Below are 133,638 nucleotides of genomic sequence, written 5' to 3'. Positions count from 1 at the left end.
GTGAGCTTCACTGGGCTGGTCCTCAAAGGACAGACAGAGGGATGGATACACACACACACACACACACACACACACACACACACACACACACACACACACACACACACTCTCTCTGTCTCTCTCTCTGTCTCTCCATCACTAAGCATGTACTTGAAGCATCTTAGCTGCCAGTGCTCACTCTTAATAGCATAGCCTTTGAGCACACAGGGTTGTCACTCCCAAGTCATGATGAGGAATGGAATTGGAGGGAAGTCTAATTATATCATACAATTAAAACTTATACAATCGTACAGCCAAACATTGACAGAGTTTGCTTTTTATGTTGACTTAATTATTGCTGCAGTTTATTTTACATTGATTTCATTTCTGTTTTATTGAAGTCTTAGATTTGGTCATGTCGCAGATACTCGTTTTAATCAAGGAGAATCTCCTCCTTGGATTCTCCCCTTCGATTTCTTTTTTTGGCCTGAATCCTGCTTCTGATGCCCTGTTTGTGCCGTTCCTATGGCATAGTTAAATCTGGCTACACCTACAGGACAGGCTGGTAAATGTTTACCCTGATAATTTTACTTAGAAATCTTGAAAATTGGCACTGCTTATTGATACCACAACTTTAGGAAATAGGGGGTGCATGAGTTGAAAAACTGACTTAATTTAATGCTACTCCTACCAAGCTATAAGCACGTCTGCCTTGGTTTCTGATATACGGCCTCATAGTTCCAGGTGCTTTGCAAAAACACAGGCGGACATGTTTCTTTGTTACTACACTGCCACAAGGCTAGTTTTAGGCTGCAGTTATCATTGGAAAGGGGCATTAAAGAAAATTATTGGTTAGAATAGAAAATCAAAGAAGAGTTCCAAGAGACTTTGAGACCATCTGATTCCACCTTACCCCCAATATAGGAATCCTCATTACAACCTCCCTGATAGCTGGTCATTCTGTCATAGCTGCAATCCAGACCAGTTGTCTATTGGATGGGTGCTGTGCTGGATTATGAAGATTTAAAGATAAAAACAAAAAAGTTTTGCCTTCAGGGAAGTTTACATTCTCCTGATCTGATCATTTGTATTCGTGAGGAGCTCACTACCCAACAAAGCATCAAATTCTGTTTTTCAACTGCTATAGTTGTGAATGTATTTCCATGTACAAAGTGAAAATATACTCCTGTAACTTCCACCTTTGGCCCTAGTCAGCTCTCTCTCAGGAGCTCTACAAAATTAGCAGACACTATTTGCACATGAGAACCCTTCAGGTATTTGAAGACAATTATCTCCCCTAATTTCCTCTTTTGTAGGTTACTCATACCTAGTTCCTTCAAATTTCTCATGTAACTTGGTTTCTACACCTTTCACCATCGTGGTTGCACATTCCCTGCACATACTGTCAGTGTCCATCTTAAAATTTAGTTCTCTGAACAGAACACAGTTCCAGATTTATTCTGGACACATCGTATTTATTAGTGAAGCTTCTTTGATCTGAATCATTTTTCTTAGTGTAATTTAAGATTGCATTGAATTTTTAAATAGTTGAAATGGCTGGCTCATCTTGAATCTTGCCATCAAGTGAAATCTCCATGTCTTTTGCGTAAATTACTATTAAGCCAGACCTACCTAATGCCTTATGTGGCAGGTGATGTTCTTAGCTTAAGTACATGACTACATTCATGAGTGTTGGATTTTATCTTGTTAACTTTGGCCTACTTTTGAATCTGTTGAATCCTTATGAATCTTGATACTGTTGCCCAATAACGTAGCTATCTCCTCTCTTCTTTTATGTCATCAAATTTTATAACAATAATACTTTTATGTCCTTCAGTAATAGTAACTAGCATTGTAAAGTGCTTCAAGATTTGCAAAGCACTTTGCATATGCTATTCCATTTAGTCCTCAGGGTAACCCCCTGAGGCAGGTGCTCTTATTATCCCCATTTTACAGATAAAGAAACTGAAACTGGATAGGTTAAGGACTTTGCCCAAAGTCACACAGCTAGTAAGTGAGGCAGGATTTGAACACAGGTCCTCCTCCTGACTCCCAAGTGCAATATTCTATTGACTATGCCACCTAGTTGTCTTAATAGCATGTCAGCATCAGTGATGACATTAAAGCCAAATATAGAGTCAAGTGGCATGCCATTAGTGAGCTCCCTCAAGCTGATATGGTCCATTAGTCAGTGCTTTGTGGATTTCAGCATTCTATGAATCCATTTAACTACTGTTATCCAGCCCACATGATGTTATTCTCCCTTTAGGCTTATCATGATAGAGTTTGGCAAATGCCTATTTGAAATCTAAATACACTTTGACAGGTCCCTAATCTTTCTACTCAAATCCCATCATTTTACAGTGAAAGAAACTTAAAGAGCAATTCCACTTGCGTTTGTGGCAAAAGATTTGAACTCAGGTTCTCTGACTTCAAACTCCACATTCTTTACAAGCATTACTATTGTGTGGTTAGTTAATTGATGCCCTTCAGTAGAGTCATACTGCCCCTGCACCAGTAACTTCCCACCTCCATTTGACCAGGCATTGGCCAAAAGGCCATCACTGTTTCTTCCTACTTTTATCAGTACCCAGATATTTCATGCTTTCTTTCCCAAGTTAGTCATCTGCTAGCATCTATGTAGCTTTATAGAAGTTCCAGCTTGCAGCTGACAAGGCTAAATGACTGACAAGAGTTAATCGGGTGAAAACTGAATACACAGCTACAAGAGTCTAAAATTATAGGTTCCTGCCTGGGAAATACTTTCTAACTCCAAACATAAAGGCATTCAGTAACTCTTTTTCTCTGTCTCATTCTGAGGAAAATCATAATAGCCCCCCAAGCCTGGTGTCAAAGCAAAATGGGCAGAAAACGGTACTTTTTCTAGTTCTTATTATTGATAAAATTATGTTAGGAATTATCCTTAAGGTAAAATGCCAGAGTACCTACTGACCCATTCCATAAGTTCACACGTGCAATAAATCGCTGTAACAAATAGCCAGAAGACCAGTGGATTGCCAGCCTGGCTTCCATCCATAAGAAAGACTTGAGAGCTACAGACTACCCAGGCTCACTTTAAATCAAGCAAGCTTGTAGAATCTGTGACAGGAGGCTGAACACATAAGTAAAAAAAAAAATGAAGGAAAAGGCAATATGATTTCTGTAAGGGGAAATTGGGCTTCGTTAAAATTCTGCAAGGAAGCACTGACACACCATGTCAAGCAAGGAACCAGTGTATTACCTGAACAAGACAGGCTGTTGACAATATTGGAGGGACTGTCATGTTGAAGAGGATTAGATTTGTTCCACTTGGCCCTACAAGGTCAGATCGAGCAGAAGTAATACTGGTGGAAGTTGCAAGGAGGGAAATTTAAGCTTAATATAAAAGGAAAAATTTCCTAACCATTAGAGCCATTCCAAAGGGGATAGCCTCGGGAGTTGGTGATTTCCCATTCATTAATAGGACCACAGGTTTAGAGCTGGAAAAGATCATAAAAGTTATCTTGTCCAGTCCCTTCATTTTACAGATGGGGAAACTGAGGCTCAAATAGTTCTGGGATAATGTTATACAAACAGTAGGTGACAGAGCAGGCTCCAGTGCAAACAGCCACTTGTCAGAGAGGATTCTTAGATGGGTGCAAATAGGATTAATGACCTCAGATGTCTTCTGACAGAATTCTTTAATATATAATTAAGGATGAATCTGGATTAAATTTACTTAGACTTTCGAAAGTTCCTTGACAAGTTTCCACACCCAGGCCATTTTTAGAAATGTAGCCACAAAATGACTTTGGGACAGCTGGGTGTATGCAAAAGAGAAACTCAGAGATAGGCAACAAATGAGAGAAATAGGCTCTTTGGATTAAGAGTGGATTAAGAATGGATGTTTTGGGGATTAATATTTGGTCCAGAATTATTTAACATTTATTGTAAATAAATGTATTGGCAAGGAGACTAAATGAGTATTCATGACAATATACCACCTCCAAATAGTGACCAATGCTCCCAACTAAAGGACAATGACCAAAAATTAACAGAAAAAGAAAGGAATCCTCACTGGAAAATTGACAGTGAATAAGATCACTAAGTTTTGGGGTTTTGTTTGTGTTTCCATAAACCTCCGATAATGAATAAATACTCTGACCTAAAGGACAGCAAAAAATTCTCCAGTACAAAGAAGCAAGCTGGTGATAATAATTATATACCTCCACAAACAGTCACAAGCATTGATTTTCTAATCTCCATCAGACTGTGCTCAGCTCTGGCAGTACCACTGTGAAAGGGAGACAGGCCCTGCCTTCAAGCAGTTGACATCCTCCCAGGGAAATACAACATGTTCATAGAAAAATCACTGCAGAATGACAGGCAGTGATTTATGTCAGGAACACTTAACCAGGAAAGGTTTCTAGAAAGAATGGCCTTGAAAGGAATAAGGGATTCCAAGAGAAGGAGGCGAGGAGAGGGAGACTTCTAAGTAAGGGAAGCAACTAGGGCAAAAGGACAGAGAAGATTGTTTATCCTGTGTAACAGAGAGAAAGCCCGTTTGTGTGGATTACAGAGTGCCCAGTGAGGCAAGAAAGATAGATCCAGAACTCATCAGTACTGCTGACATCCAAAATGATTAATTAGCTGAAACATTTCACTTATTTATGAAATTAATGAGTAAAGCATGACTCAGTGTTTACTTTCTCTGTCAGGAATCAATAAGCTGGCTGTACTTTTAAAGTCGCATCTAACATACCCAAGAATTTGAAGGAAGAAAACTCTTGCAATGGGCATAGACAAAGATCTGGACAACTGAAAGGAAGGAAAGCAGTAAAATATTTTTTTTTGAAAGTGGGGGTTGAGAGAAGACTGATTCTAAAATGGAATACTGAGCTTGAACTTTGCAAGTAGAAGAGTGCATAAGATTGGGCTGTAGCAAAGTTGGGTGGGTTTTATCTTTTTTTGGTTTGGGGGTGTCAGTTTGTATAAGAGTATAAGATTGGGATATAAAAAAACAATTAAAATTAAAAGATGATGGAGTAAGGAGGTAATCTAGGGCAACTCTCCCCAAACTTCCTCAAATGATCTAAGTACAGAACCACAAAGTAGAAAACTCAGTAATATCAGGAAGAGGAAATGTAAAAATACCGGCCACATGATAACTCTTACAAATAATATAACGGAAAACCTGATGGTCCCACGGTGCTCCTGTACCTGATCTCCCCTCTTTCCATCACCCAGGAAAGTTGTGGCTGATGCAATTTTTCACACTAAAGTTAAGAGGCAATCCCTTTGCAGTGTCCCAAGGGGGCCCTTCTCCCAGAGTAGATTGAAACCCATGAATCAAACCAGCCCTGAGCCTCAAAAAAAGTGGATGGGGAATTGTTTTGAGGGAATGTGAACTCAGGAAACAAGTTCATTGAAGAGGTAGGAGGACAGAATAGCACTGCTTAGTCATTTAATATAATAAAAACATGGATCAAACCCAAATGCAAAGGTTTCTGAGAACAGCCCCCTCAACAGTGTCCAAATAGAAAATCCTCATACGTAAGGATCTCAGGCAGCATATTGACTTAGATAACATTACATTTTAAAACTGTGTTTTATTGTATTTTTATTTATTGTTAAATATTTCCCAATGACCTTTTCATCTGGTTTGGACCTCCATGCAGACTGCATGTTTGACACCTATCCTAGGGGACCCACTCTGAATTCTTTAATAGAAACATTTATTTCACAGATTATGTATATGGCATTGTTTGCAATGGAAAAACATTTGTTGCTTTCCCAGTACCAATGAGTAAAAGCAAGAATATTCCCTGCTCCCACTATTATTTGACATAGTTCTTAGAAGACTAGCTATAGCATTAAGACAGGAAGGAGAGGCAAATTAGTTATATTTGCAGGTGATAAAATAGTAATATGTTGAAGACCTCAGATAATCAGCAAAGAAGCTATATTGAGATTTATCAATAACTTCAGTAAGGTTGCAAAATAAATCCACACAGATCAATAGCATTTTAATACAATACTAACAAAAGCTAGGAAGAAAGCATAATTACAAAGATACCATTCAAAATAACTAAAAATAAACGAAATATCAGTTCAGCCACCATAGGAAAGGAAAGATTTCTAGAAAGACAATTACAACATACAAAAGTAAAGGGAGACAAATAGATATTTAGTAATGATGGTTAGTCCATATTAGCATAACAAATTATAATACCCATTTCATTTGAAGATTTAGCACTATTTAAAATTACTGAGTGGATACTTGCTAGAACTAGATAAAATGATTTTTAAAAATTGCTTGGAAGAACAAAGGGTCTAGTATGTCAAGAAAAATAATAATAAAAAGTCCACTGAATAGGACTTAGCATCACCTACTTCAGACTATGTTATAAAGTAATAGCCATATAAAACTATATGTTACTGGTTAATGATATAGAAAAGTAGACCACTGGAACAAACAAGGAAATAAAGAACTAAAAGCAATAGAAAAAAAGTTGTCCAATATTTGATAAAATCGTGAATTTAAACCACTAAAGGAAAGACTCCTTTTGCAAAGAACTGACTGCCAGGAAAACCAGAAAGAGAGTTGTGAGAAATTAAGTTTGGACTGACATTTTATATCCTATACCACAATAAACTCAAAATGTGAAGAGAATGAGATCAGGTATCTTTCTTAATGAAGACCACAGGGAGAATTCTTAACAACGACTGAGGAAAATAATAAAAGCTAAGAGTAGATTTTTACTCTAGAAAATAATTTTCTAATTTACAGTAACAAAATTAATAAAGATAAAAGATAAATATCAGACTGGGAAAATATTTACATCAAACTTCCAAAAAGATATTTTATAGACCTAGAAAAATAATAATGAAATTCATCTGGAGAAACAAAACGTCAAGAATCTCAAGGCCAATAATAATTGGCCTTTCTACTTCTTTCTGTCATCACCAGATCTTAAACTTAAAATGCAGAAAGAGACATGTTTCTTACCTATTTTTTGGAGCTTTCACTAGTTTTTAAATTAGTCTTGAATTTTTTTTATTTACATTATGTTTATTGTTCTTCTGGTTAATCTTTTGTTGCTCATAAGTTCATACAAATCTCATGTTTCAGTTCCACATACTTGTAATTTCTTTTTGTGGAATAATATTTCATTACATTCACATGCCATAGTTTTTCAGCCATATAAATGTATTAATATATGTGGGAACATTTTTTGACAATATACGTCAACTATTCCTGTTAAAAATGCTAGAAAATATAGGGGAAATGGATCTTATTATAATAAGTAATATCTGTCTAAAATCAAGAGCCAGCATTATATATAATGGAAATAATCTAACCACCATTCCAGTAAGATCACAGATAAAGCTAGGTTGTCCATTATCATTTTTACTGTTTGATATAGTGCTAGAAAAACTACCTATCAATAAAACAAAGAAATTGAAGATAGCAGAGGCAAAGAGGAAACAAAATTTTCCCTTCTTGTAGAGGATATGACAGTATATTTACAGAACCTTAGAGGGCCGACTAAAAATTAATTGAAACAATTATTCTGTGCCATACCAAAGGATTAGTTTATAAAGCTGAGGGAAAAAATTATGAAATTAAACTGGAGTACCATAAGGTTAAGAAATGCAAGGGAAATAACAAAAAATAATAAAACAATAAAAGGATCTAGAAGTACTAGATCTCAAACTATACTGCAAAGCAGTAATTATCAAGACTGGTATTGGTTAAGGAGAGAGGTTAATCAGTGGAACAAATTAGATACACATCATATAGAAGCAAATAAATGTAGTTGTCTATATTTGAATAAACTCAAAGATCCTCTGCCCTTCCCCCAACTACTTAGGTAAGAATCCCCTCTTCAGTAAAAATTGTTGGAAAAAGTGGAAAGCGGTCTGAAAGAAACTATGTATATACCAGTTTATCACACCATCTACCAAGATAAGCTCCAAATGGATACATGATTTAAACATAAATCATAATATTTTTTAAAATAGAGGAACAAAAAAGAAATGATCATTCAGTGTATAGATGGGGAAGAGTTCATGACTAAAGAAGGGAGAAGATCATAGGTAAAATGGATAATTTTGAATACATTTAGAAGTTGTACAAAGTACAGTTAAAATGAGAAGAGAAACATCTTGGGCAGGGGAACTTAAAGCAAGTTAATCTGATAAAGATCTGATTTCCAAGACATATAAGAAACATTCAAATTTATAAAAAATAAGGGTCAGTCCACAATTGATAAATGATCAAAGGATATGAATAGAAAATTTTCAAAGGATTCCAAGTTATTAATATCCATATGAAAAATCATTACTCGTTAGAGAAATTCAAATTAAAGGAATGCTGGGTTATTCAAATTACAACAAATGATAAAAGGGCTGTGGGAAAACAGGTACATTAATACACTTTTGGAGTTGTGAACTGGACCAACCATTCTTTACATCAGCTGAAGCACAACATATTCTACATCAACTGAAGCACAATATATTCTGCTCCAACCTTTTACCATTACCCTGTGTGTATCCCCCATTTCAAATGTGTTTCTTGTAAACAACATATTGTTGGATTATGGTTTTTAATCCATTCTTCTATCCACCTCTGTTTTATGGGAGAGTTCATCCCATTCACATTCACTTATGATTGCTATCTGTGTCTTTCCCTCCATCCTCTTTCCCCCGTTTATGCTTTTAGTTGTCCTTTCTCCTTTCCCCTCTACAATAGAGCTTTAATTTTTTACCACTGCCTCCCTCAGTCTTCCCTCCCTTCTTTCAGTCCCCTTCCCTTTTACTCCCCTTTCCCCTTACTACTTCTTCCCTCCCTTTTAGCCTCCCCTCCCCTTTTCTTTCCCCTTTCCTCCCTATAGGCTATAACTATAACTCCTATAACTTAGCCTATAGAGCTAGTAAGATTTATGTACTTAACTGAGTTTGTTGTTCCCTCCCTGAATGCAATAGATGAGAGTAAATCTCAAACAATGCTCATCTCCCTCCCCACTTTCCCTGTACTGTAATATATTTTCGTGCCTCCTCCTGTGATGTAATTTACCCTTTTCTGCCTCCACCTTTTCACATCTCCCATTATAATCTCTTTGCACCCTCAAATCACATTTTTATCATCACATCATTTACTTTATGCCCACTCCCCATATCTAGGCATATCCCTTTTATATATCGTAATAAATATACAATTCTCAAGATTAACAAGTATCATCTTCCCTTATGGGCATGCAAACAATCTGCCCATACTGAATAACAAGTTTTTTCCCCATTTACCTTTTTATGCTTCTTCTTGGAAGACAATGCATATTTGTTACAAAGATTTTGTTTTTGTTTTTTACTTCTTCGGTATGAGAAATTTTAAAAAATGATAACTGATTTTTTAAAAAGTAAAACAATTCTACCACTAGGAGAAGGACCAATCTAAATGGGAAAATAATTTTTGTCTATGTGCTCAGAGCCTAAATCAAGCAGTAGGTCTAATGATAATATGGCAGCAAGTACTTTAAAAGAATCCACTAAATTATCTTTTGTTTTTTTTAAAAAAAGGAAAAATATGTCCCGTTCCCTTTTACTCCCCTTTTCCCTTACTACTTCTTCCCTCCCTTTTAGCTTCCCCTCCCCTCCCTAGCTAATAATACACTAATTAAACCAACCTTAATATTTCTCTTTTTCTTACTATATGAGCAAAACAAAAAAGTTACAACTTGAACAAGAAACTGGAAAAACTGTATTTGAACAATACTTGGAGACAAGACTATCCTTAGGCTTCCATCAGACTTAAAATTAACTTAAAAAATTAACTAAATTAACTAAAAATTGACTTTTAAAAAATGATAATATGCACAAAGAACTCACATAAGAAAGAATGACAATCAAGGTTGTAAATAATAAGGTAAATATTAATAAAAAGATTCAGATTTAACAGAGCCCCCACCTCTCCCACAACATTAAAAAAAAAAGTTAATGAGAGGGTCAGCAGTCAAATCATAGAAATTATTTTTTTAAATTATATTAAGGAGAATTTTCATAATGTATCACACCAAAATTGTGGGATACAAAAACATTTTTAGAATAAAATTATATCTCTGTGCCCTTATTAACAAAATTTTTAAAATATTTTCACAATATTTTAAAAATGAAAACTAATAAATTGAGCATGCAGTTAAAAAAACTAGAAAAAAGAGGACTGAGTAATCTTCAAACTAGGATCTTTTGCAATTTAAAGTGAAATATTTAGATTTTAAAATTAGTAATAAACTTCTCAGTCACATGACCCAGAATGCAGGACTAGACATGTTCTCTGATCCTCATGACCACTCAAAATTTCTCCAAAAAACAGAAATTATATTCCAGGGATAAAGCGATGTCAGCTGTATATATGGTCAAGAACAAGAAGAACCTCTAAATGGTAAAAAAACAAACAAGCCAAAAAAAACCCTCCATGAACTAATACAATCACTCAACAGTCAAACATCCAACACTCCATTTCCCACTGATCATCACACACAAGGGTACACAAGCCAATGTGACCCAAGGCCTACAACACAACAAAGCTCCATGTCCCTCCCTCCTCACCCCTTTTCAATGCTGGGCTCATTTAAATTCAAAACTACAGAAATTTGCTGAAGCCTCAGTAGCCAGGCAATGCAGCAGTCTTCTTTGATGCACAAGAGAACAGAACTCTAAGGGCTGTGGGGTGAGGAAAGAATGTGTGACATTCCACTTAGCCTGAGAGAAAGCCCAGCATACAGTTAGGCCTGGTTCTGTCCCCACAAAAGTTACTTGCAGCAGAGACATAACTGGTGAACTGTGAATTGTCCAATATGTGAGAAAGTTGAGGTGCTTTAAGATCCAAGCCCCAAGAAAAGCACCATAAGAGGGGAGGAAGTCAAAAAGTAAGTAATAAGGGAAAAAAGGAGAGACTGAAAGATTTCAGGAGTAAGAAAACTCAAAAGACCTTGAACATAAACATATAAACCAACAGAGAAGACATTAACTGAAGATGAAAATAAGGCCTCCAGATCTAGGAAATGAGTCCAGGCCTCTGTGGAAAAAATACTAAAAAATAAGGAAAATGACTCAACATCTGATGAAGCAGAGGACCCTATGGATTTTTTGGAAAACATGAAGCTATAACACACTGTTCTTGGGAGGTTAAAAGAGAAATAAGAGTTGTGAGAGAAAAATATATGATCTGTATGGCAGAAACATTTGGCAGAATGGAAAAGTTTGAAGCCAACATTATAAGGAGGCAAAAGAAAGAACTGATTAAAAAAGTAAATACATAGAAATAAAAGTCAAATCTGGAAGAAAAGAAGCAAAAAGAGTTAACATTAAAAGAAAAGATATTCGCCATACAAGCAAACCTATTTATCTGAAAGATAGCTTAAGGATTATAGGTCTCCCAGAAGAACATGACACATCAAAAAACATGAAGACTATAATACAAGGAATAATATGAGAAAGTTGCCCCTAACTTCTGAACACAGAAAACAAAGTTCCAATTTAAAGAATCCATGGATCACCTTCAGGAACAGAAGAAAAAAACCAGCTAAGGTTGCAAACTCCAAGACATACATGATCAGGAAAAAGACCTTCAAATACAAAGTAAAGAAAACTGGAATAACACAAAACTATTCTTTATACCCACCAGAAAAGGAATAATATGTTCTGAAGAGTGGAGCTCAAGGTGCACCAGAAGACCTACTTTGCAAATATGAGCTTCACTATAAGTGAAAAAAAGATAGACATTCAATAATAATGAGGCGTTTGAAACATTATTAGAGAGAAATCCAGATTTGAAAAAATAATTTGCTTTTCAAATATCCAAGCAACAGAAATGCTAAAGAAAGGTATCAGTCAGTGACAGACAGCAGAGAGAACTTTAAGAGATTTCTTTCTAAACATAAACAAGGATAAAGGCTGAAGTGACGTGGGAGTGATAGTGGAGAGGTGGGCCTGTTTTGGGAGTGTATTTGGAAACAGGGAGGAAAGGAGGAGGATAGATGGAAGTGTAGGCTATTGCCCTGATAGAGTTGAGGGCTAGCAATGAGGGGAGGGTGACTCCTGTGTTTTCTCAAGAAGAGGAGAACTTACAATGGAGTGGAGGAGGTGAGGGATTCAAAAAGAGTGGGGAAAGGGGAAGGCTTTGATTTGGTGGTTGTAGGGGTGCCATTTCAATGGATGAAGAGAGATGTTCTGTCAAGGGCCTTGTGGTGGGTGTTGTCAGTGAGGACTGGATATTTGGAGAAATCACTGCCCTGCAATGGAAGGTTCCAGGGGGAGTGAAAAAGCAAGGTTCCAGGGGGAGTGAAAAAGCATAGACTTGAGGAGATTTTGAAGCAAATGGAGAAACGTGAACAGGAGGAGTCCCTAAATCAAGGGTGGGCTGTAAAATCAGGTATGGAGGTGGGGGGAGGGCCCTGCCAGGGGGGCAGTGTAGTGTTCTTTCTATCACCTGCAGGATTTGGTATTTTCTAGGAGTGAGGCACAACTTAAATGGAGGGACAGGGAACCAGATCTTTAAGGCAAGGCAGTGGCAGAAGCTGAACTCAGAATGGATACCTAGGGAGTTTTGGTTCCATAAAGAATGCCAAGAACCGAGAGAGACTAGATAAATCCAGGGAATGTGAAATAGAGAATAAGACTAGACTTGACAGAAAAGAAAGGATAGATAAGGAAGAAAATGAGAGAGAAATCCTCTCAGTAAAGATGTGCAGAAAATGAGCATTTTTAAACTTATGAATAGGCCTAGTTAAAGGAAAAGAAGGAAGGGGAAAATCTATGTGACTGCAAGGGATAAAAGAAGAAAATAAGGAACCAGAAATAAAAAGGAACTAATAAAATTCCAAAGGGAAAAGATTAATAAAAGGAAAGGGGGAATCAAAAGGTGAGGGAAGCAAGTCAGGAACTTAGGTGCTATTCAGTTGTTTGAGTTATGTCCTACTCTTCAGGACTTTATTTATTATTTATTTATATATCTATTTTTGGCAAAGGTGCTGGAGTGGTTTACCATCTCTTTGTCCGGTTTATTTTGCAGATGAAGAATTGTGACAAACAGAGTAAAGTGATTTGCTCAGAGTCACACAGCCAGTAAGTGCCTAAGGCTAGATTTGAACTCAGAAAGAGTAGTCTTCCTGATTCTAGGCCCAGCACTACCTAGCAGCCCCGTTGGGAACAGGGCCACCTTAAAAAATGATTTAACAAAAGTAACTGAAGAGACATACTATTCTGTTTACAGTAGAGAGGGGAGGAGGAATCACAACTTGAAGACAACACTATTAGAGATAAATGAAGGTAAATATAAATTTAAGTCTCAGGACTTTGTGAGAAACACACTTGTGGGGATCACAGGACTTCCCAGGTAAGGTCAGGGAGTAAGCCTGGGCGTGCTGCCACAGCCCACTGCTTCCCTGGTTTCGAGCTCTCAGGATTATCCATGTGATGGACACATTCTCACGGAAAGAACTCAAAAACAGAGTGTGCAGAGGAAGACATTTATTTGACTTCTTGCAAGAAAGTTTGTGTGTTGCTCCCAAAGAACACACACACAATACAGAAGCAAGAGCAAACTTAAAAAAAAATCCAAAACTCAACCTTCCTGGTCCTGATGGAATCACAAGATAATTCTATCAAACTTTGTAAGAGAACTTATACTCATAGTTCATAAATTATTCTTTAAAAGTTTGAAAGAAGGCATCTTAACAGAATCCTTTTATGAGACAAATATAATCCTAATGCCTTACCCAAGAAGGATAAAACAGAAAGAAAGTTATAGACTAATATCATTAAGGAATATAAATTCAAAATTTCCCCACAAAATCCTGTCAAATAAGTTACTTATCCAAGAAACCAGTCATTACAACCAAATTGGATTTATTCTAAGGATGCAAGGCTAATTCAGCATTAGGAAAACAATCAATATAGTCATATTAAAACTATCTGGACTTGGTTAAAAAATAGAATTGTAAATCAATGGAACAGACTACAATAGAACTCAAAAAACACAGTGTTCTATAAAGTGGAAAATGGAAATTACCTAGGAATGAACTCCTTATGTGACAAAAACTACTGGGAATACCAGAAAGTAGTCCAGCAGAGACCAACACCTTTTACCACATTCTACAATTATTCTGAAGGAATATAGAACCTTAGTATTATAGATCATACTATATAAAAGTTAGAAGAGAAGTAGATCATATGCCTCTTACAACTAGGGTTTGGAGATCTGTTCTTAACCAAAGAGTTAGAATAGATTGCAAAGATAAAGTTGAAAATTTTGACTACATGAGGCTGAAAAGCTTTTGTACAGACAAAATGAATGCATACAGGGATGGGGAACCTACAGCCTTGAGAACACATGTGACCCTCTAGGTCTTCATTTGACTGAATCTAAACTTCACAGAACAAATCCCCTTAATAAAAAGATTTATTTGGTATAGCTTAGACTCAGTCAAAAGGCTGCACTGCACCCAAGGACTTAGAAGGCCACATGTGGCGTTGGCTGCAGGCTCTTACCACCTGAGACAGGAAGCAATCAAATGTGAAAAAAATCTTTATCAAATTTTTCTAGTCAGCATATTAGTAACCAAGATATATAAAAATTAATGTATCATATTATATTTAAGTCATATATATACACATATTTATGACATACCATATATGTATGCGGATAAGTTACATATATATATATATATGACTATAGCCGTTCACTAATAGGTAAGTGGTCAAAAGACAAGAACAAACAAAATTCTTTCACAAGAAGAATTACAAAATATTAACAACATGAAAGATTGATCCAAATCACTAATAATAAGAGAAATGTACATCAAAACACACCCTGCAAATTGGCAAAGATGAAACGAAAATATTTAATATTGGAGGATTTGTAGGAAGATAAGCATACTAATACGTTGTTGGTAAAGCTGTCAATTGGTACAGCCATTTTTGAAAACAATTTGGAATTATGCAAATAGAGTTATTGAAGTGTCCATATCAGAAAGCCATTGATAAGAAGAAAGTCCTCATATACACCAAAACATTTATAGCAGCACCTTTTGGGATATCAGAGAATTGAAAACAAAGTGATGCTCATTGAAATGGGGAATAAGTAAACAAATTGTGGTATTTGAATGTAATGGATTATTGCTCTGGTGTAAGAAATTATGAGAAGCATGGTAAGATCTACATGAACTGATCTAATAATAAAGTAAGTAGAGCTAAGAAAACAACACACATCACTATAACTATGTAAATGAAAGAACCACATACAAAAACCAATCAAAAGGGAATGTTGCAAAACCATTACAATCAACCATTACTGGAAAGAAGAGATATGAGAAGACATTTCCATCCCAACCCTTCTTGGAGGTGGGATGGCCACAGGTGTTGCACATTGCAAATGTTTTCATCCTTTTTCAATGTATCCATCAGTTATGCTGTCTTCTCCCTCTTCTTTTTCTTTTCTTTTTTTTGTCTTTAAAAATATTATTTGGTACATGGGATGGCACTCTTAGAGGGCAAGAGGAAGGAATGCTACGGAAAACTATGATAATGTAAAAAAAAGATAGCAGTAAAAATTTATTTTAAAAAGAAAAAATAATTAGAATAAACAATTGAACCATCACAAAGTTATTTTGATGATAGTTTTAAAATGTTACACACATTACAACTCAAAAAAATCTTATAAACTTCTTGGGTAATTTAATATGCTATTTATAATATTTTTTTAGATTTATCATTAGGTGTTTTCAACAGTTACAATGACAACTCTCACATACAAAAACTACAAATTAATTTTTCTACTATATAATTATAAAATTTTGTCCTACCTGTAATTATCAAAACTACAAGTATAAAATTATAAAACTAGGGATTAAGTAATTATGACTACTAATGTGGAACATTCTATAACAATTAAAAGAAATAATCTGATATGGTCTTGTGCTTAATCTGCAAGACTTCATATTAAATGTATTTATTTTATGAATGTTATTAAATATAATCATCATTTTAATTAAATAAGTTGTCCCTTGAAAGATGCTTAATATAATGTTATATATGAACTTTATTTTCATGTTGGACTTTTTATTTGAACAAAAGCTTTCAATGTTTAGCTCAGTATTAGACTGAATCTATTTCAAGTTTATTTCTGTATTTTGATTTAAAACAAGAATAATGAGAAAATGCTCACTCAACCAAATACATAGAAAATGGTAGAAAAATTTTACAAGTTGTGTTTCTGAGAGAAGGAAATTCATCCTAATCAATGAAAATGAATAACTAGTTAATGATACAAATTACTTACATTTCTAATGGCAAATGACAAGCTATGTATTAAATGATAAATGTATTTAGAGTTCAATTGCATATATTGGTTCTTTTTGGACAATGTTTATCTATATATTAATCCTTGTAAGGAAATAATCTCTTTGAATGTGACTTTTTTGTCTTCTGCTGACATACTAGCTACGCTTTTGCAGAAACACAATTGAACAACTGACCAGTGTGGCCAACCAGCTCATTTGAAAATCTACCAGATCAAAGAATAGTAACATGTTTGAAAGATATGTTTAAATCAGAAAAATGTTAGCACTACAGTGACGGGCGATATAAGGTTGTACCTATAGAACATTTGTGATGATATATGATAATTGAAACGTAGTTTGTAATGTGCATGCCCAAAGATCATAGTTTTCACAGCTTGACATTTATACTACAAGAACTCAAATGTTTATAACATCATGATCACATGCTTACACAGATGATGAGGTATGCTTACACAGTAACAGAGGGGAATGAGGGAGCTACTCTCGGGCAGTGTTCAGGATGCAAATGATGGTTTGCACCTGTGTCTGGCTATCTGCTCAGATGTTATAACCTAATCATGATTTGGTAACAATTTGATGACAAGTTGGAAAACTTGAAGATCAGATTGAATCAGAAGTGAATCTGAGTTTGATGTAATAATTGTATGTAATCAAAATCACTGTGCAACTGATTGTTTTCATATAGTTGAAGAAACAAACCTGTACTGCTTCTCGTCAAAGAGAAAATAGATATTTGTAAGATATTTGAGCAATTACTTATTACTTAAGGCACAATTAAGGAATTTTTAGCACAAATCCCTTGGAACATCATTGTGAACCCCCAAGGAGTTTGTGAACCACTAAATGAGAATCCCTGCCCTAGGTATTTTTATATGAACTGCTGTTTATCCATTCCCCTTTTCCAACTTGGCTTGTGAAGCTAATTTTTTTGTACCCAAATGTAAGAATTTTGCATTTATCCCAACTCAGCATCATCGTGTTAGATTCATCCCAGTATCCTAAGATATTCAAGATCTTTTTGGATACTGACTCTCATCCAGAGTGGAAATATTATACTTAGCCTTGTGCACCTACAAATTTGATGAGCATACCATTTTTGCCTTTATTCAAGTGAATGATATAAAAATTTTAAACAGCATAGAGCCAAGTACAGATCCCTGGGGCACTCCACATAATATCTCCAACCATGATGACATTGAACTATGCATGACTACTCTTTTAAGTATGGCCAATAAACTAGTTCTGAATCTATGGGATTGTTTTATTGCCCATAGCATATCTCTCCATTTTCTTTACAAAAATAGTATGAGATATTTTATCAAAAGTTCTGCTAAAATCTACGTATATTTGGCATTCCTCCATCTACCAATTTAGGAACTCTGTCAAAAGGCAGCAGGAACAGTCAGTTGACAAGAAGAATTTGTTTGCTAGTTCATGACCAGCTAAGTAAAAGATGGAGTTCTATCTATCATTTTTCAGGCTCTAGAACTTGAGAGGTAAAGCCTGTCAGAAGTGATTGCTATTCTTTCCTGCCTCCCCTCCTACCCACTACTTGTTTTAGAAGTAAGGGTAAGGATAGATTTGGCCATTGTTGTGTAGGAAGAAGGGGCAGCTAGGTGGCACAGTAGATAGAGCACCAGGCCTGGAATGGAAAAGACCCAAGTTCCAATCTGGCCTCACTTACCAGCTGGATGACCCTAGTCAAGTCATTTAACCCTGTTTGCCTCAGTTTCCTCATCTATAAAACGAGTCAAAGAAGGAAATGGCAAAACCCCTCTAGTATCTTTGCTAAGAAACCCCCAAATGGAGCCACAACTGAAATTGACTGAACAACAAATATAGGAAAAGATGCAGAGATTAAACTGGATGATGTAGAGCACTGGTGAATAAAGAGCTGACTAGTTAATTTGCTTTGCCCAAAAATCAACCTGAAGTGTCTCGCTATAAGCTTTGTTCTGATCGTATGACATAACATCCTGTCAAGGCTGGGGTTTGTAGTTGACTAGCTTAAGGCCAGAGCTGGCTAAATTGAATGTAATACCTTTCCAATACCTTTTTAAAAGGTATACACACATATGTATGTATACATACACACATATAGTTTATGATCGGATGATTGGAAATAGTATGAGATAAGACTGGAAAGATTGATGGGGGGTGGGGTTTGAATGCCAAGAAAAAGAGTTTGTCCTTTATTCAATGGAAAACTATTGAAAGTTTTTAGATAGAAAAATGTTTTGATTAAAGTATGATCTGGGCAAGTCAATGGGACCTCAGTTTTTTCATGTATAAATGACAGGGTTGCTCTGAATATCCTCTAAGATCCTTTACATCTCTAGATCTATGATCTTATGCTATATTATGAGAAGTAACTTGGGCAGTGGTGTGATTTGAAATGGACTAGAGACACTGGATAAGAGCTTATTAGTAAGTCAGGCCTGAACTAGGACAGTTGCAATGAAAGTGGAAAATAGTAAATGAATCCAAGAAGTATCATAAAGGTGAGGAAGGACAGAACTTGAGTAACTAATTGGATGTGGAAAGTGAGGGAGAGGAAAAAGTAAGATGACTCTGAGGTTCTTATACTGAATAATTCAAGTACTGTCATGTCAGCAACAAAAAAAGACCAATTAGGTGAACGTGTTCTGATGGAAAGAGCTGAATATATTAGTTTTGGAATGCCACCAGTAGACAGAAAGATGGAACTGGACCTCTAAGGAACTGGAATCATTTGCATAGAGGTAATAACTGAAACTTTTGAATGGACGAATTCGCTAAAAATATAGATGGAGATGAAAAGAGGACCAATGAGAGACTTAGATACCTATGTGTACAGATTATAGAATAATCTCTTTTAAGTAGACAAGGACCATGAGAATACACTGTCACAGAAGCCAATGGGAGAGAGAATATCCAGGAAGTGGTCACTAGTAGGGAAATGTTGCCAAGCTGTCAAGAGTCTAACTAGTTGCCAAGTGCTATAGATTACATCTCAAAATATCTCTTGCCGTTGAAATAGCTCTAAGGTGCCATCTCATACCTATCAGAATGGCTAATATGACAAAAAAGGATAATGATAAGTGTTGAAGGGCATGTGGGAAAACTGGGACACTAATGCACTGTTGGTGGAGTTGTGAACTGGTCCAGTCATTCTGTAGAGCAATTTGTATTTCTATTCATAAAGTTATCAAACTGTACATATCCTTGAACCCCAATAGATATCAGTACTAGGCCTACATCCCCAAGACATAAAAAAGGGCCCATTTGTACAAAAACATTTATAGCTGTTCTTTTTGTGGTGGCTAAGAATTGGAAATCAAGAAGATGCCCATCATTTGGGGACTGGCTAAGCAAGCTGTTTATTATATTGGGTATATTGGATTATAATGATCAATAATTATATTGATTATAATTGCATATTATGTGCTATAAAAATGCTAAGCAAGGGATGATTTCAGAAAAACCTGGAAAGATTTACACAAACTAATGCAAAATGAAGTGAGCAGAACCAGAAGAATGCTGTACAAACAATATTATATGATGAAGAGCTGTGAATGATTTAAATCCTTTCAGCAATAAATCATCTAAGACAATTCCAAAGGACTCATGATGAGGTAAGCTATCTACCTCCAGAGAAAGAACTGATACTGTCTGAATACAGACTAAAGTGTGCTATTTTTCACTTTCTTTCATTCTTTTTTAATTTTAATCTTCTTGTACAAAATGACTAATATGGAAATGTTTTACATGGTTGCACATGTATACCCACACATATAGATACACAGTACATATATACACAGGTATACATAAATACACACATAGGTATATATGTATGTGTGTATATATATATGTATGCATGTATGTATGTATTTCTTGCCTCCATTCCTTTCTTTGCCATATGGTATCACCTTACCACAAGCATGATTCCTACCTGTAACACTAGACTTTTATTAAGTACTTACTATGTACAAGAAACTTTGGTAGCTGCTGATAATATGGAGGTCAAAATTAGGTAATCCTTACCCTCAAAGACCTTTCCTTACAACTCTTAACAGGGTTGATGGGGCTAAATATGAGGCCTAGACTCTTCTGGTCGGCCAAGTACTCTGATTCCTTGCTAAGGGACATTCATGACCAGGAACTGCTGATCGGTCCCTATGTGTCTGTGTGACAGGGGACTGTAACAAAAATGACGGACTCAGATGGGAATAGTTGATCATTCTACAAGGTATAAAGATAGATGAGAGGTGATGGTCCTCTTTTGAGGTGGCCTTTTTGTTCAAGACATAAAGTCAATACCAACTCTTCCTTGGACTTTAAGCAAGGTAGTGATATATATAGCAGCAAGACCACGTGGCCTGATATTGCTCCTCAGAACTCTGGCTGCCCATTCTTTTTTCCACATCTTTTCCTTAGTCCAGGCACCAAAAAAGGATACTGAGAAATGACACTGTTGGTGTCCTGAGAGTGGGAGATAAGGATCTAGTTGCTCAAATAGAGGCTATTTTCCACAACAATTTCCCAGATGAGAAGGACCCTACCACTAGAAGAATTCTTTAGTTGAAAGGACCAAAAGAACAAGTCTGACTGACCAGAAGATCTGGATTTGTGTGCTGCTCAGCCAGTATGGATCCAACATAAAAATGAAATATCTGTTGAACAGCCAGACAAAATTGTCTTTACCTGCTGGGAGAGCATAATACAAGTGATGAGTTACTGCTTCATCATTTGAGTAGTTGTCAACGCATGATTATTAGTCTTTTGTGTTTTAAGCTTTGTGTGTGTGTGTGTGTGTGTGTGTGTGTGTGTGTGTGTGTGTGGTGGAGAAAATAGTTGTTCTATACATCGAATCCACACATTGACAACCTTTCTAGGGCCCTTTCATTCATTTTAGGGAAGATTTGAATCATACAGAATTTAAGATATTTTCTCTGTAGCTGCAGAATAGAGATGGGGTGATGAGTCAGAGAGTTCAAGAAAAAGAAACCCACTCTTAAGGGTTAGGCTTCTGCAGGACTGAACTTGGTTGTTCTGAGGATCAAATGAGATACCATTTGTAAAAGTCTGACACACAGTAGACTTTATATAAATCTGGGTTATTAGTGTTAAGGGTATCATCATCAATCATTATCTTCCCAAGTTGCCCATTCCTTCCTCCATACTCTCTAATTTCTAACCACACTGGCTTCCTTGTTATTCACCACACAAGACTTTCCATCTCCACACCTTTGCACAAGCTTTTCTGCATTTATGGATCCTCACTTTTTGGAATCCTTAATTTCTTCCAAAGATCAGCTCAAATACAACCTTCTAAACAGGCTTTTTCTGGAGTTTATCACTTTTTTGTGCCTCTTTTCCATGACCCTGAGTGGGATAGACTTAGTGAAGACTCCTCAGATTGTAATTTTTCTCCCAGGGGTGAGGTAAGGCCTAAAGGCTCAAGGTTACATTATTTTTAGAATAGAATAATTCCATATAAGGATATAAAACTGTGTACTGTATTAGGGTCTCAATGATTGGACAAAACTTACGTAATTCCTCGATGTCTTCATTTCAAAAGGGATTGGTTAGATTTCATGTCTAGAATGTAAGACCATATTCTCAGCTAATGAGGATAATGGTCAGTGGGGGAGGAGGGACTTGCGTTAGGGTCTATATAAATCACTGTCCTGTTCTTTGTCTTCGGCTTTCCTACTCCTACAGGTGAGCCCCGCTTCTCGAGAATCGAATAAATCTCTTTTCTGTCATCACTTTGAGAGGCCTCTGAGTAACTGATTTACGTAGGGACCTGAGCCATCCCACACAACCCTGATTATTTTATATTTATTTTGTATTTCTTAATTTTATACATTTTATTTCCTCGGAGTAAGCTTCATGAGGGCAGGGCCATTTTCATTTTTGTTTTTGCTTCCTTAGTGCCTAAAACAGTGACTCATGTCTGTTGAGTGCTTAATAAATCCTTGTTGGATCCATTTACGAGCATCCTAACCCAATCTCCAGTCTTACTTTCTTCCAATCCATCTTATATACCACTGCTAGATTAAACTTCCTAAATCATCTTCCACACTTCTTATCACATGGCTTTACTGCTCTAAAAGCTTCAGTGCCTCCCCGTTACCTCCTGACTAAAGTTCACATTCTTTAGATTGGCCCTTAAAGCTTTTCATAATATGTCTCTGAACTACTTTACATTTCTCCTCATTGTCTGCTGGATGACCCAGACAAAATGGATTGGTTTTCATAAACTCAGACATACTCCAGTTTTCTACCTCTGAACTGTAATCATTTTCTGTACTTGGAATTTCTCTCCCCCACCTACCTTAGCTTGTTGAAATTTAGCCCATCCTTCAAGGCCCAAGTTAATCCTGAAGCATTATTTGATGTCTTAGCTAATTAGAAATTCACTTAGAAAAAAATATAATTAAAAGTCAAATATAATAGAAGTGAGTAAAGCAAGTAGTAAAGCTCTCTAATCCCCCATTTTTAATTATGTTTGGATGAATTGGTGATACCCATGGAAACCCCTCACATTCAGCAAATTCTTCAGAAAGGCATCTCTTAAGATTTGCTGTTTTGCCGAGGAAGGTTTTTTCTTAGTCTTATGAAAGTGCTGCAGACATGCAATTCCCTAACTTTGTCTTGGATGGATAGCTTCAACTATCCTTTAAAGATGATACAGTTTTTCTAAGCAATGAAAATGAAAGACCTTTAGGCTTTTTATTGTTCATATGGCTAGCCTACATGGAACAATTTCCTCCATCTTCTGAGGTTTGTTTGATTAATTAAATATAAAAGCTGCAGGCCCTACAAAGACTAGAGCTTCATTGTTTGGCAACAAAGGGGAACAATGAACAGTTGTGAGTTGGATCTTGGCTGTCAAAGACTCTTCCTTCCCTAGTAACAAGTTCCTTTTCAGTCTCCTTTTCTGTAATCCTAAGAGGGGGCTAAGGAAGGAAGGTTATTTGGCTCACATGACAGCACTCGGGACCTGGAGGTCTTCAGGCATCTTGTCAGAGCATCTCACAGTGGAATTGGCTCCAATAATCAACTGTTCCCAATTACAATGAAAGCTCAGAGCTGTGGTCTGGTCGTTCCACCCGTTAAGGAAGGGTTTCAGATATATTATTAGTAGTGCACATTTTCTTCCTTAGACAGCGAGCGAACCCTTGTAGAATTCTGGCTCTCTAAACGCCAATAGCTAAAGTCTCTTTTGGAGCCCGCGCTGAGTTGTGATACTCTCTGCCATCTGGCCATTTGCACTGCTGCAGTCCTCATGCTAATTGTGCAGAGTGCTGCAATTAAGAAGAGCAGAGGTAAAGAGGCAAAGTCAAATAAAGTTCTTAGTGACATAAAAGGCTTTCTAGCACTTGATTGGCCATTCTTATTAATCATTTCCCCCGTTCAGGATGAAATGTGCCAACATAAATTCTAATCTGCAATTTCTGAGGGGGGGTACATTTCAACCAAAACAAACTAAAGTTGTATGTTTGCTTTTTCTGATCACCCATATCTAAAATTTTTTTATGTTCAAAGAATAATTACAAAACAGTGTGTGTATGACTTCTATGGAAGTGTTTGCATGGCTGTACCTATATAACCTATATAAAATTGCTTGCTGTCTCAGGGAGGGAGGAGGGAAAGGAGGGAAGCAGAGAGTTTGGAGTTCAAAATTTTAAAAAACAAATGTTAAAAAAATTTACATGAAATTGGAAAAAATAAAATATTAAAAATAAAAACCCCCAAAACTCTGTGTGCATGTGTGTGTGTGTGTGTGTGTGCATGCATGTGTGTGTGTAAAAGAGAAGGGGTGGGAAATAGAAGAAAGAGGAAGAGGCAGAAGTAGGAGAAGAAAAGGAAGAGACAGGCAGTGGTGCAAATAGTTCAACAATTATTTCCATTTTCGTAGAAATTCATCATATTATTTTCTTTTCAGGGGTCCTAGATTCCTAATGTTTGCCTTAAACTACCATAAGTATTTGGTATTAGGATAATGGGGGCAGAGAAGGGCACATGTGCCCCTAGATTACACTACATAGTGCAGATGAAGGCAGAAAGCTAGATTACAAATTGGTGACAAGACTTCATGCAGAAAGTTGCACATCCACATGCAAATAATGGGGTGGGGGCTTTCACCCAGACTATTGTTCTTGGCTCTTCTCTTACTAACTCTCTCCTCACTCTAATCCATCCACCATCAAAGGGATCTATTTGACACACAGGTCTGTCTATGTCACCATCTAACTCAATGAACTCCAGTGACTACCCATCACCTCTAGAATCTACTCTGGCATTTAAAGTCCTTCTATCCCCAATTCATCTTTCCAGACTAATGACACATCTCTGTCCCTCACACTGCACTCCCATTAAACTGGATTTCTTTCAGTTCCTTCTTGGCTACATTGATTTTGCCTGATTTTGCCCCCTATGCCTGGAATAGATTCTATCCTCTGGGAATTCATTTTCCTTGTAATCCATAATTTCCTTCAAGACTGAAGGTGAGTAATTCTAATTATGTGAGAACCTTTCAGCCCCCTCCAACTCCTAGATTGTCCTCTCCCCGGGTTATCTTATGTCTACACTGCATACATTTTATATATGTCTATATATACACACATGTTGTTTCCCTGAAAACTTAGTGAGGTCAAAGATGGCTTTCTTTTTGTTTCTGTGTTCCCAGTGCCTAGTGCATTGTCTGCTACGTAGTAAGTATTTAACAAATATTTGTCAATTAATTATACACGATTGGACCTGTTTTTGTGCAGTGTGATAGCTCTTTGTAAGGTGTTTGCTTTTTGATCACTAAAAACACTTGAAAAAATCATTTATATACAGTTGAATTCCAGATGCTAGAGGGATTTTCTTTACCAGGAGTTCTCTGAACCAATGAAGTAACAGATGTGGTAAAAAAAAAAAAATCTAATTAATTTTGGGGTTTTATAAGTTACATGATTTTGAATTGTTCCAACCTGTATCTACAAAGAAGGATGTCATGTCATGTCAACAGAATGTGAATTTGCGAGATGAGTGTGAAATTTGAACATGTGTTGATGAAGGAAAAAAGGAAGTCTATTCTGAGAAAGGTTTTTGTTTTAAAAAAAAACCTGATTTTAAATTATTTTAAAGCTCTAGAGGGAAGGAGCCCATATCTCTCTAATGTTATAAATCTATGTCTTCTAGGTCTACTATCTCCCTCCTCCACATAAACACACACATATGCATGCACTTCAAGAAAGTAGAGGTTGATTGATTCACCAATCAATCAATCCACAAGTATTTGTTGAATGAACGCTATACATTAAGCACAACTGGTCCTAATGACCCCAGTGTTTCAAAAACTGGGATACTTAGCCCATCAGAAGATCTGTTCTGAAATGGGACCCAGAAATGGGTTTCATAAGTACCTTGCACACTGTCCAACTCTACTTATTGCTTAGGCCAAATCCAGCCCAATTTTCACATGCAAAGAGCTACCCTGATTTCAAATCTTAGTATTTATTGAAGTTTTATGAACATGAATAAATGAGCTCAAAACTTCTCCTCTACTTGGTCTCAGAAGGCAGAACTAGGAGAAATGGGTGATAATGACAGATGGGCATATTTAGTTCTTGAAGTGAGGAAAAAATATTTAACCATCAGAACTGTCTAAAAATGAGCTACTCAAGGAAGTGGTAGAGGAATTCATTCTCCTTAATGATCCTTGAGCAGATTTTTGAAGACTATCAGCTAGGAAGTATTATAGAAGGACAGATTTATCAGGGACAGATTGGACTATATTGTCATGAAGGTCCTTTTGAACCAAGATTCTGTGATTTGTCAAGTACTTAATATACAAAGCACTCTGCTAGGCACTGAGAAAAAAATTATTCATTACCTCTGAATTTAGGGAGTATACCGCTTAACAAGGAGATAATAGCAATAACATAGAGGAGGTACTTATAACAGTAGATAGGATGTTATACAGTAGATAGGATGCTGACTTGGAGACAAAAAAAGCTGTATTCAAATTCCCTTATCTGTAATGTGAAGTTTGTACTAGATGACCATCTAACATTCCTTCCAGTTCTAATTCTATGAGCAGGGGCCGTATAAGTCTATGAATCTGTATTCCTGCAACTTTTAAAGTATACAAAATGCTTTCCTCATAGTGACCTACAGATGCTTTAACTGCCAAATCTGTTAACCCTTTCTCATTCTGACTTCCCCGTAGCATTTGACACTGTTTACCACCCTCTCCCCCTCTTCCCTTCCAGCCTCCCTTTGCATTGGGTATTCTTGATACTGACATCTCTTTGTTCTCCTCCTACCTTTCAGACTGCTTCATCAGAGTCCTCTTTGCTGGATCATTGCCATCTGTATCCTGCCACCTAACTATGGGATATCCTCCAAGGCTCTATCCTAAGCTGTATTCTCTTCTCACTCTATAACTTCTCTTGGTAACCTCATTAGTTACTATCAGTTTTATCATCATCTTTGTGCAGATATCACCAAGGGAAATTAATGTTATAATACAATATTATAGTAACATTATAATATCATGACAATATTATTTTATTAATATTTTGACCTAGATGTCCCATAGGTATCTCATATTTGATATGTTCAAAATAGAACTTCTCTTTCCCTCTCAAACATACCCCCACTTCTAAATTTTCTTATTTCTGTAGAGAGAAGGAATGATCATCCTTCCAGTCACCCAACTTTTCCACCTAGAAGTCATCCTTGACTCTTCTTTTTCCCTCTTTCTACATGAGCTAATTGATGGACATGTCTCATCTATTCCACCTCCTCAACATCTCTTACATATATTCCCCTCTATTCACAAGGATATCACCCTAGTTCAGGCCCTCATCACTTCTCTCCTGGACTAGTTCAATAATTTTCTAGCTGCTCTATCTGCCTCAAATCTCTCCCCTCTACAATTAATCTTCCATTCAACTACCAAAGTTATTTTCCTGATGAATAAGTCTGACAATGTCACTTCCATACTTTATAAACTCCAGTGGATCCTTACCAAGAACCAAATGCAAACTCCTCAGCTTGGCATTTAAAGTCATTTACAACCTGCCTCTCCAGCTTTTATTATATAACACTGTTAGTACCGTACCTTCTAGCAAAAATGGCATAATTAATGACTCTTTCACACAACTTTCCACCTTTTCCCTCTATGTCTTTATACAGGCTATTTCCTCATCTTGGAATACATTCCTCACCTTTGCCTCTTTGAATCTCTAGTTTCCTTTAAAGCTCAGCTCTAGTCTTCCTACATGAGACCTTTCCTTATCTCCCCAAGCAAGTACTAATGCTGCCCCTGAAATTACTTAGAATATATCTGGTATATGCTTATATGAGTACACGTTGTCTCCCTCTACAGTATGTCTTTGCTTTTCCAGTGCCTGGCATATAATAGGTACTTATTGAATGATTCTTGATTAATTGCTTAATTCACCTTATGAGTCCAGTGGGCAAATATATAAATGACTTTAATATTTCAAGGATCCAGTGATATCATAGGCTTAGGCACGTCTTGTAAAAGAGCAGTTTACAACCTCTGGATGACTTAGAACAAGGGTGGGGAGCCTGCAGTCTTGAGGCCACATGTAACCATCTAGGTCTTCAAGAAGGACCCTTTGACTAAATCCAAACTCCACAGAACAAATCTCATTAATAAAAGGATTTTTCTGTGAAGTTTGGATTACATCAAAGGACCACACTTGAGGACCTAGAGAGTCACATGTGGCCTCAAAATCACAGGGTCCCCGCCCCTGACTTAGAAGGTAGTCTTTAAGAATTCTTATGGCCAATCTAGTGATGAGAGGCTCAGAACTGACCTAAGCTGGTTCTCTTATAATGAACATAAGTAAATCCATGCTCAAAGCCCATTCAGTTGGGTCAGAGAATATTGGAATTCTCTAGGAATTATACTAGACAACTTCTGGGGTCCTTTCTAGCTTAGAGGTATAACTCTAAGCTCTTCCAGAGTCTGAGGTCAAGAACTCAAAGTCTACATGATAATGAGGGTTTGAAGTAGGACAATATGAAGTAATGCATGACCAATTAATCAACGAGCATTTATGAAATGCTTACTATGTGCCAGGCACTGTACTAAGCACTAGGTAATCTAAAGAAAAATTTGTTAAAATTCCCTGCCCTCATGGCACTTATATTCTAATGAGGGAGACAACACATGTCAGAACATGCAAGATGAAGTCATAAGAGAAGGAAAGTAATGCCTTCTGTTTAGAGGTAATTATAGGAAGCAGCTGGAGGGACCAGGAAAGGCATCCTGAAGAAAATGAAAATTGTACTGGGTTTTGAAGGTAGCCAAAAGAAACTAAGAGATAGGAGTGAGAGGGAAGACCTTCCAGGAATAGAAAATAACTGGTGCAAAGGCATGAGGATGGGAAATGGACTGTCACATGTAAGGAACAGCAAACATGATTGTATGATTGGCCCACGGAGCATACGGAGGAGAATAGAATGTGATAAAGCTATAAAGGTGGGAAGGGGCCAGGTTGCAAAGAACTTTAAAAGTCAAACAAAGAACTTTGTATTTGATCTTCCTGATAATAAAGAACTTCTGGAATTGATTTAGTTTATTAGAGTAGGGGAGGAGAAATACCTAATCATTCCTACACTTTAGGGAAATCACTTTGGCAGTCATGTAGAGGATGGAATGGAGTGAGAGAGAGATTTCAGGTCAAGATACCAAATACAAGATTACTGCAACAGTCCAGACAAGAGGTTATAAATAAGGGCTTGAACTAGAATGGTGGCTTTTTGAGTAAAGAGGGGACATATATAACTATGTTGCAAGGAAATAAATTACAAGACTTAATAATTGACTGAATATGAGAAGCTATAGATGACACCAATGTTGTAGATCTCGCTAACTGAAAAGATGGTGGTGCCCTCAACAATAATAGGGAAGATGAGAAGAAAGGAAGGTTGTAGGGGATATAGGCTAATGAGTTTTGGGGGCATGTTGAATTGGAGATGCTTATGAGTTATCAAATTTGAAATGGCCAATAAGCATGTGGAACTGGGCTTAGAAGAAAAACTAGGTTTGGGTAAAAAGATCTGGAAATCAATTTGCATAAAATATAATAACTTAATCCATAGGAGTGTATGAAATTGTCAAGAGAGTATAAATCTAAAAGAGAAGAGAGCCTAGGATAGAACTTTGGGGGACACCTGGAATTAATGAGTGAGGAATAGATGAAGATCCAGCAAATAAAACAAAACAAAAAACAAGAAAGAGCAATCAGACAGGTAAGAGAACTCAGAGAAAGTGGAGTCATGAAAATCAATGGAAGAGAGAGTATCCAGCAAGAGAAGGTGGACAAGAGTGCCAAATGCTTCCTGATGTTCCAGAATGAGGTTCAAGAAGAGGCCATTAAATTCTTCAATTAGGAGATCATTGGCAATCTTGGAGAAGATAGTTTCAGTTGAATGACAAGGTTAGAAGCCATGACGAAGAAGGTTTAGAAGAAAATAACAGGAAAGGAAATGGAGGCACAACATTTTTCAAGGAATTTGCTACAAAAGGAAGGAGAAATATAGAATAATAGCTTTCAAGCATGATAGGATCTAGTGAAAGTTTTTTTAGGAATAGAGGATAAAAGGATGTTTTTGTACATGACAGAGCTAGTAGATAGGGAGAGTTTTAAGATTCTAAAGAAAGTGGAGATGATGGGAGATGGGGATCTGCTAGAGGCAGTAGCAGGGGATGGGAACATGTATACATGTAAAAGTATTGGCTGTGGTAAGCAGAAGAGCTATCTTGTCATTGGAGACTAGACAAGTGCTGTGTGAAACCTAAGAGAAGGGTACTACCCGCTGGAAAAGACCAAGGAAGGATACATGGAAGACATCACATTTGAATGGAGCTGTAAAGGATGATTTGGATTTCTATAGATAGAGATGGTGGAGAATTACAGGCGATAGCAATCAACATGATTGGAGTGCTAGGGGCAAGAAAGTGCAGTCCATGTACTGTGGAGAGCAAGCAGCCCAGTTGACTTACCTTGGAAAGGAAGACTAGGCAAATTTAAAGGACTTTGATTGTCAAATTAATTTCAGTTTAAACTTTATTCCTTGAGCAGGAGGAATAAACAAGGGTGTTTGAGCAGAGGAGTGATGTGGTCAGAACAATATTTAAGGAGGATCATTCTGGCAATACTGTGAAGGATAGGTTAGAACTTGGAGAGCATGGGGTAGGCAAACATGTTAGGAAACTATTGCAATATTCTAGACAGGTGATAATGAAGGTCAGTGGATTTTGTTGATTTTTAGAGATTTAGAATAAGGAAAATAGACAACTAATGATTATGTGAATGAATGAATGAATGAAAAGTGTTTATTAAGTGTTTACTTTATACCAGGCACTGTAAGCTCCTCATTAGATTGTTATCTCCTTGAGGGCAGAGACTTCTTTGTATACCCAGCTCGTAGCTCAATGTCTGACAATAGCAGTTGGTTAATACATTTTTGTCTATTAATTTATTTTGATTAGGGATGTAGATATAAAAGAAATACCATACTTGACTTAAAGGAGCTTATATTCTAGTGTGTGTGTGTGTGTGTGTGTGTGTATTATATATGTATATGTACATAAATACACACATACATGTATGTGTGTAAATGTATGTGTATGTGTGTGTATACATATATATATGTATACACACACATATAGATATGATATATGGGCTGTAGGGTAGTCAATTTATATGCTTTTTCCAGAACCTTTGTAGAAGTTTGATTACTATGCCAGAGATGGAAAGAGGACGAAGAGGGAGGAAGATGTGTATATATATATATATAGTGGTATGGATTATGCAAGAAGTATAATCAAGGTTTTGGGAATCAGCTAGCTATAGTGGGCTATGTGAACTCTCACTAATTAGGACAACCTAGTGGCAGAGTGGGAAATGACTCAACTCCTATAGGGCAAGATCCTCTGGAAGTTCTATTTGGAGGACATAGTAGCAGAGATATCAGAGCAACATGGCAGGAAGATGATCCAGATTTAAGAAATAGTTTGTGATGTGGGGCTAGTTAGATATAGTATTCTCTCATCAAACACACAGACACTATGCCAGGGCAGTTAAGTAGCTTAGCTCCTTAAGGAGATGCTTCTAAACCTAGATTATGCATTAGTGCTAGATAACTCAATGACTAGAATAGGATGGCTCCATTGGACAAGCCAGTCTTTATACTTTAGTTTCACTACCTATAAAATGAAACTCAGTTCGAACCTGGTGATCATTGAAGTCACTTCCCAGTTTACAAATTTATGACTGATAAATTACTGGAATTATAATCTCTGATGATTTAGGAAGCACTTTAGGATCTTACAATGGCTCAGGCTATCAAAAGTTAGACTATAAGTTTTTTCTTTTTAATGCTGATTATTTGAACTTTGCATTCTTTGCATTCTGGATAAAAAGGATTTTATTATAGTCATTTTTAGAGTCCTCAGTATTGAAAGAAATGAGACAATAACAAATGGTTAAGGAAAACATGATATGATAACACATTGCATTATTTGATAGTTATAAAGGAGAATAAGTAATTTTATTGTTGTTCAGTCATGTCTGACTATGACCCCATCTGGGTTTTCTTGGCAAAGAAACTACAATGGTTTGCCATTTCCTTTTCCAGTTTATTTGACAGATAAGGCAAATGAGGCAAACAGAGTTAAGTGACTTACCTAAGATCACACAGTTAGTAAACGCCTGAGGCTAGATCCTGGCCCAGCACTCTATCCATTGTGCCATCTAGCTACCCAAATAAGTAATTAGCTGTGTCCAAACATAGAAGGAGGTATATAAAGTCATTTTAACTAAGAAAGGAAGAAAGAAAGGAAAGAAGGAAGGAAGGAAGGAAGAAAAGCAGGACCCATATGTATAGACAACATATTACAACTGTGTATGTGCATTCACAAAATTTTTGTATGTACATTCATAGAGATTAGAAGAGATGGTAGGGTTATATAATTGGGGAGTTTCATATTTTTAGGTTCCTTTAAAAAAATAAACTGAGACTTAATTTTTAAATGTCAAAAAAAATAAGGATGAATTGATAATTAAGTACAGGAAATAAATATACTAGGGATCTCCTGTTCAAGGAGGAAGGCAGATTAGTATAATTGCTTTGCTAAAGACTGGGATGACATAATAGCGAGAATATTCACAGAGAGCCCACTGTTGTCCTAGCCTTCAAAGTAATCACTAGAAAATCCCTCCAAATAGTGGGCTCTCTTTTCTTTAATTAACAGTATATCAATATCTCAGACTTTTATGGGATTTTGTTTTATAAGATGAGTCAAATATTAATCATAGAACAGAAATTGGCAAAATGCTTTTGTGATTGAATCATTAATATTTAAAATGCTTCATAAAGAGGAATGTAAAAATAAGTTATAATGATTCATTTTTCATTAAAGAGTCTTTAAAGTGAATAAAAAACTCAGAGATATTGCTATTTGGTCACCCTTTCTAACACTGCATGAATATGCTTATGTTTTCTATGGCTGTATGTGTATATACACACATATGTATGTGTGTATATACACATACGTGTACACACACGCACACAGAACTATGAAATTCTCTAAGTTTTCAGACAAACAAAAAGAATTCAATAGATTGGATTTTCTACCATGATCTACGTATGGCCTTCAGTGGTTTTGAAAAGAAGAGCTAAAATAAGAGTAGGAAACAAAAAAGCATAGGATCATAAATTTTGAACTGGAATCATCCTTGAAGGTCATCTAATCTGACCCCTCTCATTTTATTTGTAATGTCCTGTTAAAATAATTAGCTCACTTTAGGGCTAGGAGAAAATATAATGGCTCCTAAGGTCCATGTGGTTCCCTCATCTTCAGCTTTAGGGAGTTTATTTTGCATAAACCATTATGAGTTCAAATATAATTGCTGCAACTTCCAAGTTAGAAAAATTCTTAACATTTAGACAGGGGTTGGGCTCTCTGCCTAACTTTACATTTATATCTCTCTCTGGTTAATCACTGACCTCTTTGCAGCTGAGACAAAATTTAGTTTACTGGAAATGTTTAAGTAATGAAATAGCAAATTGCATTATAATGTCTGTGGATAGACAGACACTGGAAAGGGAAGTTGGGAAAGAACTGATCTTTGCATCAGATGTTTCCCAACTTCTATCTTAGAAGCTCCACGAAGCTTGAAGAGCCAATAACATTCCTGGATATCTCCCTTCTCTTCCATAGCTCAATCCTACCTTTGTTCCTCAAAAGGATTTTGGAAAGCCACCATGGTCCGATTTCTATGCTTATGTACAGGACCAGAAGCATAATGAAATGCCCCAGCTAACTGGAATAGACCTGTCCACCATCATTTCACTTCATCCAATGAATTTTAAAATCTTTATACTTACTGTAAGATCTTTAGATTTATTCATTAATAATTGATTGAGATGTTCTCACTTGGGTAAGGTGTCAGAGCTAAAATTAGGAGGGAATGGTTTTAATCAATCCTTACACATAAATTCAAAAACTGAGGCCAGGCCAGAGAAGTTAAGTGACCTGCCTATAGTCATACCCTATAGAGGGAATAAGTGACAGAGCCAGGATTCAAATTTGGGTTCTCTGACTTGAGATCCATTGTTCTTTCCACTGTATATCACTGCTTTCTCTAATGAGAGATTTTTTTTTTCAAAAAAAAAAAAGTAGAAGGAGGAGGAGGAGAAAAAGGAGGAGGAAAATTGATAAACTATGTTGGGACTGGATCCAAGATTTCAATGGTATAGGGAGCTCCCTGGTAAGAAAATTCCCTCCACCAATGAATTTTGGCACTTTCTTCAAGTTAATTATAGTTTTCAGAGAGTTATCAAGATCACTGAGAGGGTAAGAGACTTAACCAGGGTCTTATTGTGAGCTTATGGGACAGGTGGTCAGGTCTTCCTGATTTCAAGGCCAAGTTTATCCCCTAGGTCACATTTCTTCTTACCTATTAAACTGTGTTAGGCATGAGTTCTTCTGACTGCAGCACTGACCCAAAGAATAGTTTTGGTGGAACAGGAATCCATGCTGATTGCTAGTATTTTGAGATTTATTTTCATTTAAGGTCATATGAGTTGATGTCCTAGATAGGTGACAACATTTGTTTTTCACAGAAAAGATTGTAAACCTACAAAGTGGCACATTTAAGTGATAAACACATGGAATTAGTAAAGAAAATGGGAAACATATATTATATCTTCCAACTCTTTCCTTGTTCTATTCTTTCCTATATGACTATTACTTTTTAGTGTCCTTTGCTGGATCTTCATCTAAATCATACCCAATAAAAATGGATGACCATCAAGACATTCTCTTGGTCTCTCTTCATATAATTTCACTTAGTGATCTTATTGGCTCTCATGGATTCACCTGTGATTTGTTTGCAGATGATTTTGAGATCTATTTTTTCTAGCCCTAAACTCTTTCCTGACCATTGGTGTCAAATATGTTGTCAAACTGGATGTCCCATAGACACCTTAAACTTAACATGTCCAAAACTGAATTTATTATTTCTCCCCACCCCCAATTCTCCCTTCCTTTTAACTTTCCTATTACTATTAAAGGTATAATCCTCCTGCTAGTTACCCATTACTTTTTACTCTTCAATCTCATTCCCCATCTTCTCCATATCCAATCAGTTGCCAAGTCCAGTCATTTCTACCTTTTTAGCATCTTTCATGTAAATTTCTTTATTTTCTCTAATACTGCCACCCATCTGATACATGTCCTCATTGTCTCACATCTGGACTATTACAATAGCCTACTGCTTGGTCTTCATACCTCAAGTCTCTCCCCAGTATAGTTCATCCTCCACTCAAATGTCAAATTGATATTTCCAAAATGTTAGTCTGACCATGTCACCCACTCTTCCATCAACTCCAGTGGCTCCCTATTGCCTCCAAGATCAAAGATAAAAAAACTTCTGTTTACCTTTTACAATCCTTCATAATCAGTTCCTTTCCTACATTTCCAGTCTTACTCTCCATCTATGTACTCTGAGATCTAGTGACATCAGCCTCTTTGCTTTTCTACCTCCTGCCTTAGGATATTTTCATTGGTTGTGCCCCATGCCTAAAACTCTCTTCTTTCTCATCTCCACCTACTGGTTTCCTTTCCTGGATTCTTTCAGATCTCAGCTGCAGTCCCACCTTTAATAGTTTTCTTTAATCTTACTCTTCTTCCCTCTGAGATTATCTCCAATTTTGTTTATACATAGTTAATTACATGTTTTCTCTCCCAATAGATTATGAGTTCCTGCAGAATAGGGTCTATTTGTACATTTTAAGTAACTTTTTCTGTTTTTCTATTCCAAGTTAATTTAGAATTTGGAAGTTTTTCAGTTTTTCTTGAAATATGATCAATAATTTCCTGAGTTTCCTAAAAGTAGGAACCTATTTTAGATATCAAGTGCCTTCACCTGCCATTAATTTGTAAAAATTATAGTAAACAGTTTTGTAATAATAGTGACTGACTCCTTAAGAACACCACTATGAAATATGGCCAGTCCTCTCTTCTGGTTTTTCAATTCATGCTGAGACAAATTATATGTCCAATGAGAATCTGCAAAGCACCCCTAGTCACTACAAAGATCTCAGCAAGAAAGGAAGACTTTAGAAACATAGTGGGTACTTTTATCCCTGTTGCTAAGGAGATGCTTCAGAAGAGAAAGGGAGGTATGGAAAGTGAGCAAGTTGTTAAGAAGATGATAACAGAAAAGTAAATTTTAATTTCTGGCTCAGGGCTCAAATTACAGTTTCTTGACCAGAAATGGAGGAGATCTAATGAGGGCCAGAAAAAAAGGCATTTGTCTGGAGACTTCCAACCTGACCAAGAGGACTTTAAATTGAAAATGGAGAAGGAGGGGGAAAACTTCTTACATATCTGATAAGGGAAATGGACACCACAGAGAGCAACAGATATGATACATAAAGAAGACTGGTAGTGCAGAAGTCCAATAATTAATTAGAGGCAATTTCTACAAAGAGGGAAAGTAATAAATGTATATACTTTTAAATATCTATATATTATTATATATCTATATACAGATAGTCATAAGAAAATAACTCATATTTATATGGTGCCTCGAAATTTATAAAACATTCTATATGTACTATCTCATTTGATCATAAGACATGATAAGAGGGAATTTAAAGATTATTGATCTAGTTCATTTCCTTCATTTTACAGATGGAGACACTGAGGCTCAGAGAAGATAGGAGGTATGAGAAGAAGTGTATTATAACGGAAAGAACAGTGGATCTGGAGTCAGACAAGTCCTGTGTTCAAATTCAGACTTTAATATGTGGGCAGGTCACCTTATATTTCTAAGCCTTAGCTTGCAGAAAATAAAATTAACTAAAGCAGGAAGACAGATTCCACCACATCAGTATTATGGAGACAAGCCAATAACAATACATAAAACAAAAATGAGCTTAACAAAAGAGTTACAAAGTTAGATACATTTGTATAGCACTTTGAGACATCAGTCCTTACAACTACTTTATGAGGTAGGTATTAAGTATTATTGTCCATACTTTTAATTGAGAAAATTGAGGCCAGCTCTTAAATACAGTCATAGAATCATAGAATTTAAGTGTCGCAAAGGGACCTCAATATCCTTTCTAGTTCAATGTATAAATGAAAGGATTTCTTGCTATAACATACCTAAGAGGTCATCAAGTCTCTGGGAGAAGAATTCCAGTGAGGGGGTAAATTCACCACCTCCCAAGGAAGCCTATTCCACTTTTGTTCAGCTCTAGTTGTTAGGGAGTTTCTCCTGGTATCAGGTCTAAATGTGTCTCATTGCAGCTTCCCCCCCATTATTCCCAGTTCTGTCCTCTAATAACACAGGATAGTTCTTTGTTCTAATTCTAAAAGTTCTCTAATTCCTCCTCCACATGTGTGGTATGATGTAAATAACACAGACTCCAGAGGACTTAGGGTCCAAGCCATGTTTCTAATGATGAATACCTGAGTGACCTTCGGCAAGTCACCTGGCCCTTGCCTGGGTCTCCGCTTCTTCATCTGTAACTTGAAGAGCTTGGCCTGGATGATCTCTGCAAGCCCTCCAACTCTAGATCTGTAATTTTGTGAAGTGCTGAAACGCAGCTATCAAGTCTCCATGAGTCTTCTCTCCTTCAGGCTAAGCATCCTTAATTCCAACAACTGATCTTAATAAGCCATGAACTCAAAGTCCTTCACCATCCTGGGTGTCCTGCTCTGGACACTCTTCAGCTTATCAACATCTTTCTTAAACTATGGTGGCTAGAATTGAACCTAGTGCTCCAGATCAGTGCTGGGAAAGGAGACTACCTCAGGACTTTCACCTCCCTGAAATCCTCTTGAAATCCTGGTGGGGTTTTTTTTTCCTCTTAAAAATCTATATGTCTATAATATACTTATGATCTTATATTAAGAAACAAACTAGTGTCAGAAAGGCATCCTAGTGTCAGGAAATCTAGGAGGGAAAGTGGGTAGAAAGCATTTGGGTGAAGACCATTTGAGGGAAACAATAGGAACAGAGACTGACCTTGTGATTTCATTGCTATAGACAACTCTCAGATTAAAGAACACCTCATTCTCCCTCTCTTCTCTGCTAAGGGAAAAACAGAAGTGACATTGAATTTGGAAGAATACTACTTACCTCTTGGACATACATCAAGTCATTAATTAATCGCAGGTATATATTAAGTTCCTAGTATATAAATAGCTCTGTGCTAGGTCCTAGAGCTATAAAGACAAAACCAAAATAGTCTATGCAAAATCGGGCAAAACAATATGTAAATATAAAATATATACAGAGTAAATGCAAAGTCATGAGAGGAGGGTGGAAGGAGAAAGGGTTCTGTTAGGAAAGAGGACTTGAGCTGAATTTTAAAGGAAGCAAGGAATTCTTAGAGGAGGAAGTAAGGAAGTTCATTCCAAGCATAAACTTAATCCCTATGTAAAAGCATAGGGATAGGAGTTATAATGTTATGCACAGAAAACAGTCAGGAGACCAATTTGGTTGCAATGTGGAGTTCAAGAAGGAGAATATAGTGTAATAAGCTTGAGAAGGCAGGCAGGACCTCAATTCTAAATGGCTTCAAATGCTAAAACAAGAAATTTGTATTTTATCCTGGATGTAATAGGGAGTCATTGGTGATATGAGCAGGGGTGTGACATGGGCATATTTGTGCTTTAGAAATATCAACTGGTCAGTTATATAGAAGACAGATTAGAGACAGGAGAAACTGGAAGCAGGGAGATCACTCAAGAGACTATTAAATAGGCCAGATAAGAGGTTGTGAGTGCTTAAACTACAGGGGTAATCACAGTGAGAAGAGAAGAGATAAATTCCAGAGATATTTGGAAGGTAGGATTGATTAGACTTGATATATGGGATCAGGGAGAGGGAAGAATCAAGAATGACTCAGATTACAAACATGAGTCACCACAAGGATTATGGTACCCTTGACAGAGAAACATAAGATAGGAAAATGAGGCATATTTTAGGGAAAGATGATAAGTTCTGTTTTGGACATGTTGAGATATTTAGTTAGAAATGACCAAAAGACAGGGTAATGTGGAATTGGAGTTCAAGAGGGAAACTAGGGCTGGATGTATAGGCCTTGTAGTCATCTGTATAGCAATGATTATTGGATCAATGAGAACTCTTGAGAACACCAAGAAAGAGGGTAAATATAGAGAAGACAAGCGGTCCCAGGACAGATGTTAGACACCAGTTAGATGGCCCTGACAGAAATACAACTAAGGAAAGAATTGATTAGAGTTTTCTAAAAAGAAGAAAAAAACTACAGTTTTGGGGGGAAAGGAGTCAAGGGGCTCAGAAAGAAGTACCTTAGAAAAGGAGATGGGATATGGGAGGACTTAGTATTCCTTAAAATAGGGATACCAAAGGCAAAGGTCATTAAAAAGATAAAGAACTAGTATGGGGGCAAAGGAGGTATGAATAAAAGAATCATAGTTAGAACAAAAAAAGTGATCTTGGAAGAATGAGGAGGTTAAATGTATATATCTGAAAGTAATGCTCAAGAAGAAACTGCTTTACATAAAATACACTGTATTATCTTGGATTGATTTTTAAAAAGATAATATCTAGTGATCTGCCTATGGGCTTGGAGCATAGTGTAGGTTTGGGAGTAAAGGAGGAGAACAAGATAGAACTGTTTCAAGTGACACAATCTGCAGGCATCTGTTCCTATTCATTTTTTAATAAACAAAAAAGAATAGCATGCCAAAATTTCATAGAAGGCAAAACAAGCATAACAATAATAACTTTGAATGTTAATGGATTGAAGTTGCCTACACAATGGAAGAGAATGTCAAAACAGGTAGACAGGAAAACCCAATAATTTTCTGTGTAGATGAATCATAATTAAAATATAAAACTTGCAGCGGGTTAAAATGAGAGGCTGTTGTAAATTGTATCATGTTTTGTCTGAATTTAAAAAAAACCACAGGAGTGATGATTATTATTTTGGACTATGAATGGCAACAGTAAAAATAGATATTATCCAGAAAAAACAGGGAAATAATGGTATGCTTAATGTCAGTGGAAGACATGTAGCAACATCAATATTAAATGCATATGAATGGAATGTTTTCTGAGTACTTAAAAGAAAATCTAATTGAATTTTTTAAAGGGCAGGTGACATCAGCATGCTAATTTTTTAACTTGGATAATCCAACATAAAGACAATTGTAAAGAAAATTATAAATCTGAACAGAATGTTTAGAAAAACCTGATATATGAGCAGGTAATGCAGTACAGCAGAAGAAATCTGGATCTGGAGTCAGAAGCTCTGGATTTAAATTCTCATCACTGCCCCTTACTACTTGTGTGCAAGAAAGTCATATAGTTCTCTAATCCTCATTATTTTCACCTTTGAAATAAAGAGGTTTAACTAGAAAATTGCCACATTTCCTTCCAACTCTTAAACAAGAATTTTTGCTTTTGCATTTAAAAAAAATAGGCATTTTAGAAAATATGCATATTGTTCATCTGGATATAGCTCCTTTACAAAAATTAACCATGTTCATTAACTATAAGCATAAAACTCATTACATATATATATATATATATATATATATATGTTTGCGTATCTATGTATATCTAGATAAATATCCAGAAATATTAAACATATCCTCCATGGATCAATTAATTAATTAAATAAATATTAATTATTTTTATAAAATTAATTTATAATATATTATATATAATTATAAAATTAAATTTATAAAATTAATTAATTAAATTAATAAAAATTATGTGCAAGGGAAATATGATAAAAAGAAAAAATACTAAAAAGGAAATTAATTTGTTATTCTAAATAATTCTAAATATTCTAAATTATGTTGTTTTAAATAAAGAAATGAATAAGCTAAAAGAGAAATAATAGAAATGACAAATTAATATATTAAAATCATAGTAAAATATAAAAAGTAATAAGATGAAGGTAACATGGACCTCAGAGGAAAATTTAAATCTTTGAACATTTATATCATCAAAAGAAAAATATAACATGCAATTAAAGAGGAAACTAGAACATGAACAAGTTATTAATCCCCCAAATACTCATAAGACTAAGTATTTTAAAAATCAAATGAAAGACAAAGGAAATGGGGGGTGGGGTGGAGAGTATTAAGCTGAAAAAGCAAAGACCTGGCATGTTTTTAATCAAAATATTAAATAAAAAAACTTTTGCATAAAATCAATGAAACTAGAATTAGAAAAAAATTATTCTTTGCCTTTTGAATCAAATGAAAAAATATGGTTTGGGGAAAAGTCTTTGTGTTGAAATCTTCCCGATCAAAGTCTGACATTCAAATTCTATGTGGAAGAGCCATTTTGTGATAGAGTAGGATTAAGAGGATATGAACAATACTCAAGGAAGAATAAACAACCAACAGTCTGAAAAATTATTCAAAATCATTATTAAATTAATGCAAATTTAAAATGCCATCAAATTACCAAGAAAGGAAAAAACAGGGGAGAACACTGTTGGAGGGCTATGGGAAGACTGGAATACTAATTCGCTGGTGGCATTGCTATTAATGGGTTCACACATCCTCAAAAATAATTTGAAATTATGCAAAGTTACTAAGTTGTTCATACTCTTTGATCCAGAGATAAACCTCAAAGGAGTCGTTGACAGAAAGACAAGAACTATATGTACAAAAATATTTATAGCATCATTATTTATGGAAAAAAGGTTGGAAACGAAATATGTGCCCAGTGATTAGGGAATGACTGAATGAATGGTGGCATATGAACAGGATGAAATATTATTGAACTGTACGGAATGTTGACTACAAAGAATTCAGCATGGGAAGACATATGAGATGAGATGATACAGGGTAAAGAAAGTAGAGCCAAGAACAGGGCACTATTACTACAACAATACAAATAATTATAACACTGAGAAGTCATAAAACATATTTAATACAACAGATAGTAGATACATATTCTTTCTGCTAAGAATTGGAAAACTATATAAGTGTAAAGTTATACTTTTATTATTTTTATATAATATTTATAATTTATATATAAATATGTAATATATAATATATAATTTATAACAATAATTTAATTATTAGCAATAATCATACTATTGGAAGGCTTTTAAAAACTTTTTTCAGGGAATGTTCTTTATGTTGCCATTTATTTGAGTATCTGTTGAGAAGTACCTCAGGGCGAAACAAATGTATCCGTAAAAAAAAAAATCAATGCTAAAAAAATTTTGTACAAGCTAGCATGATGGACTAAATCAAATAATATGAACTTTATTAGGGACAAATATAGATTTCTACATGGCTTAAAAATCTACTTCACAAGTCCAATATGGGGGAAGTATGATTATACAATAGTTTATGTGAAGATGGAATGTAGGCTCTAGTGGACTACAACCTCCAAGTGAGTTTTTATACAAAAGCCGAAGGACTCATATTATCCCACACCACCTTAAGAAAGGCGTGCTATCCTACTCTGAAACCTTATTTTGATGTGGGAAAAGCAAATGGACAATGAGTAGGGTGTAGTATGGGAAAAAAGGTGGAAAGTCCACCAGATTCTTCTATTAAGGCTTTCCCTACACTGAAACTGAGGCTTATCCAAAGGTCAATGGAGAGAAGCAATGTGGGTATGAACTCACTGCAACACATTCCAAGCAAGGAATCACAAAGGAAAAGTGGCATAAGTGGTATAAAGAATATTATTAAATAAATGTAGGGGTCATTTGATTTGTGGGATCAGGGAATGCTTCTTTGAGGAAGTGCTATGTAATGTGGACTTTAGAAGATGGGCAGGCAGCTTGATGTGGAGTGAATTCTACGGACAGGGATTATTGTTGTTTGCTCTCTGTTCTCGAAGAGGACCATGACATCAGGAAGATGATGCCATGCCTTGCAAATGAATTGGATTGAAGTGAGAGAGGGCTGTGCAAGCTCACTAACCTCACTTTCTCCTCTTGAGTCTTCTGGATCCAGTGTCAAGATATAGATCAGGATGACTGAAGATGGCCCCCAGGCATAGGGAACAACCACAAACAATCCCTCCATCCTCTGGGATCCCACGATATTCAGAGTACTTTCAAAATTTACCACATCTTGTTATTTGTATGCATTCCTTACTGTGTCCAACTTTCAGAACTATTAATACGCACTGCCATGTCCCTACATTGTAATGGAGTTTCTGCTTATTCTTTCAGGTCCTTTACTTAACAATGAGGGTCATAATAACATAGTAATTAATTTATTCTGGCAATGAAGGGTAACACTCTGTGCTGATGGTCAACACATCCCAACCAATGAAATCACAGATCTTGAAATATTAAAATAAGCATATATCATTAATCAGTTGTGTTTTCCTTTTGAAGGGACATCATAAACTCTATATGCCTATTTGCTATAGACACAATGAACATCAAAGAGCAGTCCCAGGTATATTTATGGTGATACAGTGTGAAGTCATTTGGCTTAAACACAGATTTATTATCTGCTTTCTGAGATATGCTACGTATTTGAAGGCATCCAAGGTTCAACTTCAAAAGTAATATTCCTAGCAGCAGTATCCCAACTTATTTTCCTTTGAGAGTTAGGCTGGTTTTTCTTTAAGAGGTATCAAAATCATCCTCAACATTTGATTGACCCAACAGACTAAAGGCTATTAACACCACTTCCTGATCTCTTCAGTGCAGATACAATTCAGTTCTCTATATAAGTTACTTTATCACAAAGTGCTCTTATCATGTTTTCTCTGAATCTCTCTAATTCACTTATTATATTCTAGCTATTTTTTCATCTTCCCCATGAGCTTCTTGAGGGATAGATTTCCTTTTGCTTCTTTTTGTATTCCCAGCACACAGTGACTGACACCTACTAGGAGCTTAACGTTTATTGACTGACTAAAGAAAAGGGATTGTGTGTTATTTAATCTTTGTATATCACCTTATGAGAGTCAGTGGCTTGAAATATGTATATGTGTGTGTATATATATATATATATATACATATATATATACATACATACTGTGTAGTGTTTTGCAAATCTTATAATACTACATAAATTCTTGCTATTATTAGCATTATTATTTGTGGGAAAAAGGACCATCCTTGGAGTCTGAAAGACTTGGCTTCAATCTTGCATCTGACCAAGTCACTTAATACCTCAGTGACCCAATGTAATTTTTTAAGACTATCTAATGCAAGTTAGGTTGCTTGGGTTGAGAGATTTCTAAACTAGGGGTTCTCCATACCATTGAAATCACAGGTATAAATAATAATAATACAAAAAGATTTCCTAGTAGACACTTAAAAGAAGTTTGTTTTTATTTATTGAATTTCTCCCCCAGATCATAGAGGAGTAAGAAAGTGCTTGGATGGAGTAAAGAGGCACAATTTCAGGTTTTAGCTCTGCTGCTTATTAACAGTATAACTTTGGGCAAGTGAATTCCCCTTTCTTTATCTTAGTTTCCTCATCTGTAAAATGAGAGGAGCTGGACTACACAGTTGTAAAGTCCCTTCTGCCTCTAAGTCTATAAACCAACTCTTCCTCTTCCTCTTGAGTTAATGGTGCCACCCTTCTTCTGGTCAGACTCAGAATTACATCGATAAAGTCTTTCACACACTGTGTTCCTATCTTTCCATTCCCACTGTTATCTTCCTGGAAATAAGCCTCTCAGTGCTTAGTTGGGATGATTAACACAGAGCCCATAATTAAAATTGGACCTGTAGCCTTCATAGCTTGATGAGACCTGACAAAGCAGGTGTCTCGCTGGCATACCCATCAAGAAGTTAGGCTTACCTTTACACTATGCAGGTTGAGATATCAGAATAGGACTTCAATGGATTATGCATATCTATGTATATGATTTGATGCATTATGCATATTCACACATATAATTCAATATTCACTTATGCATATCCATACAATAATTTTGTGTGTATATTACATATATCCAGGCATATAATTTACATACAACCATGCATATTTTATGTATAACATTCATAGGATTCAATCTATGCATATATGCTTGTGTTTAACAATCCAAGGAGTAGTGAATACATTAATATGGGCATTCTTCCCATCAATGCAAATTCTAACTTGTCTGTGCTTTTATAGATGGTCTTCATGAGTTCCTGCGGCCAAAGAGTCATCAGTTAGTGACCATTTATTACTGATGAGGCTCTCTGAGCTTGGTTAGTCTGGCCCATAGCTGAAAGCTACATAAAGTCTGAATTTAAAGTCTTTCTGGCTTGGCAGCATCTGCCAGAACATGAATTCCCTGGCATAGGTTTTATGAATCTGGGGTTGAGGCAATGCAGTGCAGTGGAAAGAATGTTGAATTGGGGGTGATAGGACCTGAGCCTGATTTCTAGCTTGGGCACTTATTATAATATACTGGAGAGGCAGTTCAGGATAATGAGGAATATTCTTGGAGTAAACGAGACAAATTCTATTTCTGACACATTCTGCTTAACCTTAACTTTGGGTAAGCCACCAAGCAACCAAAGTCTCAACATCAAATCAGTTCATTCAAGTCTTCCCAGGTTTTCCTGAAGCCATCTCCTTCACAATTTCTTATAGCACAGTACTGTTCCATTACATTCATACACCATCATTTTTGGACCATTCCCCAACTGATGGGCACCCACATATTCTCCAGTTCTTTGATATCACAAAAAGAACTGTTACAAAGAGTTTTGTACAGAAAAGTTCTCTTATTTCTTTGATCTTTCTTTAGGCCTAGTAATAGCATAGTAAAATCAAAGAGTATACACAATTTGGTAAATTTTAGGGTACTGTTCCAAATTACTTTTCAGAATGGCTGCACTAATTCACAGCTCTACCAACAGACTATTAATGACTCTGTCTTCTTGTAGCTTGCCATAATTTGTCATTTTCCTTTTTGATCAACTTTACCTACCAATCTGATGGAATCTCATTTTTTTCTTTTTTTTTAAAATTAATTTATTATTTAACTTTTAACATTCATTTTCACAAAATTTTGGGTTCCAAATTTTCTTCCCATTTGTCCCCTCCCCCCACCCCAAAACACTGAGCATTCTAATTGCCCCTATCACCAATCTGCCCTCTCTTCTATCATCCCTCCCTTCCCTTGTCCTCATCCTCTCTTTTGTCCTGTAGGGCCAGATAACTTTCTATACCCCATTACCTGTATTTCTTATTTCCTAGTTATATTCAAGAACAGTACTCAACAGTTGTTCCTAAAACTTTGAGTTTCAACTTCTCTTCATCCCTCCCTCCCCACCCATTCCCTTTGAAAGGCAGGCAGTTCAATATAGGCCATATCTGTGTAGTTTTGCAAATGACTTCCATAATAGTTGTGTTGTATAAGACTAACTATATTTCCCTCTATCCTATCCTGCCCCCCATTGCTTCTTTTCTCTCTTTTGATCCTGTCCCTCCCCAAGAGTGTTGACTTCAAATTGCTCCCTCCTCCCATTGCTCTCCCTTCCATCATCCCCCCCCCCACCCTGCTTATCCCCTTATCCCCCACTTTCCTGTGTTGTAAGATAGGTTTTCATACCAAAATGAGTGTGCATTTTATTCCTTCCTTTAGTGGAATGTGATGAGAGTAAACTTCATGTTTTTCTCTCACCTCCCCTCTTTTCCCCTCCACTAAAAAGTCTTTTGCTTGCCTCTTTTATGAGAGATAATTTGCCCCATTCCATTTCTCCCTTTCTCCTCCCAATATATTTCTCTCTCACCCCTAAATTTCATTTTTTTAAGATATGACCCCATCCTATTCAATTCACTCTGTGCTGTGTGTGTGTGTGTGTGTGTGTGTGTGTGTGTGTAATCCCACCCACTACCCAGATACTGAAAAGTTTCAAGAGTTACAAATATTGTCTTGCCATGTAGGAATGTAAACAGTTCAACTTTAGTAAGTCCCTTAAGACTTCTCTTTGTTATTTACCTTTTCATGCTTCTCTTCATTCTTGTGTTTGAAAGTCAAATTTTCTTTTCAGCTCTGGTCTTTTCATCAAGAATGCTTGAAAGTCCTCTATTTCATTGAAAGACCATTTTTCCCCCTGAATTATTATACTCAGTTTTGCTGGGTAGGTGATTCTTGGTTTTAGTCCCAGTTCCTTTGACTCCTGGAATATCATATTCCATGCCCTTTGGTCCCTTAATAGAGAAATTGCTAGATCTTGTGTTATCCTGATCGTATTCCCACAATACTTGAATTGTTTCTTTCTAGCTGTTTGCAATATTTTCTCCTTGACCAGGGAACTCTGGAATTTAGCCACAATGTTCCTAGGAGTTTCTCTTTTTGGATCTCTTTCAGGAGGTGATTGGTGGATTCCTTGAATACTTATTTTGCGCTCTGGTCCTAGAATATCAAGGCAGTTTTTCTTGATAATTTCATGGAAGATGATGTCTAGGCTCTTTTTTTGATCATGGCTTTCAGGTAGGCCCATAATTTTTCAATTGTCTCTCCTGGATCTATTTTCCAGGTCAGTTGTTTTTCCAGTGAGATATTTCACATTATCTTCCATTTTGTCATTGTTTTGGTTTTGTTTTGTGATTTCTTGGTTTCTCATAAACTCATTAGCCTCCATCTGCTCCATTCTAATTTTGAAAGAACTATTTTCTTCAGTGAGCTCTTGAATTTCCTTTTCCATTTGGCTAATTCTGCTTTTGAAAGCATTCTTCTCCTCATTGGCTTTTTGAACCTCTTTTGCCAATTGAGTTAGCCTATTTTTCAAGGTGTTATTTTCTTCAGCATTTTTTTGGGTCTCCTTAAGCAAAGTGTTGACCTGCTTTTCATGCTTTTCTTTCATCTCTCTTATTTCTCTTCCCAGTTTTTCCTCCACCTCTCTAACTTGATTTTCAAAATCCTTTTTGAGCTCTTCCATGGCCTGAGCCCATTGAATATTTATTTTGCCTGTTTGAGATACAGAAGCCTTGATTTCTATGTCTTTCCCTGATGGTAAACATTGTTCTTCCTCATCAGAAAGGAAGGGAGGAGATATCTGTTCACCAAGAAAGTAACCTTCTATGGTCTTATTTTTTTTCCCTTTTCTGGGCATTTTCCCAGCCAGTGACTTGACTTCTGAGCTTCCTCTTCACACCCACCTTGTCTGCAGATCGGCCCAGCTAGCTCTGGGGGTCTGAAATTCAAATGCTGCTCCCCAGCCTCAGGTCTTTCAGTGGGGGCAGGGCTGCTATTCAGTGTGAGATTAAGTTCAGCTGCTGGGGTGGGGGCAGGGCCACCACTGGGGCTCAGTTCCCTCAGGGGGTTTATGCAGAGACCTTCAACAATGGATCTGAGCTCCTGCCTGCTTTGGGAGCCCCTGTCTGCTGCTGCCTCTGTGGCTGCCTCCCGAGGGGGCCTGAATTATGGGGACACCCCACTCCCCTCTCAGCCACCCAAAGAGACCCTCTCACTGACCTTTGTCACCTGTGGGTGGAGGGACCTGTGCAGCTGCTGGAGATTCCAACCCTAAAGCCTGCTCAGATCTGCTCCTCTGGGTGCCGGGCAGCCAAGGCAGGGCTGGGCTCTGCTCTGGGTCTGGTGCCTGATGGACCTTTCATGTCAGTTTTTCAGTTCTCTCTGGAACAGTAATCTCCTCCACTCCATTGTTCTGCGGCTTCTGCTGCTCCAGAATTTGTTAGGAATTCTTCTTTACAGGTAATTTATGGGCTGTGGGTTTGGAGCTAGCCTATGTGTGTCTTTCTACTCCACCATCTTGGCTCCTCCTTCCCAATTTGATGGAATCTCAAAGTTACCTTAATCAGAATTTCTCTAATTATTAGTGGTTAGAGACTTTAAAAATACAATGATTAATAGCTTGGATCTCTTCCCTTGTGAGCTGCCTATTTATATCCTTTGACAATTTTTCAACTGGGGAATGAGCCAATGTCTTCTTAGGCTTCATTAACAGAAGCAGAGAGAAGAAAAGTGTTCATACTAAAGGAGGTATGTGCTATATTTTAAGTGGTATATTGATAAGCTGGATCACATCCACAGGATAATGACAGTAGAATAGTGATTAACTATGATTCATTTTTAAAAGCAGAAAATCCATTACGGTCCTTATGGAGTCAGTGCCTACCCATTGAGAAGAAAATGAGAGATAACTATCCCAGAAAATGCAAGATTTGCTGGAGGTTGGAGTAGTTACAATAGATGTTATGGAAGTTGTTTTGTCTTTCCCAAAGAGTCTACATATCCTAAACATAAACTATTTAACCTACATGCTTCATATACTTTTAACCATGTAGGAATCTATATCTTAGTCTTTCCAGAGAGCAAGGCTATACAGAATAGAAAAAAGAGCTTCCTTATTACTAGTTGTAGAAGACTGAGGTCATACTTATTTCACTACTTGCTCATTAGTTCTGGGTTTTTTCAGAGCAATGAATAACATATTCCCATATTCTTCTCAACTCAAAGATCATTTTTTTAATCAAATGGAAGGAATTTTAGCAATTTATTAAATTAGTAATTTTAATTAGTAATTTAATTTAGTAATTTAATTAGTAAATTAGTAATTTTAATCCTATATCACCTTTTTGCTCTGTGTCCTAGACAATTATTTCTTCCTTGTCTAAACAGAGAAGGTAGTGTAGTAGAAAGATAGATGAACTTAAAGTCAGAAGGTTGATGTTCTAAAACCTGGTCCCGGTGGCTTTGGTCAATTTCCTTAAGATTTTTGAGTCTCGCATTTTCTATATGTCATATGGGGATAATAGGCAACTATGTGACAGAGAGCATTGGTTCTAAAGTCAGGAATATTTGAGTTAAAATCCAGCCTCAGACAATAGCTGTGTGATTCTGGGCAAGTCATTTAACCTCTGTTTAACTTGGTTTTCTCATCTCTAAAATGAGGATAATAATAGCAATGACCTCCCAGAGTTGTGAGAAAAAAATGAGACAATATTTATTAAGTGCTTTGCAAAACCTAAAGTGTTATGTAGATAGTAAATATTATTTATTAATATAGCACATAAGACTTAGAAATCCACATTTGAGCTTATACAGATCAGATTTAAAGATTTCTGGGTAAGAATTCTATGACTCATGTTGCCCTACCCATGGAAACCATGGTACCATGGGAACCATCAGGACAGAGAGGTGGAGAAGTAGTGTCTTCAGTTCCCCTGAGAGTATCAAAGTAACAATAAACATTTGAACATAAAATAGATGTACTTGCATCTTGCAGACAACAGAAAGGGGGACAACACATGTGAGCTTGGATAGCAAAGAAGGAAAGATTCTTAACCCTGCAAAATTTATAGCATCGATTAGTTAAGTCTTTCTTTCATGTACCATCATAGCTCCTGAGGCAGAGAGTGGCAGGGTCTATGCTCTCTACTTCCAGAATCAACTGCCTTTACACCATGATTCTCGGCCACTCCTGACACCTCTCAGCATCATCCCACAACCACCCTAGTTCCTCACTTGCTGATGAATCCATCAACCAACCAACTAACCAGTAAGCATTTATGATTGATACATCTACATGACGTATGGTATAGAATAGCAGACTTTGAGTCAGGAACACTAGAGCTAGAACTCTAACTCAGACACTGACTATCTGTGTGACCTTTGGCAAGTTACCTAACCTCTCTCAGTCTCAGTTTCCTCATCTGTGAAATGGGGATAATAATAGCACTTACTTCACAGAGTTGTCATGGGAATCAACTTTAATAACATATGTAAAAGGCTTTGCAAACTTTAAAGCATTATATACACAGGTATTACTTAGTGTTGACTATGTACCAGGCACTGTCTGATGATCAAAGAATTCTGGACTTTAATAAGCTTATATTCTAAAGGGGCAGACAAGACACATACATGCAGAGACACACATTCTCTCTCTCTCTCTCTCTCTCTCTCTCTCTCTCTTTCTCTCTCTGTCTCTCTCTCTCTTCCTCTCTATCTCTTGTATATACATGATACAAAGTGGTTTGGGGAGGAAGAATACTAACAACTGGGAGAATCTGAGGGATCATTAATACTTGCCTGGCAACCACTGATTCTAGTACGGCCTAACAACATGGAAAACCCTTCGTCTTCTATTTCTCATGAGCCTTGGACCTGTGACTTGATGGGAAAAGGCTGTTTGGTTTCCCTTAGAACTATTTGTTTCCCTTTGACCTTGGGTCTTCAGAATCCAGGGAAAAAGCAATTCAGCTATTTTCAGGCTGTTATCTACAAATATTTGGACTTTCTGCCACTTAGAGTTTCTATGAGGATTCAATAATTTGATGTATCTGAAGTGTTTTACAGCATTAAATTATTATATGAATGTTGGCTAGTATTTTAGGGTTCTAAAAGTCATTCCAGACTTATTTTACACAGGTCACTCCCTCTTTGCCTACCTCACTTCTGCTATCTACAAAATACAAATGATACTCTCCTCCTTCATTTCACATGGATTTTTTTGAGGATTAATGCAATTTAAGCCAATGAAGAACTATGCATTCACTCATTAGGAGTAGTTCTAAGGCTAGGCAAGGTAGGAAACTACTTTGGCTGCTATACAAAGTGAGGCAGGGGAAGGAAAGATCACAGAAAGAATAAGGAATACTTTTTTATATGACATTTTATGTGCCCATATTTTAAATGCCAGAAATGTCTACTTTCTGAGGCATGAATGTATTCATGTTAAGTAGAATTGTACAAGTTACGGTGAAAGACCAAAGCTCCCAGAGATCAGTAATGCACTTCTTAGGCATACAAGAATGAAAAACATTAGGCTTTATTGAGAATTCTTTATCAAATAACACCCAGTTGAAATGAGGCGACAAATATTTCTGTAAATGATGGTTTCTGGTAATGTCCTTTCATGTGTGGAAAGAAAAGAAAGTAAAGAATTTAATGGAGTGTTATGAGTACAAACCTTGCTAATCACTGAATAGGACACAGGAAGCATGTTCATTTCAAGGATGTAACAAATGACTTTGTTGGATGGTGATCATTATCAAATTTATCTTTGTATGAATTAATGATTTTAGTCTCCCATTGCTGCTACGCTGTGTCACTGGAGGGCTTCAACTGGAAGATTTCAATTAGGGTAGCCTCACTTGTCATGAATGCCATAGAATGTGTTCCTACTTCAAGTGGGGATGAAATTAAATGACCTCTGAGTTCTCTCCTACCTCCAGGGTTCTAATATGCCAATCTACAGCTGTCCCCAAGTTCACTGGCTACCACAAGAAGAAAACAGATCAGGCAGTGTTTGAAAACAGCCTGCCTACTTGATTCAAGGTGTGTCTTGACTTAACTTTTTATTTTTTTAATTTTTCAAGTTTTGTCATTGTTTTATAATTCTTACTTAAAATTTTCAACTTCTTAGATAGCAAGCAGGTATGTTTCACCACATCTGAATTGGAAAAAACAAAAACAAAAAACTTTTAATATAATGGAGCATTTGGAGCATGCCCAGATTGTCTATCATGGGATGGAGTGAAGGGGTTGCCTTGCTATGCCCAAATCTTTTAAGATGGAATTACTCTTCATTTACCAACTACATGAGTTATGGCCTTGTTTGATTGGTCACTCAACTGGAATTGGCTGAAGGTTTAAAAGTGATGGCACTCTAAAAAATATTAAAAAAAGAAAAAAAACTGATGAAATTGAAATGTCTCTTTCTGCAACTCTTTCTGGATTAAAAGTGCTCTTTCTTGCTATGTCCAGAGGGTGAAGATCACAGTTCATCCATAGCAGGGGCACCACCATGAAGTGAACCAGTGAGAAGGGAAAGACTTCCCCTCTCTCTCCTTCTCTTTTATTCCAGTTCTGAAAAATGGCCCTGGAAGTAGGTTTTGGTTTTTGTTTTGTTTTTTTCTGTTGTGTTATTTGCCCTTCTCAGTTTCGAATGCCCAACCTCTCTGGGCCTCAATTTCCTCCAGGACATTGATGAAGTTGGACAATATGATTTCTAAGGTCTCATCAAGCTCAAAAATCTATGAACCTGTCCAAGAACTCTACTGTTTGTGATACTATTTCTAGAATGCCATGCCTGCCCTTGACACATCTTTTTATGTGGGTCAGTAGCCTAGCCTCTTTCTAAGATTGGGAACCAAGCCTTAGGCTGGTTCTCTCCCCAAAGCTCAAATCAGAGTTCCCCTCTCCTCTGAGATGAACATTATTACTCCTGGACCTCGCCTCTAACTTCTACTGGAGCTTCCTGAGGACCTTATATCTGTCCTATTAGAAGTTCAAAGACTGAAACCATATAGAAACTAATTAACTTGCTCAATGAACCTCTGAGTTGGAAGGAACTCTAGAAGTCATCTGATCTAACCTGTACCTAAATTGAAATCCCCCATAAAGCATCACAGAATTAATCTAAGATTTGCAGAGTATTTCAGAAGTCTTAACTTATGTCATCCCCAAATTATGTCCTACAACAACCTCAAAAAATAATCATCCAACCTCCACTTGAGTATCTCTGAGTGATGAGGAATCCACTCCTTCCTTAAGGTGGTTCATTCTACCCTTGGGTATTTCCAGTTTTGGGGAAGTTTTTCCTTATGCCATGTCTAAATTTGCTGATCCGTCTTTTTGAGGTCTAGCTTCTAAACCTAATTGCTGGCTCCATCCCTTTCACACAAGTCTCAAAAGAATTGTCATCCCACTGATCCCTGTGAGGGTGGCCCATAGGGCATTTCCAGGTTGGCTCCCTCTTTCCCAGAATTCTATATGTCTGTAATACTCTAGTACTTTAAACCTACAATAATAACAAACTCTTTCCAAACACAATAAAAAAGGTCTGATTCATCACAAGGTCCTTCAGATCCATTGTGAAACTTACTACTCCTATCTCCTTGAAAGATTTTTTGTAGTTTGAGGGGCCAAAGCAAAGATTTTGATCCCGAAAGCTATCCCTGGGAAATCAACTTATTTCTCTTTCCCAATCCATATCCTCCTATCACCTTCACCTCCTCACTAGCCACACAGAATCTATAATAGGACTGCATAACAAGAGGGGGAAAGCCAGTTTCCCAGACATAACAATGTGACAAGAAGCCACAACAGCCACAAGGGCATTTTTTGCAGATCTAGCAGGGTCAGGATTCTTGTGGGTCACGCCAAATTTGGCCTCATAGATGAGTTTTTGAAATTATAGGGTTTTTTCCCCTCCTATTTTTTCAAAATGTTGACCTTTATAAAACAACAAAAAGGTGCACTTCCATGTACACAGTAGAAGTCAAAGAGAAAGTTGAATATGAAATTGTAAATCTCTAATGAAGAGTTTTAAGGATATAATCCCTTTAAAGTATAAATAAATTTGATAAGTTCCTTTCAAAACTGTTCAGCTTGTCTGTAATTCCTTCTGATCCTTTTTTCCCTATCTTTTTTAGTCTTTGGCAGCTAGGTGAAAGAGGGGATAGAGCATCAGCCTGGAGTCAGAAAGAGTCATCTTCATGAGTTCAGATCTAGTCTCAGACACTTATTAGTTGTGTGACACTGGGAAAGTCACTTAACCCTATTTGCTTCAGTTTCCTCACTTATAAAATGAGCTGGAGAAGGAAATGGCAAACCACTCCAGTATCTTTGCCAAGAAAACCCCAAATGGGGTCACAAAGAATTGGACACAACTGAAAATGACTGAACAGTAAGAACAGTAGTTATCAATGTCTACACAGATCAGAAAGGAACGATTTTTTTCTCAACTCCTTTCCCTTTTCCTCCATCCCTCCAAAACAAGAGAAGCTTTGTCCAAACTAAAGTTGCTAAGACTTTTTAATAGACTTGTCATCAGTAAAGTTATCTCTCTGGCTCCATCCTTGCTTGATCATCAGGCGTTTGGGCTGGGGGGGGGGGGGGACGGGGGGAGGTTGTTATCCTGTATATCAGTTAAGTAGTTTGGACTATTCTTGCTTTTCTATAGAGCACTAAAAACTTTAGATTCCTTCTTGGTTTTCTGCCAAGATATGCTATATTTAAGAAGAGTTTGAAATTCCCCATGGCATTATCTTTGTAATGCTTTAAATATTTGCTTATTCTTCCCACAGGAAACTTTATGCTGAGATTTTTATTGCCAAATCAATCTTTTTTTTCCAGTTCCTCTATCTTCAGTGAATTATTCTACAGCTCATGATAGGAAGTCATTGTTGCAGTTTGCCATGTCATTACTGTGTATGACAATCATTTGCACCTTGTGTTTTGATACAGTTCAGAGACTTCTCTTACCAGATCAATAAATTTCAGTTATTGCCTCCTTCAGGGCTAGAGAAGAGCAAATGTCCCTATTTTCAAAAAAGAAAAGAGAATGGAGTGTGGGCTTAGAACAGTGGGCTTAACTGAGATTCCTGGCAAAATTTCAAAATGCATCATTAAAGGGATGGTTACTGAACATCTTTAAAAGGAAGCTTTGATCACAAAGAGCTAAAATGGTTCCATCAAGAAAAGGTCATGACATATTAATGTCATTTCCCAGGGGATTTTTTTAGTTGTTTGTTTTGGGACTGCTAGACTAGTAGATCAAGGGGCTGATGTAGGTGTAGCTGATTTAGAGTTTAGGAAATCATTTCATAAAATATTTCATCTCATTCATGTGGGAGAGACAGAGATGGAGAAAAAAGAGAGAAGCTAAATCAGAGTACAATTAGATACCTTAAAAAGTGGTTATAAACAATAGTCATGAATGCTTGTTTGTCACTTTGGAAGGAGGTCTGTAGTGGAATGACCAAGAGATTTATTGAATCAACAAGCATTTATTAGTGCTTATTATAGTGCTTACTGTATACCAGACTGGCATCTAGGTGGCCCAGTGGATAGAGCATGAGCCTGGAGTCAGGAATATTCGTCTTCATGAGTTTAAATTACACTTCAGTTAAAATAAATACCCCTTTCCACCCAATTCCCTCCACCCCCCAATACACAGTTGTGTATATGCACTTAGCAGAGTATCTGGTATATGTTATTGTTGTTAAGTTGTTTTTCAGTGACATCCGAGTTCTCTGTAACCCTGTTTGGAGTTTTCTTGACAAAGATATTGGAGTGGTTTGTCATTTCCTTCTCCAGCTTATTTTATAGATGAGGAAACTGAGGCAACCAGGGTTAAGTAACTTTCCCAGAATCACATTGTTCGTAAGTATCTGAGATCAGATTGAAACTCACGTTGTCCTGACTCCAAGTCCAGGGCTCTGTCCATTGTACCACCAAGCTGCCTCACCTCGAACAATACACATAGTAAGCTCTTAATATATACTTATTGAACTGAATTTCAAAATGCAGAATGAATGCAGAATAACTGCTACATAGTAGTTGATCTGAAAAATGGTATGTTTGTATGTAGATATGTAGGGAAAGACAGGATTATGCTGTTGTTCAGTTGTTTTGGTTGTATCTGACTCTTCTGACCCTGTTTGAGGATTTCTTAGCAAAGACGATGGTTTGCCATTTCCTTTTCCAGCTCATTTTACAGATAAGGAAACTGAGGCAGACAGGATTAAATAACTTGCCCAGGATCACACATCCAGTAAGTGTCTGAAGAGGCCATGCTTGGTTTTGCTCATGTCTTCTTCTACTCCCCAACTATATTTGCATGGTAGAATAAGAAGGGGTTTTGGAATCAAGAAACTGGAGAACTTCAGATCCCAAAAGCTATTAGGTAATCTATTGGCAATCTATTAGGAAAGTATCCTCAAAAGAGATTCTGATTAAGGGGAGTTTAGCCATTAGAAAATTAAACAGGGAGTTATGTGAACTTTATGATTTTAAGTAAGACAAAGACTGCTGAGAGAATCCCTACCCTTATTGATTATGCTGGTCAAAAGAAAAATTTAAAACTGAGGTCACTATTCAGCTAGGATGGCTCTATGTCCCAAAAACTTTGGCTTTGACTTTGATGGCCAAGGAAGAAAACAGAAATTCCTGGGTTGATGTCATACTTCCCACCCATCCCAAGGCATCATCCCAAGATGACAGGGGTGGTAGTTTTGGGGAAGGAGAAATGTGCCACACCAAGGAGATACTTGGTGGAGTACCTCCTCCCACCCTCCAAATTTCATGAAAGGCTAATTCTTGGCATCTGAGTGAGATGACTTAGAATCTCTTTTTTAGTAGACTGTCAACCATCCCCATTGGCTAAAGACTGAAGCCTGAGATGGAGTTCCTTTTGGAGAGCCCTTAACTGACTAAAAACTATAAAGCCATTTTCCCTAAATCCTAAAAGTCATCACACGGACAAGTTCTATCAATAACTTAGAAGATAATGTATCAGTCCCAGGGGTCTTAGACTTGTCTAGGATTCATTGGACTATTCTCTTACTATTTCATCACTTATCTTGGGTTTCAATGGGACCATTTTACTTCTATCCTAAACAGAGCTCAGTGGGACTTAAGCTAGTTATTTAACTTTTCCATGTCTTAGACAACTCTCTAACTTATAAACTGTAAAAAAAAAAAAAAAAAAAAAAGTGCCTATTTGCAAGGGTGGAGTTTCCTCCATAGAAACTCCAAATGTGAATGAAAACCACAGGTCTGGAATTGAAAATGTGTGCATATATATAATATATATTTTCCAGCTGCTGTTGGATACTGAATGACAAGGAAATTTATATATGTTATTTATACATATTTTTGACCAGCCTTATAGTTATTCTAGTAACAAATTAGCAAAAGGTAGTAAGTGAATTACACAAGGTGTATTGTACTTGAATAGAATTTAAAATAAGTGAACCTAAATAGCTCATTGTAGGGGAAATGAAGGCAGGAATTCAACACTGTATGTTAGGATGTGAGGGGAGAGCAGGAAGTCAGTTTAGCCAACAGCTTGTTAATGCTCCCTCCACAGGCTATATCCTTACACAGGAGGCATTCAAGGTAGATTTTAAAGAACAAACACAATCCCTCAAGGAGTTTCCTGTCTATCTGAGGGTCTTCTCTAGTGTTCAGCCTACGGCATATTTCCTGGGAAAGTAGTTAGGTCAGTGAAAGCCTTTGTATAAACTCAAAAAGAGACAAGCATTGTGCCTCCTTTCTGTTGACAACCTCCTACAGACATTCCTTTGGACTTCTTTCCAGTCATGCCAGCACATAAAACACCTCAAATGATTTTTTTTTACCTCAGTCTATCTACTTTCTTTGCTTTCAGGAAAGGCAGAATATAAGAACTCAACTAGAATAAGGCCATCCACCGAACTCAACTGTACAGGGTGTCAAATTCACCTATTAGAGAACTTTATGATTAGCTATTATGAGAATTCATTATGTTATTGAAAGAATTACCCAAGAGATGGGGTGCTATGTGACCTAAGATTGATGGAAAGGAAATTTTTGCTATTTTTAATGTTTTATTTATGCTCTTTTCCTTTTTTTTAAATTAATATCACCTCCCACCAACTCCCTCTTATAATAAATATGTACAATCAAGAAAAAACCAAATCAACTCATTAGAAATGTCTGAAAATATATGTCTCATTCCAAATCTACTATCTACTGCCTCTCTAAAAAAGGTAGAATGCCTACATCACTTATTTTTTCATAACAAATTGTGAATGCTCTGAAACATTCAACTTTGCAAAGTAGTTATTTCAAAATATACACCAGACAAGGACACAGATTAGACATATGACATGATGCAGAATAGAGTATTCAATCAGGAGACCTGAATTCAAGTCCTGATTCTAATACTGTCTTAGCTATATGAGCTTTGAAAGCTGTTTTACATCTCAAGTTTTGGTTCTGTCATCTGTAAAATGAGGGAATTCGTTGTATTTGGTGACAGGTTATGCAGCATAGTGGATAGAGTGTTAGTCATGGGCTCAGAAAGTTCTAGATTCAAGTACAACCTAGAATCTGTACTGGTTGTGTGACCCTTGGTAAGTCACTTAACCTCTCAGTGTCCACGGGCAACTCTTAAGACTTCAAGAATAACAAAAATCAAAACAAAAATAGTTGTCAGCATTGATATAGGACTTGAAGACTTTCAAAGCCCTTAACCACTCTTATTACCTAAGCTGTAGAAAATATGCCAATTTGGGTTGGTGAAGGAAGTTCCTTACCTGGAGTGTCCTAAAGGGAGAAAATCATGAGTCTTATTAAAAAGGTTATTTAAGCCACTGTAGAAACTATTACAATTTTAAATACAAAAAAATGTTTTCTAAATCAGCTTTTAAGTTCATGTTTATTCCTGTGGCATAACTCAGTGTTATGATTGCTATTTTATAACTAGAAGGAAGGAGAGGAGAAGAAAGAATAAATGACTGATTGGTTCAAAGCTTCCAGGTAGAGATAGAATGAGAAGTTAAAAAATCACGCTTGATTAGATATATGCCACTCAGTTAGGGCAAGATGACTTCTAGAGACCTGACTAGTACAATTCGCATGAGGAAAGAAAATTAGGCAGGTTTACAGAGCTGGTGGCCCAGTGAGGTCCATTCCCCAGCCTCAAAGTCATGGAACACATGGTTTACTAGACAATTATCAAGGAAATTGACCTCTGGATTAAAGTCATTCTTCATCTCACTAGATCTGTTCTATGTCCATTGCACTATAGTGGAAAAGAGCATTGAATTTAAGTCCAGGAGATCTGGGTTCAAATCCCAACTCTGACATTTATTGGTGTGTGATCATGACAGGCAAATTGATTAATTTTTCTGATCCTCAGGTTCTTCCTCTGTAACACAAGGATGATAATTTCACTGATTTCCTCAGTGGGTGGTTCTGAGAAAAGTGTTTTGTAAACATCAAAAAGCTATAGAAATGAAAATAATTATTATCATTGAGGGGCCACATAGAAGAATGGATAAAGAACTGGCACATGAATCAAGAGGTCCTGGGTTCAGGTCTCTCCTCGTATGTTTATTGGTTGTGCCTAATGTCAGAAAATCACTCCCTTCTTTTTCTCTGCCTCTTAGACTCCTTTCTTTCTTTCTAAATGCAACTCAAGCACCATTTTCTCTCTATATACAAGAAGGCCTACCAAGTCTTATTTTAAAATTTTTGTATTTATGTCTTCATTTTCAAATAAATATTTCCTTCTTCCCCTATTTAGAGAGGAAATTATTCCTGATTCCTCAAGCTCCTACTACTCTCAATACAGAAATTAGGTTGTGCTTAGTTTGTAAATATTTCATATAAATTAATTAAGGTGTATGTTGTCCTCTCTGTTGGAATATAAGCCTCTTGAGGGCAGGGACAGGGAAGTTTTGTTTTTTTATCTCCAGCACAGCAAATTGAAGGCAATTAACATTCTTGTTTATTACAATGATATCGTCTTAGAGAAGTCACTTAACCTTTTCATACGCCATCATGCATTTTTGGTCAAGGTATTTTCCTAACTGAGAATTCCCTTTGCCAATGAAATAATAGATTTTGCAAAAGAAAAAAAATTAAAAATTATATATATATATACATACACATACATGCATACACACATATACACATATACATACTTATATACATTCAAATACATATGTGTGTGTATGTGTGTATATATATATACATACATATATATATATATGTGCAAAATTTTTCCAGTGCTGATTTCTTGCTAGCTAAGGCTGCAACTGACTTGAAGAGAATGTCTGCATTTAACTTATGAGTGAGAATACATTATTAGGAAATCCAAGTATTTAGGAGCTCCTGCTGAATTTGGGGTTTATTTTCTAAATTTTCAAGTCATTTTGTCTTGTTTTTTCAAAGCAAGTATCTTGTAAAACCTCATTGTTTCACTTCTAAAAATGTGGATTTGAATGTTACTGTGGTTTGGGCTATGCTCTGTTTACTGAAGATGTTCCACTTTCCATGGTTGCCATAGAGAGTGAGTGGATATTGTGCCCGACTGGGAGTTAAAAGGTGGCCCTTTAAGAACCCTCTAAATGAGGTATTGTGAGCCATCCAAGCTACTTCCCTTCCCTTCCCTCTGAAACATGCAAGCTTAGAATATGTGAAAATGCTGGTGTTTATTCTGAAGTATTTTTCCTGCCCTGATTCTCCTGCATGCCTAACTGTGCATAATTTGGTTATTAAAGCAGGGACGATAGACAAATAAAAATATGATTTACAATCTGATGAAATGAAAACTTGCTTCTATTTAATTTTTATCAATAGCTATTAGATATCTTGAGCAAGGCAATCTGCCACTTCCTCTCTCCCTAAAAAAATATGGACAAGTGAGTCACCCAGTGCTTTAAGGTTTATAAAACACATTAAATATATGACCTCATTTTATTTTAAAAATAAACCTATGAGTTTATTGTCATTATAACCTAGAAGTTATTATTATCTCAAGGTTGCAGATGAGGAAACTAAGGTTGAAAAAGGTTAAGTGACTGGAAATTCCTAGGTAGAAAATGTCATATTTAATGATACGCAGTATTTACATTTCCATTCATTAACTACAACTTCATTAATATATGCAAGGAACCTAACAAATCTGCTTTTATTTTGAAATTTTATTTTTTCAATTTTTCTTTCATCTTCGCTTCCAGACAAATATCTCATTCCTGCCCTACTCAGAGGGTCAACATTTGCAAGAAATATACATAAACAAATAGAAAAATGGACACATAAAATTGAAAGAGGGAAAAAAGCATTTCAGCAAAACCAACCAACACATCTAAGTTTGACAGTATATGGACTGTTTAATACCCTTGGTCTGCAAGGAGGGGAGCAAAGAGAAGCCTTCTTGGAAATGTCATTTATAAAGCATTTGCTTATGTGAACTGATGAGAAGGGAAGTAAAGCAAAAGGGAAAACACTATACATAAAGGCTACCACAACAAGAATGAAATAATTAGAACTTAGTGCTTTGAAATAATAATAATAAACAAGCCAGACTCTAGAAGATCCTCTGCAGAGGTAGTAGGGGACCATGGATTTAAAACACTGAATACATCTAGGTTAGTGTGAATAATGAATTGGTCACATGATTCAAATTCGCACTACATTTTTTCACTGAGCTAGATGGATTATCATATTTTACATATAATTTTGCCTCAAATAGTGTGAATTGGACTAATGTGACCTCTTCACATTAATTGGGACTGATATAATGTGAGATTCTTTGGACAAGTTGGTTAGCATTGCTAAACTTTTTCACCCTCCTCTTTTTAAAGTTTTTATTATAAGACATGGTGGCACAGTGAATAGAGTGCCTGGGTCTGAAGTCAGGAAGATTCATCTTCCTAAGTTCAAATCTGGCCTCAGACACCTAACTGTGTGATTCTGGGCAAGTCACTTAATCTTGTTTGCCACAGTTTCCTCATCTGTAAAATGAGCTGGAGAAGAAAATGGCAAACCATTCTAGTGTCTCTGCCAAGAAAATCCCAAATGAGGTCATGGAGAGCTGAACTCAACTGAAACAATTGAACAAAAACAGTTACAGGAGTTAGGAGAGAAAAATGGGAAATGCAGTTAACATAAAAACAAAATATATTAATACAATTTATTTTAAAAAGAAAGATTTTTTTCTTTATGATTCTAAAGTCAAATGCTTTGCACTTTATGATATCAGTCTAGGTTTCAGATCTGTGTTAAATATCTATGTAATAGTAAGCACCCCAACATACACAGCAGGGCATGCTATCACAAGTTGTTAGATCTATGTTCATAAAAGGGAAGCAACTTTCAAGGTGTTAACAATCACTTTAATCAACCACATGTATCATTCCTTTAACCAATCACATATATCATTCACCTAGTTCAGCGAAGTCAGCACCTTGAACTTAAAAGAAATTACAGAAAAATCAAAGATCAACAGACATGGCTTCCTCTGTCTGACCATCAACAGACAGGTCTAACTGTCTGAACGTAGTTACCAGAGAGGGAAGCACAGATATCTGGGTTTTCAAAACCAGAGGGCTCCATTAGTGGCTTCCCAGAGTCCTCATCTGGCCAAGCAAACATTTCCAGTCATTAAGTCCCAGAATAAAACCTCAACTTAGAGCCAGAGGGCATCACAACCCTTGAGAACCAGTGCCTCATTAACAAAAGACTTGGGCCTTTCCACAAATCTTCCCTAATCAAATTCCCCTTAATGGGCAGGCCCATTAATGGGTGGGGAAGATCTTTAATCACGTTAAAATAATTAACAATACAAATACATATACTGTTTCTAGTTAAAGAAATCTTTTCTGTACTTTATTCCTTGTAAAGCCTCTTGATTGATAAAGGCAAGATTCAGGCAGAGGCACTTGATTATACTGAAACAAAAACAGCAAAAGATCCTATTTTACTTGCCATCATAAAAGCATAAATTTCTTAGTAGGAAACTTCAGAATTCAAAGGCAACTATGTCAAGACTAGGCCAATTTGGATTCAAGATTTCCTTTACCTTCTAGTATTCAAAAGGGGAAAGGAACATAGGAAAGAGACCTCATTGATCATCTAGCCCAATACTTTCATACTGAAAGAAATTCAAAGTTAAACAGATAGAATTACTTGTCTAGTCATGAAGATAAGTAGCAGAGAAAGAAAGCAAGGGAATATGGGACTGCCCCTCTATAGTTCAAGGAGAATTTTAATCTACTCTTTGATTGCTTACAAAATGATATTAAAACTTAAAAAAATATAGGAATAATTACAGACTACATGCATTTGATGACATGGCCCTGTTCAGATGTTGGAAGTATAAGGGTGAATGGTGAGAATACATTGAAATTTAGATCCATATTAGATATTATAGTAACAATGTACAGTTTGTGGAGGTCTGCTCTTAGAGTGTCTAAATGGAGTCGATGGTTTGTGGTCCTGGGATTAGCAGCTAATGGGTCCCCAACTGAGAGCAAGAGAAAATTGTTTGCTTCCAGTCAGTCCTTAGTTATGTCTATCAGCTTAGCTTGACTAATAGGACCAGGTGATCTGGGAACACAGGTAGAAGAAATGGCCTGGAGGAAGCAGATGTGAAAAATCAGAACTGGGGGCTCCAACCCTGGCCAGGCCATAGAGGCCTACATTTAATAAGTGATGAAGGTAACAAGTAGATCACAGGCTGAACTAGGCAAAGGATTATAGAATGTATTTTAGGGAACAGGTTAGCACAGAGTCAAAGGTTACCACAGTGTCAAAATTTGCAGTCCTACAGAGAAAGATAAGATGGCAAAAGTCCCAAACTTGAGAGGGGATATCTTTGAGGGCCAAATATGAAAGAACAGTTTTTGTTTGGGCTTACTATTTTAGGGGGGAATGAGCTGGGAATGGAGGGGGTAAGATAGGTTTTTTCCAAGATTTTACCAATGGACTGCCAAGATGACTCAACTGAGAAGAAAAAAGCAGAAGAGAGCAACTTTAGGTGTAGCTTAATATATGCCATACTAAGGGGTAAGAAAGGAGATTCTGAAAAACTGAAAAGGGAAACTCCTGAGAGCTAATTTAATAGTCATGAAACTAGAACCAGTTCAGTTATTATCTATAGTTAATGTCACGACCCAGTCTGATAAGAAGTTTTAGAGTAGAGGGTGCTTACAGGATTGTTTTTGTCCTTTGTTGCCAAAGAAGACCATGTCATCAGAGAAATAATGACAAAACTTGCACTTGACTTTGTTTTGAGTGAGGGAGGGCTGTGCAGGTCACCAGTCTCACTTCTTCTCCAGAGCCATCTGAATCCAGTGACCAGATATTCATCAGGATGACTGGAGATGACCCAGGATGCACTGCGAGACCTTGGGCCCTTTAGGCCATGGTCTTTGCAGGCACTCACTTAGGATGAGGCAACACTCATTCATTGAATAGGCCTGTTTAAGAAGCAGGGCATGGCCCCTTTAATGAAGTCAAGAAAAATAAAGACATCAGGCTGGGTGGGAACCAGCAACAGTTAATATTGATAATCACTCTGAAGCTAGGAGGGTCCAGAGGAGCCCTCAGGCAGGGCATTCTGGGTCATCTCCAGTCATCCTGATGAATATCTGGTCACTGGATTCAGATGGCTCTGGAGGAGAAGTGAGGCTGGTGACCTGCACAGCCCTCCCTCACTCAAAACAAAGTCAAGTGCAAGTCATGTCATCATTTTTCTGATGGCGTGGTCTTTGGCAACGAAGAATGAACACATTCCTATGAGTAGATGCAGCTGGCTGAATGCTAGCTGGGTAACTCACCTCCTTCTCTCCTGTCTGCCTCTCCCTCCCTTCCTTCTCCTCTCCAAAGGAAGATAAACTTGCATGGTCAAAAGACGCCCAGTGGACTTGAGAGGCTGCTAAAGATAGCAAGCAAATATCCCATATTTTATAGATACTATACCAATAAGATCCAATATTTAAATAGCCATTTAGTTGCAAAAATCTGACCTCAGACACTTAGTAGTTGTATGACCCTAAGCAAGTCACTTAACTGTCTTAGTTCCTCATCTGTAAAATGAGCTGGAGAAGGAAATGACAAACTACCCCAGTATCTTTGCCAACAAAACTCCACGGAGGGTCATGAAGAGTCAGACAGGACTGAAAAAAAACTGAATTAGCTGCAAAGTACTTCTCATAGAGTATCTCATTTGATCTTCACAACACAGTTGTGAATCACTACTGTTATGCACCACTTACAGATAAGGAAACTGAGTCTAGGAAAGGTTAAGTAATTGGATCCTAAGATTCAAAGATGAAAGGGACCTTAAAAATCATCTAATTCACCCTATAATTTTACAGATGAAGAAACTGAGGGTCAGAAAGGTCAGGTGACTTGCAAATGGTAACCTAGGTAGCATCACCACCAGAAATGGAATTCAAAACCAGATCTTCTGACTCCAAATTCTGTGCTTTTTCTACATTCATGAATGGTTAGCATTTTCATCAGGTATTCTCCTTTCCCCTACTTCTGTCCCGCACTAGAGGTTCTTCTGTACTGTTTTATAATAAATCATCTTTAGTTGCCTAAGAAGTTGATGGAGTGTTATCAGACAATAAGTGACAAAGTGAGATGATAGAAACTCTCTAGCCTCCTTCATACAAGAGGCTGAGGACTCTGGAGAGCAAAAATAAAGGGAACCTTGATTCTTGAAGGGGAAGACTTTGTGGTGGAAAAACAACCCCCCCCCAAAAAAAAACAACAAAATTTAGGGCAGTAATAGGACACGGTATACTTCACGGCATCAGACAAATATAGGAAATGGTTATGAACGATTAGCAGAAAAATTTTATTTTATTATAGAAAAAAATTACTATTTTTTTTCTAGAAAAGCTGTCCCCCTTCTAATTTTTTTGTACTCATTAATGGAACAACTAATTTACCTAGGCACTTATATTTCCATTCAATTTGTTATCTACTAACAGCCTCCTAAATGCAAGGCACTGTTCTAGGAGTACTCTGATATTGATGTATGCATGTGGATGGTCCATCCAAAAAGGCAGGTCTAAGCCACTTCCTGCCTGCCCATCTCATATCACCCTTATCTATATCCTTCTATTACATGTGAGGGAGCTGCTTCATTTCTCTTGACATTGTGAGGATACTGAAAGAGTAGGCAGGTGGTCCTTTGGTCAGTCATTGGTCTTCCTATGGACTGGTCCATTCCTTATTTTAGTCATTCATTTATTTGATGATATCCTTTACATAGGAGATATCAAATACACAGCCAGGGCTACATATGGCCCACAATGATCCCATGAGGGCAGAACCAGATTAAAATGTAATTGGTAAATATTTAACAAAAAAATAAAAATACAATAAAATGATATAAAATAAAATATAATGTTATATTTTACAATTAAGTCAGTATGATACCCATGAGAATTTTTATGTACAGATTAGTGGTCCTTTTTTTCTGTTTGAGTTTGACACGTCACTGCTTTGTACCACTTCTCATTCACAATTCCTTTTTTTAATGTGTTGCAACCTGTTCACATTTACCATGCATTTCTCTAATGCCCTTTAAATGGCACTAAACTTAGTTTTCTGGAGATGCAATATTCCCTGACTCAGAGTCATTTACCACAAGAAGAAGGATGTTGTATTCAAAGACAAAATGAAAGCAAGTCTTCAAAAAACATATTCCACCAGAAACCTTAGTATTATCTTTAACTTTTCTAGTTTTAGTACCATCCTTCTCTTTATATCTGATCATTTACGATCTAATTGTTTCTACTTCCTAGATCACAGTCACCTCTATTACCTCTTCTTTATTCGCATTGGCACCCTAGTACAGACTCTAATAATAACTATCCAGAAATGTTTCTGTAGCATCCTAGCCAGTCTTCTCACCTTCATTATACCAACCTACAGTTTCAAACCACCCACTGTTATATTAGTCTGTTATACCATTCCTCTGCTCTAAATTCTTCAGAGACTTGCTATTGCCTACCAAATAAATTTGATTCAATTTAATAAGCATTATTTTAACATGTAATTGGGGAAAAAGAAAATATATTTTGAAATTTAATAAACATTTATTCAGTGCCTACCATCCAACAAGTATGATATTTAACACTTAGAAAATGTCAATCCATCAAAGATCTGTAATTTCAATGGCTTGGGAACTCCCTCCAATAAAGTCAATCACAATCTATGATTTTTCTTTAAAGGTATCTTTAGAACTAGCATAAACTCATCTTGCTTTTTAAAGGTGCACTTCCAAGGGTTTTTCATGTCATTAAAAACTTGGATGACTTCCTCAGTCACCCTTACTCCTGAAGTTAGGCTAGTAAATAAGGAGTTGCCTGAGGCTCAGAGAGGACAAAGAGGTAGGTCCAGCATGTTTGGAATCCAGGTTTTTCCTAACTCAAAATCCAGCATTCTATTCAATAGAGTTAATGCTGCTTCTGTAGGCACTGGTAGAACAAGGACACAAATGAACAACAATGAACCCTAAATACAAACTCTTTTCTGTAACTGAAGGCCCTTCACATTCTGGTCCCATCTCATTTTACCAGCATTATGTTATTTATATACACCTACCATTCCAGCTGGACAAGACTGTGTATTTCTGTGCCCCTCTGGACCACTACACCTGGAAGATTCTCTGCTCCCACCATTTCTTTCTATCAAAATCCTACCCATCCTTTAAGGCCCAACTGGAAAGCAGCCTCTTCTATGACACTTTCTCTGATGCACTTGGTCAGTAACAGTCTTTGCCCATTCAGTCATCACATGGAACTTGGATTCTACCTCTTTCTTCATGTTGCTTATCTTAGAAAACTTCATATGTTTGTGTGTGTGTGTGTAGCAGACCTATAATTTCCACGAGAGAGAACTCCTGCCATAAAACCCCTCAATGATACAGATAGGTGACCTGCCTATAACTTCCACTCTTGGTGTTGTATCTAAGGCATTTGTAAGGAGGGCGAGTGACTTACTGATGTCCATACCATTTCCATCTGAGTGAGGATTTGAATCCAAGTCTTCCTAATTCCAAGCCCAAACCTCTATCCATTACACGGTACTGCCTCTCTCATAAGATATCTTATATATGACAACTCTTTGCACAGTGCTCAATGTGCAGTGAGTACATAACAAATTCTTTTTCATTCATTCATTCATTCATTCTCAAGCTGGAGACACGAAGTGATGTAATTCAGTGGTATTAAACTCAGATAGAAAAGAGAGCCACTAAACCCTACATAAAAATCCTTGCAGGCTCCATATTGACTTAGAAAACCACGCATGTTTATATATTTCTTTTTTTTATTAATATATCAATACACTAAAGCAAAAAAGGAACTACATTTTAATCCTGTTTGGGTCAGAACTTGACAGTGTTCTGGGTCACAGGAAGCCTTTGGGCCTCGTGTTTGACATCTGTGATGTAATAGTTTGAGAGCTGGCCACATAGCCCAGAAGACCAGAGCTCCTGTACCACCCCGGCTCCCACCCTTTCCCAACATATACTAACTGTATGGTCATAAGTAAGTCCCTTTAACTCTGAATACAGTAGGTACTTTCTAAGACCAAATTGCAGAGAAGGTACCAATCTGCATTGGTAAAGGGAGTTTCCTCACTGGGAATTATCCATAGCAATGTAATCATAGGTCTAGCTGCTATTACTATCCTTTATCTTTCCTAATACAGTACTGTGCACATAATAGACAACGTATTTCCACTGACATTGAGTAGGTTGTTGGCAATAAGACTCTTGTGGTCCCCAAACACAGGCTCTTTTTAGATTCAATAAATCCAACACTTAGTCTACTCTCTTAGGGAGAAGGGGTAAGTAGTGATTACAGCCTGCATTGAAAAAGAAACAGATAAATAATTTTCTTTTCTTCTGAATTTCCCTCTACAACAGTTCTCTAGCCTATTGACATTGAAGAACTACAAGATGCTTTCGCTAGCTGGAAGACAGTCACTTTATACATAGCAACTGTTATTCCAAAGGGGTTTTTTCTTTCAAAAAGCCCATCTCCATAAGGAGGTTGATGGTAAGTACTTACAGATGGTGAAAGAGGAACAAAAGAGGTCAGCAGATTTTCCCAAAGTTACTTGACAAGTAAATGACAGAGCCAGGACTAGATTGCATAGGATGAATCTTCAATGACTTCCAGGCACTGAAACCATTTACATTTTAAGTGAATCTGCCATACCCCTATTGTGGATTCCAACTGGTGGAAAAAAATGAAAGAAAAACTTGGCAGGAAATTTTATCCTATTTCTCAATGCTCAGGAGAAACAAATAAATGCAGAATTTCATAATATCATTTCATCCTATTGTTCCTCTCTCTCACTTCTCTTCCCATTATGGAAGAACCATTTCATTCACAATTCCAGGGCTGGTTTCAACATTAAACTTCTCTGCACAAGTATGGTCCCTAGTTTGGAGATGGTAAGGAAATGTCATCAGGTTCTATACTTGGCTGGATTCAAAGTCCTGATGTTTCTAGATGTCACACAGGACTATAGATCAGAAATTATCTAGTCAAACCTTCTCATTTAACAAAAGAGGAAATTGATGCCCAGAGAGGTCAGGTAGTAAGGTCCAAGGTCACTCAGGTAGCAAGTGGCAAAGCTAGAGTTTCTACATAGGTCGTCTGATGCCAAATCTTTCCATTGTATCACATGGCCTCTAAGAAGACATTTCTGAGTGTTCACAAACCATTTTCTATCCATTCCATGTACTGTTATGAACTTTTTGTATCCTAAGTTGTGCGGCAAGCCAGGACCTAGTGCTCTCCATTTATTAACTGTTCTGATTGCGTCAGTAATTCACTTCTTATTCAGATAGCCTAGGAGTTGACATTCCCATGATGCCATCTGTCCAGGTTTTCTCTTGGCAAAACTAACGATAGTATTTCAGTGCTACAATGTTCAGGACTCTTCCAAATATTAACTTCAAATGCTCAAACCTCTCTAATCTTTAATTATTTTATTTTGCTTTTTGCTATGAGAAGCCCTGGCAGTTTTTCTTTTATTTATTTATATATCTTACTTCCCTGCCCCCCTCCTCACCATGCCCTCATTATACTTAATTTCTTTACTTAGAAAGGTCACAGAGACACAAAATGTTAATATATTTGTGCCTGATAGAAAAATCTACCAAATGTTATTCATTTAATTCATTCAGAGCTGTCTATAAGGATTACCCAGTGAACTACTTTGACTGGCAACGGAACTGTACCTTCAGAAGAAGCAACATCCTTTATAATGAAATTATAATTATTTTGTTTTAGGAAAGCCATTCAAGACATTGGGCAGACTCCCTCTGATGAACTTATGGGGCAGCCAGGTGGCACAGTGGATAGAGTACCTGGCTTGGAGTCAGGAAGACCTGAATTCAAATCCAGCCTCAGAGACCTACTCTGTGACCCAGGGCAAGTCACTTAACCACTGTTTGGCTCAGTTTCCTCATCTATAAAATAGAGGTAATAATACCACACACACACACACATACACACACACACACACACACACACACACACACACACACACACATACTCTAGGCTCTTATGAGGCTCAAATGAAATAATAATTGTAAAGTGTTTAGCATAGTACCTGGTTAAGTAAGTGCTAGATAAATGTTAACAGCTGTTATTATTATTTCTGCTCTCATTAGAAGACATTAGGATAGGCAGACTAGAAAGGATTCCCACCGGTGTCAGTGGAAGGAGCACCCACATTAAGGAGGCCTCATATTCATTGGAACTTCACAGGCACCAGGACGTTCACTGAAACCTGTTCCCGAGTGACCTAAGTAAGAGTAAAGCATATATAGATCCCTTATGAATACTTAGCCCTTAGTCTTTTTACGTGCTTTGTTGATTTAGAAGGCATGAGACAGTCTAGACTAGTTCTGACCAAGGTGAGTTGGTTGGTGAAGGAAAATCTCCAAGGGGAGAAATGAACAAGGTATCTTCTCATCTGAGCATCAAGCAGGGGTTTAGTCCTTGAGCCTAGTCAGACACGAGCCCTAGAAAGCCAATTTCAACACATTCAAAGGAATGGCAGCATTATTCCATGGCCTGAGACTCTAAAAGGGAAGATGGCTCCAAGGGAATGACAAGCTTTCATAAACAAATTCTAAAAATAAAATCATGAATGGGAAAAAAAGACAGCAACAACCTAAGAGAACAGTTTGATGCCCCACAAAGCCCCTGCTGAGCTCAGATCTTAAAAGGACAAGTACAGCAAACTGGAAGGAGGGACATATCACCAAGGCCAAATACAAAAGGGAGGCACAGACCTCTAAGAATAATATCAGCAAGGTTAAAGCTCAGAAAAAGCTGAGGCTTGTGAAAAAATGCCAAGGACAACACATTTCACTCCCACAACTTCCCTACACAAACTCTCTAGACTGAATGGTCCCTGTGCCTTGCATATACTGTACGCATTCCTGCCTCCCCCCTTGACATTCTCCTTGCATAGAATGCCGGCCCTCCTCCTCTGCACCTTGTAGAATCCAACTCATCCTTTGGAGTCCAGTTGAAGTCCTGGATGCCTCCACAGGAAAGAGTACCATGGCTGCCCATCTACTGGACTCCTGGAGCAGTCATTTAGGAATTGGAGGAGACCTCAGGGGTCATTTAATCCAGTCTGTTCCAAGAAGAGAGTCTAACTTAATTAGTTATCTATAGCCCCTGCTGAAGGACCTCTAAGGAGGAGGGGGAATCCAGAATCTCTTAAGGTAGATCATTCTGGTTTTGGAACTCAGATTGTTAGAGAGTTTTCCTGATATTAAAACTAAAGCTACCTCTTTGTAACTTCCAACTTTACCTTCAGATTCTGTTCCTCCTTTACATGCTTTAACGGTGGCTGTTATGACCCCACAGTCTTCCTCTTCCTGTCATCTTCTAATTTCCACATTGTAATGTTAATTAGATCTTCCCCATCTATTAATAGACCTCAAAGACCTTTTGTTAATTTTCTAATGAGGCACTAGTTCTTAAGGATTGTGTTGCCCTCTGTCTCTGAAAAATAGAGAAATACTCTGAGGTGAGGTTTTACTTTGGGACTTACTCACTGCAAGCGTTTGTTTGGCCAGACCAGACTCTGGGCAGCCACTAAGGAGTCCCCTGGCTTTGAAAATCCAGATGTTGGTGTTTCTTTCTCTGGTAACTATGTATGTATGTAATAGTCAGACAGTTTGATCTGTCTATTGATCTGTGATGTACGTATTGCTTATGGTCAGACAGTTGGAAGCCCTGTCTATTGGTCTTTATTTATCTATTAGTATTTTCTCTGAAGTTCAGGGTGTTGACTTTTTCCTCTGAACTAAGTGAATGATATATGTGCTTGATAAAAGTAGATTGTTGACCCCTCAAAAGTTGCTTTCCTTTTAGAAAAGCAGATTTAATAACTTGTACAGCAGGCCCTCCTGTGTATGCCTGGGTTCTTGCTGAAAAACACATTAAAAATCTCAAATTCTTCAACTGCTCCTCACATGACATTGAAAATTGGGAAAATCAAATTTGTTATGATTTGTTTTTGATTCCACTCTGTATTACTGCTGATATTTTTGCAACTGCCCAAATCATTTTTCACTTGTCTCAGAGTTAAGCTTGGAAATTTAACTTTCTTATTCTCTTGCTTCTGAGCTAAGTTTAGAAGTGCAGATCTACTGCCAATCACTGTTCTGGTCCTGTATCAAAGAAACCTGTTATTCTTGAAGGATAAAGGTGAATGCTAGGGAGTTTAGTCTGTTATCCAAGGTAATGTGGTTATCTTTGTAGGTGGACTCAAACAATGAACGTTTCTTAGAATCAGAATGGAAGGAGGGATTGTTGGTAATCCCTCATTCCTAATTTCCAGATGATTATATTGTTTCTCATGCCTGTGATACCTCATATTGTGTAACCAATCACATTGTTTTCCTATCTATGATGCTTCATAGTAGCTTCATAGAAGCATAGTAGCTTCATTGTAGTCAATCCTATTGTTTTCTCCATATATAATGCTACTTCTTAGTTTTGGGGTGCTCCTCCTTTTGTATGTAAAAATTATCTGTCTCCATTTGGGGTCTTTTGGCTTACTGAGAAGCTAGGGATCCCTTTTATAGGTAATTTCTAGCCTCACCAACAAGTAGAATGTACTCAGAACTTGGTGCCTCAGTTTACCTCAATTTTCATCATGACAACATGGGTTCAAATCCCTTCACCAAAATGTACTGTGCTCTTCTGAACTTTTTTCAACTTACCAATGTCCTTTATAAATGGTAACTTACAGGACTGAGAACAATGTATTTCAGATGAGGTCTGATGAGGGCAGAGTATTGGATGCTATGCCTTGTTTAATGCCGCTCAAGATTTTTTAGTTGTTACATAATATTGGTGATCCCTCCTGAACTTACAATCCCCTAAAAGTTCCAGATCTTTTCCTAACAAACTACCATCTAACCATATCTTTCCTATTCTGTACTTGTGAAAGATATTTTTGGTACCCAAATGTAAACTTTGTATCTATTGTTATTGAATTACAACTTATTAGATTCACTCCAATTCTTTTGCCTGTCATTTATGTTAGCTGTCCCACCAACTTAGTACTATTTGTAAATATGATGACCATACTCTCTATTACTTTATTCGAGATCTGGGTAAAAATGCTAAACAGCACAGGCCCAAGAACCAATAGAATCGTTGGGTTCTCCAACGACGATCACCTGTCATAGTGACATTAAACCAACAATGGCTAATCTTTGAATCCAGTCATCTAACCAGTTGTGAATCCATTTTATTATATTCTAGTTCTCCCTTTTCTTTTTCCCATAAGAGTAACATAACATATTTTATCAAAATCTCTGCCACTCCTTTAACATTCTATTTATTGTCTCTTATACTGATATTTAACTTTGTTTTTACATAGTGAAAAATGTACTAATCTATCATTTAATAGATGTATGTCCTTAAGCAAGTCATTCAACCCATCAGAACCTCAGTTTCTTCATCTATAAAGTACAAATAACTTGTGCTGCCCACCTAGCAAGGTTTTGTTGTATCTCAGGAAGGCATGCATGTATGTAGAATATTTTATAATTATATTTTAATATTTCAGCAATCCGATTTTTTTGGTATGGTCAATCTCTCCACCAATAAAGATTCTATATGCTATATTACTTAGTTGATTGGTCTTTGAGGATATTACATCTATTTCTATATAAACATATAGATATCTGTCTCTGTATATACAGAGAGAGACAGATATACATAGAAACAAAAGAAAAAAGGTTGGAAGGAAGGACAGAAGGGAGGGAGGGAGAGAGGGATAAAAAAAGGGAAAGAAGAAAGAAGGAAAGGAGGGAGAAAGAAGGGAAGAAGGGAGAGAGGAAAGAAAAAGGGAGGAAGGAAGAAATGAACTACATTTGAACATTTCTAGCTTGGTAAGAAGTACCATGGTCCAGAGTTCTTGTGTTTCTAGCCCAGTCTTTGAGATCCCAAAATCACTTCCATGCTATGAAGAGGCTCATGGACTAGGATGAAGGAATCTCCATCTTTCTCTTCCCTTCTCTTCTTTCTCTTTTCTTACTTTATTCTTTGCATTAAGTTATTCCCTTCACAATTACATTGTAAGCTCTTGGGAGTAGACTCGGTTTCAAACTGTTTTGTAACCTCTACAATACCCAAATAAAAAGCACTGGATCAAACCTAAAGACCTGTATCATTTTGGGCAAGTCATTTAATCACCCTGAACCTCATTTTCCTCATCCAGAAAAGAAGGAAGTTGGAATAAGGCCCTTTTCAGCTCTAAGTTTATGATTTTATGGTAGCTTGTGCATAGCAGATACTCAATAATTATTGACTTATTGAATGAAAATACAAATTAGGAACATAGCAAGCCTTGATCACCTATTCAAATTAGTCATTAACTCTCCATTGAGTCAATAACAGGAGAGAGAAAATGAATAAAGGAAGGGAAGAAAAGTCCCTGATATCTAATCACTTGTTTTTTTTCTGTTCAAGTCGTCTTATCTCCCCATTCTATCCAGGAATCTCCTTAGAGGTAAGACCTAAGTAACTTTCCCTATTCTCTTCCCTATTCTCTTCCCAAACCCAATAGTGTGGTCAGTCTAGTAGAAGGATTGTAGGACAAGGAGCCTGGAGTCCTTAGTTTAATTTTTGCTGTAGGCATCTACTAATTGTGTGATCCTATAAAGTCACTTCCCCTCTGGGTTTCAGTTTCCTTATCTATGAAATGGGGATAGTAATCCCTGCACTATTTACTTCACAGTTTTGTAGGAAAAGAACCTCAAAAACCTCAAAGTATTAAATAAATGTGAACTGTTCCTATCTGGTCCTCTGTGAATTCTTGGATGAATTAGTATCATTGACCAAGATCATAGATAGGTAGATGGAGCATTTATTAAGTACTTAATATGTTCCAGGCACTGTGTCAAATGCAAGGGAAACAAATACAAGCAAGGAAAATAGTCCCTTCCCTCAAGGAGCTTATAATCATGTCCTGGTCTTAGGCTGAACAGAATAGAATAGGAAATCTCACATTCATGTTATAAATGTAAGAAACTTTTTTATTTACAATAACGTTTTGTTATAATTCTTCTCTGAGGTTTCATCATGGCATGATGATAGCTAATATCATTCATTGTTTTGTTTTTCATTCTTAAAGAGGACCATAACATCAGGAGGTTGATGCCATGACTTGCAGGTGAGTTGGATTTAAGTGAGGGAGGACTGTCCAAAGTTACCAGCCTCACTTTCTCCTCCAAAGTCATCTGGGTCCAGTGGCCAGATATGGATCAGGACTACTGGAGATGGCCTCAGATGCAGTGGGAGACCTTGGCCTTTTTAAGTCAAAGTTTTTCCCAAGTCTTGGCTTGACTGAGGCAACACCCATTCAGTGATTCTGGCTTCTCAGAAGCTATTCCACTGTACCACAAGCTCAAATAGATGCCACCAAACTAGAAAGACACAGACCATGATCTCAACAATAAGCTGCCTACCTATAACAGTTTGGGAAGACTCATCAGCTGTTGGCTGATGTGATTTTTTTTTTCTTTCATTAAGTCTCTCCATTAAGTCATGATGGTTTTTGGTAGTTGATAAAGTACTCATAATCATGAAATCACAGATCTTCTGAAGTACTGAATTATGAAGTAATACAGCTTAAAGCAATACTAGAGGCACAGTCACAAAATATCATTAATTGGTTCTGTGAAAATAAAGTAGGTAAATGCTATTTAGGAAAAAATAATTTTATTTTTCAAAATAGAAACACTATTAGAGGGCATTTTACTAGAGCTAATTTACTAGAACAATGTTATAAATGGGTGGTTGGTTGAATGATATTAAATAAAATTGATTAGATTATACTATTAATGTTATTATGAAGTGGCATTGGTCTGAGCAATATTATATGTAATGTGCTTATAATACTTTTTGGAATGTACCATTAAATAAGATAGGACTGAAATGTAGAATGAAGGAAAATAAAATAATTGCAAAGTCATGTCCTTTTCAATGTCCACTTTCTCTCACACATGCTGGGTTTTAGCCAAAGTCCACTTTTAATTTCAAGTTCATGTCACCTTTCTGCTTAATATTCAGGGAAAAAAAAGCCCAAGGTCAGGAATTCCTCTTTCAGCTTTTTTCCCCTCAATTTAGGGGTTGGAGAAATGAGAAAGAAGATATTGGTGGTGGGAAAGATGCAGTACAGCCAGTATCATCTTTCTAGAGCAATAAGAAGCAGATTTTCTCCTCAAGCAAAACCTAATAATTATAGAATAGAGGTAAAACGTATATAATATGTACTAACCTATGGGGGAAAAAATAATAACCAGAGTCATCCAAAAGTAGAATGGATTTTCTAAGTAATCAATTCTTCCATCTTTGGAAGCATTTACATGGGCAGGAATGTTGTTGAAAAGTTTCATACATCTGATAGACAGGTGTTTAAATTAGCCAGTGTCTAATGTCCCTCTCAAAAGTGGAATAGTTTGCCTTAGGAGGTGGTAGTTTCTTCCTCATTGGAGGAAGGTAGATGATAGATCCAAGGAAACCAAAATGGGAGAGTGGAGAAAGGATTCTTGCTATGGGTATTGCTTGGACTATATTGTCAACCCAGAGACTATAAAATTTATATGTGTGTGTGTGTGTACACATATTTTGATAAAAACACATGCATATTATTGATTTCCTTCATAATCAAATATATTCTATGCATCTGAAAACATTATTCTGAGAAGGGGACCTTAAACTTCACCAACTGTCAAAGAATACAAAAAAGTTAAGAACCCCTGGACCGATGGTTTGTGAAGTCCCTTCCAACTTGGATGTTCTGTGATTTAATTTGGAAGGATTTTGATTCTGTGACTCTCCTTGCTGAAATAAGTCTTTCCTGCTAACTTCTCTCTGGAGAAGCTGGAATAAGTTTGTCCTTGAGTTTTTTCTAAAGGACTGATATGCACAAAAATATTTATAGCAGTTCTTTTTGTGCTGGCAAAGAATGGGAAATTGAGGGGACACCATCAGTTGGGGAATGACTGAATAAGTTGTATGTTATTATGATGTAATACTATTGTGGTATAAGAAATGATGAGCAGGATGGTTTTAGAAAAACCTACAAAGACTTACATGAACTGATGCAAAGTGAAGTGAACAAAACCAAGAGAACATTGTACACAGTAACTGCAACATTGTAATGATGATCAATTGTGAAAGATTTAACTACTCTGATGAAACAATGATCCCAAGATAAGTCCAATGGACTCAGTGAAAAATGTTATCCACTTTCTGAGAGAAAACTGATGAAATTTGAATGCAAATTGAAGTACAATTTTTTTCCACTTTCTTCATGCTTTTTTGTAGCATGGCTAATATGGAAATATGTTTTGAATGATTTCATATGTGTAATTGACACCATCTTACTTACTTTCTCAATGGGTAGGAGAGGGTCAGGAGGGAGGAGAAAATCTAGAGCTCAAAATAGAAAAAAAATGTTAAAATAAAAAAAAATTTTTTTCTACCCTTCAATACCAGAGGTCAGGGCTGATCTTCTTCAGTTGATTTGAATATCTCTTTAAGCTGACATTGTATATATGTTTTATGGTTTTTTTGTTTTATTTTGCTTTTTGGAAGGAGAAGAGATAAAGGTGTAAGATTCAAATGAGTATTTTATGTACAAAATTACACATTTTATAAGTAAATAACTTTAATTTTTGCTTTTTGATTAATGAATCTGTTTGCAGTCCCTTTGCTTGATGACTAATTCTCACACAACCAATTCATCCAACTACAATTGGCATCATTCAGGAGAGAGAATCTTAGCTTCCCCTCCCTGCCTAAACAATGCTATCCAAAGTCTTGTTTGCACTGCCTAAAATCTCCTTTAACTCTGTGGATTAATGTTAAAGTGGACAAAACATTATGCCTCTGGATTAGACTAAGGAAATCTTGATAGTGGGTGCCACTCTGTTCCTAACTCCACTATCTTGAACTATTTGTTTAACATCCTCCTTATGAAAAAGAAAAGCACTGGACCATTCTGTGATGTTCTGTTCCTTCAAGCTCTAGTTTTCTGTAATTCTCTGACAACTGACATGCAGATGTACAATATAGACTTGAGTTTTCACGGTTTTCAAAGGAAGCCATTTACTAAGTGGCTATTCCTTCATTCTCTGATAGCTTCTGAAAGTACTTTTTCCTGAGTAAAGTTTAAATGATCTGTTTCTTCCCCTCCTTCTTCCCCTGCTTCCTTCCTTTCCCCTTTCTCTTTTTTCTCTCTCTTAAATGGCGCTATATTCTTGCTATTTTTTTATACATAGTGTTAGCATTTGAGTAGAGCCTTTTGTCTGAGAAACACTTCCTTAGTCACTCTGATATGTATAGAAATTTATAATCAGTGTACCCTGTAGCAGGGTTTAGAGAATCTTTAGCAATTCATCCTTCCACCATGAGAGACAGTAAAAACATATCTAATTTTTTAATAACAGTGCCATTCAAGCATCTTTTTTGATTCTATGGCTTTCAGTTAGGGTTTAATAGTTGCTTACTAAATCAAATCTATTTTGATAGGATTCAGTGCATTCACATATATTCAACTCTTCCATTAGTTTTCAGATCATTCTTAGGTTGAATTAATTAACTTTGGATGAGTGTCAAATGTTTCTTGGGATTTCAAGTAACTATCCTGGCTTCAATTAAATCAATTAGTTTTTCAATGGACACCATTTGCCACAGTTCTTTCAAAATGGGCTATATTTTGTATTAGCTTTAGCTAATCTTTCCCTTACATTCCAGATGAAAATACTTGTACTTCTTCTGTTGTTTGCTTCATTTTAAAATCATTTACTCAAAGGGCAGGCTTCTCTCTGAGTGATTCTACTTCTGAAGCAACCCAAGTGGGGTACACTTCTGACTTTTCCCAGCAGTACATAGGTCATATATGCAGCTGATTGCTTCATCTCAGAGATGATAATTCTAGGTTCAGGTTTATTGAACTCTCAGTAACTTCAACCACATAAATTCAAACTGATTTCAAAGTTTCAGGAAGAATCTAATATTTGGTACCATATCAATCAAATGATAATCCCAATTAGTGGGAATAATGAATCTCATGAAGCGATCTCTTGTATTGAAATTTGTACTATTTGAATTTATAATTATCTCAAAGATAGTATTTGGTTCCAGCACAGTGGAAATGAGTAGTGAGAATTTGAATAATGAGACCACTTCAGCAGATTCTCACTCATCAAGACCTCCCTGTACTTTGTTCCGGGCACTGAGCTAGGTTTTGGGGTTATAATGACAGAAGTGTAATAGTCCCTTCTCCGAGGAGCTTACATTCTATATTATTCTATTGCCAAAGACAATAGGTGCATATAGGAATATCAAGAAGAGTTTCATGTAGAAGGTGGCACTTGAGCAGAGTCTTAAAGGAAGCAAGGGATTCTTGGAGGGGGGAGGAAGAGGAAGCGTGCTCCAGGCATGGAGAATGCCCAGTGCAAAGTCACCGAGATGGGAAAAGGAGCAGTAAAATCGTCAAATTGACAGGATTGCAGAATGGGAAGGAGAGTGATGGCTGGAAAAGAAAGTTGGAACCAGGATGAAGAGTTTTAAATATCAAACAGAGATCTTTATATGAACTTTTATATAGTACATAGGAAACCACAGGATTTTACTGAGCAAGTTGACTAGCAAGGTTAGACCAGAACTTTAAGAAAATGACTTAAGCAGTTGTGTGTGGGATAGATTGGAAAGGGGAGAAATGTGAGCCAGGGAGACCAATTAGAAGGATATGCAGGTGAGTGATGAAGGCCTGAACTAGGGCAATGGCTGTGAGCACAATTAAGGTCTATGTTTCATAAGATTTAGAGCTAAGAACAGGGGTGTGCTGGAGCAGACTGGAAGGCTCTTGTTAAATGTTTGGTGTGACCATATTTACACCTTGGAAATTGGCAAATGCTCTAAATCAGGACCTGAATTATTGTTTTGACTTAATAAAGTGAAGAAGGAAAAGTTAATGATACAAATTAAACTTTCAAGTATATTGTGTACATTTTTATTTTCCGATAGAACCAGTTATTAAACATTTATCAGCATTCTATTGGCTAGGAGGGACCTCAGAGATGAACCAGTTCAGCCCTTTCATTTTATAGGTACAGAAACGAGAGCCGGCACTGCCAAGTCATTTGCCCAATCACACAAGTACAAGCTGAGTGAACATTTTAAATCTAACTCCTCTGACTCCAAATTCACTGTTTTTTCACTGCATTATGTTTTTGTTTTTGAATCATTTCAGTCATATGAGACTCTCTAATCCTGTTTGGGGTTTTCTTGGCAAAGATACTGGAGTAGTTTGCCATGTTCTTCTCCAGCTCATTTTACAAATGAGGAAACTGAAGCAAACAGGGTGACTTGCCCAGGATCGTAAATGTTTAAGGCCAGATTTGAATCATGGAGATGAGTCCCCTTGATTCCAAGACCACTATTCTACGTACTTACACCACCTAGCTGCCCCTGCATTATGTGACACATAATTGCATAGTCTACCCCATCTATATATCCAACATGATCAAAAGTCAGTGATCCCACCTCTCCTTCATAGATGGCACCCCTGACTGTAACACAAAGTCTAGGACTGATGATTGGAGCCTTCCCATGCTTAGGAATTTGGTCTATCTTTGAGAATTTCAATTAGATGATTGGCAATTAGATTATGATTTCTGGTTCCTCCAGTAGTGGCAGAGGACTAGGGTCAGATGTTGTGATATTAGGATAGGATTTCTGTAAGTTCATACTATAGGAGTGAACCTTAGGTCTTATCTTTAAATTATAGTTCCCTAGTCTACTCAAATGGGGCCCAGGAATTAAACACTGATTATTTTTTTTTAGGGCTGCAAGCAAGGGATGGGAGGGGGAATCAGTTGCTACATCCAGGATCATAATGAGCACACAGAAAAGTGAAGCATTGCCTAGGATGTGGACATTGGGTTAGAGGAGGCTTCCTCCTGATGGTGATTGCTGTCTGTGAACCTCATCTTTTGGTCAGCCCTATGGATATACCTGGCATAACCACTCTAGTTATTATTCACAGAAGGCCATTCCCATAATGCTCCTCTTCATCACCCCTCCCCCCCTACCTCACCTTCATCTCCAGTTCCCATGGGCTGTCCTTGAGACCGTCTTCCATATTGCCATTCTCCCCATATGTATCTCTCCCCCAGTATTATCCATGGTGGTACTGACCTCTGCCTCCACCTCCTCTCATTTAACTGAATTGGTTTCAGGTGCCATTTGGGCTAGTTTTAGTTGTAGCTACAACCTTCTTGGTTCCTAGACGCAGAGGCATACTAAGGCCATTCAGCCCTCTCTGTAATCAAAGTTCAGGATTCTGATAATTGGTGCTTTGAGACCTATCAGGAAATGCTTTCTTCCTTTTGATATAAATCTGATATAAGTTGTGGAATTCAGTGGGGTGGGGAGGGAAGGTACTAGTGTTCTAGGTTCCATTCTTTGCTAACCATGTACAAGTCACTTCATCTCAGTTTCCCCATATGTTAAGTAGAAAGCTCTTCCATTTTCACATCACATAGATGTCAATCAGGGCTAAGGAAATTTAAGCAGAAGAAACAATAATCATTCACTCCTTCAGACCTGGTACGGGAGGCAGACAACCACCCAAGAATCAACACATGAGGAGATTAGGGGGATACCAAGAAACACATTTTTTTTTAAAGACTGAGTCTTCCAGTGTCATCTAGGCTAGAGGTGCAGTCATTAGTCTGATCTCACTGCTGATCAGCATAGAAACTTTGACCTGTTCCATTTCCGACCTGGGCTGATGCACCCCTCCTTAAGCAGCCTGGTTCCCTGCCCCCAACTCCAGGGGCTCACTATATTGGTATTGGATGTAGTGTGAATACCCTAATGGCGCTTTAGCACTACTATAGCTCACAGCTCATAAGCTCAAGCAATCTACCAGCCTCAATGTCTGTAGTAGCAGTAAGAGTAGGAAGAGGAGCAGTAGGAGTAGTAGTAGTAGTAGCAGCAGCAGCAGTAATGATAATAGTGGTAATGGTAGTAGTCGTAGTAGTAGTGGAAGTAGAGGTGGTGGTAGTAGTTGTAGTAACCTTTATATAGTGCCTACTATGGGCTAAATATGTTACAAATACCTCACTTGATCTTTATTACAAGACTGGGAATTACTATTACTATCCTCATTTTAGAGATAAGGAAACTGAGGTAAACAGAAGTTAGGTGATTTGCCCAGGTTCACATAGCTAATCTGGGGACAGATTTTAATTCATGTCTTCCTTACTCCATTGTTATATCTACTTCACCACCTACCTCCCTGTAGCCCACATTATAGGCATGTATCACCACACTCATCTAAGGAACACTCTTAAATATCATTTTTAAACATGTACATATTCTGAACACCAATAATTCTGGGGTTTTTGGCACAGTATTTATTTTATGATGTCCATTTGTTATAGCAAAAGCTCAAAGACCAGTTATCAGTGGCATACCTTCATGGACACAAAATTATAAAGCAAAATGGAATCATTTTTGTCTAATATAAATAAGGAAGCACAAATATTTCTGTAAGTTCTATGTGTGGAGGCTTTGTAGTGACCAGAATATAGAAAAACCAGGTTCTTTTTTTTTTTTTGCTGTTGTTATTACTAGCAGGTATATTTAATAAAGGCAACAGTGTGGAACAGGAAATTAGAAAGTAATGGTCTTATCCTCTTCACTTACCTTCTGTTCTTACTCAAATGCATCTGCATGGGGAACGTTATGGGAGCTTACAGGGTTCATAGCCCTAACCTTCATACATTTTGTCATTTTTTTTTAAGTCCTCAAACTGTGTTTTAAGGACATGGGATATTATCAAGGGTTAAATGAGAACTAAAAGGAACCTTCTATCCATTCTAGTCAATCAATTAACAAGCATTCATTAAGTGCCTTTTATGTTCCAAGCACTATTCTGGCTTTGGAGATAGTCATCCGAGCAGACATGCTTCAAAATCAGAACCAGACACCACAAATTAAAACAATGGATTTGATCTTAGCCTAGAGCACTCTCACTGACTTTTGCTGGTAGTTTTATTAGGTATAGTGTTCCATACCTCTAACAAATATGCACTTAACAAAAAAATCATCCTTCCCTTTCTGACTATCACACCTTAGGACCCAAGAGCATAAAGCCAATAGTTGACCCTAAAGAAATGGAGCCCAACAGGAGGTAGCAGGAAACATCTACTGGGAACTGGATATGCCCAATGAAGACTTGACACTTACATCAAAGATATGACACCCAGGAGAGAGCTACATGATGAGATCACCAAAGGAAAAAAAAGCAGCCCTGCAGCATTAATGGTACAAATTTGCCTTGGCCAAGAATGTGCCCCAGTCACATGGATTCCTGGTATATGTCCCAGTCATCCTAATAACTGTTTCATATGTAGATTCCTGTCATGTATTCCTTCATGCATCTATCCTGACCACATCTGGGTGTTCTCTCTATACATTTCTGGTCATATTTGTTCTCTGCATGTCTATCTTTCCCTACTTGAGCAGTAACTTATAAAAGGATGTATTCCATGTGTAAGTGGGGTGATCTTTTTTTTTTTGGCACTTTATTTCCTTTGATATTTTATTAAATAACTTTTTAAAATTAATGAGTCCTCTGGCTAGCTAGAGGAGTTCATGAGCTACGAGTTTGAATGGGTGAGGCACAGAATGCCTCAAGCTTGGGGAAAGTTTTTTAAGGACCCTTATGTGAGGGAGGTAGCCCAGGTGCTACAAATGCTTTGTTACAATGTCTTTTGCTTGTAGAAATCAATTGAAACAAAAATGCAAAACTCTACTCAGCCTGTTGGAGTATGGCAAGTAATGACCATATCATCCCTGACTAGGATAGTACTAATGCAAGAATTACATCAATGGATTATATCAATTACTTTTCAGTAAAAAACAAAAATGAACTTGAAACAAGAAAAGTTGTATTGTGAACACTAACTATTGAGGTGTTGTCCTTATATATGTAAGATTTCATTGTGCTACTTCTGCACTAATATCCTGTGACTAAAGGTTTTCAACAGGAAGTTAGGCGAACCATTACTCTGTCCTTGTTAACTTTTGCATATTCAGTCTCATCACTGGCATCCCCCATTTCCCTTTTCCTGACACATAATAAATACATGAAGTACAAACCATTCATGGTCAACCATGGATTTTATAGGAAGCAAAATCAGGATAAAGAAATAACTAAAGGAATGGCATGAGACAAAAAGGCATATAAGATCACCAACTAGCAAAGGGGAAAAATGGGTGGATTGCTGGTAACCAAAACTTTTTGGAACTTTCCTTAGTTCTTAAAGTGGCAGTTGCAAATGACAGCATAAGTCTAACTTATTAGTTCCATTTAATGGAGTCTATAAAGTCAGCTTTCTCTACTTAGTCCCAGATCACACCCTGTGAAACTTAAATCAGCATCTAGTCACCTTTGGACTGGCATTGTTGTTCTCTGCCTGCCTTTCATCTTCTGTCAGTGAGGATTTTCCCATGTCTCCCTAAATTCAAAAGTTCCTGGGCTGGCAGAACTGTGCCCCTCCCTCCTTCCCCACCTAGGCTCAAACCAGTTAATAATCTCGTCTCAGGACTGGAAACAGACACTGTGTCTCTGAATCACAAAATCCCAAGATTCCCAGTGTGTGTGTGGGGAAGTATGAACCCCTCCTTACTCAAATTGACTGCTCAGAGGTGTCTCAAAGTAAAAACAGAAAATCTCCTTTATTCGGTTTTCGCCAGAAGCAGGTGGTCCCTTCACCAGTAAAGCTGGAGTTGGGAGGCGCCTTACAGAAGCAGAATGGCAATTTATATAGACCCTGACTTGGAAATCTCCCTTCCATAGCTGACCATTATTCTCATTGGCTGAGAAGCATGGTCTTACATTCTAGGTGCAAAATCTAGCCAATCCTTTTTGAAACCTGGTTCGAATTTCCCACTCCTGGACGTTACAAAGCACGAAAATATACATCATTATATGTAAATTAAGCATTAAAAATATATGCAAATGAAACATTGATGACTCATGTAAATTGGGCATTGAGAACTTATGCAAATTAGGTGGACCTGTGAGAGGACTGCAGATTGCCTGCACATATGCAAATTAGGTATTGAGGAGTTAATTAGTCATATCCAATCAATTGATGCAATACATAGCCTTATATGGAAATCACCTGACTCTGGAGGAATGGAAACCTGGGCCTAAGGTCTCTTCAGAAGACTCCATATTCCTGAGAAGTCTTCACTAAATCTGTTCCCATTCACCAGCAATGTTTCAAACCTTACCTCACATTTGGGGTTGTGGGGGGCAGGAGTAGGGAAGGAGGTCCTATCCAAAGGGACTATTATATTTGTTAAAAAGAAAGGATCTAATGGTGTACTGTAGTAGTGGTAACTGGAAAATAACACTGGTGTAAAAAATCAAAAAACAAATTTAAAATAAATCTGAATGGAGATATAGCACCTTTTATTATTGTAATGCTGAGCAAGTCATATGTGTTCTCTATTTTTTCAAGTAGGAAGAATTCAAACAATTTATTCAAGAAACCTTGCCTGCCCCCTCTAATAAGAAAGAATGAAATTCAGATATAGCAGTAAGGCCAAAAGAATCTGGGATATGTTGCAGGATGAATGTGAATTGAATATCTAGGGTTAATGGATAGACGTTGCCAGTTAGAAAAAGGACCCTTTCAACTCTACTTGAAAAAAAAAGGTTTGATGTTGCTTTTTTGTTTTTCTACCATTGTTATTTCTTAAATCTTCCTCCCCCTTCTGTGCCCCAATTGCATGCTTCCTTGAAACAAAGAAAAACACTTAAGGCTAAGGAAATTGGCACCTTAGCTTGGGCTTTTTTTAAAACTTTTCTCAGTATCCCCAATTCTTAGCACAGTACCTGGCTCAGAGTAGGTACTTAATAAATATTTCTTGACTGACAACTAGATCCAATGAAATAGTGCTTTCCACATCCAGAGCTGTCTACCTCTCTACTGAGAAAAGTAAAGTATTTTAGCTTAAAAATTCTGGGGTTACATATAAGATTGCATGCCATCTTGGGGAGGAAGGGGGGAAGGAGAGAGAGAGAAAAAATTTAAAACTTATGGAAGAGATTGTTGAAAAATGAAAACAAATAAATTAATGAAAAAATTTGGGGGGTTATTGATCAAGAAATAATGATCAGATTAATGCTGCCAGTATCAGACATAGCACACTGGCCAGTTTTCTTCTTGTCAAGGAATTTTGTCATGTGGTTTTCTGTTCATTCTAGCAGCGGGGGGAGCCATTTTTGAGACAAGTGAAGTTTTCTCTCTTTGCTTGGTTAAGATGCATCTCCAGCGAGTGATTATTCAGTACTGGAGCATTGGTGCAGAAGTTTGTGGTATATTATGCTGATCTGTCAAGGAGTGTATAAATACAGACAGCAGGAGGTTGCAGCTCACTGCATCTCTGATTTGACTGACATAGAGAAGTCCTCATAAGACAGAGCTCCCATGCCACATTGTACCAGCAGAATACCCAACCTCAATTAATTATTAGACTAAAAGATTTCTGTTATCAGTGCCAGTCTCAGAAATTAGTAGCGGGGGAGAGAAAACCTATAGTCTCTCACCACAGGGTCAGATGGTGTTTGTCTATGCCACTAATTTCAAATTCCAATTTTGAAGTACCCCAGGGTATCTCCAATTATCTCTAGTGGTATCATGAAATTCTCCAAATGAAAGGCCCCAAAATAATCTTGATTGATTTTAATTAAGAAATAAAGAAATAAACATAAGCCCTGAGGCACAACTGGGAGCAAAATCATATTGTAAAAGAATGTTGCAACTCTGAAACACACTGGAATCATTGAAATATGTAAACATTATCTGTTTGTATCTGAGGGGCACCTGCATCATATCACCAAAGGGCAGTCCATAAATTTCCATGGTTGGGTAAATTTTCACAGTAGAATCCTAGAAGCTGACATCTTCTAAATAATACCCATGAGCTTCAAGAAGGGAGATTTTGGTAGCAACTTCCAAATCTTGACTAACAAGGTTGGGATCCACAATTGGCTGGTTGGAGCCCCACAATGCAACAAAATAATGTGTAGACCAGGGGTTCCCAAACTTATTTGACCTACTGTCCCCTTTTAAATGTAATAATTTATTATAAATTTGTGGGGTTTTTTCCCTGCACTGAGATTTTGATGATGCAATATTGCCTATTGCATAGTATCCTACTGTAAACAAGTCATTACATGCACATATTCCTGCCAATGCATGCTGGATTTCCCTCAATGAGCAATACACTCACCTGTCAACACTTGTGTGTTTAGACCAATTGATGGACTTGACCCTTGATAGGTTATAATTTGCATCTTGTGTGCTTATTTGGAAAATAATGTAATCACTAAGACTTTAACTGTGTTACACAATAGATGAAACATGTATGAATAGTTTTTCAAATTTTTCTTTTCTTATGTTTCCACTACTGCCTTATTTTTATTCAACCCCCCTCAATTATACCTGAGCTTACTACCAACCCCTTCAATCATTTCAGCATCCCCCCAGGGAGTGGTATCACCTGCTTTGGGAACCTATGGTCTAGACCCTAAAAATACAGTCTAAATAGCAAGAATGAGTCAGAACTCCTTCCAAGTGAGGCAGATTCCAACCCTTATGTAAGTTCATAACGGCCTTAGATTGTTGCTTGAGGTTCCTAAAAGAAAAGTGTTTTCCCATGGTCCATCAATAAGGGTTTCTTACACAACTACTATATGTGCACCATTGTGTTAGGCACTAGAAATATAAAAACAAAAGCAATAAATTTACATTGACTAGGAGACACAGCATGTCCACATATAAGAATATATAGAATACATACAAAATTAACTCAAGGTAATTTGGAGAGGGTGAAGGAAATAGCGGGGGAAAGATTTCGTGTAGAAAGTGAATAAGCTTCAGTTTTGAAGGGAAAAAAAGATTCTATGGCACAGAGTGCATTTCAGGAATGGGGGATGGCCACTGAAAAGGCATAAAAAAGGATGGTGGAGTGGTAGGTGAGGAGGAGTAGGAAAGCCAGTCTGATTAGATCATAGATTATAGGAAAGGGAATAACGTACAAAAGGTTTTAAATGCCAAAATAAGAAGTTTAAATCCGATCTTAAGACAATAGAGAACCCTCAAAGTTGATTTAGGGAATTTATATGGTCAGACAGGCATTTTAACAAATGAACTTTCGCCACCACATGAAGGCTGGATCAGAGAGAATCAAGATGATACAAAGAGACCAGTTAAGAGAATATTGCAACAATACAGTCATGACATGATAGGGACCTGAACCGAGGTAGTTGGCATGTGAGTAAATAGGAGACTGAGTCCAGAGATGTTATACAGGTAGAAGTAAAAAAAAAAAAAAAGATTTGGAAATTGCTTGAATATATGATGTGTGAGAAAGACAGGGGAACTGAGGGTAATGCTGAGTTGGCAATGGTTGTGCCTTATGGAGAGAGAGGGAAGTTCAGAAGGGAGGTGTGTTTCTTTCTTGGGCATGTTGAGTTTGAGATGCCTATGGGACATCCTTTTCTAAATGTCCAGTAGGCAGTTGGAGGTGTATGCCTAGAGTTTTGGAAAGAGATTATTAAACCTATGAAAGCCAATATCATAACAGAGAGAGCATATGGAGAGAAGGGGACCAAGGATGGTGTCAGTGTACACCCCCATTTGGGGATATGATTTGGATGACTAACCAGCATTAGAATTAGGAGTAGAACTGAGAGAGAACACTGTAAAAACAAAAACAAAATAGAGAAGAGAGAGTAATCTGAAGGAAATGGTGGTTATCGGAGTTAAATGCTTTAGAGAATATGATGACGATGAGAACTGAGAAAAACTCATTAGATTTGACAATTAAGAAAACTTTAGAGAAAGCAGTTTCATTGGAATTCAGTCATATTGCAAAGGGTTGAGCAGCGGTTGGGAGGTGAAGAGGTAGAGACATTGAAAGCAGATGGGTTTTTCTAGTTTGGCAATGAAAGAGAAGAGATGCTTAGGTTTGGAGTTTTTTTAAATATTGTTTTATTTCTGTTTTGGATTAGGGAGTGGGGTCTATTCATAGGCAAAGGGAAAGGAAAACAAATAAAAAGTATTGGAGGCAGAATGTGAACCCAGGTCTTCCCAGTTCTAGAACAGCTAGTTGGCACAATGGACAGAGCCCTGGGCAGGAGCTGGAAGGACCTGAGTTCAAATTTGGACTCAGACACTTACTAGCTATGTGACTGGGCAAGTCACTTAACCCTGTTTGCCTCAGTTTACTATTTGTAAAATGAACTGGAGAAGGAAATAGCAAATCGTTCCAGTATCTTTGCAAGAAAACCCCCAAATGGGGTCACGAAGAGTTGGACACGACTGAAATGACTAAACAAGAGCAACATATTGATTTCAGCACCAGCAGCTACCTCTGGGAGTCAGAGTCTATGAATAACAAATTATACAAAACAAATACCTGAAAACAGCTGGGAGCAATGAGTGTGACTAATCCTGGGAGATGATCTAAGATCCCTACAGAAGCAGGGACTCCTGGTGTTCAGGGCTGGCAAGCTTCTAGGGATGCTTGGCTTGGGAGGTAGAGAATAAGAGTCAGGCTTTGCTTGGAGATCAGTGCTCCCTCTCAGGCCTGCCTGCTAACAGGGATCCAGTGCCATGACTGCCTCATGGCTCTTCCAGGGTCTCAGTCCAGTGCACACCATATAGGTATCCACATCAGAGAGATTGCAGCACCACTGACAACCTGGTTGGAAGCTGGCTCTGAGGCAAAAGATGAAATACATGCCAGGGCTTCATCCCTCACTCCTCCTTCACTGACAGGAACACAGTTTGCCTCTGTTGTTTCCCTTGTAGGTTGTATGAGGCACAAATAGAAACTTGGGTCTCAATACTGCCAGTCAGCTGACTGAAAGAAGCTATAAATGCATTTCTTCCAGGTAGATTTTTTTTTCCCCTTTTGGCCATGTCTAATTTGAGTCATAGTCTCTGTAATGTGTATGGCTAGAATTCATAAATCGTGCCACATCTTTTCTTGATGAAAAATCCTTACAATCTAAAAGACCATCGTATTGTTTTGGAAATGAAATCCATAGGGACAAAGGCTCCAAAGCTAACCTCCTGTTGGATTCGTGCCTCTGACAAAATTCTGCATATAACAAAGTAGGGTCTCCCCTTTCCTTGCCTGGTCTGCAGCTTAGGGCAAATGCAAAACTGAATCCTAATCTGGTCTCCGTGACTAATTTGCCACATGGCTTTTGGGAAGTGATTTAAACTTCAATCAATCAATCAATCAAAGTACCTACTATAAGCCAAGAACTTACGCTAAGTGTTGGGAATACAAAAAAAAAGATGCAAACGACTTCAGGGAGCTTACAATCTAATAGAGGAGACAACGTACAAACAAAAACATACATAGCAAACTATATACAGGATGCATAGGAAATAATTGTCAGAGAGAAGGCTCTAGAATTAAGAGGGTTTGGGAAAGACTTTCTGTTGAAAGTGGGCTTTCAGTTGGGACTTAAAGGAAGCCAGGGAGGTAAGTAGTTGGAGCAGAGGAGGGAGAAAGCTCCAGACATGGAGATGCCTAGAGCCAAGAGGTGAGTATCTTATTTGTGAGATTTTAAGGCATAAGAACGGAAAGGTGGGAGAGAGCTAGGTGGTGAATGCCACACAAAGCATGTTGTATTGAGTAGGACAGTGGGTTTCCTTGTGTATAACATAAATGACCTTTGAGTTTCTTCCTTATCGTCAACCCCCCAAACCCTATTCCTCCTCCCAAATACCCTGTTTATGTTAATTGAACTATTACTCTCCCAAGTCATTCAGGCTCAGAACCTAGGAGGTGTCATTTCTGACCTTTCCTTCTCTGCCACCCCTCCCTCTTTCATCTTATTAATCACCAAATCCTACTTGTTTGTACTTCCACAATATCTCTTGCATCTTTCCCACCCCTGTCACTTAGTTATATCCCCTGATATTATCTTTAAGGAAAGTCAACTTATAATGCTTGGTTTTACAGAGAAGGAACAGGAGCACAGAGATGAACAGAAGTTTCAAGGAAATAGTTCTAGGCTTGATTGCAAGGAGAACTTTCCTGATTGTGAAAGCTATCCCAAAGAAAAGTGAGCTGTCCTGGGAGGCAGGGAATTCTCCATCACTGGGAGTCTTCATCTAGAGGCTGGATAAGCACTTGTTGGGAGTATCATACAGGGAATTCCAGCTCAGGTGTGGGCTAGAATGGATAAAGCAAGCTTCTTCCTATCCTTCTTTCTATATTCTGTGATATGTGATTCTCTCCTGAACAATTGTAATAGCCTTCTGCCTGGGCCCTCTGTCTTCATTCCCATTCTTCATTCCCATCTTTCCTTCACACTGTTGCCAAAAGGATCTTCCCAATGTACAGATCTGCCCAGAACAAAAATCTTCAGGCAATTTCCTATTGTTGTAGAATCAAATACAAATCCTTAGTCTTCCATCTAAAGCCTTCCGCAACCTGGCTTCAACCTCCCTTTGTAGCCTTATGTCACAAGACTCTGCTCCATATACTATTTAATTATATTTTTTATTGTGAAATTAATAAACACCAACTAAAATGAGCAATTACACATACAGATTAGAACAGAAAAAGAGGATTGTACATTAAACTGGGAATCTTTTAGTTTTCTTTTAAAGCATATAATAAATTCTGCATGTGACTTTCTAAGCTGCCCTATTTGTCCATGATTCTTTTTAGCCTTCCATTCTTTTCTATGCATTAAAAAAATGCTTCTGTGACCTTTCTTTTTCTCCTCTTCCTTCCTTTTTTTCTTTTCTGTCCCCCCTTCCCTACCCCTTCTCTCAACTCCTTTTCTCCTCCATCCCCTCAATTGAAAAAAAAAAAGAGAAAAGGAAAACCTTTGCAACAAATATGCATAACCAAGCAAAACCAATTCCCACATCGGTAAGATCCCAAAATTCATCTGTTCTGCATCTCTCCATATTCTCTCCATTTGCCAGTCTTACCCCGTTCACATGTTTCCAGGCATTCCTGCAAGCAGGTTCTGCCTTCTCTGGAAAGTTCTCTATCTAGATCCACTTAAGATTTTTCTCTTTCTTCAAGGCCTAGATTAAGTACCAACTTTTCCATAAAGCTTTCCTTGATTCCTATAGCTGAAAGTGACTTCTACCACCCTAAATGTTTTTAGAGCACTCTTCGTGGATCTACATTTCACCCTTGGTAAAGTCCATTTAGTATCATTGTTACATGTGTATATGTCATGTCCTCCTTATTAAATTATATCTTTGAAGCCAGGGAGTATTGGTTCAGTCCAATTACAAATGTTAAGTATTCCAAATATCAAACATAGTGCCTTTCAAAAAAGATTTAACTGAATTTAATTCTATAATCCTAAATTATGAAAGACCAAATTGCTCATAATGGGCACCTTCTCACAATTCTGAATTCTTATATTACAGTGTTTCACTTATTATCCATCTTGGTCTATCTGTCTGTCTATCTATCTATTTATCTATCTAATGCAATACAATAAACATTTATTAAACACCTACTATGTGCCAGGCACTGTGTTAAGGGCTGAAGATATATGTAAGAAAAAGAAAGACTGTCTCTGCCCCAAGTAGTTGACTATCCAATGAGGGAAGACAACACACAAAAGAAAGCTAGAAAGGAGAGGGGAGAGACATTAGGGAGGTATCTGGCAAGGGATCATCTTGGTTCATGGAGTTGAAACCAAGATTTATGGATGCAGAGTAGAATAAGCTGCCAAGTCCAAGTTCTGCCTTGTATAAAGGAAAGCTTTAAATGGAGTTTAGCACCTCAACCTACCATAAGGGGAGAGAAGAAGCTGAGGAATATCCAAGGATTAGTTAGTAGCGCAGTGATAAGATTAAAAGCGATCAGTTTATCCTGGGAAGGAAATCTTATTCCTTAACCTCTCTGAGACTGTTTCTCCTATCTGAATCTTCACGATCCCATTTGAGGTTGTCTTGGCAAAGATACTGAAGTGGTTTGCCATTTCCTTCTCCAACCCCATTTTACAGAAGAGGAAACTGAGGCAAACAGGGTTAAGTGACTTGCCCAGAGTCATATAGCTAGGAAGTATCTGAGGCCAGATTTGAGCTCAAGCAGAGAAGTCCTCCTGACTTCAGGTCTGGCACTCTATCCACTGAGCCACCTAGTGACTGAGTATTCTTGGTTGCAAAATGAGGGGATTGCTGTCATTAGCTTTTAAGATCTCTTTCAGCTCTAAATCCATGATCCTATCATGATCCTTTTCTTTTTGTTACAACTCCAATGGTTTCCTTTCTACTTCTGACATTAAGCCATCTGAAGCTCTCTCCCCTCCATTCATTCCTAACTCTCAGAACTTGCTAGAAAAAATAAAGGTGAAAAGGAGACATTCCTGTAGTTTGGATGATGGAATGTCTAAATGAAGTCATGCACAAAACTCAGAACACAAAATGAGGAGATACCATCCTCCCCTAGAAACCTGAAAATGGTTAATCAGAAGACAAGGAAATTCACTTTTCACAGCAGGTTGTAAACATATGGTTACATCGGAAGGTAAAATTTTAAGAAAGACTGAGATAAATGTGTAGATGTTAAATCCATAATAGATTATTAAGAGAGACTTGGAAAGTCATGGGTATCCCTAACCTTTTTAACTCAGGGAAGAAAGGCATTCTTCACATACCTTGGTCTCTCTTTCACAGAATAATAGACTGAATAGACCCCATTTGAGTTTGTTTTTTTGTTATTGTTTTTGGCAGAGATACTGGATTGGTCTGCCATTTCCTTCTCCAGCTCATTTTACATATGAGGAAACTGAGGCAAAAAAACTTAAGTGATCTTCTGAGGGTCACACAGCCAATAGGGATCTGAGGCCAAATTTGAACTCAGGTCTTGCTGACTCCAGGCCCAGCAGCCTTCTATCCACTCTGCCATCTAATGGATAAAGTACTGAATTTGGAACTGAATTCAAATCCTGACAAGATACTTATTAGCTGTGTGACCCTGGTCAAGTAATTTAGCTTCCCTCAGCTTCAATATTCTCATCTATAAAATGGGAATAATAATGTACCTATCTCAAAGGGTTGCCCCAAGAATCAAATGAGATAATATTTATAAAGCACTTTGTAAATCTTAAAGTATGATATAAATGCTAGTTATTATGACCCAAGCCTGGCTGTCAAAGGACTCATAGTACAGTGATGGTGATAAAAATATAAATAAATCCAAGGTAAAATGAAATTAGTGCAATAGGAGCAGAATGAGCTAGATGCCAGAGGAAAACAGAGAATAGGATCAGGGTTGGGGCAGGAGATCACTTGCAAGTTCAGGGATCAGAGGTGGCATTTCAATAGGACTGAAAATAAGCAGAGTTTTGATGAATGGAAATAGGGACCGAGGGTTGAGAACATCGGTCCTGGAGATGGTATTAACAAAGCCACAGAGACGATAGCTCAAGGTCAGGTAATGGCTGGAAGTACCTTGGCAAAAGAAAAAGACTCAGTCCCTCCCCAACCCACCCCAAAGGAAAATCTCAGAGTGATCCTGCTTCCTCAAAGTATAGGAGAGAGAGAGAGAAGGAGAGCTTGGATATGTCTCCCCTTTTGTGTGCATATTCAGCTCTGTCTCAGTCACTCTGGAATCATCAGTTCTTCTGGTTCCACAGACAATTAGATAATTCTTCATCATGACATATTATCAACCCTGAAGTCATCAAGGCTGGAAACTGGCTCCCTTCAAGTTTCCAGATGGTTGCTTGGACTTAAACCAGATGGTAGAATAGGAATACTACAAGAAATGGCCATATACGTGTATTTGTGTGTATATATGTATATATGTGCGTAAGTGTATGTATATAAGTGTATACATATGTATATATATGAGAAATTATAATTTCTTTCCTATATGAGTTAGGACCAAGTTTGTTTTTGTTTTTGTTTTTTACCTTTTTTCCTTCCTCATTCAGAATTAACTAGTGTGGGAAATCTTGAGCTAAAACTTACGTAGACAAAGATCTAATAAAAGATAGTAAAAGAAATTCTAAGTTTAGGCTAAAGGGTGGATGTTTGCTCATTGTGTCTACTTAGACAGGTCTGGGAAAATATGGATTGTCCCTTTTGTCAGACAGGTGACCGGGAAATGGGAAGTCTCTTTGACCAGGATTTGGGTGATCCAGTTCAAGTACCCCCAAGACTCTCATTAGAATGAACACAAATCTCATCATCATATTTGTTTTCTCATTGATTGTTAACCAATTAGAGTTGATTGCCACTCTCAGGAGCGCCCACTTTTCTAAGGGCACACAAGTTGTATGCCCACCACCATAACGGTCTTTTTGGCATTTGAAAGTGCCACTGACCTCTTTTATTAATAAAATGCTAGCATTATTAATCAAATGATTGCCCAGAAACTGTCTCTTCAGCGTTTTAAGTGTCTCTCTACACACATATTCTCATATATGTGTGTGACATATATGCGTATATATATATGTATATAGTGAGTGTGTGATACATATGTGTGTGTACACACACACACATACATACACACACACAAACACACACACGGTGGTAGTTAGTAGTAGGGTAGAAAAGTAGAAGAGGCTATATGGAGAAAATGGCCCTTAAGTTAGTCCTTGAAGGAAGCCATGGATTCCAAGAGGCGGAGGTGAGGATTGAGTGCATTCCAGACATGGTGGATAGCCAAACCAAGGCACAAAGATGAGTGATAGAGTGCTATGTGTGAGGAACAGTAATTAATCTGATATAGTTGAACCTTAGAATATACGCAGGGGAGTGATATCTAAGAAGACTAGAGAGGTAAGAAGGGTCGAGAAATGAAGAACTTTAAATATCTGAGGACTTTATATTTGATCCAAAAAAGAATAGGGAACTCCTGGAGTTTACTGAGAAGGAACATTACATGATTTGGGTCAGACTTATAATTTGTAACTTTGGCAGTCACGTGGAAAATGGATTAGAAAGAAGAGAAACTTGAGTCAGGGAGATCAAACGGGAGGACAATTGCAATACTACACGTGCAACATGATGAGGGCCTCAGCTAAGCTGGTGGCTGCATGAATGCAAAGAAAGGTTCATATTCAAGGAATGCTGTAGAGATAGAAGAAAAGAAGATTGGGCAACTGATAGACTGTGTGTGGGATGAAAGAATGAGGATTCAGGAATGATACTAAGACCCTTCATTACTTCCCTCCCTATCTCCTCAGTCTTTCCTTCACTCACCCCTGCCCTAAAATACTCCTGTGATCCAGTCACCCCAGCATCCTTGCTGCACCTTGAACAACATCCTGAGTTTCCCAACTCTGGGCATTTTCACTCTCGGCACCCCGTGCATGGAAATCTTTCCCTCCTGACTTCTTTGGCTTCCTACCAGTCCCAGCTAGAATCATACCATATATAGGATGCCTTTCCTAATCCCCATTAATTGTAGGCCATTCCCTCTATTAATTATCTCCAATTTATCCTATATATAGCTCATTTGCACATAGTTGTTTGCATGTTGTCTCCCCCTTTAAACTGAGACCTCCTTGAGAGCAGGAAATGGCTCTTGCCTTTTTTTTAATCTCCAATGCTTAGCACAGTAGGTGCTTGACAAGTGTTTACTGACTGACTGACTTCTAGAACATGCCCTCCATCTGCCATATATTCAGATCACAATGAAAGATTTTAGCAAATACATTCAATAATTACTTACAAATATGGACTCCCATGGAAGCAAACCAGAAAAGTATGGAAAGGGGAGAGAGAATGAATGCATTTCTTTCTGAACCATTGTCTAATTTGCTTTGGCTAGCAAACAATATAGTACTACATGCATATATGCTTAATATTATCTAAGGAGTATGACTCAGCTGTGACCACTGTGGGGCACAGTGGATAGGCTCCAGACCTGAAGTCACAAAGACTCATCTTCATGGATCAAATCTGGTCTCAAACATTTACTACCTGTGTGTCCCTGAGAGAGTAACTTAACCCTGTTTGCCTCAGTTTCCTCATCTGTAAAATGAGCTGGAAAAGGAAAACACAAACCACTCCAGTATCTTTGCCAGGAAAACCCCACATTGGGTCACAAGTAATTGGACACAACTGAAAGCAACTAAACAATAAAATTATTAAGACAGAGAAACAAATATAGTGGATATTGGAATCTTTTCCCATTTCCTCCCTCTTTTTTCCCATCTGAATGACTAGCCAAAATAAATTGTGTCTTTACTGGAAGATGTGCATGGCAAGGGGTGGGACTAATGACTAGTCAAAAGGGCAAGGGGGTGAGGATGTGTAAAGGGGAGTGATATGCCTGGGGGAAAAGGAGAATTTTAAAGGTGCAGAGGCAATATGATGTGGTGGAAAGATCACTATTCTTGGAGTCAGAAAATAACTGGGCTTAATTTTAAGCCTCAACAGCTGGCCAATATAACCCTGGCCAAATCATTTAATTTCTCTTGGCTTCATTTTTCTCATCTGTAGAATTACAATAATAATACTTATACTATTGGGATATTACACAAAAAGTGCTATGAACCAAAAAGTATCATAAAATCTAAAATGTAATATTATGTGTTCTTATCTTGTATCAATATGGTACAAAACACATGAAAACTCTCTTGCTTTTTCTGTGAAACTGATGGTACTCGTGACCACACTCTAAAAATGGAGAACCACAGCCATGAACATAATTTGGGCTATTCCGGCTTTTCCCAGGGAGCCGACAGGGAGGGAAGGTGGTACTTTCTCCCCATGGTGGTCCATGAAAAGATTATGCAACCATTACAACTTGGTCCACTACAGATTTATGTTACATAAACTCAGTTGGGCACTCATTATCACTGGGTAATCCTATTATACGTCCCTTAGCAACTCATTATCCCACCATCTACTGAGGCTCTTCCAAATCTTTTCATCCCTCCTTAAACCTCCCATGATTCACCCTACCCCGTCTTCCCCTCTATCTCAGTCAACATGGAGGGACATGGTACTTTCTCCTCTTGGTGGTCTATAGGCCAATATTCTCATGCCCCATTCTATCCTAGTTTCTCAGCTGACCTACTTTCTCATCCATCTCCAGCCTCAATTTTCCCTTCTCTGGTGTCCTGCCAAACTCTCATGTGATCATTCCCCCACTTCAACCAGAACAAATAAAAGGCAAAAACAGGCCTCATGATGGAGGGCAGAGTCATTCAGTTCCAGCAGAAAATCCCTTATGTCAAGGATCAAAAATATCTCTGGGAATTTACAAACATTTTGGGAACCAGGGGTTGTTCATTCATGGGTCTCTTTTTTCTCCTTCTTTTAACAAAACTTAAAATATATTATAAATGGTGCACATGTAAGTATGGGGCCATTCTCAGTGTGCCATGAGCTTCCACGCAGACATTTTCCCAAGTGTCTTAGTGGGAGTTTTGAGCTACAAGACTGGCAAAAATCTCCAGAATGTCCTTTATGTCACAAAGGACACAAAGATCTCTGACTCAAAGGCAGCACAGATGTTTGCAATCTCTCCCAACACAAACCTTCAGTTAAGCAACCTGAATAAATAAATATCCTTTTCCTCCTCTTTCCCAGGCTACCCTTTCTGCCCAGAATATCACTGCTGGATTTGTTACTATTTCCCGTTTTCTTTTTTTAATGAGATCTATGTCCCGGGGGCTTTCTCAAACAATGGTGACTTAAATGGGAAAAACAGTACCCTTTCAGTCACTTAAGGATGTGAGGAAGAAGATGAGAGGAAGCAATAAAATGAAGACCACCTGGGAGGATGCATGCATAGTGAACTGGGATTTTTTTGGTAATAACTTGAGTCATATGACAAAGCTTTTAATGCACTTTCTTCTTAACAATAGGGGACTAGTTAGCTATGAATCATCTTATTCGAAAATGCCGTTCTGGACATTACAAGCAACAATTGCTAACTTTTCTTGGAGGTGATTTTGAAAGGATAATGGTGCGAAGAAGGCTTAATCTCTTTTTTGTGGGTGGTAGAAAGTAGTCTCTCTTCCTCCTTCCCTCTCTCTTTTTTCTCTCCCTCCTCTCTTTTTCTTTCTTCTCTCCTTCCTGCTTCCTCTCTCTCTCTCTTCCCCTCTCCCTTCCTCCCTCTTTCTCTGCATTAATGCATATAGATGTGCATATATGTGTTATGCATGTATATATAAAACATGTACATTATATATAAACATACATGCATTGATGTGTCAATACATTTTGTTTGGATATAACAGAAAATCCCCAACAAATACTCAAACCTCTCTCCAATACCATTAAATAAAACCTCCTAATAGCATGACTGTGGCTTATAGTTCATATTATAAGATCATAGATTTAGAGCTAGAAGGAATCCAAGGGATCCCTCTCTCTTATAATAATAAAATTGGGGTGAAGTGATTTGACCAAAGTAGTGAGTTCCCCAAGTATGGGACTGTCTTTTGCATCTTTTAATATCTCTAGCACTCAGCATGATGCCTGGCACACTGTAGGTGCTAAATACAGTTTTAGTGACTGACTGACAAGCAGTAAACCTCAGACCTAGGACTGAAATCTAGATCCTCACATTCTGCGAATCCACTATCTTTTCCACAATAACGTGTTGATCCTCAGTACCATTCCCCAACTTTGTAGGTGATAGATTGTTAAAAGAAAGGATAGCTTGGTAGCTTATCTCTGGGATTATCTCTTGCATTTGACCCGAGTCCTGTAGCTTTTTACTGTATTCATTATTTACATTTCTTTCATCACTGTAAATGTCATTCTTTTCGCTCTGCTTTATTTATTCTGTACGATGACACTCAGGATTCTTTAAGTCTCTCTGAATTCTTCATATTCATCCTTTTTTATAACTTGCTAATACCGCATTCCATTAATATACCACATTTTGTTGACCTGGTCCCCAATCCTTAGGAACATATTTTGTTTGGAGATTTTGATGACAAATAACGTCACCATTATTTTTGTATACATGCCTGTCAGAAACCTCCTTAGGGGTATGATCCAAATGGTGGACCCTCTGAATCAAAGGAGATACGAAATGTTAACGCTGTCATACAATAGAAAGATTAGTTTGTAAGAGGCCCTACATGGTATCATCAAAGATGAGTAGCAACCTCGGTGGGAGGGTTTTCTGAGCGAACTGTTCAATGTGTTCCAATTGAGTTGTATACGTGTTTTTAATGTAATTTTTATCTTAATTGCCTTTTTTTCAAATAACAAGTGCTTATCTTCTCTCCTTTCCTCCCCCAGCCTCTGAGTTGTAAAGGAAAAAAAGCTTTATGATAAATATTCATAATCAAGCAAAACAAATTCCTGCATTGAACAAGTCCAAAAATATGTGTTGCACTCTGTATATCTCTGTCAGGTGGGGGGTAATAGTCTTCATCAGCAGTTCTCACAAATTATGTTGGATCAGAATTCTTATGTCTTTCAAAGCCTACTTTGAATAAGGAAAACCTGCTCCTTCATGCCTATCAATTCTCAACTTTCTAAAATATTGATGGATGACAACAGCTATCATAATCAATGACAGATAGTCTTAAATGATGTATGTCTGCCACTTTTTTAAGAAATTTAAAATTTTAAAAATTTAAAAAATGGCCCAAGAACCAATCAACAGATATTTACTGATTACCTACTATGTGACTTATCTTCCTAAGTTCAAATGTCTGATCTCAGGCATTCACTAGTTGTGTGACACTTTGGGAAAGTGACCTAACCCTGCTTGCCTCAGTTTCCTCATCTGTAAAATGAGCTAGAGAAGGAAATGACAAACCACTTCCATATCATTGCCAAGGAAACCTCACATAGTGTCACACAGAGTTGGACATGACTGAAACGACTGCGCAGCAGCCACATTATATGCTAAGCTTTATGTTAGATACCATTACTATTAAGAATCAAGTGATCTCTGCTGGGAATGAATTTATGTTCCAGTGGGGAAGAAAATAGTCAAATAAGGTTATATGGAGCATAAATATAAAGTTTATACATAAAAAATATATAAAAACAAGGTACTTTATAAGGAAAAGCACATGCTTTGGGGGGATTAGGAGAAGCTTCATACAGAAGATGGTGTCTGAGCTACAGGAAGAGATATGCAGATACAGAAGAGTACATTACAGCTTGGGCAATGATGATTGCCAAGGCAAAGCCAAGACATAATGTCACAAGTAAGGAGAAGAGAGAAGGCAGGTTGGCTGGATCACATGTAATGACTGATGAGGGTAGAAAGGTAGGATGAAATCAAGTTATGAAAGGCTTTAAAAGCTAAGCAGAGGAGTTTATATTTTATTCTAGAGGCAATACAAAGCCACTAGAGTTGGTTGATGGGGGAATCATATGGTCAGATCAGCTCTTAAGGAAAATTACCTTGGCAATTTTGGACTGGAGTGGTAAGAAAGAGGAGCCAGGAATACCAATTAGGGAGGCTTTTGCAATAATCTAGCTGAAAAGTGATGAAGGTCTAACATAAGGTGATAGGTTTTGAATGGAGAGAAGAGGTCAGATGTAAGAAATATTGTAAAGGGAAAAACAGTAAGATTTGGCAATTAATTCTGATGTATGAGAGAAAGAGGAGCCCTACATGATATGAAAGTTACAGAACTGGGAAATTAGGAAGGATGGTGGTACCTTTGACAAAAAATAGGGAAGTCTGAAAGAGGAGAGGATATGGAGAGGAAAGATAATGAGTTTATTTTTAGACTTAAGTGTGTCTCCAGGATATCCGGTTTGAAATGTCCAATAGGTAATTGGTGATCTAGGACTGAAACCCCTGGAAGTTTGGGACTAAGTACATATAGACATATATGTTTAGATATGGGGAAGGGTGACAGAGGGAGAGGGAGAGGAAATGGAGGCAATGAGTATAGAAAACTTTTTCAAGGAGTTTAGCTGAGAAAGGAAAGAGAGAGAAAGTACAGCTTGAAGAGCTGGTAGGGTTTAGTGAAGAGGGTTTTTTGTAAGAATAGGGGATACTTGGGCATGTACTAAGATGATAGGGAAGGAACAAATTGATAGTAAGATGTCAATTATTTGAAAGAGAGGGAGAATGATTAAAGAAGCAATCTGTTTAAGATGGAAAGGATAGGATCAAGGTTACCTGTGGGAGGTGACCACAGCAAGGACCGAATTTACCATGTTGCCATAGACTATAGCAAAGCAAGAGAGAGTAGGGGATAATCAGGGGGATTTGATTTTCCTCTCCCGTGGCAACATCTCACAAAGGACACATATATATTTTTTGCTTTAGTTATTCAGATTGCATGCATAATATCTTTTATTTTCAACAGTAATACTTTCTGATAATGGAAGAAGAAATGAAGGGGAAAAGGGTTAAAGCCTTTATCTTTTGGTCCACTGTCTTGTGGATTTGACCTTTCATACAAGGTTTCTCCTCTTTAGGTTACAAAAGATCATATTTACTTCAGGGTCTGTAAAAGAAGGCTAGATTTGACTTTAGAGAACATGGCTTCTAATCCTGACTCAACCATTTTTTCCCCTTGTGACGTTGGGGCAAGTTAGTTAACGTCTCTGGACTTCAGTTTCCTCAACTGTAAAATGAAGGGGTTGGACTAGCTGGCCACAAGAGTGCATCCAAATTTTAAATCTATGACCCCATGACCTCCATATCTCAGCTAATAACCTTAATGAGGACAAAAAAAATGGAGCTAAGCTGTTGTCAAGTCCTAAAATAAATCAAAGCCAGGAGTTGAGCCTTTAATTGAGATGACAGGATAGTAGACCTGCCACCCTAGGTGAATATCTAGTGGATTTCCCAAACAAAGAGACCCATGAAAAAGTTTTTATAGTTTTAAGAGGAGAGAGGGAGGAGAAAACATGAGGCAGCAAGGCCTGATCATGAGACCCCTTTTGCCTTTGGCAGTCTAGGCAAGGAAAGTCACTGCATTTTGGCTGTTTTGTCCTCATGCTGTGAATCCTAATGGAAGGGAGCAAGGACATAAAGGCCTTAGATGCAGTTTGAGCCAAGCAAAATCTCAGGATGGGGGCACCTAGGTTGTTATGCAACTCAACCTAATCAAAAGTAAATATTTTAAGAGTAAGGGAGAGGATTCTGGGAAGATGGCAGAGTAGGTCAGCAAATTCCAAGCTCTCAAGATTTCCCCCCACAAAAGTTAAAATAACACCTTAGGGCAAACAAAGTGTGAGTAGAGATGAATAAGAACCAGGGTCTTCCTGGGACAATTCAGGAAGATAGGAAGAAAAATCCCAGGACAAGTTTGGGTCCCTGTGAAGAATAAATATTTTCAGGCTAGGTTCCATTTTAACAACAAGTGGCAAGCCCTGTGGTTAGTTGGTTTGAGAGGCTGCCTTGGCCCCAGCCACAGGAACTTTTACCCCTAGATAGTGGGGGGGAGTTGGTCATTTGAGCCCGGGAAAATTGAGGGAACCTCTGTTGATAAGGAATACCCCAGACCCAGCTGTGCTGGGAAGAGCTGGAGGGGCGAGAAAGATCCAGCACAAGCTGGGGAGTGCAGAAAGCCCTTGGCTGCAGATGCTAACAAGAGGTTGGAGGTTTGACTTTGGTTGCAGGATAAAGGGGAAAACTGAAGATCTGGGGCATACCCAGAGCTAGAGGTGATTATAAAAATTAAGGTATTACCACAAAAATTGCACAGGTACAGGAGAAAGAATCCAACCATAGAAAGCTATCATGGGAATGGATATAACCAGGGTTCATCTTCAGAGGAGGATCTTGAAGTAAAGAAATCCCCAGAGAGTAATGTCAAATAGTCACCTGCCCAAAAAGAATGCATAGAAGATCTTTAAAAAGAGTTTAAAAACAAACAAAAAAAGAATAATACAAGACAAACAAGAAGGTTATGAAAGAAAAGTCAACCAAATTAGAAAAGGAGATTCAGAAACTCAAGGAAGAAAATGACACCTTGAAAAGTAGAATTGGGCAAGGTGAAACCAACAAAATTATAAAAGATCAAGAAATAATCAAACAAAATAGGAATAATGAAAAAATAGTACAGAAAGTGAAACATCCTATAAGAAAAACAACAATTTGGAGAATAGATTAAGAAGAGAAAATATAAAAATAATCAGACTAACTGAAAGTTATGATTTAAAAAAAGAATCTTGGTACAATAATATAAGAAATAATTAAAGGAAATTGTCCTGAAGCATTAGAACAAGGGGGGGTGGGGGTGGGAAGGAGTAGAAATACAAAAAAATTCATCAATCACCACTTAAAAGAGATCCTGTGAGGAAAATTCATAGCAATATCATAGTCAAATTCAAAAACCCCTAGCTCAAGGATAAAATATTAAAAGTATCAAGATTAAAACAATTTAAATATGGTGGTGCCACAATTAGACTCACACAACACCTAGCAGCAGAGACATTAAAGGAATGCAGGTCTTGGAACATAATATATAGAAGAGCAAAAGAACTGGGGCTCTGGACGAAAACATCATACTCTGCAAGATTAAGTGTTATCCCGAATGGAAAAAAATTGATATTTGATAAACTCTCAGACTTTTAAGAATTTGTTAAAAAAAAAATCCTGAACTTAATAGAAGATTTGACATACAAGAACCAAGAGAAATATAAGGTACATAACAAAGACTGATTATAAAAGATTCATAAGGATAGACTGTTTACATATATAAATAAATAATGTATGTCTAAAATTCTTATTAATAATTGGGTAGCTCATAAGTAAGTTTGGGAAAAACGTGAGTAGGATATGAATTTAAAAAGTAAAACCACTTAGGAACAGCTAAAAAAGAGTAATTATTTAATCCAAATGAGGTACAAGAGGATGAATCTATATAGAGGGATTAGATGGGGGAGGATGTTTGGTAGTCCTGGTAACTACAAAGCAGGCACAAATACCATCTATTTCTTGTTGATTATGAAGACTCCAAATGACTTGTTGTTCAGTTGTGCCATACTCTTTGTGACCCTGTCTGGGGTGCTTTTAATTCTCTTAAGGTCACTGTGCTTGAATTACAGTTTCATGCCCTTAAAACCCAAGAGTAATTTATATGGTTAGTGGTCCTATTAACACATCCTATTAACCTCTTGGAAGAGGTAAGACCATAAGCATTTTTGTTCAATCACCTTTTAGTCATACCCGAATCTTTGTGACTCCATTTGAAGTTTTCTTGGCAGAGATAATGGAGTGGTTTGCCATTTCCTTCTCCAGTTCATTTTACAGATGAGGTAACTGAGGCAAACAGGGTTAAGTGACTTGCCTGGAGTCACACAGCTAGTAAGTGTCCGAGGCCAGATTTGAACTGAAGATGAATCTTCCTGACTCCAGGTATCTACTATACCACCAAATGACGACTGAACCAGAACTCTATGTAGATAGCAAAAGATCAGTCCTCTCCTCTTAGGCCTTTTCTTTCTACTGGCCTTGAAGAGTAAGGACACTTCAGAGGGTGAAGGTGGAGCTGGAGGTATGTCTTTCTCCCCATTGGACCACAAACAGGCATCTAATAGTTTCATAGGCAAGCAACAGGAGCATCGTTGCCCTTTGGAGGACACACATATGCCCAGAAGTTGGGGGGGAACCTATGGTCTTAAGGCCACATGTGGCCCTCTGAGTCCTCAAGTGCAGCCCTTTGCCCGAATCCAAACTTCACAGAACAAATCCCCTTAATAAAACAATTTGTACTGTAAAGCTTGGACTCAGTAAAAAGGCCACACCCAAGGACCTAGAAAGCCACATGTGACCTGGAGGCCATAGGATCCCCCCCCAACCCCCCCCATCTCAGAACAATGAATCTATACCAAACCTTGAGAAGCAGAAGCAAAAAGACAGAAATGGACAAAAGTCACTACTCACGTTGCCTCAGCCTAGTAGTGCCTGTGTGTGTTCATCCTTCATTGCTGAAGAAGACCATGCCATCAGAGAAATGACGACATGACTTGCACTTGACTTTGTTTTGAGGGAGGGAAGGCTGTGAAGGTCACCAGCCTCATTTCTCCTCCAGAGCCATCTGAATCCAGTGACCAGATATTCATCAGGATGACTAGAGATGACTGAGGATGAGGCAATTGGGGTTAAGTGACTTGCCCAAGGTCACACAGCTAGTGAGTGCCAAGTGTCTGAGGTGAGATTTGAACTCAGGTCCTCCTGACTCCTACACTGGTGCTCTACCCACTGAACCACCTAGTTGCCCCTTAGTAGTGCCTACCCTTGTACCAGATGAGGAAAAAACATTCTCTATTGAGAGATGTCCCCAAGTTCTTCCTTCTGTATTTAGTAATTCAATAATAACTATTGGTAATTAATTTGTTTGCTGATTTGCTTAACTTTCCCCCCATCAGGTAATATTTTCACACAATTCTTCCAATTAATCTGAATCATTGTTTTCTTTTTTTTTTGTCTAAAACTTTCATGTTTGTTAGGGGGATGAAAAAAGATACCTTCCCCATCCCTCACCTGCTAGAAAGATGAGCCAGGAGCCACTTTTCCAAATGATCCCTGCCTCACTCCAATTCCATTGTTTTCAGGTGACTCACTTCATTCTGACTGCTCAACCACAACCTATCCTGAAGTTACTTTGAGGACCAGGAATCTATCTCCCCTGAAATCCAAATCTGGCAGCCTTAGTCTTTCTCATAGTCTACATGCTCAGAAGCAAAAAGGTTAACACTGACAAGAGTAAGGATCCCATTTCCCCACCAAAGTGTGGACTAAGTACATGAGAATTTCACCATCTTTCTGTTGGTCACAGAACAGATTCTAATATAATGTGGTTCTACCACACACTCAATCTAAGGAGTCAAAAGGATGGATCCTTATAAGTGGTCACTCACTTTCAAGAAGATGCTACGGCAGAGACCCCAAAAACAACTGAGACCCCAGCTTGTATCACCATATTCTGCACTGTAATTATTAATGCAATCCATAAGCGTCAGTATGAGCCGGGAATTGTGTCAGGCACTTTGGATACAGAAACAAAAGAGAAACAATCCCTGTTTCCCAGAAGTTTATATTCTTGGAATCTACTGTGCTGTAAGAAATGATGAGCTGATTGATTTTAGAAAAATATGGAAAGACTCGAATGAAATAATGAAAAGCAAAATGAGTAAAACCAAGAAAAGGTTGTTTGCAATAACAGTATATGGTAATATTATTCAAAGAATAATTGTGAAAAACCAAGTTATTCTGGGCATTAGAAATACTGAAATCAACTACAAAGGACCAATGAGGGAAGATGCTATCCACCTCCAGAGGAGACCGATAAAAGTGTGCGTAGTATTGCTTTACGTATATTTTAAAAACTGTGTCAAATGGTGGCCTTCTCTAGTGCAGGGTGGGGAGGGAGGGCGACAGTTTGGAACTTATAATGTAACAAACTAAATTGTTTTAAAGGAAGCTTATATTCTTTCAAAGGAGACAGCTTGTGTGTGTATATATATTATATGTATATACACATATGTATGTAAATACAAAAATACGTATAAGATGAATACAGATTGGGAGGAAGAGTTATTAGCAGCTTGGAGGACTGAGAAAGGCCTCAATTTAGGAGGCAGTGTTTGAGCAGTTTAAAAGACCTCATCTGGGCGTATAGGGGGTCAGTGGATATAGGGTGTCAGGCCTGGATATAGGAAGAGTTCAAATTTGACTTCAGATGTTTACTAGCTGGGTGACCCGGGACAATGTCACTTGTATGCCTCATTTTCCTCACCTGTAAAATGAGCTGGAGAAGGAAATGGCAAACTGCTCCAGTATCTCTACAAAGAAAACACCAAATGGAGTCACAAAAGAGTCAGATATGACTAAATAAAAAAATTTATGACTAAATAAAATACAGGGATTTTAAAGAGCCAGAAGTGAGTAGAGATTATATGTTAGAAATGGGGAAACCAATGCAAAGGCATGGAAATGAGAAATAATGTGAAGAATTACATGGCCAATTTGGTTGTACTGGAGTGTTTTTATAATAATCCTGAATAGAAAACTTGGAACCAAGTTTTGAAAAGCTTTAAAGGCCAAAAAAGGAGTTTTCCTGTGTCACTAGAAGGAGATATGAGAGTTTTCTGTTTCTTTTTGAGGAGGGGAATGAATGACATGGGGAGACTTGGAGCATCCCCTTGGCTTTTGGGTGTGGACAATGGATTGCACAGGCACGAGACAAGAGACAAGAACAGTTAGGGGGCTACTGGTATAATCCAGGCAAGAGGTGATGAAGGCATGACCTAGGAAAGTGGTCATGTCAGTCATGGGAATACAAGAGACATCATGGAGTTGTCAAAATTAGATTGAAGTGATGGAGAGGAAAAAGTAGAGAATGACTCTGAGACTTCTAACCTGGGTGACAAGAAGGATGGGGGTGTCCTCAACAGAAACAGAGAATGAGGCAGGTTTGGGGGGAAGGGAAGATGAGTTTTTATGGATGTCATTCTGACTTTGAGATGCCTATGGGACATCGAGTCTGAAATGTTCAATAAGTCTATAGATTAAACATCAGAAAAGACATTAGAAATTACTGAATCCAACCATTTCATTTTACAGGGTGGGGAAACTGAGACCCAGAGAAGTTCACAGTCTTGCCCAAAGCCCCATAGTAAGTGACAGAGTTAGAATTTGAACCTTGACCTCCGTTGTGCCACAATGCCTGTTGATGATACAGGTCTGGAGCTCAGGAGAGAGACTACAACTAAGAATCGTGTACATAGTTCATCCCCTGAGTGCTGATGATATCACCAAGAGTGAAAATGACAACCAAACTGATGACAACACACAAATTATCCTTTATTTGAAGGCTATCCAGAGCCATTCAGATACCTGAATCCAAAGAAAAGAAATGGAAGATTTCTCTGCATTCACCAAATACTGTACAATTTTACAATATTAATAGTATCAAGAACCTGAGCCAGTGGGTGTCCTAATAGATTACAAAAAGTACACACCTCAATTAGCCAAACTCTTTTTTTTTTCTCAAAATCTGTCAGCTTTCCTGGTGTGAGTCACTTATTCCATCTTTTCCGCTGTCCCCACCTGTCTGGTTTCTGCCCATGGCCCTAATTTCCACAAATAGCTTTGGAGTGGGCCAGGGCTGTGAGCAGACATCAGACTTCACGGTTGGCTGTTCCTTAACCAAGATGAGATCATCAGATATCCTTAAGTTGGGCCCTGTGTTAGTGCCTCCCAATCTCTTCCTCAAAGTACTGCCAGGTTAAAGGACTCAGGGACTGTCTTTCTTTGCGTTAGTTGTGTCCCCAGCATCACCACAGTACCTAGAGCACTGTAGGTGCGTAATACTGATTTAATTATTTTCTCTGTCTTCCACAATAAATGAGGACTTAGAAAAGTCAGCTTTTGTGGAGTTTACAATGAGGTTCAAGTCCCAAAGAGGCAAATGATACTAGATAGCAGGGAGAGAGAGAGGGAGGGAGGCAGGAAGAGAGGGAGAAAGAGAGGGAGGGAGGGAAGGAGAGAGAGAGAGAGAGAGAGAGAGAGAGAGAGAGAGAGAGAGAGAGAGAGAGAGAGAGAGAGAGAGAGAGAGAGAGAGGGAGGGAGGGAGGGAGGGAGGGAGGGAGGGAGAGAGAGAGAGAAAGAGAGAGAGAGAGACAGTAGACAGACAGAGAAGAGAGAAGAGGATAAGTGAGAGAGAAAGAGAAAGAGAGGGAAAGGGAGAGAAAAAAGAGAAAATGAAAAAATGAAATAAAGAGAAAAAATAGAAAGAGAGGGAGAGAGGAAGGAAGAAGGAGAGAGAGGGGGAGGGAGGGATAGGGTAGAATATTTATTAAGCAATTACTGTGCCAGGAACCAGGCTAAGTGATAGTTGGACAAATAAAACTCTTCAAATCTATGGAAGTTCCATGAACTCCTATGTTTGCATCTGGGTTGCTCTGGGTCAGTAGATGATTTTTTAAAATGACAAATGTCAGTATCCCCATCTGACCACTCCATTTCCTATAGCCCCAATAGCTAGAAATAAATACATTCTCCCCTACGTTTTGGGAAAAATAGACATCCTGGTGGAATAAAAGTTTGCAGGTATTAGTGGTCTATTTTCCCCCCTTTTCTGGAAGACAACATACAAGAAGCTCCCTGCCCCACCCCCCCAGCCTCCTTACACCTCCTTCCCCCAGCCCCTACAACGTTCATGTTTATACTGGCTTCCTCAACTAGAGTTAAGGTTTCAGGCACCAGAACGAAGCACTCACCAGAGTCATCCTTTGTGGCAGTAATGACATAAATTACATTGTTCCTCGGGGTCTAAAACACCCAGCTATTAAATTTAACTATGTGAGCTTGGCACATCTTTTCAACAGCGAAGCAGCTGTTTCCCTTTTTGCACATTTCACCCCCCTTGCTCACTTACTTAAAGATATATACACTCTTATTACAAGAGAACTACTCTATAGTGTCTGACTACTCTTAATGGAGGCAATGTGGTATATTGGATCTGGGTTCAAATTCCACTTCTGTTTCAGCTGCTTCAGGCTTTGCAGACTTTAAAGTGCTATTAGGATCACAGCCATGAGTAAGTCTGTGCCTCAGTTTCCTTATCTCTAAGGTCTTTTATTACTCTACATCTCTGCTCCTATATATCCACAAACATTGACTTTTTTATTGTGTGGCATCAAAGGAAGGTGGGATATTGACAGCTAAGTGTTGCCATGTCTAGAGCCCTTGACCTGGAGTCAAGAAGATTTGAGTTCCAATCCAGCCTCAGACCCTTACTGGCTGTACGACCTTGGCCAAGTCATTTAATCTTCGTCAGTCTATTTCGTCCTCTATAGAATGGTCATAATAATAGTACCTACCTCCCACGGTTGTTGTAAGGAAAGATAAAATGACCTAATATTTGTAAAACATATCACAAACTTTAAAGCACTATTTAAATGCTAGCTTATCTTATTATTATTATATTAAATTTTATTTGCACTATCCAGTGAAGTATTTCCAATCTTCATGTAAAATCTCAGAATCAGAAGAAATCTCAAAGATCAACTACTTCAACCCATATCTGAAACAGATTTGACAAATGATTGTGATCTATTAAACAATCTCTTTTGGACCGGGGGAACTCTCTACTGATGAAGTATCTTGTTAGAAAGCTTTTCTGTACATTGAGTCTAAATTTGCTGCTCTGAAATGTTAGTCCTATATTTCCATTTCTGTCCTCTGGGGCCAAACAGGACATATGTAGCCTCTCTTCCAAGAGGATACAGAATTGTCATGCTATCTACATAAGGTTGGGGGACAATATATAAGTTGTTGAATTAGGCTTGGTTCAGTGAGATAATATTTGTGAAGTACTTTGAAATCTGAAAGTGCTTGGTATATGTTAACTCTTGTCCTAGAAGGACCCCCACATTCTTATAACTAGGAGGGTGAGGTGACACTTCTAGTTAGCTGCAATGAATGGGCTAAAGAAACTCAGCTTGGCCCTGGGGACGATTGAAAATATTCACCCTTATTTGGCAGATGTAGGGGACTATGGGTATGGAGTATGGCATATAATCACAGATTTGGTTGATGTGTCTGATTGGTTTTGCTGAACAGCTTTTTTTCTTCTTTATTTAAAGAATGCTTTTCTAAAGAGGGGAACTAGAAAAGATATATCTAGAAATGAAGGTGATATAAAAATGAGAGATAATAAAAAAATTAAGTCAAGATGGGGAAAGAATGAAGGGATTTAATGTGGTGACTTCTAAAGTCCCTCTGGCTCCAAGTTCTTATGCTCTTTTGATTGTAAGAATGCTGGAAAGGAATAATTGTTCCAAAAGATCAAGACTTGGGGAAATCATTTGGTGCACACTGAGCATGGTGATGTAGAATAATAAGACATATTCAGACTTTCTTTACTGGTTCATAAGCCCATGATTTAATTGGTGGGGCAGTCCTTCCACAAATGCATAATGCAGTCACTCTACACATTAATGTAGTAGATGTTCTTCATAAGTGACTATAACCAACAGGTTCATAACAGGGGTAAAAAGATAACTCGGAAGTGGGTTTGGAGTGCCAAGATGGCAGAGTAGAGGTAGAAACTCAGCTAAACTCTCCAAACATTCCCTTCCAAATGACTTTAAAATAACTCCTCAAATAGAATTCTGGAGGGGCAGAGCCAATAAAAAGTTGGAGTAAGACATTTTTTCCAGCCCAAGACAACTTAGGAGGTTGGCAGGAAAAGTCTGTGACATCGAGGTAGGTCTGGCCCCAGTGCACATAGCAGCAGTACCAGTGGTGGGCCTTAGAATCTGTGACAGTAAGGGGAGACAGAGACAGTAAGGGGAACAGACAACTGATCAGAAAGAGATTACAGGGAACACTTTGCTGGCACTGGGTGCAGAACCCTGTTGCATTGCCCATTTGCAGTTCCAGGGCAAAGAGGGGCACTAGAGCATGCGGCCACAGAGGAGCAGGGGTTCTGTTCATAGTTCCAAGGCAGAGAAGAGCACTTGTGGTTGTGCATAAGGGAGCAGGAGCCCTAGCAACAATTTGGGGGCTGAAAAGAACACTTGTACTTGTGGCCTTGGGGGAGCAGAAGACCAGATGACAGTTCCAGGATCCAGACGATCCAGAAGTTGCACATGCAGCTGCAGGCAAGTAGAAACCCTGATCATAATTCCCAGGCAGAAAAAAAGTTCTTAGGGTCACTCACAAGGAAGTGGAGGACTTAGGTACAGTTCCAGGATCCAGAGGAGTGCTTATACATGCAGCTGCAAGGGAATAGAAGCCCTGGTCACAATTTTAGGGCAGAGAAAGGCCAAGAGGAACACTGGCACTTGTTGCTGCAGGTGAGCAACATCTCTCCCTTCGTAAAGACCAGACCACAGGTCAGGGAAGCAGTGGTTACATCTCCTTGGATCATACCACCTTGGAAGTAACAAAAACTTATAGACCCCCAGAAATAGTTCTGAAAAGAGCAGTACAAAAAAATCAGAAGCTTGGGACGGTATTACCTCTCTCCCCACTTGGGTTGAACAGAGCCCAACTTTTAACATAAAAGGTAAAAACCCAGAAATAGGATAGAAAAATGAGCAAAGAACAGAAAAAAAAAGAACCTGACCATAAAAATCAACTATGGTGACAGGGAAGATAAAGACAAACTCAGAAGAAGCCAATGATGTCAAAACAACAACAAGCCAAGCCTCAAAGAAAAATATGTAAATTGGACACAAGTCCAAAAAGAATTCCTGGAAGAACTTTAAAAGGATTTTAAAAGTCAAATAAGAGAGATAGAGGAAAAATTGGGAAAATAAGTGAGAGTGTTCCAAGAAAATTACTAAATGCAAATCAAGAGCTTAATAAAAGGAACACCAAAAATACTCAAGAAAATAACAACTGAAAAAATGTAATTGGCCAAATGGTAAAAGAGGTACAAAAATTCATTGAAAAGAAGAACCCCTAAGAATAAGAGACATTCTCAAATTGACAAATTGTCAAAGGATATGAACAGGGCAACTTTCTAAGGAAGAAATTCAAGCTATCAATAGTCATATGAAAAGAAACTCCAAATCACCAGAAGGAAAATGTACATTAAAGCAAATTTAAGGTTTTACTTCTTACCTGTCGGATTGACAAAACTGACAAAAAAAGGAAAGTATTGGTGGGCTAGTGGGAAAACAGGTATGTTAATGGACTCTTGGAGGAGCTGTGAAATGGTATAGCCTTTCTGAACATCAGTTTGGAACTACTCCCAATAGTTACTAAGCTGGACATACTTTTTCATTCATTGATACCAGTACCAGGCTTCTACCCCAAAGAGATCAAATAGAGGAGGAAAAGACCTGAAAGTACAAGACTATGTTTCACAGCTTGTTTTTTGAGGTGGCAAAGAAGTGGAAAATAAGAGGGAACCCATGATTTGAAAAATGACAGAGCAAATTATATGTAAGAAATGATGAAGTGGATGATTTTTGAGAAACTTGAGATGGCCCATATGAACTGATTTAGAGTTAAAGGACAAGGACCAAAAGAACAAATTCTATAATAACATTGTAAAGACAAACAATTTTTAAAAACTTAAGAACACTGATCAATGCAATGACCACCCATGATTCCAAAGGATCCATTATGAAGCATGAGAGAGAGGTGAGGGACTTAGAGTGTGAATTGAGACACAATCTTTTTTTTAATATGGCCAATGGAGGAATCAGTTCTACTTGACTATGCATATTTCTTACAAGGGCTTTTCTTTTCCTTTCTTTTTCAGTGGGGAGAGGGGTGAGGAAATACAAGGGAGAAAAAATAGATTTTATTAATAGAAAAATTATTTTTAAAAAAAGACATCCAGTGAAGGAGAATTCAGGTTTCAAGGGAACCCATTCCATCCCTGGTCAGCTCTGATTCTTAAGAAGTTTTTCCTTTCTCTGAATACAAATTCGTCTCTCTGTAACTTTTGCCCATTGTTTGGAGTTCTGCCTACTAGAGCTAACCAGAGTATAATCTGTCTTCCATATGGCAGCTCTTCAGAGTCTTCATGACAGCTACTCTGTCACTCTTAAGCTTGCTTTCCTCCAGACTAAATAGCCTAAATCCCCCCTTCCCCCAACTGATCCTCTCTCTGTAGCTAGGTGGCACAGTTTATAAAGAGTTGGACCTGTAGTCAGGAAGACCTAAGTTCAAATCTAGCCTCAGATATTTATAGGCTGTGTGGCATGAGACAATTTATTTAACTTCTGTTTGCCTGTTTTCTCAACTATAAAATTGGGATAATAACAGCAACAATAAGTGAGATAAACTCTATGACGTGTTTAACATGATCTCTGGCACATAGTAGGTGTTAAATAAATGCTTATTCCCTTTCCCTTCCCTCATATGGCATGATTTCTAGACTCCTCAATATTTTTCCAGAACTCTACAGCTCATCAATTTTCTTCTTAAAATGTATATAGCTTGTACTGAGCATAGTACTCCACACGTGGTCTTACCATGACAGGGTACACTCTTCCCAAGTCCTGGCCACTGTGCCTTTCAATACAGTCTAATTTCACATTTGATTTCTTTCTTTCTTTCTTTTAAACACATAACACTGCTTGCCGAATTTGCAGTCACTAAAACTTCTAAAACTCTTTCAGATGAATGACTATCTAGACACACTTACCCCATTTTGTAACTGATTTTTAACCCTTTTAAAATTTATTTTGGAGATTATTACTCCTTCTATCCATACAACTTGGCCCCTTCTCTATAATGTATAATTTTAGAAAGTTGCCTAAATCGCTGACAGCCAGTATATGTCAGACTTAAACGTAGATCTTTTCAGATCACACTGCTTTACTCTTCATTTATTATGCCTGTGACTGATAGTTTAAGCATCGTTTACAAAACATAATTTTAAGATATATTTTTAGACATATATTTTAAGACACTGTGGAGTTGGAATTGGCATCTAGACTCACTATACTGATAATGGCATGGCTAAAAGATCAGGGAACTCTTTGTCTTGACCACCAAGCTCAATAGGAGGATCCTGCCACCCTGCCCAGGTCACTCACTGAGAGTTGAGTCCAAGTGTGTAATGTTCTACTCGGTATCACTGCAATCATCGTCACAGTGGCTCCCATCACCTGCTGATGCTATCAAACAGGATATGGCCTCTTGCTCCACGTCCAGATTCATCCCTTTTAGCCAGAAAGCTCATAGTACCTCCTTCCTTGTGATACTGAATCCCTAGCTGCTTAACAGTAAACTATCTTTAACCTCTCACACCCCATTCTTTCACCCCATCCATTTCAGCTCTATATTTCCCATGCCCCACTCCAGTTTTGCATGACCTTTCTATGGTGTCCTCTGGAATTCCTATTCCTTTATAAACTTGCCATCAAGATCTGTTAAGCCTTGAAGGCAACATTATGAGTTCAAAAGACAAGAAGAACCTATGTCTCTCAGAGTTGGCTGAAAGAAAGAGAAATTTCTTTACTGGAGAGGATGGCTACAGGAAGTTCAACTTTTTGAACTGGCTTGCTAGAAGATATAGCCTTTGACAGAGATAAAGTGAAAAGCATAGTCAAAGATGAAATGTTGACTTAGCTGTCCTGCAAACTGCTTTGAGTTTGATGTTGTAATCTTCAATCTCCCTAGAAAAGTATTAACTTATAACATAACCAGTAGTTATAACTTATCACTGCTGCTCATCTAAGACTTGGTTAATGTGTGCTTGTAATTCCCTTGCGTTAAGGATTTCTTGTATGTGAAGGAAATAAATAACTGTCCTATATTCAACATGCATTCTATACTGAGTGTCTTTCTGTTATCTCTTTTTGGGGAGAAAGATGTGAAGCAAATCTAAGTTTTAAGTGATTCTCTGTAGAGATCCAGGGTGAGGACATAAAGAGCCAGAAAGTTTAAGAAAATGGAATGACCCCTCTCTCTAGAGACCAGGCTCCCTCAGGACTAGACTTAATCCATGAGTGCATGGTTCCAGAGCAAAAGATCCTCTTGGTGAAGAGGAAGGAGGTGAGCATCCCAATCCTATTGAACACAGAAGAGTTGTGCTGTTGTTACATATCACTCAAACTATGTCCTGGTGGTAGTTATTTACTGACACCTCGGGTCATTTTCCTTCCCTTCTCCAGGAGTTCAGAAGATGGTTCACAGTCTTCCTCTCCACAAACTCCTTCCCTTTTAGATGACATCAACATCTATGTTGACATCCCTTTAATAACTGATCTCCCAATTCTTCAGTCTCCCATGACCTACTCTTCCACTCTATCTTAGTAAGACATGAGAATGATCACACCTTTGAATCTGTCATCACCCACTAGTGTTTCGTGTTTAAATTTTAAAAAAACTCCAAAATTCCTTTACCATAACTTCCTATTATTCATTCCTTCTCACCCAATGTCTTATCCCTCCTAAAACTATTTTTCACCCTCTTCCTAAATTCCATTCCATCTCTCTGTATCTGAAACCATTATCGTTACTCTAATTTCACTTTCTTCCTCAAACTATATTTAATTAGTGTAATGCTATACTGTCTTCAATTCTTTAATTCCTTGTGCCTTAGTCTTGACACTCTGCCCTATACTGGATTACCCTTCTTTTTCTATATACATGGTGCTTAACTGAGCTGGAGGAAATACCATAACTGAGCCAATTTGATTCACCATAACTATCCCATTCTCCATAGGAGTGTTTAAAACCTTCTGTTCTCTGCTCATGCTTCCTACTAGCATCTCATCTAAGGTCTCCTTATAAATTACTGAGAAATTACAGTGTTTGATAGAATTGTCTAGCAAATTAAACCATTGGATGGTCTTGGCTGGGAAACATTTGAATTGAATGACTTAAACTGTTCTTGGGTTTTTTTCTTTTTGGTTTGATTTTGTGCATTCAATATATGCAGCTTTAGTATGTCACTTAATAGTTTAGTAAAAATATAATTTTGTGTTTTTCATTTTTAGGTATGAATCCAAGAATTTTACATTTTTTAATAGGACTCCATCTCCATTTGCCCCAAAGCAGATATAAACCCTGGTCTTTGATTGGCCAACTCATTATCATCCATTTCTGAAAATGTCACGTATCATGAATTTAAACATTCTAAATGACACCCAGTCTGCTTCCCAGCCTGGGTAGTTGTTTTGTAAATAATAAAACAATGAGGTAGGAAGTGCTAGGTTCTCTGAGACTAATGTTTTCAGAGAAGAAAGAGAGAAGAGCAGGGGAATGGAGAAGAAAACAAAGGGGGAAAAATACAGGGAGTAAAAACTGACAAGCTCTCTAGGTCTAGAATTGTGGTTAAAATGGACACTTGATCTATTTGCTTTCTTTCCAGGGCATTTGAGCTTCCCACATGGCCTGGTCCACTTATCAGTTCTTCCTAACTTGTTTACATTATGAAGGAGACCTGCAACAGCAGGAGGGAAGGAATTCAGAAAAGAGGAGTGGAAAAGGAAGAGGGGAGGAAAGTCTGAAGAGAAGGTCAGTTAATGGTGCTGACTGTTTTTTATTGACATGATGGCTTTTCTCGGGAGAGCTCAAAATGCTTTATAAACATAAACCTCAGGAGGCAGATGCCAAATTTTATTACATTCTGCCATGAAAGGAGACATTGAGGTACGATGAGGGAATTGGTCAAGGTTAGAGAGCAAAAGCAGACATAACTACTTATTTCAAGGAAAGTCCTCCAGCCAGAGCTATGACAACGTCTGCAAAGCTTTGAGGGAAGGGTACCATCCATGGACTTGGTATTAGGGAGGATCCAATCTTCTCACCAAATAATGACTTTCTTATCCTGCTACAAAATCAGGCATGTGTGAATTTGCTTTTAAAAGTATATTTTGAAAAATATATTTCAATTTAATTGGTTTGCTTTGTAATCCTATGTGCTTTATTTTATGCATTTAAAAACATTATTCTGAGAAAGGGTCCATAAGGCTTTGTTAGACACAAAAAAGGCTTTAAAAAACCCCTGAGTGCCTTGTAGGTAGTTAGTAAATGTTTGGAAAATGAATAAATCACTCACTAATTATTTACCCCGAGCCTACTATGTGACAGGCATTGTGGTAGAGCTGGGGATAAAAATACAAAAAGCAAATAGACCATGGTCTCAAGGGTCTCCCAGTCTACTAGCAGATACCACATGTTTGTGGGAAAGTAGACAAAGGCTATACACACAATAAATACAAAGTGATTGATAGGTGCTGGTAGAGCAACAAGGAAAACCAAAAAAGGTGGCCCTTGAGCTCAGTCTTGGAATGAGCTTGGGGTCCCGAGGAGTACAGGTGAGGAGGCTGCTTTCACAAAGGCACTGAAATGGGAAATAGAATGTTCTGTACTGGGAAAAGCAAGTCAGCCAGTATATGAGAAGAGATGACATGCAAGGTTCCCAGACAACCACGTTAAAGTCAGATTGTGAAGGACTTTAAACATTACACAAGAGTTTGTATTTTCTCCTAGAGGATGCAATTGGGAGCAATGGAAGCTTCCCATATAGGAAAGTGGCATGACAAATGTAGGATGAACCAGAAAAGGGAGAGACTAGGTTATTCACTTGTTTTCAGTTGTGTCTGATGTTTTGTGACCCCATTTTGGAGTTTTCTTGGCAGAGGTACCAGCTCATTTTACAGATGAGGAAACTGAGGCAAATGGGGTTAAGTGACTTGCCAAAGGTCACATAGCTAGTAAATGTCTGAGGTACGATTTGAACTCAGGTTTTCCTGACTCCAGGGCCAGCACTGTATCCCCTGCTCCACCTGCCCTGGAACCTAGATACAGGAGATCAATTGACTCTCCTAGATGGACCAATAATAGGTCTCAGGTCAAGTCCACTTGGTCATTGTTTGGGACTTACCTGGCTGAGAATGAAAGAAGATAGCAACTATTTCTGTTTTGGCCAGAAACCCTGAGGGTTGTCCCCTCCCGGATTGAATTTTTTCTTTTTTCTTTTTTTCTTTTTTGACTAGGTCAGAGAATCTCAAACTTATTTGGTCTGTTGCTTCCTTTTAAAAAAAATTACTCAACAACCTCCGGGAAATCTATTTTCTTTAGCCCTTTAACAGTTTTTTTTTTTAAATTTGCTCCATTTCTAAAAACATACATACTTTTATCCTGAACTTAAGAAATATAACCAGTGCCCATTCTGCTGGGGGAAGTCTTCACATGCTTGGGGTAGATTTTTTTTTTAAATGATGAATCTTAAATTTAATAATTTATTGTATATTTGTCGGTTTTTTCCTGCATTGAAATTCTGATAAATCAATATTGCATCATGTAACCATATAGTATCATACTGTAAACAAGTCATTACACCCACATATTCCTGCCCATGCATGGGGGGCTTCCTGACAGTGCTCAACGCTCTCACCTGTCAACACTTGCTTGTTAAAGCTTGTCAGCACATTGACCAGTGATCAGTTATAACCTGCATTTTGTGGGTTTATTTGGAAAATAATGCAGTCACTGTGACTATTAACTCTGCTACACAACAGATGGAACATGTACAAATGGTTTTTCAGAATTTTCTTCTCTTCTTTCCTTATGCTTCCATGGCCCCCTTATTTTTATCTAATGCCCCCCAGTTGCACCTGAGGTTACTACCACCCTACCTTGGATTGTTCCATCACCCCCCAAAAGGCAGTATCTCCCACTTTGGGAACCTCTGGACTAGGTGAAGAGGCCATTCTCTGCCTCATTTCTCACCTAGTCTTAATCACTGAATGGGTGCTGCCTTTGTCAAACTGAGACCTGTTAAAGATCTTAGTTTAAAAATGCCAACATCTCCCATTGCATCCAGGGGCCATTTCCAGTCATGCTGATCTATATCTTGCCACTGGACCCAGATGACTCCAAAGGAGACAGTGAGGCTGGTGACTTTGCACAGCCCTGCCTCACTTAAATCCAATTCACTTGCAAGTCATGGTATCACCTCCCTGATATCATGGTCCTCTTTGAGAACAAAGGACAACCAAAAACAATAATTTTGCAATACTCTAGGTGAGAGATAAAGGTTGATTTTCTCATCATATCTCCCGCACATATGCTTGCACATATCACATGCATTTCTAGGGATTAATACATTTTTATTGAATCTGAATAGTGTGATTGATTTGACCCACAGGTGATTGAAAAGCTGATCCTATCAAAATATTTTCCACCATTGATTTCCCAGCATGACTGAAATTGCCAAGATAAATCAGATCAATAGATACAGCACTCTGATGAACACTGGGGATACAAGCAGAAATCGAAACCAGTCCCTGCCCTGAAGGAATTCTCAATCTAATGAGGAAAACAGCCTGCAAACAATTAGAGCCAACTTTAATATATTTTTAAAAAGTTTTTTAACTAGGTTAATGGCATGGAAGTCTTGCTTTAGGCTTCACTGGAGTGTAGAAGTGCATCTGTGTCCTGAGGACTATCACAGGGAAGTCCAAACTCTGAGAGAGCCTATCAGATAGGAAAGGTTGTGAGTACAGATCCGGCAAGAGACGCTGCATGTGCTGTTCACGGATCAGCCTGGATCGAATTGTTAGAGGCCCATTACCAGAAAGGTGGCCACCAAATAATTCCACTATCAGCCGAAGCAATGCAAGAAGACAGTTTACAGAGAAATGCATGTTGCAACCTACTTTGGTGAAGGGATCATAGGGTCTTAAATTTAAAACCAGGAAGGACTAAAGTTGTTATCTAGTCCAACACTCTCATTTTACAGATGAGGAAACTGAGACCCAGAACGATTAAATGATTATTCCAAGGTCGCATAGGAAGTAAGTGGTAGAGACACCCAATGTTGATGAAACTATCAATTCTTAATAGACTGAAATAAAGCATTATATAAAGGAGAAATGTGTAATAAATACTTTAGCTTAAGCTACTTTCCCTTCCTTTGGCCAATTTGGAACATAAGCCGTCTACATGTAGGGAACTTTTGATGGTCAGTAGTTTCAATCAGACAGCTATGTAAGTTGGTTAGTTTTTTCAAAAGGAGATTGCTCTAAGTTCAGATTATCCTTTTCCCTGAAAAAGTGCTTGTAAAGTTCTGTAAAATCGCAGACTTTACTCCTATTAGTTCTATCTTATAAGAAAAATTCTTCCATTTCAGGGGATTAATACATTTTAAAATAAACACACAAAATGAAAAATAAATAACAATAATAATAAATGAATAATAAATACACAATAATAATAATGAATAATAAATGCACAATAAACATACATATCTTTTCAATAATCTCTGCTTTTCTTTCTAGCATTTCTATGCCTGCAACACCATTTCAGTCCCCTTTTCCTGGAAAGCCTTCATGAAGGCATCATCTCCGGGTAAGCACTTAGAGGTTCTTGTCACTTCTCACTCAGTATTCTATTTGTTATTATTTGTAAGATTTTGGCAGCATGCTTTACCAAGACAGCTCAAGGCTCTACTCAAAGAATTTTTGATTATTTAGTCATAAACATCCTCCCAAGGTTGGAAGGATGGAAGGACAGCGGCCAGGACAACAAGAAGAGAAGGAAAGAATCTGAGATAGGAGGTGCTCGGGAGGCAACAAAAAATGCCTACATTTTCCATCTCTGCGTCATCTGGAGGGATACCAAAGAGACCTTCAATCTAACTGAGAGGCAATTGTTCTCCATTCATGTGAAAGTTAAACTATGTTTTCCAGAATTAGAGAAAATAATATGAAAAACAGCTGAATTTTCACGCTTTTGAACATAAGCTCATAGAGCTTGTAGTGTTGGGCACTGCATGCCATTCATCCTTAATCTTAAATGAAACTAATACATGTAATGATTAACTTGTCATACTTCATATAACAGTTCAGAACCAAAAATCAGGTGAAGCAGGCATGAGAAGTCAGAGCCATTTGTTTTAGTGAATAGGCTGACCTCATTAACTGCAGATTAAATTGTTGTAGATGTCAACTACATTCAAATTCCGTCTACTTCTGTAGGAAGGTGAGCTTACTGGAAGGAAGGGTTGCTTGAAACAGGGCATATGTGTATATACTTTTATGTTATAACTCAATTTTATCTTGTTTCTTTTGATGCCCTTGCAAAAGTATATCAATAAACATCTACATATCTTATATGACATTCCTGAATACCATTGTCAAGCTTATGTTTTATGTCCCACTTGAAAGTAATGATCAGAGGGTTGTCAAAGTTGTTACTACTGGGCTATAGTTCAAGGAAATGTATATAATTTTTACATATGCATGGGAGACACTTCATTGGAGGAGAGCCTTTAAGAATGCATTTTCTTTTGCAAAATCAAATACTTCTTATGATGAAGAAATAATAAGTACATGGAGATCTTATATCTCTATCTCTCTTAGACAATTGTGTAATAGCAAAGATGTAATCAACTGTGGAATATCACTTATGAAAGCCTACCTGTTCCCTACAAATAGAATCATAACGAATATCATTGATGGGTGCATAGATAATTCTTATAAAAATTTATATGGGTAGATATGTAGGCATATGGCGTAGTAGTTATTGATATTTCCTTGATCATTTCTTTTTGGTAACAATAATTTATTAGTTTTTCCAGGTGTAAGAGAGGTATCTAACATCTCTCATTCCTAATTAATGTAACTAAAAAAGTTCCACCTCAACACCATTATTAAGTGAGAACCTGTCTTTGATCTAGTTATAGAATGAAAATTATAAACCAAGTGTAAGCAGTTCCTAAACATGTCAATTGACTCAATCTGTCAAAGGTGGAAACTAGATGTGAATTACATGGAAGCAGGAGAGTCATGCGGAAATGTCATGTAATTACTTGAAGAGACTCAATCTTGCCCAGTGGTCCTTGGATAAAACACAAGCCAGTTCAGAATCCTGTCTTGTAGTGGAATGGCTCCAACCAAACCTCAGGCTCCTCCCTTCACCTTGGCCAGAGAGTGTCCATGTGGAATCAAGTGATTACCCAAGTTTGGACTTCCCATCAGCATCAATTGCAGTGTTTCTAAAACACTGCCTAGGAAGGCAGGCTTAGGATTCTACAAGGGCAATGACCTTCAGATCTAGCCAGCAAGCTGAACACCAAAGGAAAACTTCATGATGATTCCACTAAGAAGATTTCACTAAATCCATTAAGGACTCTAATAATCTGGAGTTGCCAGTCAGTCTGTCAATACATGTTTATTTAACTCCTACTATGTGCCAGCAGGCACTGTGTTAAGAGCTGGGAATATAAAGAAAGGAAAAAGATGGCCGTTACTCTTAAGGAACCTACATTCTAATAGGTAAATAATATACAAGTAACTACATACAAATAAGATATATAAGGGATAAATTGGAGACAATCAACAGAGGGCAAATATTAACATTAAGGGAGATTGGGAAAGACTTTTTCCCTAAGTGGGATTAGTTGGGATTTGGAGAGGAAGCCGGGAGTTAGCGATGAGAAGGGAGAGAATTTTAGGTATGGGGACAAGCCAGTGATAATGCCCAGAAATGGAAAATGGAGAGTCTCATCCAAGGAATAGAAAGGAGGCAAGTGTCACTTGATCTCCGAATACCCAAAGAGTGAGTAAGGTATAAGAAGACTGGACAGGTAGCAGGGATCAGTTTATGAAGAACTTTAAATGCCAAACAGCAGTTTTTATATTTCATCCTGGAGGTGACATGGTCAGATATCCTCTTTAGGATATTGATCTTTAGGAAGGTCAATTGGACAGCTGCACAAGCAATGAGCTAGAGTTGGGAGAGATCTGAGGCAAGGTATTGCAACAGGTCAGGTTTGAGGTGATGAAGACTTGCATCAGGATGGTGATAGTGTCAGAAGAGAGAAGGGGGCAGAAATATGAGAGATTTTATGAGGGCAAAATCAATAGGACTTGACAACAGATTGGAGATGGGTTATGACAGAGTAAAGTTAAAAATCATAGGTACTGAGCTTGGGTGAGTAGGAGAATGGGGGTGATCTTAACAATAATAGGAAGGTTTAAAAGAAGAAAAGGCTCAGGGGTAGAAATTAATGAACTCAGTTTTGGAGATATTGAGTTTAGGGTGTTAATGAGACATGCAGTTCAATATGTCCAATAAACAATGGGAGATGTGAGACTGGAGTTCAGCAGAGAGGTTAAGGCTGGATATGTAGGTTTTAGAATCATTAATATAGAGATGATAATTGAATCCATGGGAGATGATGAGATCACTGAATGAAATAGTATACAGGGAGAAGAGAAGAGGAACAAGGACAGAGTTTTGGGGAACATCCTCTGTTAGTGGGTAAAACCTGGATAAATATACAGCAAAGGAAACTGACAAGGAGTCATCAGACATGCAAATGGAGAATCAGTATAGAGTTAAAAAACAAAATAAAATAAAACAAGAGAAAAGAGAGTGCCAAGGAGAAGAGGGTGATTACTATTGTCAAAGGCTACCATGAAGTCAAGAAGAATGAGGACTGAGAAAAGGCCGTTAGATTTAGCAGTTAAGAGATCATTGGTATATGTAGAGAGCGATTTCAGTTATATGATGAGACTGGAAGACAGAGTGTAGAGAGTTAAGAAAAGAGTGAGAGAAAAAGAAGTAGAGGTATCAATTGTAAATGACCTTTTCAAGGAATTTAGCTACAAATGGCAATGAGATATGGGGTGATAGCTAGGGGGAATGAATGGATCAAGTGAGGATTTTTTGAGGATTGGAGAGATGTGTATGTTTGTAGGTAGCAGAGAAGAAGCCAGTACAAGGAGAAAAATTAAAGATAAATCAAAGAGTAAGAATGATAAAAAAGCAATCTGCTAGAGAAGATAGGATGGAACTGGATCACTTGTGAATGTAGAGAGTTTTGTCTTGGCAAGAAGAAGGCTACCTATTTATATGAAAGAGGTAAAGGAGATAGTGACAGAAGGCATTTAAGTGATATGAGATAAGGAGGAGAGGAGAAGAGGGGCTCTCACTGAATGGCCTCCATTTTTTTTCCCAGTGCAACATGAGGCAAGATTCTCAGCTGAAACAGTGAGGGGAGGGGAAAGTTCTTGGAGATTTGAGGAACAATGAATAGTCTTGGAAAAGCTGCTCTGATGAGGGAAATAGTGAGCCAAATAGGAAGACACAAAGAGATGGCCTTGCAGTGACAGTCCAACTGAGATTATATAACAAGAGTTTTAGTAGCTCCAGTCAGCATGGTTCCGTGATTTTCTTCATCTTCATTCAGCAGCACAAAAGTAGAAATCAAGGTAAGGGATAATGGAAATAGTATAAGACTGAAGCTTCTCAGAGAGAGATCAGTAGTATGTTAAGGAGGCAAGGTATTAAAGAGAACACAACAGTGTAGAATTGAACTGTTTCACCAAGGGATGTGGCCAGTGCAGGGATGATGGCATAGGAAAGAATTGAAGTCTCAGGATGAGTAGGATGGTTAGGGATTGCAAGGTAGAAGGAAAAGTAGAATGACAATGGCTTATGATCAGATAAGGGAGTTTCAGGGTTCATGAATATGGAAATAGAACACTTGCTGGTGATAGTGAGATCAAAGGTCTGACCACCTCAATGGGTAGCTGAGGTAGGTTGGAAGTCACTATAATGAGAAAGTTGAGGAACTGGGAGGTTAGGGTGCTTGAGGGAATATGTCTAATTTCCCTAATAATAAGGGAAGGGAATAAGCATTTATGTAGCATTTACTATATGCCAGAAACTGTGCTAAGCAAAAACAAAAATAATTGCATTTGACCCTCAAAACAACTCTGTGAAGTAGCCATTGTTATTATCCCCATATTATAGTTAAGGAAACTCAGACAAATAGTGGTTAAATGACTGACCCAGGGTCACACAACTCGGAAATGTTGGAGGCTGGATTTGAACTTAGATCTTTTTGACTTCAGGTCTAGCATTCTTCCATTGTGCCACCTAGTTGCCTCTGTATGAGGAAGATATAGGGAAGGGGAGCATGACTATGATCCAGGAAATGAATTCTTTGAATTCAGTCATTTGGAGTGGCACTACCCCCGCTTTGCTACATGCCTCTTCTAACCTTGATCCAACTTTCTACATGGACTTTTTGTGTAACTGAATGAAAGTTTCTAAATTTAGGGAGCCATTGCCCTTTGTATCAACTGTTTTTGTTTTATCATCTTAGTAAATATCCCCAACTGAAAGTTAATTAATTTAACTAATAATCAGTCTGGAGCATACCAGATGGGCTCATGAGTAATTGTGCTAGATTGCAATTTAAGATGAAGGTGAAGTCTGGAGCCTAGGGGTGACAGTGGCCAGTTTTCTTTTCAGAGCTGGGGCAAGCACGTGGTCAAGTAGGAACAAGGGAAAACAAAAGCATTAAGGTTTGAAAATGTCAGCAAATATCTACATCCAGAGAAAGAACTGTGGAGTCTGAATATAGATCAGAGCATACCATTTTCTCTTTTTTTATTACTGTTTTTTCTTTCTCATGGTTTTTCCCTTTTGTTCTGTTTCTTCTTTCACATGACTAATGTGGAAATGTGTTTAATATGATTGTATATGTATAACGTATATCAGACGGCATACCATCCTGGAGAGGGGGAAGGGGAGGGAGGGGAAAAATTTTAGAACTCAAAATCTTATGAAAGTGAATGTTGAAAATTAAAAATAAATAAATAATTAGAAAAATAATAGCAGCAAAACCCTGGAAAGCAATAATTCAGGAATGAAGCGATGAGGACCTAGATAGAGTAGAATGGTCATCGAAGAAATGAGGAGAAAGAAAATCATAAAAAGCATTTCAAAGGAAGAATATATAGCATTTAGCAAGTAACAAGATAAATGAGTAGCAGAGTCCTGAGATGGTGATATGCTATTAGCTGTCATCTGGAAGAAGATGTGGAATCCATAGGCTCTTTTATTCATAATTCTGCCAAAGTTCTTGATATATGGGCTCTCTCTGTCTCTCTCTGTCTCTCTCTCTGTCTCTCTCTCTCTCTTTGTATGTCTCTGTGTATCTCTCTTTCTCTGTATCTGTCTCTCTCCTCCCTTTCCTTCACCTCTGTCTTTCTCTCTCTATCTCTGTCCATCTGTCTCTCTCAGTCTCTCTTTCTCTCTTTGTATCCCTGTCTATCTCCTTCCTTTCCTTCTCCTCTCTCTTTCTCTCTCTGTCTCTGTCTGTCTGTCTGTCTCTCTCTCTCTCTGTGTGTGTCTCTGTCTCTCTCTGTCTCTGCCTCTCTCCTCCCTTTCCTTCTCCTCTGTCTTTCTCTGTGTGTCTCTGTCTCTCTCCATATTTCCCCAGGTTTTTCCCTGGTTGCTGAAGTCACCCACAAAGGCAGCAACAGAGAAGAGATTCCTGTGCCTCAGTGAAGAATCTTAACACCTAAATACACAGTCACAAATTGTATAATATTGGAAGGGGAGCACCTAGAAGAGGTAGCAAAGTGAATACTGATCTCCGTGATGAGAGCAGAAATCTTTGGGCAAGAAAAAAAATTAATGCAATAGCCACTATTCAGACAAGAACCTTCTCCTAGGAAGAGAGTATAGGCATTGCCTCTGAAGATAGAAGATGAGGGTGGTCCTGTGTTCAAATCTTACTTCTAACTCTACCTGTGTGACCTTGGGCAGATCACTTAACCTCCATGGGACTCAGTTTACTCATTTATAAAATGAGGGCCATGGACTAGGAGAGTCGCTGAGCTCTCTTTCAATCTGCTCATTTGCATCTGCTTTCCTGCCTCCTTAAATACGAAATAGTCATTGTTTCTCTTTTTGCCAGGAACCCTGAGGGGATTCTCCTCCAAGTTTGATTGTTTTTTTAATTAAAGGGGTCATCCCTTGAGTAACTACTTAAAGAAGGGTGTATCTCACTCAAAGTGAGAATGCTATAAGACCTTAGCCTGAAAGGGCCAGGGTCTCCCATTGCATCCCGGGTCATCTCCAGTCATCCTGATGAACATCAGGCCACTGGACCCAGATGGCTCAGGAGGAGAAAGTGAGGCTGGTGACCTTGCACAGCCCTCCCTCCCTCAAATCAAAGTCAACAGCAAGTCTTTTCATCATCTTGATGTCATGGTCCTGTTTGAGAACAAAGGACAAACACAACAACAACTCTATTGGAACAAGATGACCCTCTGACGATAAGCTCATCACTTCTAAACTCAAGCCTTGATTGACACTACCTCCCTCAGCCTTCTCTCCCCTCTGATTGGAGGGCAGAGTACCAAACTCCTCTCAATGCCTTCCTTTATAGAGGACATAAACTATTCTTGCAGTTTCTTCTACTTTGTGTCTGCTATTCTGCCTGGTTTCAACTCCATGGAACAAGATGCCCCCATCGAAGCATCCCCTGGTGGGTCCACTCTTTCCCCATAACACCCCCTTCCTTTTTATATATATATATATATTGTCTCCCCTTTTAGATTGTGGGCTCTTTGAAGGCTGTGACTATCTTTTTATTAATTTTATTAATCATATCCCCAGCATTTAACACAGTGATTGCCACATAATAAGTGCTTAATAAATGTTTACTGGATTGTATTGGATATCTATATCATATTGTATATCTATCTTGAAAGGCAAAATAAATTAAAGATCAGAAAGACACAGAGAATTCTCTCCAGCCTCCTTTGATTTAAACTTTTCTCTCCCTTTGTTGCAGCATTTTATACAGAAAGCTGGTCTGTTTCTGGACCCCTGGCCACCCAAGGAGTTTATCTTTTTCCATCTGTGACTAACCATACAAGGTATTTCTCTTTCCCAGGACTCCTCAGTTGTCTTCACCCTTGAGATCAGACAACTGCAGATCACAGTAGACTATGTACAGACTTCCTAGTTTCTAGGAATCTCTGAAGGTTCTTTCCTTTGATTCTATACATCCCTGCAAAGTCTCAGGGCTGTTACCCCTGACAACCACATCCACCCCCTACATAATATCCAACAGCTGAGACCAAATGCAGTGCAGCTCCTCTGCTTAGAAAAGGAAAGAGCAGGAAGGAAGCTTTCTCTACATCTACCTCTTAGTCCTGTAATTGAGAGGTCTCTAAATTGAAGTCAGGTTAACATTAAGAGACTCATTTGTGAAACATTTTACCATTTTCTGATGGAGGAACCTGCATACTGTGCAAGTAGGGAGACAATATTGGACTTGAACTGATCATTCAGTCAAACAATAAACAACTATTTATTGATGACCTTCAATGTGCCAGGTATTGTATTAGGTGCTGGATATACAAATATAAAAAGCCAGGCAAATGCTATCTTCAAGGAATTTACATTTCAATGGAATGTCAAAACACCTGAGTTTGAGTTCTGGTTCTGACTTTAGCCATGAAATAACTAACAGAAATATTTGCACTATCTGTCTCACAGGAGTGCTATGAGAAAAGTACATTTACAATCTGTATAATACTATAGAAATGAGACTTATCATACATACACATATATATGTGTGTGTAAATATATTCCTATTACACATTAATATATTTGTATAAAATAGAAATGAGATCTATTATATAACTGATAATAACACAGAGAAATGGGATCTTGTATATATTAGAGCACAGACTTATGAAATAGATAGTCCTATTGCTATCCCCATTTCACAGATTAAGAAACAAAGGTGAAATTATGTGCCTACTAATAAAGTAGCTAGAGTCAGAACCAGCACTATTATATAACAGATCCCATTTCTATAGCATTATGTACATATACAGACATCATATGCAGATATGTATGTGTGAATACACACACACATACACACTTATTTTATATATGGAGGGGGAAGCATTTATACATCTAACCCATTCCTTTAAATATATTCCAGACATGGACTAGGTCAGGGGTGTACATGTGTGCTTGTCTGTGTATAGGAGTGTGATAAATTCCCTTAAGCCTTCTGTTGAAACTTAGAATAATGTAAATGCTAGGATTCAAAGGAAGCCAATTATATTGAAAGATTGTTATCAAAAATCAAAACAAAACAAGTTCATGGACCCCAGGTAGAGAAACTGTGGACTAAACTTATTAGTTAATCAACAAGTATTTATTGAAGTCTATTCCAGGTGGGGCATGAGGCACTCAGGGTGTGTATGGAGGGGGGTGGGAGGAGGGTGGAAGAGGAGGGAAGTCAGAAGAATAAAAGATTTTTTTTTCCTCAAGAAGCTTGATTTTGCCTTCCCTGCTAATTAGTAACACACATTAAACAATAAGAGAGTAATTAAATGCTAAGTTAAGTAATCCTGACTCTAGGTGTCATAGAAATTTAGAGAACAGAGAGAGATGGAGGGAGTTTCCATACCTCCCCTTCCCTGCCTAACTCTACCGCTTTGAATCATAGATTCGGAAGTCAAAGGGCTGTCTAACCCAAATCTCTCATTTTTACAGATGGAAGAACTGAGACCAAAAAGTGGAGGTAACTTGTTCCAGGTCACCCAGGTAGTATTTAGCAGGGCTGACACTGATTTCTAAGCTAGCACTTTCCCCAGCTTGTAAGTGTGAATTAATCTCCTGCAGCCTCAGTCCTCACACCTGTGAAGTTCAGGAAGTGATCTCCAAGGTCCTTTCCATTTCTAGATCCATAATCATGGGTAATTCTTGACAGTGGGTATTCAATTCTGAATATTTTTTTGTATTCTTTGCATCCATCTTTCTCAGGTGAGAGTTTTTGTGTATGTTGATTGATTTTGTTCCTACTTCCTCTGAAAGTCTTTCCTAGTCCTGTGATCCTAGAGAAAGACCTAAGGAAACTAATAGAGAAGAACACAAATCATACACTGTACCATGGTTCTGCCAGTGAGCTCTTGTGGGCCCCTGGATTGGGTTCTCTTTCTCCCCTTTTCCCTATCTCTAAAATGTGATCAGTGCTTACCAGCTTGAATCTCCAAACATTCTGGTAATACTTGGAAAAACAAAAGGTTTACTGTGGCATGCTAAATATTCCTTTAATATGAATTAAAATGGTAAGCTGCCATAACACACAATTGCCTTATCTGTTCTCTAGGACCTCTTTTCCATTAAAAATTTTGATTTTCCCAAGGACATGTCCAACTCTAATAGATCTAAGGATAAGAGAGCTGGGAGCTAGGATGTGGTCAGTTCATATTTAATAGAAGACAATGTAAGTGAATATGCATGTCTGTGTGTCATTTTTTAATGGGAGGACATTGTTATTGAAGGCTTATTTTTGTTTAAAAAAAAATCATTGTCATACCATGGCAACCAGATTGGTAGGTGACAGAGAACAGGATGCACTGACAAAAATATCTGTGAAAATGACCAGATTGAAGAAATTCTCTAAAAATAAGTTCAATGGTACACAGAACAAAATGAAGTGGGCACAATTTCAAATAGATTTTACTTTGTAGTTTATTTTATTTTTAAAGGAGATTTTTCACTTTGATAACGCTACCTTCAATCTGGCCCAAAGATGAGAAGGGAAAATAAATAAGCTCTAAACTGTGCACAAAAGGGAGAATTATTTGTAGAGCAAGAGAGGCTGTTACCTCCAAACCTTTAAACTGGCATGGGCACCAAAAAGAAAAAAAAGGATGACCTTACAGTTTAACATTTGTATTTCCCCCACCAGCAAATTTAAGAAAGTGAAGTTAGACTGTGGATTCAGGATTGTTTTGATTTGCTCCTCAGATTGCTTATGCCTCCCTCTGTAATTTACCACAATTATTTATACTTATATAGCACTTTAAGATTTACAGCAGTTTTTTTTATAAGAGCCTTTTGCAGGAGAAATTGCAAATATTTCTATTTTTCAAAAAGGGAAACTGAGGCATGGAGCAGTAAAATGGTCTAAGGTCGTTCAGTCCCATGTGGGCCTAATTTATTTATCAAAGTTATACTTCTTACACATGATGATCTGCTTCATCCCCATTCTTCCCTACTTTTGGCCTCCACTGAATATGTTTTGATGATGCTGATGAGTTTAAATATGAAATTTATTGATTCTATATGAAAGTAGAAAGTGAATAGTGAAGGGAAAACTGAGCTAAGTAGAGCAATACATCTGCCTCGGGTTTAGCTGGCTGGCATAAAACCGTTAGGAAGAAAGAAAAACTCATTCCAATAGAAACCACTAGGTAAGTAATTTTCTACAACAATAAAAATCTGCTTGGTTGTCCTTCTCTTTACAGCCCCCTGTACGTACCTCCTTTAAAAAAAACAATCTTGGTGGTGACTGTGGGTACAGATTACATCTGAATGGTTATGGAGGGCCTGAGTTTAATAACATTGAACTGAAAATGGTAGAAGAAATCTGGGTAGAGCAGACTTCTTTTGGAAAATGTTGAGATCTAAGAAAACAATTTTACCCTGTCCAAGAATTAATGTTAAGTATCCCATAATATGAAAATTAATTTCCACTACGTGAAATTGAATGGGATGATGGTGTGGAAGCATATACAAAACATTCCATAAACTTTTATTTAAAAAAATTTCTCCTATAATATATTTCAAGGAGCGGTGATTTCATCATAGCTAAGTAACAGGATCATACACCAAGAGGTAGAAAAGATCTCAGAGGCCATCTGGTCAACCTTCTGATCTTACAGATAATTAAACTGAGTCCCACACAGGACGAGTGACTTCACAAAGTCTCAGAGGTTAAGAAATGCATACATGCATGTCATA

The 133,638-nt window shown here is 37.8% G+C and overlaps 1 long non-coding RNA gene across 1 annotated transcript; it reads right to left on the bottom strand.

The window, feature by feature from the left end:
* Window positions 1-23,011: 23,011 nt before the first annotated feature.
* Window positions 23,012-111,012, bottom strand: LOC140512738 (uncharacterized). The gene is made up of 2 exons (XR_011969894.1): window positions 110,853-111,012; window positions 23,012-23,611 (listed from the first exon to the last, which is right to left on the bottom strand). It is a non-coding gene; the product is annotated as an uncharacterized lncRNA (long non-coding RNA).
* Between the last annotated feature and the right edge of the window lie 22,626 nt (window positions 111,013-133,638).

This window comes from Notamacropus eugenii, chromosome 6 (assembly GCF_028372415.1).
Source record: "Notamacropus eugenii isolate mMacEug1 chromosome 6, mMacEug1.pri_v2, whole genome shotgun sequence".
Lineage (NCBI taxonomy): Eukaryota > Metazoa > Chordata > Mammalia > Diprotodontia > Macropodidae > Notamacropus > Notamacropus eugenii.
Note: the sequence above shows the minus strand (reverse complement) of the source record. Positions and strands in the feature narration are given on the sequence as shown.